This window comes from Pleurodeles waltl, chromosome 6 (genome assembly GCF_031143425.1).
Source record: "Pleurodeles waltl isolate 20211129_DDA chromosome 6, aPleWal1.hap1.20221129, whole genome shotgun sequence".
Taxonomy (NCBI): Eukaryota; Metazoa; Chordata; class Amphibia; order Caudata; family Salamandridae; genus Pleurodeles; species Pleurodeles waltl.
This window is the reverse complement of record NC_090445.1, coordinates 191,106,486-191,250,664: the sequence shown is the minus strand read 5'-3', so window position 1 is coordinate 191,250,664 and position 144,179 is coordinate 191,106,486.

Below are 144,179 nucleotides of genomic sequence, written 5' to 3'. Positions count from 1 at the left end.
GCAAGGCCCAATGTGTAAACAAAACAGCACATTAAACAACATACACAGAAGCCTAGGGGGGGGGGGGAAGGTGAGATAACAAGAAAGGCTTTGAATAGTAAGTTTAAAAGGGAGCTATTACAGAACCCACTAGTGCAGTGAGAGGGGACATGCTCTTTGCTGTGTACAAACCCTAACAGTTGCCCCCCTCAAAGGCCCTCCTACAGGACGGGGTTTTCCTGGATTTTTTAAATAAAACCGTCTAATCAGCTGTGGGGCATGTACATATGATGCTGGTTCCCATGAATTCTCAGATTCATCATATCCTTTCCATTCTACTAAATAAAACAGACGTCCACTAATTCTTTTTGAGTCTTTTATGCTTTTCACTTCATATTCCAGATTTCCTTTAATTGGTATGGGTGGAGGTGGTGGTTCAGGTCGGGTTTTTGAGTTGTACGGCTTAAGCAAGGACACATGGAATGTAGTATGTACTGGATATTCTTTTGGTAAATCTAATTTTACTGTTACCGGGTTTACTATGGCAGTTATACTAAAGGGTCCAATGAAACGTGGTTGCAGCTTTCGGGATCCCTCTATGTTTAGGTTTTTTGTGGAGAGCCATACCTTGTCACCAATTTTATACATTGGGGCCTCAGACCTGTGTTTGTCTGCTTGTCTTTTCATGCTTTCCTTGTACTTTAATAAATGTTTCCTGGCTTTGTCTTGTATGTCACCTAACCTCGTTAGTCTATCCGTTACTGTAGGCAACAGGGAATCTTCTAACAAAATGGGTATAGCTCTTGGATGATACCCCTGCAAGAAATAGAATGGTGAGCAAAGTAGAGCTGAATGCTCAGTATTATTATAAACAAACTCTGCTACAGGAAGAGCTTCCAACCATTCACTAGAATAATCAGCCAATAAACAACGTAGCGTTTGAAGTAAGGTTTGGTTCAGTCGTTCAGTCTGTCCATCTGTCTCTGGGTGGAAAGCAGTGGATAAGGCCACATCTATTTTCAGTTTTTCACATAATTTTTTCCAAAATCTGGAGTTGAACTGGCTCCCTCGGTCTGACACCACTTTGCTTGGCAAACCATGTAAACGCACAATTTCCCTTATAAAAATATCGGCAAATTCTGCCGCCGTGGGTAATTTCCGTAATGGTACAAAATGTGCCATTTTAGATAAAAAATCCACTATAACCAACACTGTTGTGAAGGATTTTACAGGTGGTAAACCTACAATAAAGTCTACTCTCACAGTGTGCCAAGGTTGTTTGGGTGTTGGCATTGGTATTAACAAGCCGTCAGGAGCCTTATGAGAAGATTTATGTCTTGCACAAATTGGACAGGTAGTGACAAATTGCTTAATGTCCTTTCTTATAGTGTCCCACCAAAAGTGTTTTTGCACATTTTCCAGGGTTTTTACCCAACCAGGATGACCTGCCAACGGTGAGGCGTGATGCCAAATTATCACCTGTGTTTGTAATTCAGAGGTGGGCACTAACAGCATGTTGTCGTGATACAATAAACCTCGTTGTATTGTGTTATGGGAATCCTTTAACCAATCCTGAGGTGCTATTTGCATGTGTGCATTATATAGATCTGTGATGAAATCCTTCTGTTGTACTGGTGCCAACAACTTTTGGGGAGGAATAATGGGTTCTCCTATTTTATCTTGTTTCATCTCTGAGGTATGTCCGTATCTAGATAACACATCAGATTGAATTTGTTGTGCACCTCGTCTATAGGTTATAACAAAGTCAAATGTGCTAAAAAAATTTAACCAGCGCATCTGACGTGGTGTTAGTGCTTTAAGTGATCCAAAAAACTGTAGGTTCTTATGGTCAGAAAAGATTGTAACTGGGTACTTGGCTCCCATTAAATGGTGCCTCCATTCTGAAAAGGCTACTTTGATAGCAAGTAGTTCCCTTTCAGCCACAGTGTAATTTTGTTCAGCTGGTAATAACTTTTTGGAATAGAAGGCTATAGGATGTAACTGGCCATCTACTGCATCTCGTTGAGAGAGAACTCCTACTAAAGCTACTTGTGAAGCATCCGCTTCAACAAAAAAGGGCAAGTCAGGATCAGGATGTTTCAGAATTGGGGCTGAAGTGAACTTTTGTTTTAGGAGTTGAAAGGCGTGTGCCGCCTCATCAGTCCAAAGAAATCGTTGCCCTTTCCGCAACAAGGTAGTTATTGGGGCTGCAATGTCTGCAAAATGTGCAATAAACCTCCTATAAAAATTGGCGAAACCCAGAAATTTCTGAATATCTTTTACAGAGGATGGTTCTGGCCAATCAGCAATAGCACTGATTTTCTTTACATCCATAGTTATTCCTTGAGGTGACAGGCAGTATCCTAAAAAGTCCACCTTGTTGACATTAAAAGTACACTTTTCTAACTTAGCAAAAAGATGATTTTCTTTTAACTTTGATAATACTGCACGAACATGTTGGGTATGTTCTTCTGAGTTCTTAGAGTAAATGAGGATGTCGTCTATGTATACTATGACACAAACGTCCAGGAATTCGTGTAGGACCTCATTTATAAAGAACTGAAAGGCCGCAGGGGCATTACATAACCCAAAGGGCATTACTGTGTACTCAAATAAACCAAACTTTGTCTTGAAAGCTGTCTTCCACTCATCCCCCTCTTTTACTCGGACCAGGTGGTAAGCTCCCCGCAGATCTAGTTTAGTGTATACAGTAGAATGTCTTAATTGATCCAACAACACAGGTATTAGAGGAAGAGGATATTTATTCTTTATTGTAGCCTTATTTAGTCCTCTATAATCGATACACGCGCGCAGGGATTTATCCGGCTTCGGGATAAAAAAGAGTGGAGATGACACTGGAGATGTGGAATGACGGATGAACCCAGACTGTAGTAGGTCATCTAGGTAGGTTCTTAAGTATTTGGTTTCTTCGTCAGTCAAAGCATATACTCTGTTATTAGGTAAAGGGGCCCCTGGGATAAGATCTATACGGCAGTCATAAGACCGATGTGGGGGCAGCACACTAGCCTTTACTGGATCAAAGACGTCTTTAAAGTCAGAATATTCAGGAGGGAGACTTGGTTCATCTTGTGTAACACTAGCACAGTGTAATACTGTGCTCTGTTCTGTACCTGCTTCTTGATAGCAATTGGTTCTACAGAAAGAGGAATCCAAAGTAACAGTTCTATTCACCCAATCAATTTTTGGGTTATGAGTTGTTAACCAGGGTACCCCGAGAATCAAACCAAAATTAGGAGTATCTATCAGATCAAAGCTAATCACCTCTGTGTGCCCGTTCTGACAGACCATAACAAGTGGACTTGTTTGTTTTGTGATTAATCCAGAGGTCAATTCTGACCCATCCACTGCACATACTGCTTCTGGACAAGGCTTTAGGCACATAGGAAGTCCTAAGATTTCAGCTAACTTATTATCCACAAAATTTCCTGTCGCGCCTGAGTCCAGTAGGACAGGGAGAGAATGCCTCACTTGGGTAGTAACAATTAAAACGACCTGAATTATGAAATGTCTAGGTATGTGCGGTACCCTGAAGGCTGCAGCATTAGAGGTTTGATTAAGATGATTTCTCGAACAAGTAACCTCTCCCCTTGTCGAGCTTAATCGTTTCCCGATTCAGTTGAGGAGGTGGAGGAAACAGCACCCTTTCGTGGAGTTTTAGGCTTTACTGGACATTCTCTGGCAAAGTGACCTGCCCTGCCACAATATAAACATAATTGAAATGCTCTCCTTCTTTCTTTTTCCTCTGATGTGAGTGGACCTCTGAGTGTCCCTATTTGCATAGGCTCTGGTTCAGGGAGTTTATTATCTGTGTCTTTCTTCTCGTGTCTAATAAAAGTTAACCGTGATTCCAGTTTGTATTTATCTCTCTTTCTTTCTCCTAGTCTATGTTCTAATTTCACAACTAAATCTACAAAGTCTGAATAGTCTTTTGGCAAATCAACGATATGAGCCAGCGCGTCTTTTAACTCGTCTCTCAAACCTTTATAAAAAAGGGAGACACGCTTTTCTTCTGGCCACTGTGTCTCGGTGAGTAAACGATTAAAACTAGTGAGATAGGTCAATAAATCCTTGTTACCTTGTTTAAGATTTAAAAGCTCATTATCACTTGCCTGCATGAAAGTGTGTTTTGCAAAAAGGCTGGTCATGGTACGTTTAAATTGATTCCAATTATGGAGGATGGGATCATCTCTATCCACGAAAGGAATTGACCAATTGGCTGCTGTGCCACCCAAATAAGACAAGACGAATGCCACTTTCGTATCATCAGTAGGGAACTGTTGTGGCTTACAAATGAAGTGTAATTGACATTGATTGATAAAAACATGGAATTTGTTACTATCTCCATGAAAACGTTCAGGTGCTGCTAAGGGCACAACATTAGGAACATTAACAGTAACCTCAACTGGGGAAGGCAAAGTTGTATGTTTTGATGGCGCCCCTGTCTCTGAGGAGGTTTTAAACAAAGGCGTAGAAGCTGTGTTCCACTGAGATCCCCTAAATTTATACCTGCTTAAATCCTGTTTTAAAGAGGTATTCTCCATCTTTAATCTCTCTATTTCCTCTTGCATATGTTGCAAGATGCCAGACACTGATTCATTATGAGCCAAGTCCTCATTTAGGGCCTGCGCCATATCCGTGACGTCAATGCCCTCTATTTCTTCCCCGGTATTCATCGTCCACCAGAACTGAATTTTTTTTTTTTTTTAAGGCTTGCGCTTCTGTCAAAGCCCAGCTCACCTGAGTTCTTGTTCAGTTCTGATGGACGTTGAAGACAATCCGACCCCACCCTGAAACTGCTTGTTCCAGCACACTAGTTTTTAAAACAGTGCACTAAGAACAGAAGCTCAAGGGAAGGGGGGAAGTGGATAAAATAAAAAAAAGAGAGACAACACCGTTCTTTCGTTTCCACTGTTGAAGTGCTGCACAAATCTGCGGCCCTTTCTGACTTCTGTAGAAACTGGTGCCTAATGAAACATAAACAAAGAACAGATAAGTGCAACCTATTCCTAAATGGGTTCCTGACTATCCCTTTATTTATTGGAAATTCTCTTCTAAAAGTACCTCTTGGATCCTGGTCTCTAGTTTCCAGGTTTGGAATGTGTTACTGCTCTGGAATGTGTTTTCTATTACTGTTAAGCTTCTAAAAAATTAAACAAATACCGTTATCAGAATTACCAATATCAAACATTCATCATAATATAACTAAAGCCTAAATTCCCAATAGCAGACTCACTTTTCGCATATTTCCAGAATCTTTTATAAAACAAATACTGTACTTTTACATCAAAATACAGCATGTAATTTGTGCAAGTCCTTGATTTACTGTTTTCCTTGCTGTCAATGGTTTCCACTGTTCGATTCCCAAAAGTTCCATGAAAAAAAACAATGTCCGCTTCACAAAGTCCTGCAAAATAATCCTGCAACAAAGAGCCTTAATCACAATGCTCGTGGAAGGCACTTTGCCTCAAACTGTCTATACACGAATCCAGAAATTGCAGTCAAAGCTCCCTCAGGTAATAAAAAGTTTTGCACTTACTTGTTGCTGGCAAGAGATACTGATCAGTCTAACCTTGTCTTCTTTCTCTTTTGCAGGTTACTCGTAGGAGAGAGGCTGAGGCAAGGAGGAACTGGAAACCGGAAGAAGGAAGAGCCAGCAGCTGCGCCAATTGAAGTCAAAGAAAGTCTGTAAAGAGCAGGAGTGCCAGCGCCAAGGGATCTGTTCTCAGGTAAGCGGAGGTAGACGAGCACAAGCACTGGGTGAGGCTCGGGGGATGCCTTTTATAGACAGGGCTGGGTGTGGTTTGAAGGGCTGGGTGTGGTCCTCACATGCTGCACATGTTCTTGGAAGGTGTGCAGAGCTGGGTGTGGTTTGAAGAGCTGGGTGTGGTCCTCACATGCTGCACATGTTCTTGAAAGGTGTGCAGAGTTTCAGTTATTATGCAAATGAGTTGGATTAACACATGGCCTAGGGAGGAGTGTTTTAAAGAAGCCTTGGTAAAAGCAAGGCCCAATGTGTAAACAAAACAGCACATTAAACAACATACACAGAAGCCTAGGGGGGGGGAAGGTGAGATAACAAGAAAGGCTTTGAATAGTAAGTTTAAAAGGGAGCTATTACAGAACCCACTAGTGCAGTGAGAGGGGACATGCTCTTTGCTGTGTACAAACCCTAACAGCTAGTCACCAGGCCATGGGTAAGGACAACTGCAGCATATCTGAGACCCACACACCCCTGCCCAGTTGTGGATGCCTACTAGCTAGGTTAAAGGAATATCACATTAGAACGCTGCCCAACATGGGAACTACTCTGCAATGTCAGGCCTGGCCTAGGGGCACCCACAGGCCCACATCCCCCACCTGGATACCGCCCCACAAGGCATAAGTTGTAATGAAGGGCACTGTACTCACCCACTTGTAGCTGCTGTGATGTCCCCAAGTGCCCATCCAGCTCCGAATAGGCCACTGCCAGTATGCTGGCCATCAGGGGGGTCAGAGTTCAACAGGCACCCCTTCCTCGTTGGGAGGCCATCCCCAGCTGGGCCTCCACCGCCATCCATGCCCAGCGGGTCAGGTCAACCCACCGTTTCCGTCAGTGGGTGCTCCGCCTGCAGTAGACCTCCAGGGTCTGCACGTCCTTGGCAATGGCAAGCCATATACCATTCTTCTGATGGGCGCTGACCTGCAGAAACATAGACACAGGGAAAGGTATTAGTCAGACCGTTCTGCCTGTTACACTCATGGCCCACCATGCCTCTTCATATCCCCATTAGCACAGACATGGCCCTACATCCATGCTGCACATTGCCCAGGGTACATCCATCACTCCCACTACACGAGGCCTGTACACACAATACTCCATGCATTCACGCCCCATGCATCGTGCTAACAGTGTACTCACCTGTTGGTCTGGAGGCCCATACAGGAGCCTGTACTGGGGTAGGACCCCATCCACCAGTCTCTCCAACTCCGCCGAGGTGAAGGCAGGGGCCCTATCCCCAGTCACACGAGCCATGGTAGGTTCCAGACACAGTCACAGTAGCACATGCAATGTAGGTCCTCTTCTGTTGAAGGTCAGGTAACAGGTGAGTGAACAGATAGAAAATGGCAGTCACGTCTGCGGCAGTGCGTAACGTCACCGCCGGCGTACATCACCATTGGCCACTGTAACCCATAGGGCCCAATGATAACCAATGAGGAGTTGCACGGCGGTTATCGACCGCCTCCCGCAATGGCGCACAACGTCAGCGGAATTACCTCACTTATACGAATCACAATATGCATTGTAATGTAGTGGTTACAATGTACAGATAATGACCAGCTACTCACTCTTTTACCCCATAGAATGCAACCACTGCGGATGAATAGGACATGGAGACATACACCCGTGTACAGACTCCTGGTGGACTTGGCAACAATGTAGGACAGGCACATTATCCTCACCTATAGACTTGACAGGGCCACAATCACAGAGCTGTGTGCCAAATTGGAGCTTGACCTGATATCTGCTATCCGTCCCCCCACTGTGACCCCCCCTCTTGCGCAAGTGCTATCAGTGCTCCATTTCCTGGAAACTGGTTCTTTCCAAGTGACAGTGGGCTTGGCAGCAGGAATGTCATAGCCAACGTTCTCAATAGTGCTGACCAGAGTGTAGCCTGCCCTGATCAAACACATGTACAGCTACATCGTTTTCCCCAAGGTGGAGGATTTGGCCACTTTGAAAGCTGACTTCTATGCAATGGGACATATCTCCAACATCATTGGTGCGATTGATGGGACACATATTGCATTTCCCCCCCACCCGGCGAAATGAACAGGTCTTCAGAACTCACAAACATTATCACTCTATGAATGTGCAGATGGTGTGTTTGGCGGACCAGTACATCTCCCATGTCAATGCTAAGTATCCAGGCTCGGTGCATGATGCTTTTATCCTGAGGAATAGCAGCATCCCAAATGACATGGGCCAACTCCAGAGGCACAGGGTGTGGCTAATAGGTGAGCCCTAGTTCCCACCCAGTGGATGTTGGTGTAGAGGTATGGTGTGGGCCATAAGGGTTAGTGTGTGGCTAACAGTTGTCCCTCCATATTTGCAGGTGACTCTGGTTACCCCAACCTACCATGGCAACTGACCCCTGTGAGGAATGTCAGGACAAGGGAAGAAGAACGTTACAATGAGGCACATGGGCGAGCCAGAAGGATAATCAAAAGAAACTCCGGCCTCCTAAAGGCCAGATTTTGTTGCCTCCATCTAACAGGTGAATCCCTGAGCTACTCACCCAAGAAGGTCTGCCAGATCATTGTGTCATGCGGTATGTTGCACAACCTTGCCTTGCACGCCATCTGCCTTTTCTGCAGGAGGAGAAGGTTGGAGATGGCCGTGTGGCAGCAGTGGACCCTATGGACAGTGAAGAAGAGAAGGCAGAGGATGAGGATGAGGACAACAGAAGTGCAGTCATTCATTAATACTTTCAATGACACACAGGTAAGACAGAGTTATTTCACTTTTCATTGACAGTTTGGTCTGTGACTTTGTCACAGGCAGGCTGTGAATTCCTACTGCTATGGCCACTCACTGTACCCATTGGCATCACTTTTTGCAGATGTTGGGGCCCCACTGTTGCTCCTGGTGTTTTCAGTGCGGCCAACTACAGGTCTTTCCTACGTAAACATTACTGTACAGTTGAATTGCAATGTCTGAACCTTGTTAGACGAATACATTTTGAAATAATTTAACATACTCCATACTTGTATTTTTTTCCAAGGGTGTTTATTTAAGTGCTATGAAGAAAAGGTGGGTAGTGCAGTTGGCTGGGGTGATGATGGAGGAAAGTCCAGGGTAGAGTCCAGTCTATTGGTAGCACAGGTGCATTGTCCAAGGGGGCATAGGAAGGGGAGCAATGGCAGTTCAAGGTCGACAGGGTGACAGAGTGGGACACAATGGTGACCTTCAATATAGTCTTATTTCCTGGCGTGGGTCTTGGCAGTAGTCTTTGGCTTCTGCCTGGATTGCAGAGAACGTTTGCGTGGTGGTTCTTCTTCTGCAGGGGAGGGGTGCTGGTGGCTTGTTGGTCCTGTGGCAGGGCCTCCTGTCCACTAGCGGCAGCAGAGATGGAGGGCTGTTCAGTAGTCTGGCTAGTGTCAGGGGCCAGCTGTTGTGTCACTGCCTCCCTCATATTGTTGGCCATGTCTGCCAGCACCCCTGCAATGGAGACCAGGGTGGAGTTAATGGACTTCAAGTCCTCCCTGATCACCAGGTACTGTCCCTCCTGCAGCCGCATGTTCTCCTGCATCTTGTCTAGGATCTGGCCCAGCGTATCCTGGGAATGTTGGTATGCTCCCAGGATCGCAGATAGTGCCTCCTGGAGAGCTGGTTCCCTGGGCCTGTCCTCCCCCTGGTGCACAGCAGTCTTCCCAGCTTCCCTGTTGTTCTGTGCCTCTTTCCCCTGAACTGTGTGCCCACTGCCACTGACCCCAGGTCCCTGATTGTCTTGGAATTGTGGTGTGCCCTGGGATCCCTGTAGTGGTGGACACCCTGCTGATTGACGTGTCCTGGGGACAGAGGTATGGGTCCGCTGGGTGGGTGCTGTGGTGGTATCTCCTGAGGGGGGAGGCTCTGTGGTGGTGTGAGAGTGTGCCTGGGTAACCGACTGTCCGGAGGTCCCTGATGGGCCAGGTTGATAATCCAGATCCAGGCGACCAAAGCTGCTGTCATCACTGTGGGCCTCTTCTGGGGGGGGACTGGATGTTGCTGACATCTCTTCTCTGGTGACATTGGGTGGGGTATCTGTGGGGATGTAAATGCAGTGTTATTGTTTCTGTTTGTGACAAATTGTGCATGGGTGTGTTGCCCTCTATGGTTGTTATTGCCCTGGCAGCTTTGCCTTGTGTGAGTTGTTATTTGGTGGGCTAGCTGATTGTCTGATAGTGTGCATGCTTTGGTGATAGGTGTCCATGCAGGTCTGTGAGTGGTGTGCATGCATTGGTATGGCATGCAGGGCTTGGCATTGGGATCAGTGGGTTGTGATGGTGGGGTGTGTGGGTAATGGTTGAGTGATGGGGGTGATAGTAGTATAGAGGTGACTTAGCAGGATCCAGTCCTCCTGATACTCCTGCCAGGACCTCAGGATGCATGATTGCCAAGACTTGCTCCTCCCATGTTGTTAGTTGTAGGGGAGGAGGTGGGGGTCCACCGCCAGTCCTCTGTACAGCTAGTTGGTGTCTTGCTGCAATGGAATATACCTTCCCCCGTAGGTTGTTCCACCTCTTCCTGATGTCATCCCTTGTTCTTGGTTGCTGTCCCACAGTGTTGACCCTGTCCACGATTCTCCGCCATAGCTCCATCTTCCTAGCAATGGATATCTGCTGCACCTGTGATCCAAATAGCTGTGGGTCTACCCAGATGATTTCCTGCATCATGACCCTTAGCTCCTCCTCAGAGAATCTGGGGTATCGTTGTGGTGCCTTGGGTGTAGTGTGAGTGGTGTGGGTGAGGATATGTAGGGTGCTGTGCTGGGGTGTGTGATGTAAGGTGCGTGGGTGGTGTATAAGGATATGTGGTATGTGGCTCTGGTTTTATGGGTGTTTTTGTTTGTCTCTCTCTGCTGGCAATTATTTCTTGTCGTAAGGAGTTGTGGGTAATGTGGGTGTGTGTTTTATAGTGGTGTGGGTGTGTGGGTGTGGTGTGTGTATGGGTGTCAGGTGTGTGTAGTTTGAATTGTCCAATGTGGTGCTGTTTTGTTTGTGTGTGTGTATTTTGAGTGCGGCGGTATGTACTGCCAATGGTTTACCGCCGTTGAATGTCCACTGTGGTGATTCGTAGGTCATAATGCTGTGGGCATTGTTCTGTTGGTGTAACGGTGTGGGTTTTGATACCGCCAGTTTATCACTGACCTTTTGTGTGGTGGATTTATGTGTGTGTCTGAATAGTGACGGATTGGTATGTGTGTGTCATAATATGGTTAGCAGATATCCGCCATGGAGGCAGTATGTTGGCGGCAGTCAGCATGGCGGTAAGTGGGATTTACCGCCAATGTCATAATGAGGGCCATTGTGTTAACTGTAATGACATATATTCTACATCAGTAAATCTTACTTGTGACAATAAAGACAGGTACGCAGTAGCTGTCCGCAATGGGTGATGAGTGGGGTCATGGTGGATGACATTATCAAAGTAGTGGGACCAGCTGTAGGTAGACCAGGTCCAGTATCCAAGGGGCCATGGGAAAATGGAGACATGACAATGGACAGTCAACAGGGTGTCTCATTAGTACATAAGAGAGAACGTTCAGTGGTTCTGATCTTTGCAGCAGGTCCTGGAGGATGTCTGGAAGGATGACCTCATTTGCGTGGGGGTTCTTCAGCTACAGAGGGAGGGGTGATGGTAGTCTGCGGGTCCTCTGACAGGGCCTCCATTCCACTAGCTGTGGCAGAAGTGAATGGCTCAGTTGGTATGTGGCTAGTGGATGGGGCCTACTGGTGGGTGGAGGATGCATGCAGGATGGTAGTAAGTTCCTTGAGCACACCTGCAATGGAGGCCATGGTGGCATTGTGAGCCTGCCACTGCTGCATGGCTAACTGGTGGTATTCCCTCGGTAGCCTCTGGTTCTCCTGCATGCTTGAGAGGATTTGGCCCATCTTGTCCTGGGATTGCTGGAATGCTACCAGGACTTTGGAGATGGCCTCCTGGCCTGTAGTTTCCCTGGGGGATCCGATCCCTTGGCCCACAGGTGCCCTCTCACTGCTCCTGCCCCCCTGTGCATGTGCCCCTGGCACAATGTGCCTACTCCCAGTTGCACCAGGACCCTCGTCATCTTGGGTGTGAGGGGTTGCCTCTGGTCCCTGTAATCTGGGGCACACTGCTGATTGTACAATCCTTGGAACACAAATTTGGGGATGAGAGGTTGGCTGTGCTGTTGTTGCCACTTGGGTGGGGGACTCAGATGTGGGCAGGGTGGGGCTGGTGGTGGGCCAGGTGGGCCAGGTAAGTTGTCATAGTCTAGACATCCACTGGGACCTTCATCCTGGGGAGGGCTGGCTGTCTCTGGCACCCTCTGCACAGCGGCAGTTGATGGGTACCTGTGGATGGAGAGGGAGAGACATACATTGTGAAGGTGTACTTGTTAGTATCATAGTCTGATGCAATGACAGATGCAGCACTGCAGACATTGTTTGTGAGAGATGGATTGTGACATATTTGTCCATGTTCCATTGAGGGTAGTGGATAGCATTGCTGTCATTGCCATAGTAGTATGCAGTTGAAACATCCAGTATGTGTAGCATGTGCAATGGTTTGACTTGCATGTGTTCCATTGTGAGATGGGAATGGCATATTTTCATGTGTAGGGAGTTATGCATTGTGGCAGTTGTGATGCTTGCATTTGTAAGTGCCAGCCGTGCACTAGGGAGGGACTGTGTGGGGATAGTGGTAGTTGGGTGGTGTGGCATGCAGGGGAGGGGCATCAGGTGATTGGGGTGGAGGAGCAGAAGTGTGACATGGGGTGAATTGGGAAGTGATAGGGTGGTGGGGATGCATGCTGTACAGGAGTCATCGGTGCCAGGGGAGTGTTGTTGACTTACTAGAGTCCAGTCAGTCAGTCAGGCCCTCTTGATGCATGATGTCCAAGACCTTCTCCTCCCATGATGTGAACACTGAGGGAGGAGGTGGGGTTCCACCGCCAGTCTTGTTGATGACAATCTGGTGTCATGAAGCCCTGGAATGCACCTTCTCCTGTAGGTCGTTCCACCTCTTCCTGATGTCCTTCCTTGTGCTTGGATGGGTACCCACTGAGTTGACCCTGTCAACTATCATCTGCCATAACTCCATTTTACTGGCTATGGATGTGTGCTGGACGTGTGCTCCCACCAGTTGTGGCTCTACTCTGACGTTTTCATCCACCATGACCCTCAACTCTTTGTCTGTGAATTGTGGGTGCTTTTGAGGGGACATGGTGTTAATGATGTGGTTTTGGGGGGAAGGTGTTGTGTGCAAGGGTGGGGTGTTTGGGGCTTGATGGGGCGTGGGGGTGCTTAGTTTGGTGTGCTGGTGTGATGTGGTGTTTGTGTGCAGTTGTGATGTGTGTATAGTGTTGATGGTACAGTTGTGTGGTGTTTACTGCACGTGAAGTGTATATGTGCCTATGGTGCATCAGTGGTAGGTGATGGGTTTGTGGCTCCTCACTGTCTACCACCTCTATCAAAAACCCACCATGGCAGAATCTTTCCCTCCATTGTCAGAGCTCCCTGTCACCAACCAGAGGCATGGCTATGATAATGGGCAAACTCTCCCTTGTGGTCACTCTAAATCAATTCTGGGGCAGCTCCCCTTCCCACTGCATTTGGAGCCTTCCCACCACATTTGGAGCCACGGTGAATAGCAAGACAAAAGAGAGACAGGCCTGGGTATAAGCTACATCTGCCAGTGACAGTGTAGGCATTCTTTGAAGTTCAGGAAGGAGAACACCTCCCCACAACCAAGTTTTTTTCCTCTATCTGGGAGAAATCCACATTCCACCAAAGGAGAGCCATCATCAGTCGGGGGCAATGGCAAAAAGGCCCTCTTGGCTCTTACAGGAAAATGACAACTTGGTATTTCCAACATGTTAACATAAAATCCACACTTACCATTAAGTTGGATTCTAATTTACTCTTAAAATAAACCATTGACTCATTTTATTTTTCTAGCTGCTCCCTAACTGAAGTTAAGCACCATACGTTGTTATAGTGTAGCTCAGCGTTTTCCTATGGGTGAGCCAACCTTGTCACAGTGAAAAAATACTTTGAATGCTTTTACTGCCAGGACATGAAAAACATAAAATATACATTTCCTACTTTTTAAATTCCATGTACCCTCCCATATAGGCATTTGGGACATAAGGGGTGACATATACCTACTAAAAAGGAAGATTTAGGCCTGGCAAAAGGTTTGTTTTGCCTGCTTGAACTGGCAGTTTTAAAACTGCACACCGAGGCTGCAATGACAGGCCTCAAGACACGTTTTACAGTGCTACTTTAGTGAGTGGTACAATCAGTGCTACATTCTACTAGTAGCATTTAATTTACAAGCCATGGGTACATATCATATCATATCATATCATATACTAGGGACGTATAAATAGATTAAATGTTCCAGTTAGGTACATGCCAACTTTACCATGTTTAAATGGGAGAGTGCAAGCAATTTATCACTGGTTAGCAGGAGTAAAGTACACAGAGTCCTATGGTTAACAAAAACAGGTTAAGCAAAAGGTGGCAAAAATCTGGGCGAATGCCACACAAAAGATGGTAATTTCCAACAATAAAGATCTACAATTCAATATTAATCCCATGAAATCCAACCACATTTTAAGAATAACTACATGATTATTTCACATTGTCTTTAATAATTCATTGTCCTATAGTAATGCTTCACATCTCATTATTTACATGCTAAGGGATTAACATCCATTTACAAATGTTCATAACTAGTAATCAAAATAAATTAGATGTCAGTTGTTGCGTTACTTGTATTGTATATTTGTGTTATTTATTTTTCAATGTAATTCTCCTTTCTCTCACAATGTGCTCCATTTAGTTTTTGCCAATAAGCAACAAGCAACATTTTAAGAGTCTGAAAAACTATAGAGTACGCCTTTTACTACAGAATGCTTAAGAAATTTACACTAAAAACAACATTCACATAATTTACACATGTCTATCAACACTGTAATTCAACCAGTGCTCACCCAGTAGGGCCCCAATATCTCTCAAACAATTCATCACCCTGTTACTGTGTAGAGTCAGACACTCTCTTGCTCTAGTTTCAGCATAGCACAAGAGAATCATATTTATATCCACCGGGAGGCAGACCAATGTGTATTATTTGAATTTTACAGTAAATTATAAAAGCAAGAGGTGGCATATTGTTTAAATAAATTATAACAATTTACTGTATGTGACATGGCATCCAAAAGCTCTACTTTAGCATCCTATAGTCTCTTCATTATTGAGAGAAAAAACTCTATTCAAGGAGGGAGAATCTAAGCTTGAACAAGAGTCAAATGGAACAAATCAGGAAGTGAGAGATCTATGTAAGAACATAATAAGAACTTCACTGTCCTCAACCAAAAACAAGCACAATGAATCCAATGTAGTAATCTACAAAATATACGTTACAAAGCAGCTGAATCACATCTACAGAATTAAATGGAAAGCTACGAAAATGGATATGGAACTGAAAGAAAACCACATATTTGCTTAATGAAGAAATAGACGCATAAAGCAATTGTTCATTCATAAGGAAAAGGAACATTTGGTAGAAGACTTTGGGCCTTATTTAGATCTTTGCGGGCGGGTTACTCTGTCACAAACATGGCAATTATTCCGTCTGCTGTAGTACAATGTCCATAGGATCAAATGGAATCGTAATCCAATGGACGGGATATCCGTCACATTTGTAACACAGTAACCCCCATCCGCCAAGATCTAAATCCAGCCCATAGTTTTAAAAAAAACAAATAATGGCACATATGCTTGCTTGCATAACCAGATATACTTTTCTTACATCATTAACAATTAGTTTTTACATCATTCTCTTTTGGGAGAGAGAATTTGTTGACAGTTTAGTACTTGTTATCCTTAATTTAGAATCTGTCACATTGTGTGCCCCCCTGGCATAGGATACATAGGTACGACCACTAGGAGAGCTAAAGAAAGATGGAGGGAACTTGAGAGTAGGACTAGAAAGCAAATTCAAATTAGGATTGTCTTATTTTTAAAGTAAAAGTGGAAAGATATCAACTACAAATATGTTTGAATGCATGAAATCTATTTCAACTGCAGCAGCGGACATTGAAAAAGAAACCCACCGCTGTCCACGAGGTTAGAAAACTAAGGGCCAGATGTATCAAAGCTTTTTGCATTCGCAAATGGTGCGAATGCCCATTTGCGAATGCAAAAAGCCATTTCAGAATGTATCAAAGGCATTCTGAAAGCAATTTTAAGGAATCGCAAAAATAGCGATTCCTTGAAATTGCGACCCTGTTTAGAGAGTCGCAAATTGCGACTCTCTAAATAAGAAATCACAAATAAAGATTCCTTATTTGCGATTTCTAAAGCACATGTAAGAAGCAATTCCTAAATGCGAATTGGGCATTTAGGAATCGCTATTTACCACCAAGTTGAACTAGGTGGTAACGATGTGTAAAATTTAAAAATGCTTTTAATAAGCATTTTTAAAATGTACATCTAAAGCACACATGCCCTTTTGGCATGTGCGCACCTTACATGTCCTAAAAAACGTTTTGGGGTGCAGCAGAGAGGGCGTTAGGCCCCCAGCACCCTGGGGTTTTGCATTTCCAAAATTGCGATTTACAGTTAAGAAATTTCAATTTTGGAATTGCAAAAAATTTGCATATGTGGGCCTACAGGCCCATAGGTGCGAATGGGGCCAGTATTGCAATTTGCGATTCGGTAATAGCATTTGCGATTTTTAAGAAATTGCTATTACCGAATCGCAAATGTGATACATTGCATTTTGCGAGTCAGAAATAGCGATTTCTTAAAAATCACTATTTCCGACTCGCAAAAGGCATTCTTGATACATCTGGCCCCAAGTGAAATAAACATGTTTTGTGGACTTTTATGAAAAACCAAATGCTATTAAATACTATGGACAGGTGGTTTCTAGACAAATGAAGTGATCAATAAATTAAAGAAGGTGTAATAATTTGCCCCCGGAATTTGATGATCAAATTGATTTGAAATGTTTTGTACACCTTCGGTCGCTACGGTAACTACTGAAACGATGAGCTCAACATTAATTTCTCAAGCACTGCCTTGAAATTGTCAAGCTCACTATTCTTTTTCAGAAACTCAAAATATTGCAACGTTAGTGTTCTTTAGGAACTGTTCACATAGATAGAAAAGAATAGACTGAAAAGGGAGACAGCTGACAGACTGCTGATTTTAATTACTGTTTATGAAATTTAGAACAGACATCAGCCTGTGAGTGTGTGCGCTCTAGACAATGAGGCAATATTCCAGGACAATGACTGACTGTCGTAAGGAACAGTGGATAAGTGATTCTTTGAATTTTAATTTATCTAAGTTGTTTCTGCAAAGACCACAACTTCCTCACTTCTTGCTTTTCATATCTCCCAAGTAGCCATTGATTTCACATACTCTATATTTACCTTACTTCTCTGCTTATCTACGCTTTTCCGTGACAACCCCTGAAAAATGAACAATTCTTAGAAAGAATCTGACAAAACTGGGGTCCTTATCCTCGGCTCCACCCCCTCTGCATGGGACGACTCCTGGTGGCCTGCCACACTTGGAACCGCACAGACCACGCATACAACCTGGGATTCATCCTGGACTCATCGCTATCAATGACCCACATGCTTCAGAAGATCTACAAATGGATCCCCACTGAAAACAGAAGGACGGTCACCCAATCCCTCATAAGCAGCAAAACTGGACTATGGCAACACCCTCTACGCAGGAACCAAGGTCAAGCTCCAGAAAAGACTGCAATGCATACAAAACGCCTCCACACGCCTCATCCTGGACATCCCCGCCACAGCCACATCACAGCCATCCTAAGAGACCTGCACTGGCTCCACATCAACAAGAGATTCACGTTCAAACTCTTCACCCATGGTCACAAGGCACTACACAACATTGGACCAGAATACCTCAACAGACGGCTCTCCTTCTACACCCCGATCCGACAGCTTCGCTCCGCTGACCTTGCCCTCGCCACCGTCCCACACATCCACAGAACGACCGCCGGCAGCAGATCGTTCTCCCACCTCGCTGCCAAGGCATGGAACACTCTTCCCACCCACCTACGACAGACACAGGACCTACTTACCTTCAGGAGACAACTCAAGTCTTGGTTGTTCGACCAGTAGCAACCCCTCTGCCCCCCCCCCATCAGGACCTTGAGACCCTCACGAGTGAGTAGTGCACTTTACAAATGCTTTGATTGATTGATTGATAGCTCCTATCTTGTGCCAAACATCTTTCAGAACGCGCCTTATACTAAAGTAAACCATCATCATAAATGTTGTACTTTATGTTTTTTGTTGAACTTTCACTGTGCTGACCTTGTTTGAGTAGACTTGCTTCAGTTCCTGTGCTGGAGTAAATTACTCCAGTGAATAAATAAGCATTTTCCCTCCGTTTGTTACAATGTACTTTTGACAGTTGCTTTGCCTTCAATCCGCAGTGTTGTGGAAAACCTCCTTCCAGTAGATACCTGCTAGACATAGTGACTGTTACCATAAGTGACGTTTGCTATCAGTTTGAAATGCTTATCAGTCCCTATGTGTGATCCACATTTAAACATCATGCAGCTACACTTTAAGAACAGTTGTTTCACAGCCTATAGGAGAGAGACCAATAAAAATGGCTTCTGATTTGCCAATAATACGAACTCAAAGTGATACAGCTCAAACTATTGCTAGGCACGCATCCAGGTACCCCACGGGCATAACGCTGTTAAATAAGCCGTCAGTGAAGCAGTCAGATCGATAATATTCGCTCTGCAGTATAATTAGATTCCATCAACACCCAAGGTGCATCTATTCACTTCCTGCTGCGCATCAACACTCTATTTATCCTTGTCATACATTGTGTGTGTGTATTGGAATAGAAGCCAAACAAGTGCACGTTTATTTTGAGCGGAAACATAAAAATAACCAGCCCACAGGAAAGCGTTTACACTCTTGTAAGTAAAGTATTTTTCCAGTTTGATGTCTTCAGACAATGGATCCAAAATATGTGCATTCTCTTTCAAATGTATCTGATATCAGTAAAAATTGCACAAGCACAAGCTTTGGACTTTTTCTTAAATATTTTGTAAACACTGCCTGAAACTCCATATTGTAAGTTTCCCACGTACTTAATAGCTGAGTATGAGTGAGCAGACCACTTGGATTAAACTGTGATGAGCATTATTGAACCTCCCTGAATGGTTTTAAACTTAGCCCTGATAAAGGGTCAGCCTACTGCTCCAACTAGCGGAAACAGTGTCAACAACATGGGGGTTATACATGTACGATTCAATGACTGAGTTATTTTATAAGCACTGCTGTACAGCAGATTCTATTGCAGCTCATTTCTAATTTCTAGTGGTATATTTATCACTATATGGTGCTATCGTATATGGCTAAAAGGGCCAAAACAATATTTACATTTTTGTACTGTCTGGTGTGTATACATTTATAAATCTTTCTCACTACACCAGTGTGCTATGCATATCGATTTTCACTTGTACTGATTCATTATTTTCATTACCGAGTTCTATAAAACGTGACTTTCTGATATTTGGACCTACAAGGCTAATGAACTAATGACAATGAACTATTTTTAATTTCCAGGCATAATGTAAATTCATTCAACTTCCTTTAGTCTGCTGAGATTTAGTTTCCATTACTAGGAATTAAAGTTATCTCGGCAGGGGACTACTCCCTACAATGTTGACATATTGTTGGGCATCTACGTTTAGTTGAAAAAAATGTTCATCACTTACACCCATTTAGTGTTGAAAGATGCAAGAGCACATAATGACCAATGGCAGCTATTACTGAAGGTAACTTCTCTCTGACTCACCAACTGTGACATGACAATTTATCTGCTATTTGATATGTTATAACAACTCTTAAAATGCCATTCCTAAAATCCATTTTTGTGCATTCCATTTTATCACGCAAAGGACTTTACAATAGCACAAAGTAGCTCACACAGGACAATATTACGGAAAAACTGGTAGAAAATCTGTCAGTTATAAGGGAGTATTCCTGAAAGTTGCTAATTCCCATCTAGTCTAGAACATCCAATGTCTCTCAGTAAAATCCAGCGTGCTAGCTCACCATTGCCAGTAAGGCATACTGCCTGAGTATTGTGTGGCCATTATCAATCTACCAAAATCTCCTGGGCTAAAGAACGAGGAGCAAAATATCAACACTTAATTCCACTTAGATGTACCTTGACAACTTTCAAAGTACATGCATGTGTATTCCTATATATACGTACCTTCTTGATATGTTGGTTCTCAATATTTAGACTACAATATTTTGCAGGTCTATTTTTTCCACACCACATTCTGATGTACAAACCACCGATGCAATGGCCACCGCTGGTTATTAAAATTCTGCAGACAATCTTCAAAACATGATAGGGACAAAATGTAACATATATCACCAAAAATAGCAATGAGATGGTCTAGAGAGCTGTGAGATGGTCCGGAAATGTGAGCACCCAGGTTCCACAACTAAAGTGTTGATAATATTTCTAAAGGAAGGGTTTTGAAGTGCATCGCTGCCCAGGTAATGAAAATATATTTTCTGCCCTTATGCATGCATGTGTAACATATGTAAGGAAATTTGACTTTAAAGTGGTAACCTCCGTGTAGACACCAATTTTATGTATGTGTATTCACCATGATTGTTTTAGCTTTACTTGTTTTTTTTGCCTAAACCAATTAGAGAACTAATCCATCATTGCAATAACGCTATTAGGTAATGTTGGCTGACCACCGGTAATCTTGGTATAGTTTAGCAGACGTAATTCTTAAATAATGAGAGGGTTTCGGTATTTCCATATACTTCAGCTGAGTCAATGGGAATGAGAGCTGGACTGGGGCATAGCAAGAGGAGGGTAGCAGAAACCATCCCTTTAACCTTTAACAAACAACAGAGATTAATAGATGGTGTCCCTTCCACGCACGGCAGAGAGTAGCAAAAGATTCACTGCCATCCATGTGCAAAAACAGTAGAAGGCCTGGCACCAAAGTATTGAGCTGTCGTATAGTGAGTATGTAGTTCCCTATGTATGCTTGACTTGATGAAAGTGCAAGTTGAGATTCTGAGGTCCTTAGACCTGAAGGTCCATATTTCCCATGTTTGCTTTAGTAGAAGCTGTCCCTTCGCCAAACAGTAGTGAGTAGCAGATGCTTTCTTTGCATTCACAGGATAGCAAATTCACGGAGAGTGTGGACAAGGCTTTCATTCCACATTCAGGAGAGAACAGTGGACCGTCCAGGGTCCCAGCCCCTAAAATACTATGGATGCTCAGGTCTCACTGGCACAACACGGGAGGATGACTGAGAGTAAACGTGGTGCCTCTCAGCCCTGGACCTGTATGAAGTTAAACTAACTGCCTACTATCAGTATAAATCTTTATTTTGTACTTTGTGTGCATATTTTCAGAATGTAAAACTTCCACCCCAACATAAACAGATGTCAGTAAAACGCGACGTTACATATGAAATTATAAACGCTACAACTGAATAAGAAATTCAAGGTCTCTCCCCTCTGCCCTAAAAACATGTTATCCAATCGCGGCGCTTAGGTTCAACAGATGACAGCAGATCGCTTTTCAAAATGTAGTGCAAATGTGTCTAACTATACTTGTATTTCCAGTTTTCTTTCATTAAAACAGATTGAACTGTCATTTGTTATTCTTTCTCAATCTGTCGCATATCAGACTTTCATGCACTTCAGCCTCCTTAGCTTTCAGAATTTGCTGTTCTATAAAAATATCATCAACTCTTTTCATGAATAAATTATTTAACCCATGACAGAAAATCACAGCATTAGATCTTTCCTTCATATAGGCATTCTTATGAGAATAGACGACATAAGAGTTAAAATTAGTTTGCCTTCGTTGAAAGTAGTCCCTCAGTAGGAGCTGAAATATTTGTTTTCGGTCAAAACTAAGTCAGCTTTGAAAGCAAAGAAAGGCACACTGTAGTACATATAGGGGCACATATTTAAAAAGTGACGCTGCACAATTCTTGCACCCTTTAGCGACCGCCTACCGCCACCATGTGTGCACCGTATTTAAAATACGACACACCATGGCGCTGGGTTGGTGGCAATAGCGTCATTTTTTTGGCACTATTGATGTACTCTGCAGGAGTCACACCAAGACTTTGCCTGGTGGGTGCAAGAGTGCTGTAGCAGGTGAACCGGCAGATAATAATAAAATTCACAGGTGCAGAATATCATGGTGTGAAATACTCAATAAGTTACCTAAAACATCGAATTTAGTGATAAAAAGAGAGAAAAGAACAATAATTGTATAGAGTCTAGGCCCTGGCGAAACTTTAATCACGCCAGAGAAATTTGAGTAATTTCAGTAACTATGCATCACTCTTGTGATGCAAAATTACTAAAATTATGCAATTACTTCAGCATGAGTATTTAAGAGTAATATGAGGCAAAAATGTTACTGCAGGAGCACAGGAAAAATTATCCGAAAGAGTGTTTGGACACAAGGTTTCATTTTGTACTAAGACCATGGCCCTGAATGCTGGATTATGCTTTTCACACAATTACGCAGAATTATGAGTAATTTTGTGGTAATATGAGTAATTACGCTGCAGAGAATTACACTAGTTATGCCCATCTTTAACAGAGTCTATAGTGTTTTACCAGATATATAAAAATTAGGAGAACAGTCAATAGAACTACAAGAGATATTGGATCAAAAGTGACTTTTCCCTTTCTGAAGATGTTGAAAGACTGTATTATGCTGACGGCTCGGGGAATGGAGTTTAGGCCCTTGGGGTGTTTCCAGAGAACGATTGCCTGAGAGTTTTAGACTGCTTACATTTCAGTGTTTTCAAGAGCAGGTTATCTCCACTTCTAAGGAGGCATTCCCCAAAATGTTACTTCATGAGTGATGCTAGCAAGTTTCAAGATGTTTCTTGCTTTAATGTGGAGCTATTTCAGAGATAACAAGATTGGTAATATTTCCGGCCAACCTGGCAGCTGCATGGAGGGTTTCTCTGGGTGGAGGCAGATGTAGACTTGGGATTCCAACTAATGAGGAGTCTTGACACTATCTTAAATTATTATCTTTAATTCATTGCTATTGTTAATTTACTCTTAAATGCACTACTATCTTAAATTCTGTGCCAGGATAAGCAGTTTAATTAAGAGCATACATTGAAACTGAATTCCTGTAGCTGTTGCGTTGATATGGGTTTGAAGCTTGAGGTTTTTGTCTAAGTATTCGCCCAATGATTTTGCAGATTTTACAACTGTAGGTGGTCAGTTCAGTATATTGAGATGGTTAAGCCAAATTTGGTTCAGGATAGTGCAGCCTTGTGTAGAGAGCAGAAGAACTTCGGTTTTTGTGGGTTAAGCATAATGTGGTGTGGATACATCTTCAGAGGAAGAGATTTTCAAATAGTGCTGTATGTCATCACCCTGGAAGTGAGATGAAAAGTTGGAGTTGGCTAACACATAGACCTGAAGCTCTATGTAGAGGTTAAAAAGTGCTGGTGAGAGAATACAACCTTCATGAATGCCTAATGGATAAACACAGCATTAGAAGTGGATAGCCTTTTTGATACATTGCCTACTATTTGTTAGACAAGTTGAAGACTGATGTATTCAGAGCCAGCCTCATTTTGAGAGTTTTGATGAGGGCATAATTGTTCACCTTGCCAAAAGGTGCTGAGAGATGAAGAATGATGAGAAAGCACAAGTTACCTTAGTTGAAGCATCACCCTCTATTTTCAGTACGGCAGTCTCTTTGCTACACTGGGCTCTAGAGCGGAGGAGCGAGTTATAGTTACCTTAGGAAACAAGTTATTTGAGCTGACCATAAATATAACTGCAGAATTCCTATGGTTTTGTGCCAGTACAATCTAAGCCTAACTATAATGTCCCTATAACCTATGTTTTTTTAATTCTCATATGTTTATATGCCTGTATGATCGGTTCCTTTTTGATGCTGCTGCTCAAAACAATTTCAAAGTCCCCCCACATACTGCTGGAAACTCTTTAAAACTACAAGAACACCAGACCAGCTTCCACCAATGTCACATGCAGCACTCTTATCTTGCCAATATATATACCCATTCCATATCTATGCAACAATCACTTTATTTAAGACAGAAGTTGCTGTTGTTTGAGTGTACAATGCAAAATAATATTTTCTGTAGTCGTTTGTTTACCACACAGTGTCATCCTGCAGTACCAAGTCATGAGCGAACATTGTTGGCATACACATTTATAAAGTGATTTTTCTACTGCTTAAAGGTAAACAAAGACATATAGAAAGGTATAAAAGGTGCACATCTTATATAGGAATTCTAGGGTGTTTTGGCAGATCTTTTTATTGTGATAGAAAACTCTAACTACTGTATATATACATATATTTTTAAAATCAGTCTTCATTCCTGTATCAGGATCATTGCTCATGTAAGGTAAATTTACCTCTCTGAGATTCTGACCTAATAACTTTCAGATACAAATTTCAGCAGGTGGTGCACAACTCACTGAGCAATCTGATAGGTTTTGAACCCTTTGACTAACGACCTAGAGGAGAACTTGGGATTAGTTTAAAACACAATTCAGGCATCAAGTGGGCCAACGTTTTTCCCTGGGGCCACCAGTCATAATTTATTTCACCATTTCATGATTTTTGTGTGAAACAAAGGTACTACGGAAAGGCAGTTTCATAGTACTCAATTAATCAGAGGATTACCCCTTACACTTACCAGGTGTGAGCAGTTTATCCAGCCGCTGTATTATTTCCATTATTTTCTTCATGCATGTAAAAACGTGCATTTAGTTATACAAACATGTACATAACCCTTTATACAGCTAAGTTTACATGTATGCATACACACATAAATGTATACCTACAGGTATGCATGTATGGGTATCTTGAAACATCATCCATAAATCAGAATTGATTCAGAGTGCATACTAAACACTTCTGCTTTAGTTAGCAGGGACAATACACTTGACCCTTAAGTATTGCTTGAGTATTTATTGGAAAATACACCATTTACCCTGCTTTCTATTTAGCCAACACCTCTTGATCAGGAGGCGCTAAGACTGACATGCTGCACTTTGGGTAGTCAATTTACCCCCCACAACTTTCAATCTTCACTAGCCTCCATTAATTATCTGATTGCCAGGTGGCATTTTGTATGTTTGAATATATACATATTTGCAAGGTTGTTTAGAGACAAAAATACCTATGTTTACACTGTCTATTACCACTGAAACTTTCCGTATAGGCCAGATTTAACAATATCTTCTCTTCTAGAGGCAAACTGTGTTTTAACAAAGCAAATGTTTTTTTTTCTACATTTCAACACACTTCCCTACATAATTTTGTTTTCGTTTTTGTTCCACAGACACAAATATTTTAGTTCACTATTTCATTTATACTTTCCAATAAAAAACTTCCTTGTTTGGAAAAAAAATATCTTCTACAAGCTAAGTGGCCCAAACTAAACATGTTATAAATAAATACATAAGGACTGCAGCTGGACACTGGACTTCAAAGATACTCACCAACAAGTTCCAAAGGCTCACAAACCAAGCTGTTAGAATGTGCTGAACCAGTAGAGAAGAAACCATGGAGGGCAGAATAAAATGTAAATTTCTTTCAATGACACAAAGGGGGTAATTTTGAGTTTGGCGGAAGGAAAACTCTGTCTGCCAAACTCCCATCAGGGAGGCCGACGCCTACGCAGCGACCTGCACGCCGGAGCTATTAAGGCTGTCTTGCTAGGTCAGCGGTTAGAAACCTAAGTTTCCGCCTGCTGGCCTAGCAGGAAACAGGCCACAGCATTGTTACCAGCTCGTAATTGAGCCGGCGGCAATGCTGTAGCAAGCAGGTTGCACCAGCACCCTCACAATGTTGAACACTGCGAGGGTGCTGGGTGGGGGGGCAGTGCAAGGGCCCCCCGGTGGCCCACTGCACCGGTTCTCTGCCAGCCTTTACATGGCAGTGTTACTGTCATGAAAAGGCTGGCGGAGAAGGAAGCCATAATCCTCTGGAGGATTAGGATCTCTGTCACTGCCAGACAATCCGACCACCAGGGTTGTTATGTGGCTGTCGGACCGCAACATCTGTGGCGATTCAAACTGCAACCGCAAGTGTGACGGTCATAAGACCACCACACTTGTAATCAGGCTCAATGTGTACTTGGCCAAAGGGCAAGTGTCCCTAAAGAAATTTAAGAAATTTAGATCCAGTATGTCCTACGCAAGAAAACTACACGCCTAATCCCCCAAAGAGTATTCAAATGACTGTAACATGAAAGGAAGGACCTTGGGATACAAAATTCTAGGTTTTTTGAGTGCCTGAAGTTTAACCATGTGGTCTAAACCAACGCCATGCACTCTGAAAGAATTTGAAAAGAAAATGTTTGAGGCTTGCCTGCAAATGATATCAATTGTTCAAGAGGTTGTGATGAAGAATATCAGATATGGCCTTCCGTTCTAATTGGACATTAACTCCCTCCTATTGCTGCTGTACCATTACTTTCCCTCCATAGTGCTCAAAAGTACTACTAAGCCTACATATCAACTTATAAAACTCACTATAAGATGATAAAAATATACATTTAATTATCCACTTTCAGCTTCTAAAATTTGGCAAGATTAGTTCTCTTTTTTTAATAAATATTTTGTGAGTTATAGTAATTAGAGAAAAGGTGCTGGGACAAATGTACAAATGGTTAAAGAGTCTCGGTGAGATAGCAACAAGATAGAAATGGTCACACCTGACTAAGAAAATCCATTACCATTAAGATCATATTGTTGTCTCGTGTTTATTTCACACCTGGGCATATTTCGTGTATGTTTTGCCATAGATACAAAATGAGTGAAATCCCTTTCCTAATTATACCTTATTTTCCATTACGAAGTTTCAAAGCAAAATGTCTGGCTTTTTCTCACCTGGCCTGGTTTGTTCTATTGCGATTGCTTAATACTATAGATTAGCTTGCAATTAGAATTCCTTGGGAGCCATTGCAGCGTACTAAATTCACGAGTTAGCAGCATTCAGTTCTTTCTCTCGCACTCAGTGTAACTGCTCTGTTCTCGTCCCTTTGTTCCTAATCACTTAAAAAAGGATCTCGGATGAAAAATCCTATCCAAATTGTTCTTTAAAGACAAAAAACTTTATTGTGAAAAAGTATTATTCTATTTTAACGTCTGATATTCTGAATAGGGAGAAGGAATTACAAATTGTTAATAGGAAAAGAGAAACTGAAGTACTCTGCTTTGACAAAAGTAAAATTTATCATACAAAGTATTTTTTAAAATATTTTTCGTCATGCTCTCGCCCCTCCCCTTTCTAATTCACTCATAATTCTTATATGAAGAATAACCTCAATATGTTTTTTTATGTGACTTAACAGAAGGAAGAAATAATTTATTTAACCTTATAAGTGACATCCCGACCTCTTTGACCCCTCTCCCCAGATACTCTCTCCTCTTCCCTTTCTAACTCACTCAGGAATCTTATATGAAGAATAACCATGCTGTGTGTTTTATGAAATAGGACATTCCCGGGGGAGGGCATAATCGCATCAGCATTATAAGTGATATCACAACCTCTTTGACCCCTCTCCCCGGATAACATTATAGAAAGTGTTATTGGACAGACAATTTATCTTTTAACATCTGAGTTTGCATGGGCATGTGCTCTAGCTCGGGTTACAATTTTATAAAAATGCCTTTTGTAGGGTAAAAATTATTTTTGTTTTACTAGAAGCATTTCATCTTTGCAATTTAACCAAAATGTTTCCCATGAACAGCATCTTTTAAAGGTACACCGTAGTGCTGATGCATTTCGGAGCACGTAACTCCTCCTTCGGGACCTTGTATCCTTAATTACATATTACATCTGCAATGGATGAAGGAACAAATATATATGAGCAAGGTGCATTTCATGAGCTGGTGTTTTTCTCTACAGTAAATGGATAAAAAAAATTCATAAGTCCTGAGTGAGCGTGTACACGTTTTTACTGAAAGCGTGAGGATTTATTTGTCCGGGCACCCCGTAGAACGTAGCAGTTCTTAGGGGACTTCTATTTGGAGATATATACAGTCTCAGTTCATAGATGCTAAGAGAAAATGGTAACATAATGGCAGTGAGTGCCCCTGTATGAGACACAGAGATAACAACTTCGAAAATCTATATATATCCAATGAAGAAGTACGTGGACATGATTCGTCCTAAATGCTCCACTCACCATGGGAGGGGACTACATGGAAAACAGTTAGGTTCAGGGCTCCATCATGTTGACAGAGCGCTGCACCAAACTGCAAAACGTGTTGCAGGAACTGCCGTGATAGCTGTTCCTGGACGTGATTTAAGAAAGTACTGCCAGCTTGGAGGTCATTTCTAAATCTGGCAAACAGTACCTCCATCAGGGCAATGGTGTAATTTACTCCTTCACCCTGGCAGAGAAAAGGACTAACCATCAGATGATAAATCCGGTCCTTAGCCACACATCACATTAATGCAGAAGAGTTAGGTGGTCATATAGAGGTCAGAGTACGTGGAGCATCCACTGTTCTACTCCATTTAGAGGTGGGTGACAAATTAGGTTTCTGATGGTGGAGACTCTGCTTGATCCGCCTTTACAGAGCTTTGACCAATGTTCCTTCTGCCACAGGGCCATTGGTCAATGAAGGTCAAAACAACTACCCTACTTAGGAGGTGCCAGAGAAGCCTGGCGGTCCAATATGAGAAACAAATGAAATCACCCCACATCCGCCGGGAAAAAACTCCCAGCACTTTAGGGCTATTGATTTTTTTTTCATTAACAATCAACTGCTTAGGGAGTATGTTAATAAAAACAAAACACTATACTGAGTGGACAAATCAGTTATTGTGGTCAGAAACAGATCAGTGCCATCAATGAAGCAGCCACAGCAGTCAGGAAGAAGCCACAGCAACAACTCCACTAAAGGCACCGAGATTCCTGTGAGCCAGCTGTGGATTCCTTAATCGAATGGGCTGTTGCCTGCCATGGAGTGGAAGCCTTAGAATGATCTAATCTGGGGGAGGTCAGTGAACCATTTGTCAGACTCTAAATGACCTACTCAGTATTTAGAGAGGCAAAACCAGTATCCAGTCAAAACAAAGGGTCAGATTCAAAAAAACATCGTGGTCATAAATTTATATTACAAACACTAGTGGCTGAATTAAGGATTAGAACATTCGAATGCTGGGGGCTCCATTGAAAACAATGGAGTGCTGCAGAAGACTCATAAATCTGCACCTAAACGAAAACCTATCTCTGCTGGTGCAGATTTACCACTTTTTTTATGAACTGGGCCGGAAAGAGACCACGGATAACAGGTGTCCTATTCCAAATCTCATTCAGTGCAATCAGTACTTAGACCCAAATTTATACTTTTTGGTGGAAAAATACGGGAAGGAGTAGGTTGTGCTCCAAAAAATTACGCTAGCCTGGTTAAAGGAAAAAAAATGCCTCTAACCAGACTAGCGCCATTTCCTGGCGCACACCCACCAAAAACATGGTTCCTGTCTTAGTAAAGACAGAGGCATGACCCCCACCCCAATGGACAGCACAGGGGTTCACAGGTCCCCTAATGCCTGGTCTGACCCAGGCGTTAAATAACGGTGCTAAGCATGTTTAGCACCAATATTTAGTCCCACATCCCACCCATGCGTCATTTTTAGCACGGAGGGATAATTATGGCGCTATGGAGATAGCACCATTTTTTGGATGAGAACACCTACCTTGCATCTCATTGCCGCAAGCTAATTTCACACATCAAAAAAATGGGGCAAAATCCAATATTTTGGCACTAGACGTGTCTAGCGTCAAAATATAAATATGGAGTTAAGTTTGGGCCGCATTTGCATAAAAAAATTATGCAAAGGGGGTGAATTTTTTTTATAAATATGGGACTTAGTTTGTAAAAAAATGAGTGCTGGAGCCCGAAGCTCCGCTCCGAAGACAGAGGCTGGTGCAATCAAATATTGGCATGCCGAATACCAAGGCTTCATAGTCTTACTTGCAACTCAGACCTCTTTAATTCACTGACAGAGAATTCCTACCCCTTTATCGCACTTTTGTAAGTTTCTGCTTTCTCTTGTTGTGATTTCTTTCATCGTTCTCTTCATCCGTCTAACCGTGTTGCGTGTTTTTCTCTCTCTTGCTCTCAATTAATGGCTGATGAGGAGAAATAAGTGCTATTCCCCAAAAATGAATGCTGGAACCACCGGCTCAAATTAAGCACTCAGTGCAAAACAAGAATACATGATAGTAATGAGTGTATTAGTAACAACAAAGCTACAATAAGAAGCTGAAGAATATTTTGTTTTAATATAGAGCTGCAAACCACACTCTGGTTTCTAAGTCCTGTAAATAACAGTTCATCACACCACACTGAGGATACTGGGATTGTAAATATGGCCCTCACAGTTCGGAGGCTAGCCACGGGAACAATATTCATTATGGTGTGCTAACAATCAGCATATATTTTACCATATATTTTCTATTCAATTATCTGCAATTAATAAAGGGTGAGAATTGAATTAACTCAATTAAGTGTAAATGTTTCACTCACTTCATAAAGTACATTTCTTATTCATTATATCTATGGAAGGTTCAATCAACCAAACAGCCAATGAATTTGCAAAACTACTGATCACACTAATTGCAAAATGAAGATATCACAGGCATTTCGGAGACTGATTCTAAATGGGCACAATAAATATTGTGCTCACTAGCAGATCAATGACTTCAATGAAACAGTCACAGCAGCAGCTCCACTGAAGGCAAAGAGAACCCCCCGAGGCAGATGCGGCTCTGTAAATCTAAATCTGACCTGCAGGAAGTGTTCTGTAGTGGATGGGCAGACAGGTCAAAGGTTATGACAATGGAGCTAGTAGAGGCTCCGTCAGGTGAAACTGTGTGGTACCTCTACCTCTAAATAAGGTGTGGGAACAGTATGTTTGGCCTATTAGTTGATCCATTGTTTTGCAGTGGATGGACCCTGTCAAACTCTATATGAGCCCCCTCACTCTAGAAATGCCTTTACAAAAAGAAAGGCTGTCAGCAGCATAGTTTTGGGTGAGGGTTTCTCATTGTTGAACATGTGCATAGAAACTAGATTTGGGTGAAATTTGTATTATGCCAGAGTGAAATTATTGGAAATTACATAATTACACTGTTTGCATAATTTGGCACAAAGATCCTACTGCAGGAGCACAGGAATAACAAACATAATTAGCGATTGTGGCTGTTGTCTACTGCTATTTGTGTCCTGTTGCATTTAGTACTATATTCTTAGAGCTAAATACATCCTTGTGTCCGTTTTGGATGCTATGGTGCATTTGGCATCCATAAAATAACACTAAATGCTGGGTTATGCTGCTTCAGTAACTCTAAGTAATTTGGCACAATTTTGCTGTAGTTTTGCATAATTATGCTACTGAAAATGATGCAGGTTATGCCCGCCCCTAGTACCGCCAACTAAGGGGGTCATTACGAGTTTGGCGGTCTCATGACCGCGAAACCCGCGGTGGCTGTCAGACCGCTGCACTCCTCGTCCACAATACAACCCTGGCGGTCGGATCACCAGGGGACCTTCGCCACCTCCAAGATCATGTATCCTGACGGGTTGGCGGCGGTCGGAGTCGTGGTCAGCCACGACAGTGCTGAGTTCTGCACCGCCATGCTGATTATGAGCCCCCTTTCTGTCAGCATGTTCATGGTGGGGTCTCCACCATGAAAAGGCTGGCGTAAAGGCAGTGCTGAAGTCCACAGGTGGGCCCCTGCACTGCGAGGCACCCTTGGACTACGCACTGTCTACTACAGCAGACAGTGCGCATTTCGAGGGTGCTCGGGGCACCCTCTGTAAGACGGCATTGGCCTCATCTCCATGAGGAGCCAAGGCCAATTTCGCTGCACTGTTTCTACTTGGCTGACTGACGGAAACCTCATAATACGGAGGTTTTGCTGGTAAGCCCAGTGGAAACATTGTAGTTAGGCCAGTCGGCCCGTCAGTCTCGTAATGAGGACCTAAATTGCTTCATGATGCTGCAAGTAAACCTGTTATCAGTCCACAGCTCAATGAATCTCCTTTTTGGTACCTAAAGGAGAATGAAAGGCTGTGTGGTCCAGGCTGAGATAGAATCCAGCGGTCTGCAGGCTATGCAGAGCATGTGCATTAACTCTCTGAGATATCTTAATGGGATAGTAATCTGTTTCCAGCACTAACATTAGAAATCGCTGCAGCTGTGGCAGTAGCCCAATGGTGTTCTAAACACTGACCTGTTGGATATATTATATGTGTCTGTAACATTCATATTAACCCACTTAGCTATCTTATAAAGATTCTGAAATGAACCCTGCAAACCCGAGATTTATATCTGCAGCAGTTGTGTTAAGTTGCTGGACTATTTTGCCAACAATAAAGCTGCTGGGGGAGATGAAGGCTGGCACACAGAGGAATTGGGTGTCTTTTTTTTAAAACCTTATCTCTACAGACGACCTTTGGGAGGTAATGACGTATCAGGGATTCTTCCATTCCCTGAGAGCATCTGAAAGAGGTAACACTGAGACAGTCAGTCCAATGAGATTTTTACAAGACAGCTAGCGTGAACTGAATTGTTGGCCCATTTCTATATCTCACTTTCAGCTCACTGAATGGCGCTATTTAAACCATGTAGGAACTATAAGGCAGCGTGCTTACCCTTCTGTAACCTGGGCTAACTAAACTTTATATGTAAAAAATGGTTCCTAGTGGGATCATTTCAGCATTAAGGCAATTTACCTCAATAAAGATTATATCAAGATTGGCTAGAATTTATGACTCTTCATTTATATCTTTATTGACAACATTTTTCACTGTGTGTTGACAGAATGCATTGTGCGATCCACTATCTCCTATCAAAACCAGATATATTACTCAAGTGTCTATTAATACACCTTGAGGTAGTCCGAAAAATTATACGTTCGCGAGCCTCACTTAATTATAGGCTTAAACTTTGCTTCCGAAACGAATAAATTCAAAGTCTTCCAATGGATGTACTAAAAGACACACCCACATCTCTTCACTGGCACTAAGTCAGATGAACATCTGTAAAACGCAAGCACAATAAACAGCTCTCATTCTAGCACTATAAATCCCTCAGAGAAGAATAACCAAGTGCCTTTCTTGGCTGGTATGATGCCACATCTCGTCCCACTCCTTACGTTCTGCAGCCTCCACTCCTTAACAATACTCAATTCCTAGTGTGTGTCCTCCACTTTTAGACTCTGTCCTCCGGCATGAAGACGACCCCCCCCCCCCCCCCCCCCCCGCCTCGCAGCCAAGTCAGAACCAGGCAATTTCTTGCCAAAATTAAATGTGATCTTACAATGTATCGCCTTGAACATGTCACCCGGGATCATACTAGATAGTTCCAACTCCCATCCCTTGGCATAATTACTGTCACCTTCCCACCTACCCGGTATCTGAACAGCAAGCATGTCATGTATGTATACATAAAAAGTGGTTATCATTGTTCAGGGACTGCCCACTGATCAAAGCATCATGAGCCATGAATACCTCTGTGTTACCATCCAACTAGCGAAAATTGATGCGGTGCATATGGCTTCTGTTGGAAGCCATTATACAGAACAGCACGCTCGAACCCCGGGTTTCATTGCTCTTATATTAGAGGAGTGAAAATGGGACTCTGAAGTCAGTGTTGTAGTGAAAGCTGATCTTCAGCCTCCCCGGGGTCTCCAGGGTCCTGAACGCATAGGCTGGTGCTCCTGAGAGGGGCAGGGGACACACAACATAAAAGCTGTAGCTGGGTATCTACCAATAGCAGGGAGGTTTCCTCCTCAAGGTTCCAGTACGACTTCTGTCACTGGCTCATCAATTTCCTGTGACTTAGAGCACCTCTGCGGAAGTGAATAGCTCTGCATGCACCATACGATATTGTCCAGAGTACCTCTGCTCGAAGGGGTAACACGTTCAATAAATACAAGAACAAGTTGCTTACAATGACATTGGCTTTATTTGACTAAAATAGCCTGGCACTGAAAGTATGCTGTGACCGGTTTAAAGCAGTCCGGGTGGGTTGTCTGAGGTATGAATGGCTGTATCTGGGCTTGGGCCGGCTTTCAATGCCAAGGGTCCGTGGCAGAGATCCAAGAGATAAAGAGGGGTGAAGAAGAAGAATCATACTTAAAACTTGAAAGAGCGCCTTTCATCTCCTGCTCTAAGTAGACGTATTTCTGAGAAAGGCAGCTAATGATTCAAGGAAATAAAAACAGCTGTGGGCTGTGGGTATGTCTGCGGAACCAAACGCGCTGTGGAATCTTAGTTTTTGCTTTTCATCTGTAAATTACTGCTCCTTGCATTAACTCTGTGAACTGTAATTATTTTTTTATTTCAATGGATCTGAAATACGCTGATGTCCAGGCCCTTTGGTGTCGCTGATGGAGACTGCTGCGTGTTTGCTGTGGGCGGAGGTGAATTCATGAAGGTTTAGGGGGTGCATTCCTTGCTGATAATAACATGTAGGTTATACAGTGTAAACGCACATCCTTGCCAACATATGTATAGAATTATTCTGGTATCTCTCATGATTGGCCCAATTTGGCCCCACATGCTGTTTTCGGGGCTGAACACCACACTTTCCATGAAGAGCCGAACATGGCGCTCCTCTGCAGCTACACAGCCACGTGCTTGATGTCTAGCCTGGGCAGACCTCCAGCTCAGTGGCTGCCTGCATGGCTCTGCCATCGCACACCTGCTATCCTAAAGGCTCTAGTGATGGTAAAAGTGTCCAGACCTACAACTTACATACCAGGTAACGCCATATGTGTCCTCAGGACGAGCTGTTTGTGGCTTGCAATTTCAAATGGGTCTTCTTACGGCATTTACCAGATATTTAAACGCACACTTTGCATGCAAGGCAGGTTCTCTCTTGCTCAAATTCAGGGTTAGGTTCTCTTCCTTGTCATGCATTCACAGGAAATAATTTAAAATCAATATTGAAGTTCCACTCTTTCCTGACGTGTTCCACTCGGTACCAGATGCATTGTACTCAATTGCCAATGTTAACACCCCCATCTCAGTGGACCTTCCTACTCCCAACATTCCAGGAATGTGCCAATTCACCAAAATGCCAGGGGTAGCGGAAGTGACATTACACGCCCTTTGACCTCCACTTTTACTCACAGGCACTTACTTAAACATGCACACACGTTTACACTTACACACACAGTTCACATAAAAACACTGTCACCCTGAAGCATGCATGCAACATACATTTAAACACTATGGAATACACACATACCTGTAAGGTTAATGGGCACTGTCTTTAGAGAAGAAATAATTTTTGGAACCATGTCTATAAATAAATAGAAAGCAATAGACGACAAAGACTGCCATGGCCACCTAGAGTGGCGATTTTATGGCCGTGCCTCTTCTGGTCTCTTTAGTGTTACACCCCTCTTGGCCTACAAGCTAGATGTCAACACAAGTGAAGGAAATGGGACAGGAGTTATTTTGGCTTCCATAGCTTCATATGGGGGGCACATATGTTCTGTGCCATGCTACAGTGTGGTGTGGAAAGGAGTGAACGGATGTGAGGTGGATACTAGACTAAGGGACATATCCGTGGGAATTTGGCACAGGACAGTGCAGCAAGTCACCTTGCTGTTCTGCTCTTGCTTCAAAGTGAAAGGGCAGGAATGAGCCGTATCTATAGCATATGGCACATTCCTGTCCTTTCTCCCGTGTTGGCACACAATGGGCTGCCTAGCGCTGGCGTAGACATCCTTGCACCATGTCTATGATGCATGAAGGATTGTTTTTTGTTCAAGAAGGGGCACCTTCCTGCACAAAAACAATTGTGGTGGGCTTTTTCCTCTTTCTATGTGTGCTGCTGAATGCAGCACACATAGAACGAGGAAAAAATAAGGAGAAATAAAGATACTTCTCCTTGTTGAGCCTCCCCTCAGAGGCTTAAGGTTTCGGCGCATCCTCAGGTTTACAAGCTCTTGTAAATCTGGGGATGTGTCAAAATCCATGAGTGTTATGTGGGAACACAAACTGCAACGCCCATGGAACGCCTCCCTTGCGCCCAGTAAGGCAACACAGCAATTTGAGATGCCTTCCCTTACTCCATATCCATGAGGCCATTCAAAGCCACTTAGAGCCTCATAGATATGGTTGCAATATTTGCGCCGTCACTGCATCACAAAAATTGATGCAACGGTAGTGCAAGGGGCTCATAAATATGCCCCAAAGTTTCAAATTTCTAAGTGTGCCTTTGTACTGATAAGTTGTTTCATTTTCAAGAATTATCATGTTAAGTTCACTCTTACAGTCAGCCAATCATGATGAGGGTGCTCTGCATCCCAAGAATGTAAAGCTGAGAATTAATACATATTGGGAATGTATGGTTGTGGTGTGTTTCCTTTTGAACCTGTCAGCCTTAGGGTGGTGTTCCCCCAAACATTTTACCTTACTTTGCCATTTTTGCTGATCTTGTTTTGTTCGCATTAGGACTCTATTCGGTTTACTACTGCTAATCAGTGGTAAAGCACGTGTGCTCTCTCCTTTAAACAAGGGGAAATTGGCATACACATAATTGTCACATTTAACTTTCTTGTAAGCCTCTAGTAAAGTGGTACTATATGTACCCAGGTGCTGTAAATTAAATTCTTCCAGCGGCCCTGCAGCACTTATTATGCCACCCACTTAAGTAGACCTTTGAACATGTCTCAGTCCTGCCATTGGAGCCTGTGTGTGCAATTTACACTACCGTTTCAACCTGCCAAAATAAACCTATTCCCAGGCTCAAACCTTCCTTTTTAATACATTTACGTCATCCCCAAGGTATGCCCTAAGCAGCTCATAGGGCAGGGTGCAGTGTATTAAAAAAGTTAGTGTTGGAAATTGGGCTAATACTTGTGTGGCCTGCACAAGTAATAGATCCACAATTGTCCTTACAGGGAGTCAAAAACCCCATTGTAGAGCTTGACTCTCACAGGGTGGCGGAACAGAGCAGTCCAAGCCCTACTCAAGGTAGGTGGTATGAGCTAGTAAGCAACAATCACTGTCACTCTATAATAACACTCAATAAACAATTGTCCATTCAGTATTTTTCTTTAGAAAAAGGAGTACATTCATTACACACACTACTAAACATTATGCAATAATTTACAAAAATGGATCTTTACAGATGGAACATACCATAGGTGACATTGTGTAACCACTGATGACCCCCCTAGAGGGGTTACCCAAACATATCAAGTGAGTTTAATCATGTTGTTTGGTAACAAAATACACCATTATCATGCACATTTTTCATTCATGTTGTAATAACATTGTATTGCAAATATACAGTGGGCACCTACAGAGCACAACATCAACATTACACATAAGCTGTAAAAAAACAAAACTCCTGCCTTGGGAATGCTTGAAAACATGAAGAAAATCAAGGGGAGATTATAATTTTGGAGTCCCCCCAATTTAGGGTGAAGACTCTGAAAATACCTTGAGGAGAAAGATGGGGGTTTACTTTGTTGATTAGTAGTAATCCCATCATCCTGAGGCCTCCACAAAGAACAAAGGGAAATATAGGTGAAAATGCAGGCAAAACAACAAGGCCCGCAAGGCATTATGCAGCGATTTTGGCAGGATTGAGAATATGTTATGTTATGTTATACAATTTATAGAGCGCATGGCTACCCTCGGGTTTTCCAGCGCTACTAAACCCTCACCACAGAGGGGATGAGATTGATACGCAACAAGAAAGGAATAAGAAAAACGGACCTAGAATAACCAAGTTTTCAAGGCCTTTCGAAATTCCAGTTCCTGCTCCATCAGCCGAAGATTAAGGGGAAGCGAGTTCCACAATTTAGCTCCTAAAAACATCAGTGAAGACCCAACCCATCTTGCTTTCTTTATTTTCGGTACGATTACCAAAGCTAGAGTAGTAGATCTCAAATCTCTATTCGGCCTATGAAAGGTGGCCAGATTCCTTAGGAGTATAGGTCCTCTATCATGCAAAGACCTGTGGATATGACATAGAGCCTTAATTTGATCCGCTGTCCAACAGGCAACCAGTGCAAAGAGGCCTATCCAGCCTTCACAGAAGACCTTCTCGGGATGTTCAGTAATAAACGAGCTGCAGCATTTTGAACTCTTTGTAATTTCTTTTTAACATATACTGGGGAACCTAAGAAAAGGCCATTACCATAGTCTAGCCTTAAAAGAATAATAGCTTGCACAATAAGTCTTCTAGCCAGTGCTAGAAGAATAACAAAAATCTTCCTAAGAAGTCTCAATAAGGCAATGCAAGTAGTAGATATGTTCGTAGCCTGCAGGTCTAGCGTCAAAAGGGGATCCAAACTGATCCCCAGGCTCTTAACATGCTTTTTAGGACGAGGGAACTCACTAAGTGCCGAAGGACAAGTGCGAGAAATTCCAGGCCTTGGTTCAGGGCCCAGTATCATGACTTCCCTCTTCTCCTCATTTAGTTGCAATTTACTCTGAGTCATCCAGCTTGAAACCGCTTGCATACAAGTAAGGAAAGCGGCACCTTCTGAGGTCTCATTAGCAGAAAGGGAAACCACCAGTTGGTTGTCATCAGCATAGGACACTAAAGCTAACCCAAATGACTCCACCAAAGAGGCCAAATGAGCCATATAGATGTTAAACAGTGTCGTACTATGGGCAGAGCCCTGAGGTACACCACACGTCACACCACATATTGTGGCAGCAGCTCCCCTGCTGCACGGGAAGAGCAATGTCAGTTCTCCCCTTTGTTCTTTATCTTTGTAGTGGGCTTGCACTGGGTGTTCACTTGCTAGTGGGGTGCCTGTCCCACTTTGGCACCACTTGTATGGTGTTCTCATTGGAGGGCAGCTCGGGGACCCAACCCCTGGCTGTCCTCACCAGCTCCCCATGCCGGTAGCACTCCTGCGTGCTGCCACAGGAGCCGGCAGCGTCATTCCTGTCTGCCCGCTCCTGCAAGCAAAGATGCACTGTGTGACTGGCTCTTCTGCTCCCCCAGGTCACGAGCACGGGGAGTGGGTTGAGGTGGCCATGTGGGGGAGCGCAGTGGTGCTTTCTCTCCTGTCCTTCTTCAACAGGGCCCAAAGATTGGGTCCTGGGCCCCTTTGCCCTTCTCAGAGGTGACCGTGATGGCGCTTCATGCAGTGTTGTAGCTTCCCTGCATCAATGGGCACTCAGGAGTCCAGGTATGGGGGCCCGCCTATGGTAAGACCACCCACCTAATTCAACCATTTGGCCACAGATCCCTACAGGGAACCAGACTGCACTAAGAATCCTTCTGGTTCTAGATCAGATGCATTCAAGACATTTACCACCTATATGGACAGGATTAGGTCTAGACCCACCATTGCACTCTGCCATGCATTGCTGCATCCACCATACTGTTTCTGGCAAGGGTTCAGTGCTTCTGCACTGACACCAACACAACTGACAGATCTACAAACCTGCCCCATGGATCCCCGTTTGCCCCCCTTCTGGAGAAGGCACAACACAGTACTGCCACTCAACTGAGTCACACAACCCCCTTGAACAAGCTGCTGACCCTCACCCACAGTAGTTACTCTTGGGTCTACGCTGCCACCACACCCTCTCAGGCTGATTGTGTCCCCTAAGGGGACTCCAGCCCAATCAAGAGTGCTCCCAGATAAGAGTCACCCCAAACAGTTCCCACCACAGGAACCCCTCATCTGTGGACTCCCTCCAGCCCCACAGGGTCAAGAGAAGCACCGCAGGGCACTGAGTGGGTCATGACTGACTCAGGCCCCACTGAAGCCACTTCCCAGCCTCCATGCCACAAACATGAAGACCAACCAGGGACCACATAGATTCCCCCAGTGAAAGGTTCAACATGGCACCTTGAGGCCCAGAGTGTCTTCTTTCACCACAATCAGTAGAGGGTTTGTCACCTCCTATTAAATCTGATTCACCAAATATGCACCAGGCAGGGTGCTACTTCGGGCAGCACCTCCTACACACCGACACCAGGGGCATCTACCCCTTTGGTACACCTACAGTGTACCCAACAAAAATCTGCCTGGCAAAGTCCTCCATGACCTGCCTCGCTGGCAGCTCAGAGTAACAGCCCTAGACAGAAGTGACTACACCAACCCAGTCTGAAGGATAGGTTCCCTTTACCTAAGATAGGCGCCACCTGGCCTTCTGCTTGGCCCACTGTGGGCTGAACCGCCTTCTGCACCTTGCTGGGGATTGCACCTAGCAGGTAGTTCAACACCTGGCATCCCAGGATGTTGAAGGACCCCAGGCATCCACCTCCATACCCACCAGTGACACAGGGTCAGCACTCAGTCATGGGACCTGACTGCACAAAACCTACCTGACTGGACATCTAGTTGGACATTGATCCAGCCACCACATCAGGTACCGAAAAAAAGACAGCCCTAGAATGACATCCTGCAGTGCTCTCAAGCAGTTGCCTACCCTACCCTGACATCTCAGGGTCGCCACTAACCCATCCGGGGAATCTAGGGAGTCCTACCCCCTCTCTGATCTCCTCAGGGTAAGCCACTACACCTTCAACCGCAGGCCCACCCATCTCTATGGGCCACCATGGGCTAGCTTCCCCTCCCAACCAGGTAAACAATGGCGACCATGGGAACCACAACCACCCCCAGACCCCCACACACCCACCATGGAAAGTTTTCTCAGGAACCTCCAACCCTCCTGGGTGAAATCCCTAGGTGGGGTGTCACTACACCTGGGTACTCTCCCGTCCCACCCTTCTAGTGGTTTCTGGCCTGCTCCAATGGTGGGAAAATGGCTATAAAAAGAATTAATCACATTGGATTCTCTTGTTGGAAATCTGCTCTGCTCAGGGCAAGTGCAAGAATTTCATGGAGGCTCCAATCACTTTCTATAGCCAGTGGTGTAACAAACCCTTTCACAAACCCTGTAGTTTGGGGGGCCCCCAAGCTCCACGGAGCCCCCTCTGGCACTGTGCACCAGTGGTGGGCCCCTGACCAGAGAGCTCCTGACTGGGACTGGAGAGTAGCAGGCCCCTTCCATTTATTTTGCGGGGGAGACCCTTAAGTTTTGTTACACCACTGACCACACCTCCGGAAGCAGGGCCCACCCCTATACTGGGATCTATGATGTGGGTGCCTGATGCAGTCCCTAAACATATAGAGCAGAATCCTCCTCTTACAGGCTGAGTGTGTAGTGCAGGGGTTCAAAAATGAACTCTAGTCTGTAACACTCTAGTGAGAATACTGTGTGTGAAAGCCCACCCTGTCATCATATCATTTAAAAAAAATGCAAAATAGCCGAAACAAACATAGTTAATACATCTATCAACAGTCAATGCTTCCACATGACATATATGTGCGGGGTTTTCCCTCCCACATCTAGAGTTCATCCATCCAAACCTTTAAACCCCTCTAAGACTCTTGCACTTTAATATTTGTGCATTAATGCATAGGTAATGTGTGGCAAAACTGGACTAATCAAATGTTATCAATGTGTACCAGAAGTGACTATACTATTACCCCAGAGCTGAGCACCAATTTTGGAAATGGGTCTATTAGTTGTGCACAAGGAATAGATCCAGAATTGTCCTTATTGGGAACCAAACACCCCATTGTAGGGCTTGACTCTCAAAGGGTAGCAGAGCACACACACACTATGCAATACATTTGGGTGTTATTCATGCATTGTTTACCAATTGAAATGATAGAATAACACCCTAGAGAGCATCACATTGTGATAAAATTGTACTGCACACATACAGTGGGCCCCTAGAGAGCGCAGCAACATTACGCATAAGCACTTTCATGCCTTCCAGGCCCTCCTGAATGTCACTATACACCTGGCCTAGCAAAAGCTCCAGCCTTGGGAATCCTTGAAAACATGAAGAAAATCCTGGGAAGGTTATAATTTTGGAGTCCAACGAACCTAGGGTGGGGACTCTGGAAATACCTTTAGGAGAAAGGTTGGATTTTACTGAGTTGATTGGTGGTGATCCTGTCACCCCGGGCCACCACAAAGGGAGATATGTGTGAAAATGTCGGCAAAAAAAGGCCCTGGAAGGCATTATGGGGAGATTTTGGCAGGGATTGAGAATATTGTAGCAGCAGCTTTCTTGCTGTGCCGGGGAGAGCTGCATCTGGTTTCCCCTTTGATCTTCATCTTTAGAGCGGCCTCATGCCACATGTTTACTTGCTGAAGCGGTGTCCAATCCCACTCAGACACCCCATGTATGGCATCCTCGAGCCAGGGGAGCTTGGGGGGCCCACCCCAGGCTGCTTTTGCCAGCTCCCTGGACCAGCAGCACTCCAGCATGCTGCCACAGGAGCTGGCACCTTCATTCCTGGCAGATGTGCACTGTGTGGCTGGCCTTCCCACTCCCCCAGTCACAGGCATGGAGAGCTGGTTGATCCGGCTAGGTGGGGGAATGTGGCAATGCTCCCCTGCCTCTTCAACAGGACCTGGACTAGGGTTCTAGGCCCCTCCCACCTTTTCCTGGGTGAGCATGATGGCTCTCCCCGCAGTGTTCTACCTTGAGGGAATGCTTTCTCACATCGATGGGCACTCGAAATTCCAGAGATGGGGTCCCGGCCCTTGTTCATGAAATGGCCTGGGGTCCCCAGGCCCACGGGAACATCAGGGAGGGGGCTCTATGGATGCCCTCTCCCGGCTCTTTTTTTTGCACTGGGAATTTCACTGGTCTGTATGTGGAGCCACACATAGTTGGGGGCATGAAGGGGTCAAAGGTCGCCAAACTTTAAAATGCCATAACTTGGACCCCATTGGGCAGATGTGAATGATCCTTGGCTCATTTTACTCCTGGTCGTGAGCTCTAGCCACCAGGGTCGGGTGCAGCAACCCTTCTCACCTCCAAAGCAGTGCAGTCCTCTAAGAGCTAGTCTTCCTGGTTCCCAGTGCCAGCTCGCCTCTTGATCTGTGCTCCAACTGGTCGTCAGGTGGTTAACCGGACCAGCCTCACTGGCCCATGGGGAGACCCACTGGTCCAGGGATCAACTGGACAGAGTCCTTGCTCTTGAGTGGGGCAAGGGGGGGTTCTTCCTTCTACTTCTCCTGATGGGCCCAGGATCCTGCAGCAAAACATAGCCACTGGTCACAACAGCTCCTGGTGTCTCAGCTCCACCCCTTGCTGACATTACTGCCAGGGACTTACACAGTAGAATTTCAAAGAGAGACCCTCAGTGGGTTGGCTCCAGTTGTCTGGGTACTCTCCTTTGTTGAGTGGGCTTGGGTAGGCTCATCCCTGTTACAGTGTGACAGCTGGGTGATTGATGCAGATCATTCCGCCCCACTTCTTTCCTACTCAGGACCTTGAAGAAGTACTGCTAATTGTTCCTTTTGTGTGGAGCAGCCATTGTTTCTGCTGCTGGACTAAGAGGAAATGAACTGGGCACAGCCCTGTGACACAAGGCCTGGGCCTGATCCTGAGCTGAGCCAGCAAAATATGGAAACTCTGGATGACCCAAAAGGTGTACAGTTCTCATTTTGAAATTTACGTATTTGGTGTTCTCGCACAGGCTTCACTCCTATTCAAGACATCAGTGGTCACTGTAGGCCAAGGGGGAATGAATCTACACTTTAAGGCAGTTCTCTCCCTATGGGTATAATAGGGTGTCACTAAAGTCAAAACAGCAAAGCACACTGACTCTCCCTATTAGTGTACCCTACCCTTATAAAGCCTATCCCAGGTGAATTCCCATTGGTCCAGGCTACCTTTGCGCTGTTACCGGGCAGCGCGCAACAGTAGTCTCCCACGTGCTCGCCAGACACATGTGCAAACGTGTGTACACGTGTAACCAACCGAGTGCCTCCTACCCTTTCTGCATTGCAGTATCCTTTCCTTAAAATGCAGACACTGAGGGTAAACATGCACAGTCCGTTTGCCATGTGATTTCCATGGGTGAGGCTCACCCACAGTAAAAAGTCCAAAAACTAGGTGATCAGAAAAACAAAAAATCTGGGCTTACTGAAGGGGCAGAACCCAATTGCAACAGTTGGACATGTAATTTTGACATTTTTATGTCCTGATAGTGAAAAATGTTTCAATTTGTTTTTCACCTCTGCAAGGCCTGTCTCTCGTAGGATAACATTATGTTCTAAGGAATTGTGATTCAAAACTCCCTTTAATGGAAAAGTCAGATTTTAAGTCGCAATTCTGAAAATGTCAGTTGACATTTTCCTTTCCCACCAATTGGATGGCTGCAGCCTGTATCCTAGGTCACATGACCAGAAGTAACTGGCAGTTGGTCTTTGTGCATTTCTCCCAGACAGTGAGACAAAGGAGAATAGATTTTGTCAGGATGAGTCACCTCTGACTTGATGAGGGAGAGAACCTGTCACCTACCACACTGGTAGATCACAAAGGCTCTGCTTAAGCACACTCACAAAGGGTTTGACCCTAGTCTTTTTCGACCCCAGACAAGCTGGGGGCAGGCCAGGGAGGCAGAAAATTAAAAACAACTCTGCAAATGGAAACTTCCAGAATCTTCTCCTACCTCAATGTGAGCACCAGGTATACGTAATGGACTTTCAGACCCAACTTTTCAGTACACCCTGGCCCTGTGGAAGACTCAAACTTGTGGGGTGTGCCAGAGAGCCCACGGCAAGATTGCCACACTTTAGTATAGCTCTGCTGACTGGGTAATAAAATCCGGTATTTATCCTGCCATACGCTCACGAATGACATGGAAATTGGCTGCTAAAACACTGATTAACGAACTTATGCACGAGTGACTGTTTATTTCAGCCCCGGAGTCCCGCTGTGTGGCTGAGGCAGCCGTGGCTAGACGTTGCGAGGGCTGCGTATCCACTGAGAACTGAGGTCTGCTTGCCGGCATTTCGGGCTGGCTTACGCCAGATGTGGCCTAGCGCGAGTCAGAGGCTGTTAAGGATTGTCAGATATGCCGCTCGGGGACCTGGCTGCCTGCCGAGGACTTGGGGGGGTCTGCTGGGCAGCAGTGGAGGCCACAGCAGGGAGAGCCTCAGGAGACCGGGGACCCAGAGGCCTGTGCATGGGTTGATACTGCTGAGGGAGAGCCCGTTGAGCCCAACTTTCTAAGGCTGCATCGGTCCATGCGGTGAGGGCATTAAACTGCATGGAACCTACATTGGTAGTCCCTGCTCCCGGAGGATCGGACCATCACGGGACTTGAGAGCGACACCTATGGCCGCCAGTGATAACCTCTAAGTCTGCGAAACAAGACAAGCAATCTACTCGTCTCATGGAAGTGGAACAACGCATTTCAAAAACAGAGGATGACATTCAATCTGTCAGCATGAAATGCCTCAATATGAAGAAGGTCCTACAGTCATCCAGGCTAAAACTGAGGACTTGGAGGCGCAATAATGTGGAAACAACCTGTGCATTACTGGGGTCTCTAAATCCACAAACACAGGGAAGATGGAAATGTAAGTGGAGACGATGCCAACCACGGTGTTTGGTGCTGACAACCTGTCCTGGCTGATGGTGGTGGAGAGGGTACATAGATCCCTCATGGCTTGGCCCCTGCCTGGTGCTCCCCCGGGCCCGATAATTGCCAGACTGTTGAATTATCATGATAGAGATGTGGTCCTCAATTGGCATGTGAAAAAAACGAGCTTGAATATCAGGTCAATCGGATTACATTCTACCCGCAAAGAATTTCTGCAGGTGAAGTGGCAATTGCAAAAGGCTGACATTCCATATGCTATGCCCTACCCAAGGCACTTATGTGTTGACTACAAAGGAAAGCAGAACATTTTCTTGACACCCAAAGCTTCCAAAGACTTCATTAAAACCCTTTCTTTGCGGAAACGAGATCAGCGCATGGATGACACTGATGATGAGGAATTCTAAAGTGGAAACATTGCATTAGCTAAAACTTCAGTAGTCCACGGCATAGCTCTTCTCTCAAATTGAGAATGGTGCTAGGTGATACCTCCCCCATGCAGGGGGCAGTCATGCAGCATTGACCTACACAGTATAAGAATGGCTAGACTCTGCATTTATTACCCAGCCACCTCAGTACATCAGGAGGGATACCGGGAGCCTGGCAACCCCTTCAGAGGGAGCACCCCAGATGGACTTAATGAGCACACCTGAATTAAGTTTCTTTATTCAGAATGGTTGTATGTTGTATTTTTTTATGTGTAGTGAAATGGCATTGGCAAAGTTTGTACGATGAAGTGGGGAAGGGGTTATGGGTTGTTGTTGATACGTTGCTTGTTCAATGCCTGCATCATTTGACATAGGGCACACTACCCAACGTGACTCATATGACAGACCTGTGTATACATATTCTAGATGGCTAGTACTGGCAGTAAAATAAACCTAATTGCATGGAACATACGTGGACTCAATAATCCTTGTAAAACCATACTGGTAATTGGATACTTGGAGTGTCATAATATTCAGATTGCTCTCCTACAAGGGACTCATCTGACACGACATACAGACAGCACCATCAACTCTAAACGGCCAGCCCATCGCCTGGCATCATAGTATTCCATTTATGCTAGAGGGGTATTGTTCCTGGTTAAATGTGGGATCCCTTTTTCACTTACCAACTCTTTGGTGGACAATCAGGGCCACCTGGTTATCGTGCAAGGAACACTGTGTGGCTCTCCTGTTACACTAGTCAACACATATGCAGCAAACGCGGATGAACCTGATTTCTTCCTGTCCACATGGTGTTGCGAATGCTCCTTAGCACTTGCCAATACATTGTGGGTGGGTCTGATTACCTATCTGGATCCTACAGCAGACAGGTCCGCAGTGGCGGAATGGCACAGGAAGCAGGCAGCGTGGGTTGTCCAAGAGGGAATGGAGGACTATAAGTTAGTAAATATATGGCATCTTTGGCTCCTGACCCTGCAAGAAGGCACATTTGTGTCATCTGTGCATGTGAAGTGGTCCAGGCTGGACTACTGGCTTATATCTACAGAAACCTGTACGTGGGTAGACAAGGTCAAACATTTTCCTAAAACACTATGAGACCATGCACCAGTACTGCTGTGCTTGGCACTGCCAAAAATAACACCTGCTACATTCACATGGAGATTTTGTGCAATAGCATTATTGGATGTTGTGTTCTGAGATGAGATCCGTAAGGCAATCACTGAATACTCTGAAAAGAATACTAAGACTGTGGATGGAAGGGACACTTCCCGGAAGGGCTTTAAGGTTACGATCAGTGGTGTGTGCATCAGTACCCAGGCAAGGGTATTGAAGACGATCTGTTCACAGCTCAGGAAAATTATGAATGATATCCTGACACAAACACCCTGGTGAACATTGGAGAATATCTGTCAGAATTTCAAGATCTTGCGGTAAAAGAATCACATCACGTATCCAAGTGGCATGTCACGCATGCATTCGGGTGGGGGGAGGAATACCAGCATTAGCCTCGCTGGCAAACGCAGAGCGCAGCAGTATTCGGAGCCTATAGTGAAAAAGGTGGACGTGGAGGGGCACGGGCTGAAGTAGATGAATATCTAGGGGATGTGGGACTAGCATGGCTATCTCCTATTCAACGAGAGTACCTTGGCACACTCCCTAACGGTAAAGCCCCTGGACTGGACGAGTTAATAGGAGAATTCTATAAAGAATTTGCTGAGCTCCTCGTTCCACACCTACAAGCCATGTATGTGGAAGCCTACCTGAAACAAACACTGCCTCCGTCCTTGCGCGAGGCTCTGATAGTGACCCTCTTGAAACCGGATAAGGCCCCTGAGCTCTGTGAGTCTTACTGACCACTGTAGCTAATAGACATAAAAATACTCACACCTTCAATCTCTGCTCCCTGATCTAGTCTTACCGGATCAGTCTGCCTTAATTCGTTCTCGCTCAACTGTCCATAATTTATCCACTATTTTTGCCATATTGCACCATGTGGATCCTGAGGAATTGCAGAGAAAGTTGAGGCAGACAGACATATGGAGCCCCCTGACTGTGTATCTCTTGGCGATCTCAGATGACAATCATGAGACACCGGCTGCAGGAACCCTATAAATGTGCCTATGAGCTAGCTATGGGTGGTATGGGGATAATACTACGGCACACATATAACTGTCTATGTGGCCTTATTGTAGGGGCGATGCAGGTGCAGGTGTTAGACTGTTTGAAGAAGCTGTTTCTCACCTGCATGTGAGTCTTGTTGTCTTTCGAAAAATGCAATAATAATTAAAAACACACTCTTGTGTTACTCTGCAAGAAGGACTGCTACTGTACTGCCCTGATGCTTGAGTGAAAGGATTGGACCTGCATCTTGACCCCAGGACCACCAGAGTACCTCCAAGGGCTATCTGGCTGGCCTCAGGGATAGAAAAGTCTCCAACCATCTTGAAGCCAGCACCTGGACTCTACTTGCTGTGAGTATTACCCTCCAAGTGGTGCCACCCCAGTCTAGGACTGTTTGAAGTGGGCTAAAGGTACTCTGTCAGCCCAGCTGCAGTCCTTTGGGCAGAACCAATGCAGCGTGACACATCTCCTCTCAGCTCCGCCGACTTCTCATTGCAGCCTGTAGTTCCTCAAAACCACTGCAGCACGATGCATCCTCAATGCAGGCTTTCCCATTGCAAATCACTCAACAAGAGTATCCTCAAGGATGACGAAGGACTACGCATCACAGCCCCACATCTTCCTTGGTGCAACCGCTGCATGACACATCCTCGATGTGGTATCTTGCAAAGCTCCCCCAGCAGGATTTAAGGTACTTTGTTCAGTTGGCTTAACTTGGTCCCTTTATCTGGCAGGTGATCCATCATGGTAGGCCTGAACATGTGACTTTGCCCCAGTCTGGCACGACCAGATAACCTACTGGTTGGATTTTTGCTGCTTTGATCTAAACTAATTTATTAAATTTGACTCTAGTGTTCTAAATTGATGTCGGCTTTTCCATGTGTTGTGTTGTGTTGTGTTTTCACTTTCTTACTATTTGAAGTGCTCTATAAATACTTTCCACATTACCTCTAAATTAAGCCTGCCTGCTTTTGTGCCAGGCTGCCAGAGCGTTAAGCACAGGTTAATTTGGGATTGCTTATGATTTCATCCTGACAGGTATTGTGGCTGCTGCTTGAGTAGGGCTTCACCCTCCCCCTCAACCAGTAACCCACATTTCCATTTTCCCATGAGAGGCCCATGTGATAAAAAAAACTTGTACCCCATACAGATATTTCGCATTCAGCTGCTCTATAAATTGCCTGCCTGTGTAGCTCTTAGTTTAGCATCACAGAATCATTGAAAACCCACACTTCTATGGTGCCTTAATCCAGAAAAAACACAGATATAGATTAAGCAGGAGTATATTTTTGAGTGAAGAAGACTGGAAGAAATTGACATGCTTTGAAAACAATCGTTGAAAATTTGACAAAGGTCCAGCACATTTTCCTGGTCTACCACCCTGCAACAGAAACCTTAGAATGTGTTGGTGTTGAAAATACGTGGCTGTGGTATGTTTCCTCTTGGTGCACAGTGACCAATTTATTTTCTGTGGGCACCTCAGACTAGAGGGTTAGCTCTAGCTCTAAGAGTCAATGCAGGGTCCTTAAAATTATTTGGTATGTAAATCATGCAGCAAATATCATGTTAGAATATGATCAGGGGCGGCCCCTCCGCAATGGCAGAGGAACATCACACCACTGCTGAAAGACTGTAAAAAGCAGAAAAATAAAATGATAAGAAAAGTATTTTATTATCATTTTATTTTTCCACTTAGCCAGCCACTGCAAGTCCGCCAGCGTAGATAGGAGGAATGCTAGGTGCACTCTAGGTGCGCATGTTGGTTTGGCCAGCCATCTAAGGCTGGCCAAACCAAATGCGTACTTAGAACTCTCCACCTGAGCTGTTTTTCACAGACAGGTGGAGACCAAGCGCAGGCTCCCCCTCTCTAACTGAGCAGCATTTCAGCCCGCTAAGGCCAATCCCGGGGCTTCTCTCATGCTGGGTAACAGCATGAGAGAAGCAACTGGATTGGGTGGGGAGGGGAGCAAGTCGAGACGAATCGAGGCGGGGGAGCAGAGGAACACAGATGGCCAGCAGCAGATTTTTAAAAAATGTATTATCCCCCCCCAAACCCCAAACCCCCAGCTCCCCACCCCCTCAGATACCCTCCTCTGGCCACCTGCTGCCCGACCAAGCCTTCCCGGCAGCAGCCACCTCTGAATATGATAAGTTGTACACATTCAAAAATGTGCATTTCATCAACACATGGAATAGTTTTTCCTTCGTACATCAGATAACATATTTACATTGAGAAGTATTTCTTAAATGTGAGTTTTTAAACATGAACTGACAAACATTGCTGCCTTACCCAAAAAATAATGCTATTTGTGAACTAAGAGGCAAGCCAGCTCTCGTGTATACCCTAGATGTGGCCTGTGTTCTTGTGCTAGATGAAACAACATTATAGGCTACTAAATCAAACTCAAGAGATGTTTCCGTACAGCACACATCCTGCTCTTGCATATTTGAATGTGCTCTCATATGTGATAATATACAAAATAAAGGCTCTGGAAAATACATTATTTGACTAGGATCACACAGTTTGGTCAAGCAGGGAAGCCATGAGTGATCCCATCTTTTCCATTTTCACACTACGCAATTCAGCCACTAGATGGATATCTTTTTCTGACATCAAAGATCGATGCTTTGCCCTGCAGGATAAGATTAGAGTGTGGTTGACAGGCAGAACCCACATTTTATTTTTGGTACTTTTACATTTCATGAATCTTGCCCAAGGGCATACCGGTGCCTCACAACAGACACACACTATGATAAATTTTCTATTTTGGCACAGGGTGAATTTCTGGAATTCACAGGACACAAAGGGCCTCATTACAAGGTCACGGTGGTGGTCGGACCGCCACCAATGTAGCCGTCCAACAGCCACATTACGACCTCGGCAGTAGCGCTGGTGGTCCTAATCCGCCAGGGCAGCGCTACCTTGCGGATTACAACTCCCCTCTTCGCCAGCGGTTTCATGGCGGTAGCACTGCCATGAAACGGCTGGCAGAGACGGGGTGCAGAGGCCCCCGGGGGGCCCCTGCACTGCCCATGCACTTGGCATGGGCAGTGCAGAGGCCCCTCTGGACAGCCCCGTCACGATGTTTGCAGGCAGTGAACATTGCAACAGGTGCTGGTGCACCCTACACACACTACAGCATTGCCTCTGGATCTATTATGAGCTGGAGTCAATGCTGTAAGAAAATAGCAATTATGCCTCCCAATCTTGCCTTTTTGTGGCCATATTACAAAATTATTCGCCACCTTGCAACTGTTAACCTTGTCTGGTTATCGGTTTCATTTCAATAATATCTGTCTATTACTTAAATACCACCTTCTTCGACTGGCTGGTGATCAGTTGACCTCCTACGCAACCTGCCACTGTGCATCAATACTTTAGTGACTATTAGTTGAAACTGGTTATGTAGGATATAGGCTATGTGGCAAATGTGGAAAAACCATAGTTATGTGGTAAGAGATTGGCTGCTTGAAACGCCTAACTCCAGTGGCCTTGGGTTGGCACATTCTCATCGTCCATCTAATGTACCCATTGGGCAAATGCAATTGTGGGCAAGGGGCTCCTGTCCGCTAACTACCTCATTTGGGTCCATTCTGTCGAGGTATTATGTGTAATTTAGCTCCGTTAGCATCATCAAACTCACACCTAGCTTTAGTTTGTACCAGAAACATTTAGATAATGATATGCTGAGGGAATTAGCTAGATGTATGCCTTCCTAGGCATTCGAATCTCTTATAAACCATTTAACATTCCATAGGTCCTTGAGCAAGTCAGGGATTTCCTTTAACCACTTCACCTGTCTACCCTTCGTTAATTATGGGGCGCTCTTTTGGTAACATGGATAAACTGAGACAGAGTGTCTTGTCATTGGCTGGATCCACGTTTATATCAGTGCTGTAGACTGTTTCCAGCTGGGCCAGCGGGAGGAAACTCTGTTTCTACCCGCTGACCCAGCGGGAAGCTCATAATGGGGCCAGCGGGGAGGCAGCCGCACTGGCAGCAACCTGCCCGTCAGGACTTTGGCAGACGGGCCTTTCCATCCGCCGAAGTCATAATCAACTCCTAAGTCATGGCCAAAACTTGGATCCCCATGTTACACAGTCAGCAGCTGTAGCCTGTAGGCCACGTCACCTCTGGTCAAAGCTCAGTTCGTGTTGGGCTCAAAGAGGAGCTCAAGCTAAGCCAGAGCCAGGCATTTAGTTCAAGCCTGTTTCCAGCTCACCCACCTCTATGTCTACTAAAAAGGCATACATGTCTGATATCCTCACACTCAAGGGACCCACAAGAACACAAATGAGTGTACAGCCTATACTTATGTTTTGGTATGAAGGAGACTCCAGAGAAATACAATGATTTCTGTAAGGACTGGAAAACAACATATTCAGTGTGTTCTCACAGTCTGTTGAAAATCACAATAGTGTTTTGAATCAGACACTGTATGATAGGAAAATCGAACAAAAACAGTGCAGAAAAGAGTTCCTAGACACTAAACAGGTTTTTCAGCGTGTCTAACCCAATTTCCTGCACTACTAAACCTGATGTTTAAGTGATCCCCAGTTTGTTCAATAGCTCTGGTTGTAAATTAACCTTAAAATGATTTTAGGTTGCTAATGTTTGCAAACCATCAAAATGTTGCACGTTTTAGGCCTTGCCAGCATCGTTCGTTCAGGCTATTTGCTCCACGCATCTAAAAATCATTATTCCTTAACAACTATTATTTAAATCATTCACCCACCTTCTCCTCACCCATCCAACTATTGATTGATTGATTAATTCATTCTTTGAGGCATGCAGCCATGTCTCCAATCTTCATCCATCCATTCATACAATGAGAGAACAATGTTCTATAGTGAAAAAGTGTGTTGTGAACTGCACCATATTTGCATTTTTTTTTTAAAAAGCTTGCTGGGAGGGCTCCATACCCTCCTTGCAGGGGTTAAGCTCACTCGCTGCACCCCTTCACTATGTGCAGTATGAGTGCTGGTCTGACAAACTTTGCCAGGGCTTCTTTTGGTTCCCTTTCGTGCCCTGGCAATGTCAGCGCTGCACTTTATCATAATTCTTCTATCTGTGGCTTTGTACTGCTGCCTCCGGTACATTTTCTATTTTGGCACAGGGTGAATTTCTGGAATTCACAGGACACAAAGGGCCTCATTACAAGGTCACGGTCGTAGTCGGACCGCCACCAATGTAGCCGTCCAACAGCCACATTACGACCTTGGCAGTAGCGCTGGTAGTCCTAATCCGCCAGGGCAGCGCTACCTTGCGGATTACAACTCCCCTCTTCGCCAGCGGTTTCATGGCGGTAGCACTGCCATGAAACGGCTGGCAGAGACGGGGTGCAGAGGCCCCCGGGGGGCCCCTGCACTGCCCATGCACTTGGCATGGGCAGTGCAGAGGCCCCTCTGGACAGCCCCGTCACGATGTTTGCAGGCAGTGAACATTGCAACAGGTGCTGGTGCACCCTACATACTACAGCATTGCCGCTGGATCTATTATGAGCTGGAGTCAATGCTGTAAGAAAATAGCACTTATGCCTCCCAATGTTGCCTTTTTATGGCCATATTACTAAATTATTCGCCACCTTGCAACTGTTAACCTTGTCTGGTTATCGGTTTCATTTCAATAATATCTGTCTATTACTTAAATACCACCTTCTTCGACTGGCAGGTGATCAGTTGACCTCCTACTCAACCTGCCACTGTGCATCAATACTTTAGTGACTATTAGTTGAAACTGGTTATGTAGGATATAGGCTATGTGGCAAATGTGGAAAAACCATAGTTATGTGGTAAGAGATTGGCGACTTGAAACGCCTAACTCCAGTGGCCTTGGGTTGGCACATTCTCATCGTCCATCTAATGTACCCATTGGGCAAATGCAATTGTGGGCAAGGGGCTCCTGTCCGCTAACTACCTCATTTGGGTCCATTCTGTCGAGGTATTATGTGTAATTTAGCTCCGTTAGCATCATCAAACTCACGCCTAGCTTTAGTTTGTACCAGAAACATTTAGATAATGATATGCTGAGGGAATTAGCTAGATGTATGCCTTCCTAGGCATTCGAATCTCTTATAAACCATTTAACGTTCCATAGGTCCTTGAGCAAGTCAGGGATTTCCTTTAACCACTTCACCTGTCTACCCTTCGTTAATTATGGGGCGCTCTTTTGGTAACATGGATAAACTGAGACAGAGTTTCTTGTCATTGGCTGGATCCACGTTTATATCAGTGCTGTAGACTGTTTCCAGCTGGGCCAGCGGGAGGAAACTCTGTTTCTACCCGCTGACCCAGCGGGAAGCTCATAATGGGGCCAGCGGGGAGGCAGCCGCACTGGCAGCAACCTGCCCGTCAGGACTTTGGGAGACGGGCCTTTCCATCCGCCGAAGTCATAATCAACTCCTAAGTCATGGCCAAAACTTGGATCCCCATGTTACACAGTCAGCAGCTGTAGCCTGTAGGCCACGTCACCTCTGGTCAAAGCTCAATTCGTGTTGGGCTCAAAGAGGAGCTCAAGCTAAGCCAGAGCCAGGCATTTAGTTCAAGCCTGTTTCCAGCTCACCCACCTCTATGTCTACTAAAAAGGCATACATGTCTGATATCCTCACACTCAAGGGACCCACAAGAACACAGATGAGTGTACAGCCTATACTTATGTTTTGGTATGAAGGAGACTCCAGAGAAATACAATGATTTCTGTAAGGACTGGAAAACAACATATTCAGTGTGTTCTCACAGTCTGCTGAAAATCACAATAATGTTTTGAATCAGACACTGTATGATAGGAAAATCGAACAAAAACAGTGCAGAAAATAGTTCCTAGACACCAAACAGGTTTTTCAGCATGTCTAACCCAATTTCCTGCACTACTAAACCTGATGTTTAAGTGATCCCCAGTTTGTTCAATAGCTCTGGTTGTAAATTAACCTTAAAATGATTTTAGGTTGCTAATGTTTGCAAACCATCAAAATGTTGCACGTTTTAGGCCTTGCCAGCATCGTGCGTTCAGGCTATTTGCTCCACGCATCTAAAAATCATTATTCCTTAACAACTATTATTTAAATCATTCACCCACCTTCCCCTCACCCATCCAACTATTGATTGATTGATTAATTCATTCTTTGAGGCATGCAGCCATGTCTCCAATCTTCATCCATCCATTCATACAATGAGAGAACAATGTTCTATAGTGAAAATGTGTGTTGTGAACTGCACTATATTTGCATTTTTTTTTTTAAAAAGCTTGCTGGGAGGGCTCCATACCCTCCTTGCAGGGGTTAAGCTCACTCGCTGCACCCCTTCACTATGTGCAGTATGAGTGCTGGTCTGACAAACTTTGCCAGGGCTTCTTTTGGTTCCCTGTCGTGCCCTGGCAATGTCAGCGCTGCACTTTATCATAATTCTTCTATCTGTGGCTTTGTACTGCTGCCTCCGGTACACCACTTGCAAACCCCAGAGAACATCACAGGAAGTAAGGGGCACCTGCAATCAGTGGAGGCGGGCTACTTTTGGATCTATCACTAAAACTAACTATGCATTGCATTAATAACTGTAGACAGTTATGTGCACAACCAGCAGGGAATACGCTTCATAAATGGAAGCCTTCTTGCGTGTTCACTCAGTCACTTAAAAAGGAATGTGTGGCTTTTAAATATGCTTGAAACGATAAAGGACTCTGAAAATATTTCAAGCATGTGTAACTCATGCAAATGCCCTACGGTAGCAGAATGAAGTGGGATGGCAACACAACTCATACCTCAACCCTGATTGTGAATGTTACTTTCAAGCGGGGTACCTGAACACAAGTCACCCCAGCCCCTCAATAATTATTTGACAGGTAGGAGAGAAGAGCTCGCAGCAAGGCACAATACAGAGACGATAATTTATTTATATTCACTATACCTAGAACCTTCCTTTAGCCTGACACTCCATCTGAGGTCAGACAGCAGAGATTTCTTGTTGTAAATTCATATTTTCAGACAAGAGAGGAAAATGTGCAGAAAACAACACATTGAAAGAAAAAATGAAACAAATACCTAATATATAAAAGAAAATGTTCTGATTGATTTATTGAAAAACCTAGCCACTTTATTCAATTAATATTAATATTCTTCCTCTTATTGTCCAAATTCACCAATTACATCGAAATTATTGCAGATGGAACCTCTACTCTGCTGAGGTTAACTCTGCTAAAATTACTGCACCTTGAGACTGAGATTATGTATTTCTGCGAGGTACATGGGATTCTGTGCAGGTAAGTAACACAAGAACATTATCAGCTGGTGGCAAATAATACATTCTGAGAAGTGCTGACATCCATGAATTTAAAGGCGCAGCAGGAACAGAGACATCTGGACTGACTTTTAATACCCAGCCTGAGGAGCAGGAGGACCCATCGTTCTTCTTTGCATCAAAGTCCTTGGCCAACGTATGCATATAGTATATAGACACATTTTTCACCTATCAGTATTGAGTACTGCCAGACACTAAAAACACACCCGAAAACAAAATGTAATTGGGGCAGGGACCAGGGGCAGGCAGGACAAAATCCCTTTCATTACCTTGGTGTCTCTTAAATATGTATAACCAGAGCCTCACTTTGTGGAACCTCAGTACATATTTGTCATATGATTATAGTTATGTTATGTGCCTAGTGTTTAGTCTAGCATAACAGCAGGGATTTTCCTCTAGCTATGACAACTCACAACACAGAATACGGGCACAACATGTTACACAGAACCCTAAATGCCTCCTCAACTAATGTCATCACCTATGGGCGAAAACTAAAGGTTTCTCCCTTTTCACACTTCAATTTCTATCTTTCTATTTCCATCTTCAATAAGAGAAGCATTTGTTCCAGTCCCATCCAATGATGCACATCTGGTATTACTAAATCTCCTTTTTCAATCTCTTAACCTTAACTCCCCCTCCCTTCGACTGCCCCCCTCCATTCCCTGCTCCCTAACCAACTCACCCCAATACAACTCATACTGGCTTCTTTGCCTAACTACCCTCGTCCCTACCCAGCTAACACCACAGCACTCCGTCTAACCCCTCACTATTTAACTCAATCCCCCAGCAGCTGTTCTGCCGGACTCTACCCCTAACAATCCAATGAACATCCATCCAACAACTCTCTCTGCTTCCCTCTTCCTTTATAACACTCATCTGATCCAATCTCGGCACTATCCCATCCTTCCCAGTCCTGTTCTCTACTCGCCTCACCCACAGGCCTCACTTCAATTAATCTCTTCATTCCACCTATTGCTCTGCCCAACAACCCTCATAAACACCTTGTCTTTGGGCTCCAGTCTCCAAACAAACGTCTTCCTATCAATGTACCCATGCCTCTCCTTCATCTTTTCTTCACATTTCTTACTCATCTGTCCACTGCTCCCCACTAACCACGCTCCTCCCCTCCTCATAAGTACCAACACAGTAACCACCACAGCTACCCCTCTCCCCTTCTCCTTCAAACCCATAACCTTTTACTATCCTTCTGGCCACTCTGGAACTTCTAACTGGTTTTCACACAAATACCAACTTTTCATATCCGATTTTAACCTCATCACAGACAAACATGTCTTCTGAACTTACCCCATGCTGATGATGCTTGTATGTCTGAGCCTTCCACTCTTTTCAGTAGGGCCCTGATTCCTGTATTATTTCACCTCAAGCAGTATTTTAGGTATTCCTGTTTGAGGATTATTTTGTTGTATCTGCCCTCTAGGGTAGTGGTTCCTAAACCTTTTAGCACCTCAATCAATTTTTTAGAACAACAAACCTTCTTAACCCACCTACCTTTAATGGACATGAGGTGAGAGATTTGTTAACCCCTTCTGTGCCCAGGACGTAATGGTTACGTCCTGAGGCACAGTGCTTGTGTGCCCAGGACGTAACCATTACGTCCTGGGCACAGAGCGAGCTCCCTCTGTGGGGTTCCCCCCACACCCCCAAGGCAGGGATGGAAGGGGAAGCCCTTCCACCCCTGACCCCCCCACCCCCCTGTGACGTCAGCACGCAATCACGCGCTGACAATCACAGAGGCCTCCTCCCATCGCTTCCAGCGTGATCGGAAGAGAAATGCAAAGCATTTCTCTTCCGATCACGTGGAGGAGGCCGGAGAGGCTTCAAAGGGAAGGAAATTAATTTCCTTCCCTTTGAAGTCTCTCTGAGCGTTTTAACGCCCACTAGACACCAGGGATTTACTTTTTTTTAGGAAATTGGCATGAGGGAGCGACCCCTTGGGCAAGGGTCACTCCACGGGGGGCATTATTTTAACGGCCCATTTTTTTTTACGGCCTTTTCTGCCCCCCCGGGAAGTTTTTTTTCCAAAAATAAGAGGGTGGGGGTATGGTCATACCCCCACCCCAAATAAATGGGGCCAAAGTTGTTCTGCCCACTAGTGGGCAGATGGGGCAATTACCCCTGATCCACACCCCAGGGGGGCAGAAAGTCTACTAGATGCCAGGGAATTTAAAATATATATATATATATTGGGGTGGTGGCTACCAACCAGTATGGGCCTTGTTACGCCCCCACCTCAACTGAAGGGGGTAACAGTCTTTCAGCTCTCCTCCGCACTCTAAAACATCTTATCCCACAGCAAGCAAGAAGACATTTGATTATTTTTGGTTTTAGTTTTACATTTGGGCCATGAGAACTTGGCTTACTCTCAAAATCGTCCCACTTGGAATGGTGAGGGCTGCACTTTATGGACTTTGGGACGCTGCCATGTAGAAAAATCCACAAGACCTAGACAAATCTGAAAACAAACATCTGGGTGATTCCAGGGTGGTGCGTTTCACATGCACCCCACACTATTTTTGTACCCACAATCCCCTGCAAACCTCCAACTTTGCTGGAAATCATTCATTTTTCCCACGTTTTTGTGATGGAACCTTCCGGAATCTGCAGGAATCCACAAAATTCCTACCACCCAGCATTGTCTCATCTATACCGATAAAAATTCTGCTGCACTTGTCAGCCTAAAAATGTTTTTTTTGCAAACTGCCCTTTTGCACCCCCTCTGTTCCCCCTCAATATCGACATGTTTTTGGCTCTTCCCTTTCACAAGCACTTGGCCCACCTACACAAATGAGGTATCACTTTTACCGGGAGACTGAGGGGAACATTGGGTGGTATGAAATGTGTCCCAGTGTGGTGATCCCACACAGAAATGTGGGAAAAATGTGATTTTTTAGCTAAATTTGAGGTTTGCTGAGGATTCTGGGTAAGAAAACATTGGGGGACCCACGCAAGACTCCCTCGGGTGTCTAGTTTTCAGAAATGTCTGGGTTTGGTAGGTTTCCCTAGAAGGCTGCTGAGGTCAGGACCAAAAACGCAGGTGCCCCCCTGCAAAAAACAGGTAGTTTTGTATTTGATAATATTGATGTGTCCAGATAGTGTTTTGGGGCATTTCTTTTCGTGGGCACTAGGCCTACCCACACAAGTGAGGTATCATTTTTATCGGGAGACTTGGGGGAACGCTGAGTGGAAGGAAATTTGTGGCTCCTCTCTGATTCCAGAACTTTCTGTCACCGAAATGAGAGGAAAAGGTGTTTTTTTGGTCAAATTTTGAGGTTTGCAAAGGATTCTGGGTAACAGAACCTGGTCAGAGGCCCACAAGTCACCCCATCTTGGATTCCCGTAGGTGTCTAGTTTTCAAAAATGCGCTGGTTTGCTAGGTTTCCCCAGGTGCCGGCTGAGCTAGAGGCCTAAATCCACAGGTAGGCACTTTGTAAAAAACACCTCTGTTTTCTGTGAAAAAATGTGATGTGTCCACGTTGTGTTTTGGACCATTTCCTTTCATGGGCGCTAGGCCTACCCACACAAGTGAGGTACCATTTTTATCTGGAGACTTGGAGGAACGCTGAGTGGAAGAAAATTTGTGGCTCCTCTCTGATTCCAGAACTTTCTGTCACCGAAATGAGAGGAAAAGGTGTTTTTTTGGTCAAATTTTGAGGTTTGCAAAGGATTCTGGGTAACAGAACCTGGTCAGAGCCCCACAAGTCACCCCATCTGGGATTTCCCTACGTGTCTAGTTTTCAAAAATGCGCTGGTTTGCTAGGTTTCCCCAGGTGCCGGCTGAGCTAGAGGCCAAAATCCACAGGTAGGCATTTTGTAAAAAACACCTCTGTTTTCTGTGAAAAAATGTGATGTGTCCACGTTGTGTTTTGGGCCATTTCCTTTTGTGGGCGCTAGGCCTACCCACACAAGTGAGGTACCATTTTTATTGGGAGACTTGGGGGAACGGTCGGTGGAAGGAAATTTGTGGCTCCTCTCAGATTCCAGAACTTTCTGTCACCGAAATGAGAGGAAAAAGTGTTTTTTTGGTCAAATTTTGAGGTTTGCAAAGGATTCTGGGTAACAGAACCTGGTCAGATCCCCACAAGTCACCCCATCTTCGATTTCCCTAGGTGTCTAGTTTTCAAAAATGCACTGGTTTGCTAGGTTTCCCCAGGTGCCGACTGAGCTAGAGGCCAAAATCCACAGGTAGGCACTTTGCAAAAAACACCTCTGTTTTCTGTGAAAAAATGTGATGTGTCCACGTTGTGTTTTGAGCCATTTCCTTTCGTGGGCGCTATGCCTGCCCACACAAGTGAGGTACCATTTTTTTCTGGAGGCTTGGGGGAACACAGAATAGCAAAACAAGTGTTATTGCCCCTTGTCTTTCTCTACATTTTTTACTTCCAAATTTAAGGCAGTGTGTAAAAAAGACGTCTATTTGAGAAATACCCTGTAATTCACATGCTAGTATGGGCACCCCAGAATTCAGAGATGTGCAAATAACCACTGCTTCTCAACACCTTATCTTGTGGCCATTTTGGAAATACAAAGGTTTTCTTGATACCTATTTTTCACTTTTTATATTTCAGCAAATGAATTTTTGTATACCCGGTATAGAATAAAAACCCATTGCAAAGTGCAGCTCATTTATTAGCTCTGGGTACCTAGAATTCTTGATGAACCTACAAGCCCTATATATCCCCGCAACCAGAAGAGTCCAGCAGATGTAACAGTATATTGCTTTAAAAAACCTGACATCGCAGGAAAAAGTTACAGAGTAAAACGTGGTAAAAATGGCTGTTTTTTTCACCTTATTTTTTTTTTATTTTTTATTTCAGCTGTTAATTTCTGTAGGAAACACTTGTAGGATCTACAGAAATGACCCCTTGCTGAATTCAGAATTTTGTCTACTTTTCAGAAATGTTTAGCTGTCTGGGATCCAGCATTGCTTTCTCACCCACTTTGGTCACTAACTGGAAGGAGGCTGAAACACAAAAAATAGTAAAAATGGGGTATGTCCCAGTAAAATGTCAAAATTGTATTGAAAAATTGGGTTTTCCAATTCAAGTCTGCCTGTTCCTGAAAGCTGGGAAGATGGTGATCTTGCCACCGCAAACCCTTTGTTGATGTGTGTTGGACTTTTTTGCTTATGCAGGGTCATCCCCAATCTTTTTGCCTCCTGCCTCCTATTTTGTCTGACTTGTTGCTGTTGGTTTTTTAGCTCTGAGCACTTTACCACTGCTAACCAGTGATAAAGTGCATATGTTCTCTGTGTAAATTGTAATGTTGATTGGTTTATCCATGATTGGCATATTTAATTTACTAGTAAGTCCCTAGTAAGGTGCACTAGAGGTGCCAGGGCTTGTCAATCAAATGCTACTAGTGGGCCTGCAGCACTGTTTGTGCCATCCACATAAGTAGCTCTGTAATCATGTCTCAAACCTGCCACTGCAGTTTCTGTGTGTGCAGTTTTAACTGTAAATTCGACTTGGCAAGTGTACCCACTTGCCAGGCCTAAACCTTCCCTTTTCTTACATGTCAGACACCCCTAAGGTAGGCCCTAGGTAGCCCCAAGGGCAGGGTGCAATGTATGGTTAAGGTAGGACATATAGTAATGTGGTTTATATGTCCTGACAGTGAAATATTGTTAAATTCGTTTTTCACTGTTGCAAGGCCTGTCTCTCTCATAGGATAATATGGGGGCTACCTTTAAATATGATTAAAGCGTAGATTCCCCTGGAGAGTAGATGGACATGTGGAGTTTGGGGTCCCTGAACTCACAATTTAAAAATACATCTTTTAGTAAAGTTGATTTTGAGATTGTTCGTTTGAAAATGCCACTTTTAGAAAGTGAGCATTTTCTTGCTTAAACCATTCTGTGACTCTGCCTTCTTTGTGGATTCCCTGTCTGGGTCAGTTTGACAGTTGGGTTGTTTTTCATCTCACACTAGACAGTGACACAAAGGGGGCTGGGGTGTAACCTACATTTCCTGATTAGCCATCTCTGCTAGGAGGGAGGGGTGGAGTGGTCACTCTCATCTGAAAGGACTGTGCCTGCCTCTGACAATGCCGGCTCCAACCCCCTGGTGTGTGTCTGAGGCCTTGCCTGGGCAAGGCAGGATTTCACAAGTAGGTGTGAGTCCCCTTTGAAAAAAGGTGACTTCAAAGACTAAAATGGGTATAAGAAGGGCACCCAAATCTACAGACTTTAGAAACACTTCTGGAACCAAGAGGAACCTCTGCCGGGAGAAGAGCTGATAGCTGAGGAAGAAGTGCTGCCCTGCCTGTGACTGTGCTTTGTGGAGCTTTCCTGCAGTTCTGCTTCTGCCAGAGTAAGAGGGCAAAGACTGGACTTTGTGTGCCTTCCATCTTCTGAAGAAATCTCCAAGGGCTTGAGTTAGAGCTTGCCTCCTGTTGTTTGAAGTCTCAGGGACAGCAAAGACTTCTCTCTGCCAGCACCTGGAGTCTCTGGAGAGACTTCTGCTCTGACAAGTGGTGCCCTATCCAGTTCCTGGGCCCTTGAAAGGAAAGCTGGTGGAAATCCAAGGAAACCGACTTCGGACGACTCCGGATCGACGCCGCTGCTGAATCCGGTAACGCCGCCTGCACCCGACACCGTGACCCTCGCTGGAACGGCGACGCTCTTCGCAGGCCCGACGCCGCTGCAGCCCCGCTGAAGTCCGCGACTCCGTAGAAGTCGCTGCACAACGTCGTGACCGACGCCGCTCGAAGTGCGTGGATTCAACGTTTCGCACAGACGCCGCGATCCCCGACTTCGCGCATCGGCTTGTTTTCACTCTTCACCAAAGGTACTGTACTTGGGGGTCTACATGACTCCGTGTCCGGCGCCGCTCGAAGTGCGTGGATTCAACGTTTCGCAAAGACGCCGCGATCCCCGACTTCGCGCATCGGCTTGTTTTCACTCTTCACCAAAGGTACTGTACTTGGGGGTCTACACAACTCCGTGTCCGGCTCCACTGGTGTCGGCTTGTGGGGAACGACTCCGTCACGACGCCGTGTTAACATCTCATCGAAGCATTTTTGTTTCTAAGCGCTATTTTTGAGTTTAATCTTTAAAAAATTCATAACTTGACTTGTGTATGTTGGATTTTTGTCGTTTTGGTCTTGTTTTGTTTAGATAAATATTTTCTATTTTTCTAAACTGGTGTTGTGTCATTTTGTAGTGTTTTCATTAAGTTACTGTGTGTGTTGGTACAAATACTTTACACCTAGCACTTTGAAGTTAAGCCTACTGCTCTGCCAAGCTACCAAGGGGGTAAGCAGGGGTTAGCTGAGGGTGATTCTCTTTTACCCTGACTAGAGTGAGGGTCCTTGCTTGAACAGGGGGTAACCTGACTGTCAACCAAAGACCCCATTTCTAACAATGTCATTTTCAGAGAAAAAAGCACGAGCTGCCTTCTGCAGCCCTTTCTTCCCATTGTTTTGAAAAAAAAACATTTTTCACTGTATTTTGGCTAATTTCTTGGTCTCCTTCAGGGGAAACCACAAAGTCTGAGTACCTCTAGAATCCCTAGGATGTTGGAAAAAAAGGACGCAAATTTGGCGTGGGCAGCTTATGTGAACAAAAAGTTATGAGGGCCTAAGCGCGAACTGCCCTAAATAGCCAAAAACAGCTCGGCACAGGAGGGGGAAAAGGCCTGGCAGCAAAGGGGTTAATGTAACTAAAACATAGAGTGGTAGAGCATTGTCATTTAAAGACAGGTAATTTTCCATTGAAATGGCCACTAAATGTACACAGATATTCAGTTTTACTGATAAAACTATATAGCACACAAATGATAATGTGAGGAAATCGTGTTTCTGTAAATAATTCACTTTAAAAACTCCTTTCACTTTGCAATCAGAGAAAGAAAAATAAATACCAATCCCCATGTTAAAAGAATAAATCAGCCTGACATTAGACCTCTGTCTTTGAAGTACAAATGTAACAAGTTGAAACAGAATTTGAAGGCATCTTTATGTATTGCTCTGACTTTCCCGGCCCTCCAAAATTCAGCTTACAACCCACCAGTGGGTCACGACGGACAGTTTGGAAAACACTACTCTAGAGTTAAAATCCTATTGCCTATGTGGTGTGTTTCTTCTGATTGATCACTCATTATTTTCGTTAATTTTGATGCCCAGTTCACATACATCATTATGTAGTTCTCTGAGGTTCTTCTTGAGGTCTCCCCTTATGGTGCCCACCACTTTTTAACTTCTCTTAAGAATTGTTGTAGGAACTCTTGGGCAGTGCTCGTCATTGAAACCAGATCTTAACCTCGTTCCAGTGAAAAACTGGATCTGGTAGATATGGCAGTTTTATCACTCTTGGCCCTTTCACCAACTCTGTTGGCAGCCGTGGCTTCTCGTCATTGCCTTCCAATGTCCAAGCTTGTCAGGGCAGCTGTGGGTTATTCTGACTTGCTGAAGAGTATCTATAATGTAGGGATCACAAGGGTTGTTACAGTGCTCCTTCTCCACCCCTCATAGTGCTAGCCTGTCTCCAGGGCTATGGCCGGTGTTCTTTGTGCAGGTTTATCTTTAATGTTATTACTTATTGTATGCCTTGCAGCCTGTGGTGGACCTTACTCCTCTAAAGATCAGTGGTAATGAAGTGACTCACTGTCCTCCTTCCCTAATAGCCAGCAGCACACTGGACACCCTGTCTTTATGATTGTCTAGCAACTTATAATTGGCTTCTCACACCTATGAAGATCAGCGCGAATACAGGTCTTCCTGTAGTCACCTGCAGCACAGTACTGTGTCTGTTTCTTTTTGTATTTATTATCTTCCTAAACTCTGCATAGCGTTTAAATTGCTTGCTCTGTACTCAGGATTTTCTGCTTTATATGCTTGGAATTGGAGATCACCTGCCGGGCCTGTCTGCTAATTCAGGAAATTAGCCCCACAGGGGCTCATTTACATGCCCCTAGCACCATGGGGCATCACTTTCAGCAACACTCCTGTGGTGCTGTGCCCTTTTCCATATTCCATATTTACAAGGTGGCTCTAAGCCACTTTTTGTGGCTTAACGCCGCCTTGCACATGTGGCACCTTTACACACATCACTTTGCGTGAAAGGGGTGTTCAATAGGTGTAGCTGTGGGCAGCCACCTCAACACCCTTTTCATTTGGATGCTGCCTCAGATTTACAAGAAATCCTAAAGCTGAGGCTGTGACAAAAACTAGCGCCTCCGCAGAGTTAGAGTTAGAGTGGCGCAATGAGGAGAAATACTTTTATTTCTCCACGTTTTTGCTTTTTCTATGTGTGCTGCATTCTGCAGCACATATAGAAAGAGCAAAACGCCATTAATGATTGTTTAAGTGCAGGAAGGGACACCTTCCTGCATATAAACAATCATTCCCTGCAACACAGGCACCCTTGCTCTATTGTGCAAGTGTGCCTGCACTGGCGCAAGGCAGCAAATTTAGAGCTGGCACAGGGAGGAAACACAGGGATGCGCCATATTCTTGAAATGATGCAGCTTTGTGCAGCAAATTGCTTGTGGCACGAGCTTCACCATTTCCTAGTAAATGAGGCCCTCAGTGTTATTGCTTAAGTCCCGTTGGGGGCCCACCTATCATCTACCCTTGAACTGAGGGGCTGACTCTCACTGTGGACTTCTCAATAGGATCCCCTTTCCACCACACATGAAGTCCTCATTACAAGTGGCCCTGTAATTTTAATGAGGCTGGTAACAGAAGCTACCAGACCCATCAGAGTTACACACATTTGTGTTACACCGCAGCTCTATGGCGATCACCAGAGATTTTATCAGATACAAGCAGGCAAAATCCCTTGGTGAAATATATTGGACAAACATGCAGGAATCAGCTCAGCAAATCTGATTTTCTCATTTTATTTCACAAAATATTGATCTTCCCAGAAAATACTGCAACCCCCACTAAGGTAACAGGGATTGGAAATGACGTGGATTATTCAGGTTCCCTTCAGAATGAGGGTCAGTATTCTTCAGGAATGATACACTACAAATTAATAACAGGCACTTTTAGGTACCAGGGAACTAAGCTCTTGAACAGACTGATCTCTCGAATATGAACGGAAAATTGCTCCCATCAGTTGGGGTGTTTTATCCTGAAAACCGAACTTTTCAGACAGGCTTTCAATAAAGTCTTAAGCATGACAGATCCAAGCATCCGCCGGTACTTTCATGATAATATTTCCCCTGTTGTGCTCTATGACGTGACCCAGATGACATACAGGGCTCTATAAAACTCTAAAATGAATACATGATTGTGAAAATAGACTGTATTATAAACATGTTTGGACGTGGTAGGGCTCAAGATCTTGGGGCAGATTCAGAAAGCCATTCCCCTCCCTGGCTGATCTCTACTACTGACTTGGTACTAAGTATTTGATAGAGCACATCTTTCTTCAACTACAGGCCATTAAAACCGGGATCCTCTTTTTGGGTAAGAACAAGGATAGTAAGGATGGCTGTCTTTGAGGAGTATGGAAGATATACCTACTGTGCTCCCACAAATTAAGGGCCTGATTTAGGCAAAGTGGTGCTGCGCCCATTGCAGTGCCACTGTTCTTGCGCCCCTTAGCGCATCCCTTACGCCACCATGTGTGCGCTGTATCTAAGATATGGCGCACCATGACGGTAGTTAGGGGAACTAGCATCAAACTTTTTTGACGCTAGTTCGGAGCTTTGCAAAATTAGCATCAAAAATGTTGACGCTAATCCTGCAAATCCCGTTGAGGCCCATTGTAATCCACAGTGTGCCTCCTTTTAACACCTGCTCGAGAAGGCATTAAAAGTACTGAAAAATATAACGCAAAGAAATCTCTTAGGTTTTTTGGGCCATTTTTTCAGTGGTCCTAACGGGGTAACGCCCCTTTAGCATACATTATGCCTGGCACAGGCATAATGTGCTAAGATTTACAAAGTGGCACAATGCATGCATTGTGCCACTTTTTAAATTTGGCGCTGAGGTTATGGCCTCTTTGGGCCAAATTAACGTAAAAAATTATGCTGATGTGTGGCGTAAGGAGGCGCTAGGGGCTCTTAAATCTACCCCTATATGTCTAGATATTTCAATTGATGAGGACCTTACAATGAATTTGCAGGTCAATGCTGTCTGCAGCGCCTGTTTCTACACGCAGAGTAATCAAGATTCTTCCACTAAAGAGATCACCACTGGTTAGAATTGAAAAACATATTTTAATTCAAATGCATTTGTTAAATTAACAGATTATTTTATATACCTGCCTTAAAGTTAAATTATATTTACCTCTCACCTAGCTTTCCAGAAAGCTGTGAATACCAATACGTTTTGTAATAGTACAATGTTGGCTGTGTAATGAGTGTCTGCTTCAGTTAATGCAGCATTTACAAAATTTTCAATGCAGTGCAAACCGAGCATACAAGGTCTGTTTCCCTTCACCCACTTAGTCACCTTTTAGTACTTCCCTCCTTTATTCTTTTCTATGTTCTTCTGTCCCAACTTCCAGAAAAGTGAGACATACATTCTTGGCATGCGCCACATTTTTATGGCCATGTGAAATGATTCCAAAATATATTTAATGGCTTCCCATAACAGATTTCTTTTACGTCTCTTCAGATTTTTCCCTTTAGACTTTCATCTATTAAAGTGACTGAATTGGCCAAAGCTTACACACATGACGAATCAATGATCAGTGACACCCTTCTATTCTATAGCAAAAGCTGCACCTACCTGCCTAATCCATCTACCTTACCATGCAGTAGAGTAAGTCAAGTTTCCTTTCCTTACTGTCCAGCGAATTAATTTATTGGAAATAATTTGTAGTGGTGGGAGAGGCCAGTGAGTAAAGTGAGATAAAGTGCCGGATTTGATTTCAAGTTTGGCATGAAGGATACTATGTAACGAACAGGTCAAATACAGTCTATAACGCCCATTCCTTTCCCTATAGTGCAGTGCATTGTTTTCCTCACTGCCTACTTATGGCAGCCAATATAATAATATCCACATTTTATACATGACTTATGTGACGTAGTATCTTATTTATTATTTCTATGTCTCTTTGGAGTCAGGGTAGAAAGGCTATTGGAATTAAAGATAGATAATTGTCAACTTTAGCTGCCCCAGAAGGGCTGGCTAGCATGCCTCCATTAATTTAGCACAACAATGTGTACTCCTTACTGCATAATGCCTCACTAATAAATGAAAGGTAATTTATTTTTATTTTTCCACTCAAAGTTTTTGTTTAGTTACTAGAAAAGCCTTTAAAAGAAAAAAATCAAATCACTATTTTTTCAATCTGGTGTTATTCTGCCTTAATTCTTTTCTGCCAGTCAGCACTTTTTATGTGAGGCATGTGTGGGTAAGATAAAATTGGCCCTGTGACTCTCCCAATCATAATCACATCAAATTCTAACGGACCTAGGGGACCAGCAATGTACTGCTACTGTGCCACCCACTACTTAATTTTTGCACAGAGCATTTTTTACCTTTTGTCATGTTTCTCAAGGTGCTACTCCTGCTGGTCCACCAGCACCACGCACCAGGCAGGAGATAGCATCCCATCTGTGGTGGCAGAGGATGGAGGGAGACCATCTATTCCTTATGTCAACCGCTTGCGTCCCTGGAGGGTGGTGAGGCGGAAGTGGCTACCTCTGACCCAGGCCTCATTTCAGCACGCTAGCCCCAGCCTCCAGCCTCCCGGCCATGACATTGCCGGTGCCACCGCTAGCTGTCAGAAGCCCAGACTGGAACAGCTGCTGCGCCCTCCCGCTCAGACACTCGGAGAACATTGCTGCGGCCCATCCTGCAGAGGCTGGACCGCATAGAGAGGCACGTGGAGAGCTGACTGAACAGGATAGGATGATTGCCATTGCCTATTTTGCCTAGTAAAACCTAGATGTACACATATAACATCTTCTTCAGCAGAAGTTAATTAGTAACTAAACAAGCTCACTTCAATCCATAGTTTTTCTCTTACTTGGATAGATGAAGCGATGGCTGATACCTCAGTCTTTTTACTGCGGGGTTTTCCCAAAGGGACATCTTACCTTAAGGGAGTGGTAGTAGTAGTAGCAGGCTAGCGTGCTAACAGAGAAGACACAAGGTGCCACTCTCACCTATGCAAACTCTAACTGAAGTATTAAAGTGTTGTCCACCACTGTCAAGAAAGAAAATAGAGAGTTAGAGGGTCATATATTATATCATTACTTTAGGAAGACTGAGACCACACTACCACAATTTTAGTATTTGACACACAACAAAGAAGACCTGATATCAACTTCTTCTGAGCAATGGGAAGCTAATATTTAATGAAAACAAAACGTAAGAAATAAAATCCTCAAGTCAGGAGAAGTGGGCTTGGAGTCAGATGTGAATGGACAAGGTTAAGCGTTTACGCAACACACAACACAAGGCCTTAACGAAGATGTTGATTGGGCCGGTGTGGAATATTGCTCAGGTAATGGAAGGTCATGCAGTGAGTTGGTGTTGCTTTCACCACATCTGCCCCAGGAAGTCTGTGATCCATTTATGGTGTAAAATTAAGTCACACCTCAATAAATATACAGCCTGGGGGAAGAGACTTAGGGGCTCAATGAGTAGCTGAAAAAGGGGATTTGGGAAAAGGTGTGACAAAGACAACACTACACAAAATACGCAATGACAATATTCATCAGGGTGTTGAGCAGCACACCTTCATCAATCGGTTGTGGAAGGAAACGATGAAGGGATAAATGTGACACAGTTCAGTTAAATGCACTGCAAACAGCCCTTCTGCCTCAGAGAGACCAAGGATTGTATATCTCTCAATGTTATGTTTTCTAGGTTTAAAAAATACAAATTATGGAGGATTGAAGTTAACCCATCTAGTTCTAAAAATGACAATTGCTAAAAGAAAAATGATATTGCATTGCCAAATGAAGCAGTGCATCTCCATTCTTCTTGAAATGTCTGTCACTCTTGGGTGCCTGGCTGAACATGTCCAACAGGTAACCTGGAGTGCTGAGCTTTCATCACGTTTTGTTTGTGCAGGAGAGGGCTAGGAGAAGGCCTGCGTATTAAAAAATAGTAACTGTGTTATAGAGTAAAGGAGAAGGACAAAAGGAAGGTTTCATGGGGAGTCAGAAGTGTACCAAGAAGACTCAGATGGAGAGCAAGCATATAAAGAGGAGTTTCACATTCGAGCCAGCAATGCAGCAAACATACACTTAGCAGCATTTTCCAAATCAACACACCTCTCTCCACAGAGCTGAGTGAGTACTAGACCTCGTAGTCTTCACCGTCATCATGGTTTCTCTTTGAAGCCAATAACTTTCTTCTTCTAGCTGTTGAGGTAGTCCGACTCTGAGTCCTTCCATCCTCCTCCTCCTGATTCTGAGTAACTCCGTCCCAGTCCCAAGCCGAGCAAGGTAGACCTGTGTAGTGTACTGCTGTTGAAGAACAAATAGAGTAACAGAATTGGAGTATTTTAAGTAGATTTGTGTTTGGTAACTAAAGTGACTGGTCTGGTCTCTGAGGAACCAGAAAAAAGAGGAGTGGACCCTGCAGGTAAATTTCACCAAGTTTGAAAGGCCAATCACTTTCAGGAAAAAAGGATTACCCATCAGCCCCCAAACACTGCAAATCATCAAAATCAAGTTTACAAACTTGATGAACTCCCTACCTCACTGTCAGCCACTACATACATCAATCATCACTCAGAATCACTCAATATTCACCACCAAGTGGTGCAATAGTTAGTAGTTACCTCTTCCAATCCAGGCACGCCAGTTAATATAAAATATTATCTCCTCTAAGATGGTAGCAACACATTGGAATTTGGTATTGGCACTGGCAGTCTTTTCACCAATGATCGTCTGGGACAGCCCTGCTAGGTGATGTAAAAAAAGGATGGGCAATGACATGTTAAGGAGGCAGGTATTGTCTCCAATGTCCTGAGGGGAATGTGGGGGTTTCTTCAATGCACACGCGTCCAACTCCAATCCAGCCATATATGTGACAAAAAAATGGTGCCGACACAAGCATATAAGCATATATAGCATGTTCCATTTGCTATTTTTTTTGCAAAGTAAAAAAGAAAGAAGTTCAATGAGAAAAAATTAAAAAGTTTCATGGTGGCACTGGCATACTCAGTCTGGGAAGTAGAGTTCATCCTCCATCTGAGGTGGATCACCCAGAAGTTGGTCAGCAAACACATTTGATTCTGACAAATCATCAACTTCCTCCTCCTGTGGTTTTTTGGAATGGTGTAATCAGGTGGTATAAAATGTTGCTTCATTTTGCTCCACGTTTTGAGGCAAGAAACTGGCCCCTCTCACTGTAACAACTGTGCCAGCTGCACTGAACACATGTTCGGTAGACACACTGGAAACAGGCCAAGCCAGATACGTTATTGTCAGCCTACTGATCTGTGGCCATTGGCGCATCTTCCCATAACAATCCACCAATGGGTTTTACACTTCTTTTGGGTCATCCAAATATTCCTGGAACATCCTCTGAAGTGTCAATGGTGCTGCCACTTGCTCAACCTCTTTTGCCTTTACCTCTGCACTGGACATAAGACCTGCCACAAGAGGCCAAGTCAACGCAGAGTTTGGGTCTGATTCTTCTTATGCTGCTGTTGCCAGTGTTCTTGTTGATGGTGTTGGCTGCTGTGAGACAATAGTTCCCTCTACGGAAGTTGAAGGTGGCAGCCTAGAACTGCAGAGCAGGACTCTAAGTGCCAGCCATTCTTCTTCCAATTCTTCAGCTTCCTCAACAATCCACCTCTAAACATCCCATTTAGAAAAAGGAATAAAAGTGTAAAGAATTTTTTTGTAGCGTGGATCAAGTAGGGTGGCACAAATGTACTCTTTGAATAAGATAATATCATTTTGCAGCCTTGTGTTACAAGTCAAGCAATAGCTTAGGTTCTCAACAAGGCATGCACTTCTGGGTTTCTGTTCACACCTCTGAGTGCAAACCTTTCAGACACCTTCTTTAGCTGCTCCTGTAGCAGATGCAACAACAGGATAGCTTGGCCCATTATACTGTCATCCTTGCTAACTTCCCATAGGAAAACCTCAAAAGGGAGCAGCATCTTTGTCAAGCATTTGAAACAGCAACTCTAGAAAAATAGGACCAATTTGGAACCTTCTACTTCAGTCGGATGACTGCCACACATTCTAAGAATCCCACTCCTTCCACGAAAGAAAAAGGGAGGAGGTCCAGTGCTAATATTTTTGTCAGCTTCCCATTGTACAAACGTGCGATTGGGTGATGCAGTCATATGACCCCTCCTGTCTAAACATGCCCATAATGGTAGCTTGGATTTTCTTCTTGTCTTGGGCCACTGATGCAGGTGACTTTTGAGATCAGGTGGTGTTAGACTCAATGTGCATCGTGGTGTAGTCGCTGTATGCCATGGTGTCTCCATCTGACTCTGTGTCTTCTTTTGCCATTGTGAGGTTGCTGAGGCAGGTGATTCTGGTGCACTGCTGGGGACAGGGCTGCTTTGTGTGAGGATGTGACCCTCTTCTTCCCCACCTTCCACCATGATTTGACCAGTTGTAGCTGATGTTTCCCTTCTGTCCTCAACTTCACCACTGAGACCATCTTCAGCAATTTTTTTAAGGTGCTCCTCCCACCGGATTGCGTGATGTTTTTTCATAAGGGTCGCATGGGCTCCAGTGCCATAATGTGAACCAGGCTTACCTCGACAAACAATAGTGTGGCAAATGGAGCATTTTACAATGTGCTCCTCCTGTTTGCTAATCGTGAAAAAGTCCCATGTTGTGGAAAAGTACTTTCTTACTGGGTCACTGCCAATGCCTGAAGAACTGGAGGTAGGTTGGATTGTCAAGTGCCTCTCTGCACTGCATACTTCTACTGAGGTAGGGGTTGGTGCAGGTATTTGGTGGGGCCTTTCAAACATGGGAGCTGGTGGTGCTGCTTGTGCCAAATCCCTTAGAGCAGGTTGGATGGTAATGTTTGATTCCTCTGTGCCAGCTTTCACAATGACTGGCTCGTCATGATCATCCTCCTCATCTTCATCCTCTTCCATAATTCTAAGGCTTTCTGGAACTTTTCTTTTCCCTTGCCTCCCCTGGTGTCTCCCAGGCTCTGCTGGGGTCCACACCATGTCCCTATCATCGTCCTCAGAAGTGGTGCTTGGAGAAGATGGTGGAATAGTACCTTTCCTTTTTTTTTGCTGGAGATCTGAAAGTCATTGATTCTGAAGGAGGAGGTTCTTGCTTGGCAGGAAGCTCGACCTCCTGTTCTGCTCCAACTTCGGAAAGATCAACTATTGCTGACTGTGGCTGCTGTTCACTTTGCTCTGTTTCCTGAAATGACTGATGTTATACTTGGCATCATTGGCATGGCCTCCCCTAGCGTTTTGTCTCTACTTCCCAGGTTGCTTCTGTGTGCTGGGCTGTTTTTGCTGGTTTTGTCTGCTCTGGACACTTTACCACTGCTGACCAGTGCTAAAGTGTAGGTGTTCCCTGTATAAATTGCATGTGTGCATTGGCTTTCCATGATTGGCATATTTGATTTACTAGTAAGTCCCTACTAAAGTGCACTAGAAGTGCCCAGGGCCTGTAAACCAAATGCCACTAGTAGGCCATGCAGCACTTGTTGTGCCACCCACATTAGAAGCCCTGTAAACATGGCTCACATCTGCCACTGCAGTGTCTGTGTGTGTAGATTTAAACAGCCAATTTGACTTGGCAAGTGTACCCACTTGTCAGGCCTAAACCTTCCCTTATTATACATGTAAGGCACCCTAAGGTAGGCCCTAGGTAGCCCCATAAGCAGGGTGCAGTGTATGTTAAAGGTGGGACATGTACTTATGAGTTTTACATGTCCTGACAGTGAAATACTTCCAAATTCAGTTTTCACTGTTGCACGGCCTATCTCTCTCTTAGGTTAACATGGGGGCTGCCTTTAAATATTATTAAAGCGCAGATTCCCTTTGGGAGCAGATAGACATGGAGTTTGGGGTCCCTGAACTCACAATTTAAAATACATCTGTTAGTGAAGTTGGTTTTTAGATGGTGTGTTTGAAAATGCCACTTTTAGAAAGTAGGCATTTTCTTGCTTAAACCATTCTGTGACTCTGCCTGTTTGTGGATTCCCTGTCCAGGTCAGTTTGACAGTTGGGCTGTTTACACCTCTCCTCTAGACAGCGATACAAAGGGAGCTGAGGTTTAGTCTGCATATCCTGATGGGCCATCTGGGCTGAGGGGAGGAGTGGTCACTTACACCTGAAAGGGCTGTGCCTGCTCTCACACAATGCAGTCTCCAATGCCCTGGTGTGTGTCTGGGGCCTGGCTTGGACAAGGCAGGGTCTTGAAAACAACAGAGACTTCTCTTTGAAGTAGGCCTACTTCAGAGGCAGAAAGGGGTATACGAAGAGCCTCCAACCCCCTGAAAATCAGATTACTTCTGGAACCAAGAGGAACCTCTGCCCAGCAGAAGATCTGGAGAAGCTGGAGAAGGAGTACTGCCCCTTTGCCTGTGACTGTGCTTTGCCTGGTTGGCCTGGAGTAGCTGATTCTACCTGAGAGAGAACAAAGACTGACTTTTGTGTGACTTCCCACTGGTGAAGAATCTCCAAGGACTTGAACTGAGTTTGCCTCCTGTTGTTGAAGTCTCAGGGACAACAAAGACTTCTCTCTGCCAGCACTTGGGCTTTCTGCTGAGAGTCCTGCCTGCCAAGTGGTGCCCTAACCTGTCTATGGGCCCTTGAAAGGTTCAACTGGTGGAAAAGGACAGAAATCCATGCAAAGACAGCCGTTCGGGGAAACTTTTGACTCGCCACCTGCCTCACGGCTAATAAATGACGCGCCTCCGGCCTCGCGGCTAAAATCGATGCTCCACCTGCATCATGGCTGGAGATCAATGCAACGCCGCTGGAGAAACGACATGCAACACCTGCAGCGGCTACTGTTAATGACGCAAGCCCCCAAACAGCACGGTATCTTGACACCGTGTGACTGGATTTCAACGCAACATCGATGGGTGCGAAAAATCAAAGAAAAGCCTGCCCGGACTCGATGTTCCCATCCGGGATCGACTCATCGCTCTCTTGTGGGAGAGAAGAAATAACACATGCCGACCCGACCAGAGAAGGGACAACACACGTTCTTGCTTGCGAGTGAGAAATCGATGCATCGCTGACCTTCTTTGACGCACACTCGCTTGTGTGGCTTTATTTTGACACTACCCAGGTACTTTTGTGCAATAACAGCATTCTCACTGTTTTCTAAGGATGTAAGACTCTTACTGTTTTTAAAAAAGCATAACTTGACTTGTGAATGTCGGATTTTTACCATTTTGGTCTTTTTTTGTTTAGAAAAATACTTTCTATTTTTCTAAATCTGTGTTGTGTCATTTTATAGTGGATTCACAGGGATACTGTGTGTGTTGGTCCAAATACTTTACCCATTGCTTCTGAAGTTAAGCCTGCATGCTCGTGCCAAGCTACCAAGGGCGTGAGTGGGGTTACTTGAGGGGATTCTCCTTTACCCTGACTAGAGTGAGGGTCCTTGCTTGGACAGGGGGTATTCTGACTGCCAACCAAAGACCCCATTTCTAACAATTGGGTACTACTTTGCAAAAGGAACAAATCAAATTCAGTGTCACTGCTTGTTGGCATTGCCATGATTGTATTGGTTGCCTCACTGACAGACATGGTCTTAGGCTTAGGTTGGGGTGGTGCTGTAGGAGCAGGAATGCTTCTCCAAGGTTCCTCCCTGGAGGCAGGTGTGGTAGGCTCATGGCTCCCGAAACAGGTTGCAGTCGCCCACCACTGGTGGAAAGCTGCTTTTTCTCACTGACCACGTTCTTGGAAGCAACTTTCCTTGGGGCCATCTTAAAGCTTTCAGTTGGCGGTGGCACTTAGCTGCACGAGTGGAAGAAATTTTTAGGACTGAAATAACTGTTCAGGCCTTCTCTTTGGCAGTACTGCGGGTGATGTGACGTCTCTTTTCTTGTGCACCTAAAAGCAACCAAGCAAGAAAAACATGTAGTTAGTGAAATGTGGCATTTTTGCAGGTTGGAATAATACAGACAAATACAATATTAGAGTGGTTGGTTACTTATTTAATAAATACCAATTGAATCAAACATTGTAAAGTCAAACCACATCATAACCTTTCATTTCAAATCAGGCAACACTACATGCAGATATAGCTCTTTGCTTTACCTCCATCTATTTTAAAGGAGACACCTGTGGTTGTCTGAGAGAGGTGCATGAGTGAATGGAATTATCCTTAAAAAACCTATGGCGGCGAAGTGGTCCAGGGGAAATGGAATAATCATTACAAAAAATTAATTATGCTGCTGATGTGTCTGCAGTGCACCGCAGCCAGGGTGTCCAGGAGGAAATGGAATTACTATACACCTAAGGAAACCTAATGCTGTAGCATGGCTGTGCGCCTATGGTAGATGGATGGATGGGTGAATGGATGGATGGTTTGATGCATCAAGGCAAAATGCAGAATTAAATAAATTGAAATAATAAAACAAGTTAAAACAATCAAAAACGAAAATCAATAAAATTAAAATTAAAATAAAACTTAAAAAATAAATTAAAATTAAAATTAAAAAATCTAATTAAAATTAAAATTAAAAATTAAAATATAAACTTAAATTAAACAAATGATCAAGAATTGCTGATATTTGTATACAAGCCTGTGTCAAAGGCACACTGGCTGCATGCACAAAATGGCTGCCACCTACATGGTTAAATAACAACAAGGAGCAAGTAGTCATAGCAAACAAAGAACACAAGCAAGCCTATGGCAAAGGCACACTGGCTGGACGAACAAAATGGCCATCAGCCACATGGTCAAACAGCAAGGGACAAGGAGGCATGGGGAACAAAGAACACATGCAAGTCTACGGCAAAGGAACACTGGGTGCATCGCCAAAACAACAACCACAAGGAGAACGAGAACGAAGAACACATACAAGCCTATGGCAAAGGCACACGGGCTGCATACACAAAATGGTTGCCAGCCACATGGTCAAAAACAATAGGGAGCAAGGAACTTGGTAAACAAAGAACACATGCAAATCTATGTCAAAGGCACACTGGCTCAATGCACAAAATGGCCGCCAGGCACATGGTCAAACAACATCAACAAGGAGCAAGGAGAAGAAAGAACACATGCTAACCTATGGCAAAGATACACTGGCTGGATGCACAAAATGGCTGTAAGACACATGATCAAACAACAACTGCGAACAAAGAGGCATGGAGAACAAAGAACACATACAAGTGTTAACGCTGAATTTTACTAATGAATATTCATGTATTCTGAGTGTTGAATTTGCACAGAAAATGTATTAACTTAGAGAAAAATAATGCACGCATTTGAAGTTGCGCCTGAGTGGTCACCAATGTTCACGAAGCACACATATTAATGGCTTATTAATATGAAATGTTGAGCTTATGTTTGATTAATATAGTAATATGTCATATTAATGGTTATGCATTATGTATTAGCTTTATTAATTTGTAGTTCTTAACTTAGCGAGGTATTGGGCCTAGTTGCACGGTCAAGCTGCATTTCTTAGGTGACTGGTAAAATGGCTGCTTAGAGAATTAAATTGTTATTTTCCACTGTACTGGCCATGTGCTCATAGCTGAAGTTAGCTCTCATGAGAAACTGCTTGCTAGAAGATGCTGTACTAGCTAGGGAAGCATTGTATATCATAGTATGTGTAAGAGTGACCTTCCCAGGAGAAGACAATGGATGCACTGACTGGAGTATAAGTTGCAATGATATTGATACTTGACAAGCTGAACGATGGGAACGGGAGAACAGGAGTCAATCATCGACATGTTAACCGTGTAGTAGTAAAACTTTAGATTTGGGGTTTTATTTTCATTGGACTAAGTGTAAACATGCAATTCTTTGACCAATACGGACTTGGGAAGTAGTTTCAGTAAATCTAACTTAGCCAGACTGTACCGAGAGGAGAGAGGCCATTAGCTATTTTCTTCCTAACAGTCCTGAGAGACCATTCCGCGATATTCTTCTTAACTGTCTTAAGTGTTTAACTATCCTTCCTGAACTGCATGAAGAGACTTTGCTTTTCCTGAACTTTAGTGCTGGATCCTGATGTCTTGCTGACCAAACTGATGTCCTGTTGACAAAGACTGTCACAGCTTGCTGAGCCATAGTGAGGACAGGTATAAGACGATGTTACTGAATATTATGTCTGGTTGCATTTGCTCCTAGGTACCAACCACTATTTTGATAGAGCCATAGTTAGATGTTTTTCCAAATTTATGTGACTAAATTGTTTTGCATGAAGTCAAAACATGCTATTCTAATTTGATGTCAGTGAAGGTTCTCACTGATGAAGTTTGCTACATGTAATAACAGTTGATGTCTTTTCTTTGCTGAATCTAAATGTACCCTATTTCGTTTGCGCAGCTATTCGTATTATTAATTTGTACTGTAACCTTAGAATGTGTGGTAGCTCAAGCTTTTATTAGATTGTGATTCTTTCGCCGCTTTGGTCAGCCAGTTTTGTTTCTGTATGTTTATCACTTGATTTTGAGGCTAAGTTACGTGACTTTAGCATTGTTGAAATAGGGAAAAAAACATTCTAACTTTTACATAAAGGTGTGGTTATTCATGACTGAAAGGTCATGGTGAGTGGGAATTACTGACTCCCATTGATTACTTGATGTCATTGATTGCTATTTGCTATTGATTTGTATTAGTACACGGTTACGTGGTGGGAACAACTCGAAGCGCAGTCAAAAGGCCCATCGACCTATACGGGTCTCCCTTGTAAGTTTACTTAATAAGGTCTGACTCGCTAACACAAGCCGATAGACAGAGACTATACAAAATGGCCCTTGGCCACATGGCATGGAGAAAAAAGACAGATGGTGAACGATGACAAACACACACTGGCCATAAGGAGGCATGGTGGTAACACTGAAGAAAATACTAAAATTAATTTTGCAATGCAAAACATAAAAACGAACTGAGCTATAAAAATTTCACAACAACACACATCCTACTATGACATCAAATATTATCCAACAACATATACACTTTTTGCAAAAAAATGAAATGCAAACTATAGATAACATTTTTAATCTAATCCAATGCCATCCCTGCCCTAAATGAAGTTTTAAAAACATATACCACTGAAACACTTATTTCATGCACTGATGATCACTAGTACTGGGCCTACTGGCTAGATGGCCCTTTGGAAATCTAGGCCACATTGTAAAATAATATTGCACATGTTACAAACATGTAGAAAAGTTACTGAGCTGTGCAAAATGTTTCCTTTACAAAAGATGAAAAATCAATGAAATGCAAAATAACTAGACTCCAGGCCACCCACCACTATAAAATGTAAAAATCTAATTAAATTACAAAGAAATACTGGTGCATGCCCAAACAAACAACACTCTTATATAATATGTTTTTAATTCACTTGTGTGATTTCACAAATACAAAGTCCTTGAATCGAAATGTATATCCAGTAGACATAGAGAGTGATACTTCCACATCGAGATCCAAGTTAAAAGTGGCCAGCAGATGGAGAAAGCACTGTGAGGAGCCTTCTGGACCGGATGTTGGAGTCTCTGGAGCACTTCCTTCCTGTTTGAAAAAAAAGCTTCTCACACTAAAACCAACTTAAAGAGTCCATTGGAGAAGAAAGTATACTCAAAAACCTCTTTTGAACTGGATTTAGATGTACCTCGAGAACAAAATCTACTCCTAGTGTGGTGGGACTGTTTTGGTCACTGCCACAGCTGGAAGCGGCGTGAGTGAACGTGAAGTCTTGCGCGTGGGGCCAGAAGCAGCATGATCGAACACAAAGTCTTGTGCATGCTCGCTAGCGGCCCGGGAGCATCGTGGCACTCACGAGCAAGCACCAATAGACAAATCTCACATGTGAAAATGAACTCCGCTCTGCGCCAGATGGAAGAATTTGGGCACTCTGTGCTACTACATGTAGTGGCCAAATTCCAAACACTGCATGAGCGGAGTGGTGTTTCCACCTGAGCCTAATAAGATTTAAGGTGAACACTGGCATATATATGAACCGAACTGCCAAACAAGGGCTTGATTCACAAAGGTAATTTACGTGTAGTAAAGTTATGGATGCAGACTTTCTACACTTGCAGTGGAATCTCTACACTTGAGGTTGACTGCCCACTGCAGAGTGCGTGCAGTGCAAAGAATCCACCGTGAGCACGAACAATCTGCTGTGAGCAACTTTACTACACTGAAGTTACCTTCATGAATCGGGCCCCAAGTAATTACAACAGTCTCCACAAATCTCATCACAGCAATCCTCCATTTTTGCTCACTGAGCAGGCCAGCTTCTGCATCTAGCTTGCAACCCTTCAGCAACTCAAATGATCGGAGATCCCATTGTGCATGCTTGGTACAAAAAAATCAGTAGTCCAATCAAATCAATTCAAGTACTCCAAAATGTGTATTTTCGTTTAATGTATTGGGCACCAGAACATATAGATGAGCAACCAAGTACAAATACGCAGCCCTTGTATTCATTTCAGCAATAGTCAACTTCCTTGTAGCGAATTATTAGGAACAGTTATATTCCCACACCTCTTGTGCAAAGCTTAATGGACAGCTCCCTTTCTGGTTTTCCTGTTTAAAAAGGCTCCGTTGAGCCAACGAGCTGACGAGCTCTGGTTGAAGCACCTGCATGCCAGTGAGTGGTACAGGAACCTGAGAGGACGTTTGGCAGCATTTCCAGCAACCCCACAGACAAAGCTGCTCTCTGCTGATGAAGGGCTTACCCAGAAACACGAAAAAACAAACTTGTACTGCATTTACCATGATGCACTGGGGCTGACTGCATGCTGGAGTGTGAGGCAGGGTGCTCCCTTTCTGGTTTTCCTGGACAGCCATTTTTACTCCACACAGCAAGTTGTTCTGTGCCCCCTCAAACGGAAACACCTCTTGTCTCTTAAAAAAAGTATTTTGTCCTCAAAATGCATGGAAAAATAGTAAGCCCTCTCAAATTATCCAGAGCGCTTATGAGCACGTGAAGACCCATCCTCTTACAGTCGGCACTGTTTTGTTGACAATTTGCGGTATTTCTACTCACTACATTATGTTATGGTATGTTACGTTATGTTACGTTATGTTATGTTATGTTATGTTGAAACACCCTTTTCAGTTGTTATTATTGCATACAAATCACTGGGGTCTCACCTTGAAAGAAATCACCTATTTAACATGTATTATGTCAGTTGTATGTCTTTTGGGGTTCGATCAATGGAAACCTAAAAAAGTTTTTTTTTATATTAAGCTACCTTTATACTGTAAAAAAGATATAACACTTATCACACATAGTATGGTCCAACTACCCCATAAAGTGGTCCATAAAACTCTTATAAAACATTTTGTCCTTCAGCTAAGTCATATTGACCTGTCTGGTAGAGCAAAAATGTACTGACATGATATTTGCTCCTGTTAAAGCACATAGCAAGGCAGAAAGTACATAGCAAGTCAGAATAGCTCCACTAAATACTGAATCTCAATTATAATAATTATTTTAAATATTTAAGCCTAGCTAAACTCTGGGAAGTTACAGAAAAGGAAATAAAGGACTAGCAAGCACGTCAATCCAGCAACTTAGCCAGGCTCCAAATCCTAAGAGAGAGAACAACATTATTCTTAATTGAAGAATCCAAAAGAAGAATGCACTAAGCTGGCAAAATTGTACATCTAAATACTAGAAATGAGCAAACAGAATATCTTGAATTTTATATCCAGAAAATACAACATGATTGCCATAAATTACGCATCAAACTGTGAGAAAGACATGGAGTTTTGTATCAGTATGGCTCATTAATGAGCGGTGCAAAAGTATTGTTAGCACTATTGTTAAGTAGTGTAGCAAACATACAATGTAGACTTCAAAAGAGTAGCTGTTGTCGAGCAGGGACATAAGTAAAAAGTACGGTGTTCAGAAATGGATAAACACCAACATTATGTTAGCACTACTACTAAGTAGACTAATAGTGTATCAAACCTGCAATGGAGGCCAGGAAAAATAACTGGTGTCGGGCAGGAGGCATATATTCCAAACATGTGGCGTTCAGTAATAAATACACCAGTATACACCATTGTTATATTGAGATTAGGTTTAGAGGTGTTACAGAAGCCCAAAAAATGCCACATAATGTCCAAATTATAGCATTTATATAGTAAGTGCTATAGGATGTGAGCCAGAATATACAGCAAAAGGGTGTAATGTAAAGGAAGTACCTCACATAGCATCAAACTGAGTCCCGTAAGCCGTGATAAACTGGGACCTGCAAAAAGCGATGACAAGCGATGAGGTGGTTTAAAGATAAAAAAAAAACAGAATCGGAATACAGGCTTCAACTGGTAGACGTTTATCTCTGTTTTGTGAAAGTAACCGCAACTGCATCTAAAGTAAATAGAGAACACTGATGAGTCACCCGTATTTAAACGCATGGCAACTAGAAGTGCAAGCATTTGTAGCGCAAGGACTGAAAACAAGCAGCGGTGCAGGAAGGACGGCAGCAATGACGGGAGGGAGGGGGTGCGAGCGAGGAGGCAACAGATGGCCAGAGATGGCCAACCAAAAAGATCATTCAGTGAAGTCCGCTGAGAGGAAGGAAGAGGGGCTGTCACACGCTGTAGCAGAAGTGTAAACGTAGTCTGATGGCCAACAAAATGTTCTCTTAGCGAAATTGCCTAGGAGGGAACTAAGCACGCAAACAAGGGACATTGACCAATAAAAAGAAAGCATTTAAGACAAGCACAACAAAGAACGAATGGCAATAGTGGGCGTGGTTAAAAGCCCATAGACTGAATACACCATGTCTTGCAGGCAGCTCTGCGCACTGCATAGGCTCGACCTAAAAGCACACAAGAGACTGAGGACTAAGGGTCAGCCAACATGTTTCTATACATAAAGCCTCAACTGATGATTTTAAGACTGTTTCAGAGCTAGGTGGAAGAGCGGACGACTTGGAGCTAGCCGCAAACTACTGGTCTGAAGAAGGCTAGTGTCCAAGACCCTGAAGAGCATAACAGTGAACTACAGAGCAATCAGTAAGACCTAAAAACCTGCTGCTGGCAAATAGGGTCAATATTAGGGATATCTTACGGGGAGCTGAAGATGACACGGTACTGCCAAAGCTGCAGACTTTGAAATAGGGGAACCATGTTCAAGTCTTGGCTTCAGCTCAACATCCTGTGATTCTGGGAAAATCACTTAATCTCCCCACACCTAAAAAATGAATCTGACCTTGTGTAATGTAACTGGTGCTCATGTAAAGTGCTCCAATACCTTTGGACTGAGTTTGTGCTATATAAAAATGCAAAAATAACTCCAAGACTTGGTGTTAGAACTGCTGCACTCCATCCAGGGTCTGTTGGATGTTCCCCCATCAAGGCTTGACTGCACTCACAGAGTCTGTGGAAGAAATGCTCTAATGCATAGCCAGATAATTTGACAAGGATGCACTACTTTGAGTATAAGGAACTGATTATTCAAAGAATGAGACAGAAGGATACAAAGATCTTTAGGGGCCGCCACAGATGATAGATTTTCCTAGACCTACCAGCAACTACAATGCACAAGCATGGACCTTCTGCCTGGTGACCAAGTTCTGGGGGGAACAACAAATTCCCTATCGGGGGGACACCCATTCTCTGTGGAAAGGCAAGCAGAAGGCTTTATGATCACTATGTGAGGTGAAAGACCTCCTGGGTCAGGGAGATGATAAGGAGGACATATATGGCAGGTGGTGTGAACTGGTAAGAGACATAGCAAGCCATGCACATCCACCACAGTCGAAGAGAGCAGAAGCGGTACAGCATCTGAAAAAGACTGGAGCAGCCAAAGATAAAGAATCAGGACCTACAACTACTGCAAGAGCTGAGGTTCATCCAGAGGATTGCTCTTCACAAATAAAAGTGGCAAACTGTGAGGTGCGAGTGGACATGTGTATCGCAAAATGCCTAGACAGGGGAGTAGCCAGGACATTTCCAGATTTATTGTGCATGATAAGGTGTAACTACCTTCAATCAATCAATCAATCATAACATTTGTAGAGCGCACTACGTACCCGTGAGGGTTTCAAGGCGCTGAAGGGGGGGGTGCTGCTACTGGTCGAAGAGCCAGGTCTTAAGAAGTCTCCTGAAGGTGAGAAGGTCCTGTGTCTGTCGCAGGGAGGTCGGGAGGGTGTTCCAGGTCTTGGCGGTGAGGTAGGAGAAGGATCTGCCTCCGGAGGTCTTGCGCTGGATGCGGGGAACGATGGCGAGGGCGAGGTTGGTGGAGCGGAGTTGGCGGGTGGGGGCGTAGAAGTTGAGTCTGTTGTTCAGGTAGGCTGGTCCGGTGTTGTGGGGTGCCTTGTGGGCGTGGGTGAGGAGTTTGAAGGTGATCCTCTTGTCCACGGGGAGCCAGTGGAGGTCTCTCAGGTGGTGGGAGATGTGGCAGTGGCGGGGTACGTTAAGGGCCAGTCGGGCGGAGGCGTTTTGGATGCGTTGGAGGCGTCGGATGTCTTTTGCTGGGATGCCTGTGTAGAGTACGTTGCCGCAGTCTAGTCTGCTGCTGACGAGGGCCTGGGTCACCGTTCTTCTGGTTTCCGTCGGGATCCATTTGTAGATTCTACGGAGCATGCGGAGGGTGTTGTAGCAGGAGGAGGAAACTGCATTGACCTGCTTGGACATGGTGAGGGCGGGGTCGAGGACGAAACCCAGGTTGCGTGTGTGGTTGGCTGGCGTTGGCGGGGCTCCCAGCGTGGTGGGCCACCAGGAGTCGTCCCAGGCGGAGAGGGTGCGTCCGAGGATGAGGACCTCCGTTTTGTCGGAGTTCAACTTCAGGCGGCTGTATCTCATCCACTCGGCGATGGACTTCAATCCCTCGTGGAGGTTGGCTTTGGCGGTGTGTGGGTCTTTGGTGAGGGAGAGGATGAGCTGGGTGTTGTCGGCGTAAGAGAGAATGTTGAGGTTGTGCTGACAGGCCAGTTGTGCGAGGGGGGCCATGTAGATGTTGAACAGCGTCGGGCTCAGTGAGGAGCCTTGGGGTACGCCGCAGATGATGTTGGTGGCTTTGGAGCGGAAGGGTGGGAGGCGGACTCTCTGGGTTCTGCCGGAGAGGAATGAGGAGATCCAGTTGAGGGCTTTTTCTTGTATTCCGGCTTCGTGGAGGCGTGTTTTCAGGGTGCGATGGCAGACTGTGTCAAAGGCAGCGGATAGGTCCAGGAGGATGAGGGCTGATGTTTCGCCGTTGTCCATTTGCTGTCTGATGTCATCTGTGGCGGCGAGGAGTGCTGTCTCGGTGCTGTGGATGCGTCTGAAACCGGACTGGGAGGGGTCCAGGATGGAGTTGTCCTCGAGGTGGTGGGTAAGCTGAGCGTTGACGATCTTCTCGGTGACCTTTGCCGGAAGGGGAGCAGGGAGATCGGTCGGAAGTTTTTGAGGTCGTTGGGGTCTGCCTTGGGCTTCTTAAGGAGGGCGTGGATTTCGGCGTGCTTCCAGCTTTCCGGGAAAGTTCCGGTTTCGAAGGATAGGTTGATGACCTTTTGAAGTTGGGGGGGCGATGGTAGAGTCAGCTTTGTTGTAGACGTGGTGGGGGCATGGGTCAGAAGGGGATCCTGAGTGGATGGAGTTCATGATCTTGCGTGTTTCAGTGTCGTCTACGTAGGTCCAGGCGGTCAGGCGGTTGGTGCAGGTGGAGTTTCCGGTGGTGGGGTCTGACGGAGGTGTGGTGTTCAGGCTGTTGTGGATGTCGGCGATCTTTTGATAGAAGAAGGTGGACAGGGCGTCGCAGAGTTCTTGGGATGGTGGGATGTCGTTGACATTGGCGCTGGGGTTGGAGAGCTCTTTCACGATGCAGAAGAGTTCTTTGCTGTTGTGTGCGTTGTTGTTCAGGCATTCTGTGAAGTGGGATCATTTGGCGAGTCTGATTAGCTGGTGGTGCTTGCGGGTGGCCTCCTTGTGGGCTGACAGGCTGTCGGGTGTGTGTTCGAGGAGCCATTTCTTCTTTAGATTCTGGCAGACGCGTTTGGAGGTAAGGAGTTCGTCAGTGAACCAGGTGGCTTTTTTTTCTTTCTTGGTTGTCTGTGGACCTCTTGGCACAGTCGTTGATCCACCGTCGTAGGTTGAGTGCGGCGGTGTCTGGGTCGGTGGAGTCGGTGGGTGGGTTCTGGGTGAGGGTGCTGGTCAGCTGGTCGACGGTGACTTTGCTCCAGCGGCGGTGTGGTGGTTGTTCGGTACGGTGGTGCTCGATGTGCTTCTTGAAAGTGAAGTGGATGCAGTGGTGGTCGGTCCAGTGGAGTTCGGTGGTGTGGTTAAAGGTGACGTGGTTGCTTGCGGAGAAGATCGGATCAAGCGTGTGGCCGGCGATGTGGGTGGGTGTGTTGACCAGTTGTCTGAGGCCGAGGTTGGAGAGGCTGTCAATCAGAGATGCGGTGTTGGCGTCGTTGTTGTTCTCCAAATGGAAGTTGAGGTCTCCAAGGAGGATGTAGTCTGTAGAAGGGAGCGCGTGGGTGCTCGTGAGGTCGGCGATGAAGTCGCTGAAGGGTGCTCGTGGTCCTGGGGGTCTGTAGATGAGCGTTCCCCTGAAGGTGGTGTTGGGGTCAGTGTAGATCCGGAAGTGTAGGTGTTTGGCGGTCTTGAGGGTGTCGTCTGTGTGGGTGTGGATTTTGAGGGTGGATTTGTGGGCGATGGCTATTCCTCCTCCGATTCCGTTGGGGCGATCCCTTCTGGTAATCTTGTAGCCGTCCGGGATGGCTATGGCGATGTCGGGTGCTGAGGAGTCGTTCCACCAGGTTTCGGTCAGGAAGGCTACGTCTGGGGCGGTGGTGTCGAGCAGGTCCCAGAGCTCGATGGCGTGCTTGCGTGCGGAGCGTGTGTTGATGAGTATGCAGTGGAGGTGGTTTGTGCTGGTTGTTGCAGGTTTCCTTGTTCTGTCGCAGGTGAAGTTGCAGGCGCGGCAGGAGAAGGGTCCTTTGGTGTACTTCGGTGAGGCCTGGAAGCATGTTGTGGAGCGGCCGGGGTTGAGGGCGATGAGCTGGTTGGCCGAGTAGCGGCGTCTGGTGGTGCGGGGTTGGGTGGACCAGGGGGGGTGGCGCTGGGTGCGGTCCAGGCGCGTACGGGCGCGGACGGGCGCGGACGGGTGCTGACGGGCGCAGACGGGCTTGCCTCTGGCACGCCTCCGGCAGGACAGCGGTGCGCCAGCGGCGCGGACGCGCAGCGCCAGCCATTAAGAAGGGAGGGGGGAGGGAGGAGCAGCTGGGAGACGGGAGGGAGCGGCAAATGGAGGCGCGAGGGGGGCAGGCCGCAGGGAGGCAGCGGCGGGGAAACGCGGCTAAGGGGAGCACACAAGGGGCAAAAAGGAGTCACAAAAGGCACAATAAAGCAAGGCACAGAATACAGTCACAAATACGGTGAAAACGGCACAATGCACACGAGTCTAGCGACGCTTACCAGAAGCCCACTAGACACCAGGGATGAGGCGCAGGTGGATGCCTGCGGGTGGAGGAGGGCCTCGAACACGCTAGCAGCAGCGTGGGCGGGGGTCAGGGACACGGACACAGCAAGGTGATGCTGCGGACGTGGGGGAGCGAGCTCTTGACTGAAATCAGGTCAGAGGTCGCTCCTTGGCCCTGCTGATAACAGAGTAAGAATGCATGCTTTACCAGTGGATAAGGGGACTTATACAGATGATAAACGGATTATCTGCTGTCTAAACCAACATTTATCAGGGTCAGCCATGCAGTGAATTCTCAGAATAAGCAATGCTAAGTTTGCAACTACATAGGCAAACATGACTATGATGTTACATTTCTCTACGAAACCAACTTGATGACACAGGATCATTTCCAATTGCAACACAAGCACTAGTACTGGGCTTTCAATAGCTAAAAGACAGCCACAGTAGAAATCCTATGTAAAATAAAAATATGAGATGGGATGGAAGACCACTGTTCTGAGGGGTAGGGTGGGATGACACTGTAGTGTGCATCTCTCACAACACAATTCCCCCAAAACTAGTAACTGGTGATATTTATCACACCTTATATTTTGAGGTGGCTGATTTTTTTTTAACACAATCACACCATTTCCTAGACCACTTATAAGAAGGGCCTATGAAGTGGAAACAAGAAAAAACAAGACATCAGGCATTTTTCATCTATGCACAAAATTTGGAACAACATTTCCATATCCATTAGGACTGCCCCACAATGCTCCAAATTAAGAACAAGTTAAAGATGTTGAAGATGCACTTTTTATAAGAACTCTATGTTGCAATACATTAACAACTATCTTTCCTATCGCTTGTTGACTTTGATGCAGTGCAGTGCTCTGCTGTCTTTTGTTTGGGTTCAAGCATACACATACATACACAAACAGATGCAAGAAGATATCTTACTCTGGGAGAGACAAAGTTGAAAGTTGAAATACTCATGGATGGACTACCAACTGAGCTCACATTCCCTCATCTATTCTCTGGCCAGTGTTCTCATCTCAGGCATCTCAGTCTCTGATCCCATTCAAAAACGAAATGGGTAGAAGGACCACGTACTCTGGGCAGACCACACTGGAGATTGAAAGCAGGTTTGTTGCTGGACCCAGCCAACAGAGTCATACTAGCAAGGCTAATGTACTGCGTGACTCCCTCACATATATGATCTGGGATGCCTTTAAGACAAAGGTAAGGGGAACAGCTTTTAACATGGAGGTGGATCAAGGTAGGGAAAGGAGGCTAATTGAAAATAAACTCACAGCAGAACTTCCAGCTCCTGAAAATCTTGACAAACAAGACCTATTTCAAAAAGACAAGCATCACTTAGCGATGATTAGAGGTCAATTTAGGGTCCATAGAAAAATCAGATCGGAAGCCACTTCTCTGAAGTTGGGACAGTAGAGTTATGAAAAGGGGGGCAATTTGGAAACTGTGCTTCCAGAGGACCAAAATGCACATAGCCGAGGTGTGGCATCAAATTGGGATTTGGGCCACATGTAAGTGGGACACACAGGAGACCTTTATAGGCTTATTCGAAACCTTACATATAAGGATGGGGGAGTAAGATATGAACATCAGGGAACATCTGGCAGGCTGCATCTCAATATCACTCTCAAAATGGAGAAAATACTTGCTTGAAGCTCCTATAAGCATCTACAACTGTGGAAACCACTGATGTTTATTTTTAACATCTTGACCAGCCCCTCAGGCTTGATGTTAAAATGATCGAGGCTTACATTATGTTGATCAATAAACCAGGAACTAACTCCAAAGAGTGCATCCCGTACAGACACACAGCTCCTAAAGACACCAACATAGAGATCTTTATGAAGGTACTGAACAACATGTGTTAGAACCTCGTGAAAGCCCAGAACAATGAAGACCAGGTTGTATTCATCAAAAACTGGCAAGGCACTTGTAACATCAGGCATTTGGCAGATCCAGTAGAAAAGGCCAATAGAAAAAGGCAGGCTGGAAAGCATTCAGTCATGTTATCTGGAAGCTCCTTGATGCTTTTCTATAGAATGTGGGAACAGGGGGCCAAATAAAGAACTGGATCTTGGCAGGCTACAATGCATTTGTAAAGGTGAAGGACCGGAGATCATGCCTCTTGGTACTCCAGAGGGGCATGAGGTAGGATTGTCCACTAACCACACTTCTATTTGCTTGTTAGTAGAGCCCGTGCCCATCAACATCTGGGCTCATAACAAAAAAAGTATCAAGGGGATCGCCTTTTGAGATGAGGATCAGAAACTATGCCGTTTCAAAGATGTCATCCTGTTGACCTTATCTGAACCCGATAAATTCCTTCCTTCCTGTGGCCTTGGAGGAGCTAGAAGGCTTTGAAACAGTCTCAGGCTTCAAGGTCAAGTGGCAGAAATGTGTCATAATGAACTTACCAGTCCCCCAAGAGTCAGAATCCAGGAGGCATTCAAATTCCCCATTTTTATGGGATAAATACCCCCTTCGATACTTGGCTGTGAAGCTTGATGACAGTACAGTATCTAATTGGCACTTTGTCTGAAAACAGATATACAAAGACTTGAAAAGGTAGATACCCTTCTATATGTGATGGCTGGGTTAAATAAATGTCTTCAACATATACATCCTTCTCTGAGCCTTCTATATCTTTCAGCCTCTTCTGGTGATCATCTCACTGATGAAATGCAGTGCCCTTTAATGGGGCAGAGGATCCAGCATCTAAAAAAAGATTCTGATGGCTCCCAAAGAAAGCAGGACTGGCCTGTCCTAACCTTCTCTAGTACTACAGTGCAGCACATCTCCACAAAATATATGAATGAACAGTCAGGGAGAGTGAGAAAACGTAGATCTTGATGGACAGGAAAGTAGATGGTCACCTGCTGCGAGATTTGGCCTATCAGAGGACAGTGCCTTAAGGAAACCCTAAGGGCCCCCCCTACAAGGAATGGTGAGGGGGCCCCTAACAATACCCATACTCTAAAGCTGACAAGCTGAAGGGGTCCCCCTTCATGTATTGAAGGCTGGGCCTAACCCCTGCACAGCGGGGGCTGTGAAGGTGTCCATTACGCCCCTGTTAGAGGAAGTCCCTGACATCCCAGTACGCATACCCAGCAACTCCGGAAGGACAGTCCTGGAGGTATGGGACAGAGAAGGGGTTTGACCACCTTTCCGTCAGCAAATACACTGTTTCACTACAACTTTGAATTCATGCCACACATGAGAGGGACACACCTTTCATTGATTGGAGAAAGAGAACTGCAGAATACTGGTAGATCTGTTTCAACAGGAACAAATTAGGACCTTCACACAGAGTGAAACTAAATTTGGCATAGGGGAAATCAACAGGTTTTAATATTGTCACCTTCGATATTCCGTCCATCTCACAAATGCAAAAGTGCCACTGGACTCATAACACACTGTGAAAAGCTTATTCAGGCTTACTCGGAAACCTGGGGCATCATCACCAATATCTATCTTTAACCTAGATATATTTTATTCAGCTTGTTTTATTAATTTAACAATAGCCACATTTATGGTCTTGTTTTATTTTCTCTATCTAGCTGTTCTTTGCCTAGGCCAGTACTGCGTTCTTAAACAAGACATTTCTTTCACTCTGTGCTTTTCTCAAGGCTACAGTAAGATAGGTTGTCGGCCAATGTGGTAAAGGTTTGTCTCTAGTGTTCATAGAAATATATAAACTCTTACGTAGGGATCCTTTCTTGGAACACCAGCTGTTTTATTATAAAAACACTTCTTTGTCCCATACATGTTAGAAGGAGATTCTAGCCAACTGTATGCTGATTTCTGAATGCTTCGCTACATCTGCTTATGTAGACTACAGGCCTCTTGCTCAGGTATGCTACCATATTGTCACTAAATTCATTAAAATAATTCCTACCTAGGCTATGTTAGAGCACAGCATGTTAAGCTCTAGTTCTGCCCTTCAGGTTCCCCTGGGAAGACATCATCCGTCATACCTGATATCTATCAAACCCTCCAAATCAGTAAATCAATCAAAAGATATCCATACCATATGAATTCAGAGGCAGACCTTTGGGGTCCACTTCTGGATGAGGTATGGAAAACAATCTATTCTGATATCCTGAATGTATAAAAGTAATGTAGAGATCGTACATACTCTGGTCTGAGTGCTTAATTTGAGCCGGTGATTGCTGGTGGAGGCCACCAGCACTTTTTTTCCGCATGAGAAATTTAAGGATACCAGGAGAGGAAAAAACACATAAAGTGGAACCTGCAAGAGTGAGATATAAAGGGACAGCAGTCGGGTAGTGGATTAAATAGGCCTGAAAATGAATGGAAGACTGCACAGCTTTGGTATTCCGTGCGCTGGTATTTAACTGCACAAGACGCAGACTTCTGAGCACAGCTTTGAGTACTGGCATTCATTCATTTACAAATTAAGCATGGTCTGGTATGAGCCTCCTGTGACCCTCTGCCTCCTGCTGGAGATGAAACAGGGAACAGAGGACATTCTTTCATTTATGATGGTCTTTCATAGGCATTCAAATCTTCTGTAAATAAATCTTGAGGCACATTACATGGATTGTGGGGTCCCCTGTGCCAGCAGAGCCCATAACCTAACATATACAGACAGCAAATTCACTTAAAGTCGACCTGAGTGATTTTACTAAATAAAAACATTTATACTCCACACCCACTCAGTAGAGGGTACTCCAACTATTTGACTAACACCAGCAGCACTACCATAATGAGGGACCTCTTGCCTTTCCTAGTGCTAACTGATGTTCAAGTGAACTTGTAGTGATCAGGGTCGGGTTGGGGCAGAAAACTATTTTGGGGCACCTACAAAAAGTGTCCACCATAACTGAACCAGATATTTAAAAAAAGTCACACATGTTTGCAAATTGGGTCAGTTTTGAACTTGTAAAGACATGCTGTCTAAGTGGTTTTCAAACTATAGAAGACTGGATGTATTTGTTCTTGCTGCAGGCAATGTGTGTTTCAATATCACGGAAATCAATACTAATAACTGGCCCACCCAACCATAAAACAGGCCTAAGAACAGACTAAAAACAGCACACAGACAGGCCTGTCAGACCAGCCAATCAGGCACAGCCTGATTGCCCTATACGCCAGTCTGACCGTTGTAGCGATGGACAGATCCGTGGCATTTCCCCTCTGGTCGACGCCCAAGTCAAAGTCTGATCGCTGAACCGGAAGCAGAATCGGAATTGGAGCGCCACCACCACTGCCTGTGAGGGCGGCGGTCAGCGTCCACACAGCATTTCTCCAACTATTTCGGCCCGGCGGACAGCTCAGCAGCCCAGCAATCCGACGGCCAGGTGCCGGCGTCTGAGCGGTCCGAGCCTGGTCGGAGCAGGCCGAGGCTTCAAGGCCCGCAGCAGCCCGCAGCAGCCCGCTCAGCCAGAGCTTGGAATGCCGGAGCTTGGGGAGCTTCGGCGCCGGAGGCTCGGTCAGGCGGCCAGGCAGGCTGGTAGCACCCTGAGCACCCTGAGCCCAAGGAGTCCAAGTGCCCAAGGGAAGCGGTAAGAGGACTGGGAACAGCTGGGAACAGCTGAGCCGCCCGGTCTAGTGAGCACCCGGCAGGCGGACGCAGGGGCGAACTGTGGGCAGGGGAAAAGCGAAGCGGAACCTCGCTGCAGCGGCGGAAACAGCGGCGGCAGTGGCGGCGGCGGCGGCGGTGGGCTGCAGGAGCTCTGGAGGACCGGGGAGCCGTCGCGGGTTGTATTCGTCTCCCCCTCAGTGCGTCAGGGGGAAAAAAACAGAGCAGCAAGTGGCAGAGAAGAGAAGGACACCGCGAACTGGAGGTTCACACCGCCGCTGGGCACAACAACGCAAGAAGGATCGCAGAGGAGCTTGTGGGGACCTGCCAGTCTCGCTGCTCCCTTCTGCGGGGGGGGCATGAAGTGCAGGCGCGCTAGAGAAGGAATCCACAAACTGCTGCCAGCGAGGAGCAGAAGGTCCCTTTCCTCACCGGCCTTCCCCGCTAGATTGGAGTTGCCTGATTCCACTCGGCTCTCTTCCTCGCAGCAAGCCAGTGACCACAAATCACCCAAAGCATTTGGCTGCACGCCACCCTTCCAGAGCTGAACCAGCAAGGAACAGTCCATCGTGATCAGCACACACGCAATTTTCATTCAACCACCAGTCAAAAGCACTCAGATATTGCCTGTCAACCCAGATGCGGCAGCAAGGATGACATTAACACGTGGAAGGAAAAAAGCCGTAAAGACGCAAAAGCAAGGCTCCCAGGGGAAGGCCAGCATGAGCCAAAAAACAAATCAACAGAAAGGAGAGTACCCCCAACTCTGGCACAAACAAAGAAACCGCCTTGCAAATCTCCAAGCAAGGGAAAAAAAGCAGGATACAAAATCAAAGACTTCTTGCTCACTAAAAAGGAATCGAATTACTCCAGCACGCTAACAGGCATAACTCCTGCCAACGACTCCGAGACAATATGCATAGCCGTTGTGAAGTCTGCGCAGGATACTGAAAGGACCCGTGCGGACTCAGGAAAAATCAACATGCCAACTCCCCAGCCAAATAAAACCGGCTTAATGATCAGCGCAGACATCCACAGATGTTACCAAGACGACACTTTTTCTACTTTAAACTTCAGTAACTGGAACAATTGGGATGAGAGCCCCACCCCTTTTTCCAAACAACCCTTGCAAGCAGAGAACGACACAGACTGCATCATAATTGAGGAATTTCTGCTGATAGACCTTTCAGTCACCTGCTCAGATGCACCTCAGGGCACTCAGACTGTAAACAACAAAACACAAAGGAGATCTACCTGTAGTACAAGCTCACCACGAAAAGATCTCTCACCTTGTAATTTAACAACTACAACAACACTCGACACGCATGTATCCTCAGCTGGCATGGCAATAGAGCAACCAGAGCAATTAGAGGAATTTGAAGACTCACTAGACCACACAACGGGGGCTAAAACAAATGTAGTACCTTCAACATCAGGAGACTCATGGAAGGCCTTGTTAGCAACAGCCATCCAATTTCAAGCAGACAAGCAAGACACTCAGGTAGGTTTACTCAACATCCTGGCCATACACATTGTGAGCATCGACAATAAGCTACAATCCTTGAATGATCTGATAAATAGGGCTCAAGCCCACTCATACACCCAGCAGGTGACATGTCAGTGCTCCATCATAGGCGATAACTCACAAAGATCCCTGGACATCCTAAATGACATCTTGAAAGAAGTAAAAATCCAGACCCTTAGAACTGAAGAGCATTTTAGAAGTAGTGGCGAGAAGATCCCCAAAAACCTAACGAATAAAGAAAACCCACAAAACATAAAGAAACTCTATGAGGAAAGCAATAATATTACGGATATTCAATTATCCGGACAGGGAACGCCTCAGAGCAACACAGAGGGCAGATCATGCCTTAGTACACAAGAAACGGGATTCCCCACGGGCGGATCGAAGGACTTAACTTTCAACAACTCGATAGTGGAGGAGACATCCCTCACGAAACGGGAAAAGAAACGAAAAAGGAAGGCACAGAAAAAAACAAAGGGGATCCAGCAAAACTGCATATGGAAATAATTTGCTAAATTAAATGGTACACAGTCTAAGGAATCAGAACGCACTGAAAACAAAACCAAGAGCTGCCATAGACAGAACAGGTCAGAACAGCCAGTCAGCGAGGATAATTTTACGGGCAAACCAAGTGCTTTAGTCAATCAATCTACATCACAGCAACAGTCTCCGAAAAAACCCCGTTCCAGCAATAAGCAGGGTAGCAGCCTTTTGCATGGAGAGTTGGCCTTAAAAGAATTCCATGGAAACAGAACAATCACCAGGCAGTGCCCAGAACAGGCAATTCAGTGGTCTACTGACAGACAGGAAACTGGCAAACCCTGGGCACATAACCCTCAGCGCATAAACTCCGCACGGAACATGACTGTAACTAACCAACCTGCAGGTAACAACAAACAAATTTTAGATCATGGTTACCATCTTTGGTCATATGATTGCACAATCAGCACGGCACCAAAAAGTATCTCAGGACACCAGATAACGCAGGACAATGCGGCCTCAGAGGAATATAAATTACTTTTCATTCCTTGCTATAATTCGAACGGGGCTTTTGACATTCTAAATAGAGGCACCATATTGAACTTAATAAATGCAATTTTGCCCCTGGCCCACATCTCAACAACAGAATTGATGACTGTGGAGTTCACTCCACATCCAAACAATAAAGACAAAGAGGCAACGCTGACATCCTGGGCCACGTCCGCCATTATTGATCAAATTCTAGTACATCAAGACACGTTTAGCCCATGGGGCATCGTCCTGCAAAAACCAGAACCGCCCAGATACCCTAACATTTTGGTACGGCAACAAAAGAAGGGCGGCTCAATCTTAAAAGGGGCCATGGGAGTGGAAACCTCCCCAAGCAGTTGGGACCACATAACTATTGTAAAGCACCAAAGCATGCTCCATCCTGGAATGCACCAACAGATCTTCGTTGATACTTCCTCAACAGTCGAACAGGCGGGAAGGCAAAATCAAAAAATAACAATCATAAATGGTCCTGATGAAAACCCAGAATATCTCCATATTTGCTCCTGGAACACACACGGTTTAAAAAATGTAGTCACCGATAGGGCGGCTCTGAGTTTCCTTCAGCAGTTTGAAATCGTCATGTTGCAGGAAACATGGTGCATGGAGGCGATACAAATTTTGACTTTTTTCTGGGATAAACGTCTCTGCCAAACAACCTCAAAAACATGGACACCCCAAGGGGGGCCTCACAACGTACTGCTTCACAAAAATCAACTGGGTGATCAAACAGATCGACATGGGAATCGACTGGTTGCTACCAATGAAATTGGAACACTGGGCACCACTAGGCGACAACAGAACTTTGCTATTGATTAACATATACATACACCCTAACAAAACCCAAAACAGTGGAAACATTGAAACATTGACCAGTATTTTAAAAATGCTGCAGAAACAAAACAAGGACGCAATCCTCATTTTGTCTGTCGACTTCAATTTTGATTTGAGAAAAGGCAGCACAAAATACCCCAACAGAATATGCACGTATACAAAGCTTGAAACCCTGGGCTTGCGTTGCCTGATGCCTCTTCCAGAGGACTCTTCATCCGCACAAGTAACCTTTTCAAGCGGCACAAAAAAATCCAATATTGATTTTACATTAATAAACTAAATCGCATTGCCACTGGTCTCAGCATACAGGATCCAACCACGCACAGAGAGCGATCACTTTCCACAACTTATTAAGATCTGGAATGAATGGAGTCGGCTCCCCACCGCCAACATCATAATTTCAGCCCCAGTGACTTATGATACAAAAAAACTGAAATGGAAGGGGCCGGGACTTGACAAAGTAATGGAAGAAGTGTACTGCAGTGCAGGCACAACTAAAGAGCTCAAAGAGTTGCTAAGAGTGCAGGAACTAGAAGTCCACCCCCAAGGAGAACAAGTGATCGCTTGGATGTACTTGTGTGAGTCCTTAATAAATACATTTTCCATCAAAAAACGTCTCCCAATTCCGGTCATAGAGTCAAAAAATAAAGTCAAGAGTCGCACAGAAGAAAAGCCATGGTTCAACAGGACATTACGCAATCAGAAAAATAAAGTCTCTAGAGAATTAAAAAAAGTCCTGAAGGACGTACACTGGGGGAGGAAATCTGATGACACAAGGCTTTCTGAACTAAGAGCCAAATATAAGAAAAACTGCTGGATGGCAAAACAGAGTTATCACGAGGATCTGTGGACCAAGCTGCTTATGTCCAACAAACAGAAAAATAACAAAAAGTTCTGGAAACTAATAAATGGACTTACTAAGGGAAAAAATTGACACACGAATGCAGGTATTGATGCAGCCACATGGGAAGCCCACGTACAGACAATGTTCTCACTTCCAGAGCACCATGTGAAGGAGGAGGCCACACAGGTAGCCAATGACGTAAGTAAGATTAATTTTGGCTTCAGAGTAACAACGCAAACAGATTCATCTCCAAACGGAAACGAAGGAAAGCACGCATTAGTGACCATTGACATAGAAACGCTGATAAACCTTATCAAGAAACTAAAAATGGAAGGGGCAGCTGGTCAGAACGGTATTCCGAACGCATTGTTTAGAGGAGACCCTTCATTCTGGGCGCCCTATTTGGTGCTGCTTTTTAACAATCTCCGAGGCTCAACAGGTCTTCCAGATGCATAGAAAGACAGCATTATCCACCCTATATACAAAGCAGGTAACCCCGCCAATCCTTCAAACTATAGGCTAATTGCATTGATAGATGTGGAAGCAAAACTCTACGCATCCTGTCTACTACAACAACTAGCAGAATGGATTCATGACAGACAACTAATTCAACAATGCCAGACAGGTTTTAGAGCTAGTATGGGTGCTTCCACCAACCTGGCAACCCTGGCTCTGCTGGGAAACAAAGCCATGCTTAAGAAAAAAAGGTTACTTGCATGCTTTATTGATCTAAGGGCAGCTTTTGATTGCATACCAAGAACCCACCTTTGGGAGAAATTGAAAGTTTGGGGCCTACCATGCAGCCTTTTTGGCGCAATGATGGACTTGTACACAGGTACATGGGCGCAAGTAAAAATCGGAGAGGGCAGCCACCTCACCAACAGAACATTAACAGCAAAAGGACTTAAACAGGGGTGTGTATTGGCTCCCACGCTGTTCAACTTATATCTTGCAGACCTAGCCGAGGCTCTAGCTCCCGTAAACAGCCATCCGCCAGTGTTGGCCAAGAAAGGAATCGCATGGCTACAGTACGCGGACGACATAGTTCTACTCAGCCAAACACCTGTTGGACTACAGCATAGCATTGATGCATTTTACACTTACATAACACTACAAGGCCTAGAATTGAATTTGAGTAAAACTAAGGTTGTCCGCCTAGTTGACAGGAAGTTTAAATCTGCTTCATGGTTCATAAATGGATCCCGGGTGGAGGTTGCACCCACATATAAGTACTTGGGATTCACTATGGACCGCCTCTTGTCTTTCAAGCCGCAGCTTGCTGTCGCTCAAGCAAAAGCTCTCTCATTGACCTATGGCTTTAAAGTTCTAAAACAAAAACAGAGCTGCCCCTCATACACTCACCTGCTTTCTGTCATGGCAGCGCGGCTAATGCCCACCATCACTTATGGCGCCGAAATCATGCTGGGGAAGGAGGCAGTTTTTATCAATCGAGTCCAGACAAAGGCTTACAAAACAGTCTTTCGGATAGCACGACCAGTATCGCCAGCTCAGGTTTGTTTAGAACTGGGTCTGAAAAACTATGACTTTCAGAGTAGATGTGCCTTCATTAAACTATGCTGGAGGATGCGCGCAGCTGAGACAGGTACACTTAACAACCTATGTTGGATGAAAATTGAGGAGCAACAGCGTCATAATGATAAAAGCACTTGGGGTCATCACTTAAATAACTGCATTTTAGCACTAGGTTTGCGAGAAGCCTGGGACCTGAACTCGGACAAAAAGGAGTTTTTTCAAAAGGAATACGCTGTCACTAAGAAGAAATCTTTAAATTCTGACAAACAAAAACTGGCAAGTAGACAGCACGTCTGGACTATAATATCATCGTACAAAACTTTACGGGCACAGGAATATCTAGCAGCAACCTTCAACCAGTCGCTGAAACATCGGTTCATGCTTTTCCGCTTTGGGTTGATGGAAACGAAGGATATGGTCCCTGCATGGAAACAGCAGGACCTGACACACTCCTGTCGACTGTGTGGGTACAGTAAAGAGTCTTTAGAACATATTTTTTTGTGTGTGCCCGGCCTTGCAAAACCACAGGACATTTTATCTGAAAAACATTTTTAAGACACTGAACTTAGCTCATGTAGACTGGCCATTATTAGCTGGCTCAGCAGACTCTCAATCCCGTTTTCTTGTTTAGGGACCAAATTCATGGTACAGGCCCAGAAAGAATTAGTGAACAAAGTTGAAGCCGAGTGTGCAGGGGCCATCATTTTATGATTAGTAAAGCTCCGAAAGCTTTGTTCCAGCCAGGAAACAGCCCTAGGCACTATTTAAGATGCTCGCTCATCTTCACTCTTCTATTATTATAGTGTTCGCAAGGGAGCAAGAAAGTCCTAAAGTTGAGTTTAAGACCAAGTTTTGGAATCAGTGGAGAACATTTTAGTTATGCACAACTCTTTATCACGCCATGTTTTAGTTTTAAGCTTTTATGTTTTTACGGGTCTCCATTAACATAATGAGAAGGCAAAGTTTTATGTCATTATGTATTTTGGAATTGCGATGGTTTTAATTAACCGTGTCAATAAAAAATAAACTTTCAAACTTTTCAAACTTTTCAAACCCCTCTGGTGCTTACACTCTGCAAATGTGTATAGATTCTCAGCTGCAACTGCATTATGCAGGAGTGGAGTGATGAGGGGGGACAGGTTGCAGTATGAGAGTATAATACACTCGATGGCAAGGGTATGCACACAACACACTGTGGTAACTTAACCTCCATATGCTTTGATACCGTATGGCATGTTTAAAACCAATAAAGAGAGTTCAAATACAGAAGCAGGACTACCAATACTAGAATGCAAAGAAAACACAAGGAAGCAAGCAAGGACTTGATGCACTGCTTATGCCTGACCTGGTATATTTAGAAAGCAACACTTGCTCAAAGTAGTAAGAAGTTAGAAAAAATACTCTAAACGATGATACGGAGATGATGAGGCTCTGGAGTAAAATATGTTTTTTAGCCCTTTTTATATCGCAGCCTACCAGAAAGCGCAGCTGTCTGCACATGCTAAAGACATGTTGGGGACTTTCAGAAAGTTGACCTAGGAATGCATTCCGCCCGCTGCTTGCTTTTGGCTTTGTGGTTTGTAACTCATGTTTACTTGCTTCTATTTGCTGGCTTCATTTGCTTTAGGCTGTCCAGGTAAAATTTGTCAGTCCCCTTGCATAAACCATATTCACAGCATTCTTCCACAAACTCATTTTCTGTAAACAGGCCTTTAAATCTTGTTCTTATCTCATCACATTAACTGTGCATTTAAAGTCCGAGGTCAAATTTCAGGTGCTGTCTTATCCTTCCCAGTTCTCCCTTCCTGTAAAAAGGGCTGTAGGTCTTGTTCTTATCTTGTCATATTTTCTGTGCATTCAAAGATCGAGGTCAAATGTCAGGTGCTGTCTTCCAGGATGTTTGTTGCTATAATGCAATTAATTGTGCTAGTTCGGTTTTCTTGCAAAACAACTTCACAGGCAGTGCAGGCGTCAGTGTAAAATTAAGGATTTGAGGCACGATTTCGACATTGTTTCTGAATTGGTGAAAATGTTAGTACCACAGCAGGGTTTCCACAGATCCAGTTATGACTCTTTGCCAGCAATAATTTTGCAGGATGGTCGATGTAAGTGCATGCTTGTTATGGGAGATGCAAAACTACACGTCTCAGAATGCAGTGTGTTGCTTGAAAAACAAAAAGTACAGCTTGGGCAAAGATGTCAGACATTACATGGGGTCACTTCACACCGATGTCATGCAACGCACCTTCTGAGTGCACTTACTCCAGTTCATAAAGCACTAGTGAAATCACGTTAGGCACTCTCTCATACCTTGCATTATATAATGTTAACTACTTCCAATTCCCTTTTCTTTTAATTGTCAATATATGTATGGGTGCGGGACACAGTAAAATTCTGAGGTGTACGGGGGCAGCTTTGAGACTGCAGTGCCAACACATCTCAGATTGCCAGTGACCCTACTGCTGAAACCTGGAAGTCCCTGTAAACATGCATACAGATACTTTGTTATAGTTTGCAAAATAGATTTAAAATGTCTTCTGGCACTAAGAAGACAATGCAGGGGAAAGCTGGTATTTTTTTTTCATTTTGCACAAATTCAGTGAACAGACATTCATACTCTGTTGCTGAAATCACTCTTTTTGTTTAAGGAACGATATAATTTGCTGGCAACGAAGAGTCCATCCGCAAATTACGAACTTTTGTTCTTTCATACGGATTATTGCACCAGGGTGCTTCAAAGCTCTAAGAATGGCAATACTGCAGTACACAAATCTCTGTTAACATAGCATAGCAAAGCATAACATAGCATAGAAGGTAGTGGATAATAAATGCCAGCATCACGTTGCACCAAATAAGGAAGCCAGATTTGATTTTAGGACCTTGGCAGTCCAACGAAAAAGTTGAAACATGATGCCAAACAGTTCATTTTAGAACACTATTTTTCACATAAATATGATAAAAAGCTGTAGGTTTTGAATGAGCATTCATGAGATATTCATATACTTCCATGGTGTGCCAAACAAGCTCGACCATGATGCTCCCAGAAGTGCCGCAGCGAACAGTTTTTGAAAAATCATGAAAATATTAAAATGTCAAAAAATCTAGTTTGACTCTTGCATTTATAAAATATATATATATGTGTGTAAATTTACTTTATAGTAAAACCATTTAAAGATACAAAGGTCTGCAGGTCAAGTGTTCAAATTCAAGAAAAGCCAACTCAACCTTCCATTTTTTGAGGTCAGTAAATTTAGTACCAGTACACTGAGTAATAACATATTTGCTATTTAAAGTGCTTAATAACTGCAGACTATAGAGTGACCAGCTATATAAAACCAATTTATTATGATTTTATTATGTATGATACACCAACTCCTGGAATGAGACCTATAGAGATCTATGTGGAAGCTCTACCTTGCCTGATTGTGAATTAATATATTTTCCTAGCAAAGAGCATACTGAAAATGTAATGACTTCAGGCACACTAAATGTTGTGGCATGTAAGTGATCCTCTCAAAAAATATTTGGGGGCAGATTTACTATTTTTAGCGCAACACAGGCAGCACCCCAAGTCGCTGTGATGCACAAAAGGGCAAAAACCACGTGGAGCAATAATAATTAACAAACATTGGCAAAACCGATAGGTCTCACTTATGCTCTAGTCTACACCACTGCACTCTACGTAAATCTACTCTGCAGCACTGCACACTCTGCCACTGAACTCTATAACACTCCACTCTGTACTATAGCACTCTACTCTGCACCACTCTATGCCACTGCACTCTATGCTACTCTACTCTACACCACACTGGATTTTATGCCACTGCACTCTACGCCACTCTACTCTGCACTACTGCAGTCTATACCACTGCACTCTAGTCTGCACGACTCTATGCCACTGCACTCTGTGTTACTCTACTCTGCACCACTTCACTCCAAGCCACTGCATTCTAAGCCACTGCACCCTGTGCCTCTTTTTGCCATTACTCTAAGCCACTCTACCATGCACCTCTCCACTCTACGTTACTTCACTCTACCCTGCACCATTCCACTCTACACCACTTCACTCTACCAGCACGACTCCACGCTACTTCACTCTATGACACTTTACTGTAAACCACAGCACTCTACGCCACTGAACTTTAATTTATGCCTCTGCATAATACTCCGCTCTACTCTTCAACCCTGCCCTCTCCATCACTGAAATCTACCCCCACTATACACTGCACCACTGCACTCTGCAGCACTCCACTCTTTGCCATTGTACTCTACTCTGCACCACTCTACTCTGCACTAGTCTATGTCACTGCACTGTTACTCTACTCTACACCACTGCAGTCTATGGCACTGGACTCTACGTCACTGAACTCTATGCCATTTTTCCTCTGCTCTACTCCACGTCACTGCACTCTATGCCACTGCACTCTACTATGTACCACTCTAAAATACGCTACTGTGATCTACAGTGCTGCATTGTACACCACTGCTGTAAGTGTATGCCACTATATTCTGCAATACTCTACACTAGTTTACTGTATGCCACTCCAATGTACGCAACTCTGTGCTGCACCACAGTACTCAATGCCATTGCACTCTACGCCACTCTACTCCACTCTAAACCCCCGCACTCTATGCCATTCTACTCTCCAAAACTGCACTCTACGCCATTGAACTCTACAGCATTCTATTCAAATACACGTTATGCCACTGCACTCTATGGCACTATACTCTACTCTGCACCACTCTATGTCACTCCATTCTACACCACTCCAGTCTGCACCACTGTACTCTACTATGCAACACTCTAATCTATGCCACTGCATTAAACAAGCTGCATTGTATGATGCTAATTCTATGCTGCTCCATGCAAGTTCAAACTACTCTACGCCAATCCACTGTATGCCACTCTAAGTGCCTTCACTTCATGCCATTCCAATACACAACACTCTGTGCCACTCCACGACACACTACTCCACTCTTCTCCACTCCACTCTACGACACTCCACACAACTCTCCTGTATGCCATTAACATTTAGCCATGCCAAACAGCAGGCACGCTGTAGTACAACATGGCTAAACCTTATTGGCAAAGTCAATAGCTCTTACATAGACAAAACCTATTAGTTTTGCCAATGCTTGTTTTCACTTCCTAATTACATTATTTCAGCACTATTACCTTTATGTTCAGCCATTGGTCTTACACCAACCAATAGCTTCTTTTCATGTTTCTAAATATCAGCAATCCGCAAAATGAATCTGAACTCGAATTTCTATTCTAGGTCAGAATAACACCAAGTGCAAATTTATCAAGAAGCACCGAACATATGCATTAATAAACGAATGTATTAATAAAAACATAACAAGCAGTATAATCAATGCTAATACAACAATAATGAATACCATACGGAGCACTGCAGTTATATATAATCGTTACCATGGACATTGCCATTTTCTGATGTATTATAAAATCAATTTAATAACCATGTTAATATCTAAAGTGACATTTTCCTTACTCTGGTGTGCAGTTAAAATATGCAATTAGTATTTGGGGACTTAAAAGTTGTCACTCATAGTGATTAGTAACATGAGATAATAAAGTGAAAAACACAGGAGAACAACCCGTACCAGACATGCAAGACTGGTTTATAATTCTACTTCGCAAAATAAATGAAGTATGCTAAGCCTTTTTTTCAGTGGCTGAATGGACTCAACTTCATCTGTTTTCTGCTCCTCTCGGTTCCCTGCCTCCTGTGATGTTGCTCGACGGTTCTCACTTATCTCATCCTTTTCAACATCTTCTTCCACCCCCTGGCATCACTTATCCGGTCCTTCAGCTTCAACCTCATATCATACAGCTGACGATACCCAAATCATCACCTGCATCAGTGGCAGCCGTCTGCACGCAGGAAAACCCATTTCTTGATATTAAGCGGTTGCCAATTGGATGACTAGAAACTGCCTTGCGTTTAAAAGTGACAAGACTGGAGTCTTGCGGGGTCATACTTCCCAGTGCTCAATTTGTAAATAGGTGGGAAGGTCCAAGATACTCCTCAGGAGGCTACTGCAGCCTCCGCTATCTACAGTCCATGCCAGCAGTGCCAAATTCAAGTACCAGAACACCTATTTACCATTACAATCCAAAAAAATTGAAAATTGGAACTATACTAGGTGATCCAAAGCTGTAAGAATGGCCTGAGCACCTTGGTATTTTGCAATCGTACATTAAATTGTTAATCACTTTGCTCATGTGCTTTTTCAAAAACAGACTGAAAGCATTACTGTTAGAAATGGGGTCTTTGGTTGACAGTCAGGTTACCCCCTGTTCAAGCAAGGACCCTCACTCTAGTTAGGATAAAAGAGAATCACCCTCAGCTAACCCCTGCTTACCCCCTTGGTAGCTTGGCAGAGCAGTAGGCTTAACCTCAGAGTGCTGGGCGTAAAGTATTTGTACCAACACACACAGTAACTTAATGAAAACACTACAAAATGACACAACACCAGTTTAGAAAAATAGGAAATATTTATCTAGACAAAACAAGACCAAAACGACAAAAATCCAACATACACAAGTCAAGTTATGATTTTTTAAAGGTTTAAAATAAAAAGAGTCTTTAGGTAGTTGTAACAACACACTAGCGCTGCTAGCGTGTAAATGTACCTGGTTTGCGTCAAAAATAACCCCGCACGGGCGGTGCGCGTCGAAAATAACCCTGCACGGTTATATGCGTCGAAAACAACTCGGCACAGCGATGCGCGTCGAAAAAGCCAGCCACGCGACGGTCCGAAAGTCCCGCGGCGCAGGTTGCGATCTCTCAGCCTTCGTCAGCGATGCTGCGCGTCGTTTCTCCTGCTCCGGGCGTCGATTCTCCGGTCGCGTTTCCTGCGGCGTCGTTTCTCAGCTGCGGAGCCGGCGTCGCGTCGTTTTCTCAGCCGCGATCGGATTCGCGTCGATCTTTTCTCCGCACGGTGCTCGGTGCGTGTATTTTTGTCCTTAGGCTGCCAGCCTCTCCTTTCAGGGTCCCAGGAACTGGAAGGGCACCACAGAGCAGAGTAGGGGTCTCTCCAGAGACTCCAGGTGCTGGCAGGAAGAAGTCTTTGCTATCCCTGAGACTTCAATAACAGGAGGCAAGCTCTACATCAAGCCCTTGGAGATTTCTTCTTCAAGATGGAAGGCACACAAAGTCCAGTCTTTGCCCTCTTACTCTGGCAGAAGCAGCACTGCAGGAAAGCTCCACAAAGCACAGTCACAGGCAGGGCAGCACTTGTTCCTCAGCGATCAGCTCTTCTCCAGGCAGAGGTTCCTCTTGATTCCAGAAGTGTTTCTAAAGTTTGTAAGTTTGGGTGTCCTTCTTATACCCATTTTAGTCTTTGAAGTCACCTTCCTTCAAAGGGGACTCACACCTTCTTGTGAAATCCTGCCTTGCCCAGGCAAGGCCTCAGACACACACCAGGGGGCTGGAGACAGCATTGTCAGAGGCAGGCACAGTCCTTTCAGATGAGAGTGACCACTCCACCCCTCCCTCCTAGCAGAGATGGCTAATCAGGAATGCAGATCACACCCCAGCTCCCTTTGTGTCACTGTCTGGTGTGAGGTGAAAAACAACCCAACTGTCAACTGACCCAGACAGGGAATCCACAAACAAGGCAGAGTCACAGAATGGTTTAAGCAGGAAAATGCTCATTTTCTAAAAGTGGCATTTCCAAACTCACAATCTCAAAATCAACTTTACTAAAAGATGCATTTTTAAATTGTGAGTTCAGGGATCCCAAACTCCACCTGTCCATCTCTTCTCTAGGGGAATCTACACTTTAATCATATTTAAAGGTAGCCCCCATATTATCCTATGAGAGAGAGACAGACCTTGCAACAGTGAAAACGAAATTGGCAGTATTTCACTGTCAGGACATATAAACCACATTACTATATGTCCTACCTTATCCATACACTGCACCCTGCCCTTGGGGCTACCTAGGGCATACCTTAGGGGTGCCTTACATGTAAGGAAAGGGAAGGTTTAGGCCTGGCAAGTGGGTACACTTGCCAAGTCGACTGTACAGTGTAAAAATACACACACAGACACTGCAGTGGCAGGTCTGAGACATGATTACAGAGCTACTTATGTGGGTGGCACAACCAGTGCTGCAGGCCCACTAGTAGCATTTGATTTACAGGCCCTGGCACCTCTAGGGCACCTTACTAGGGACTTACTAGTAAATCAAATATGCCAATCATGGATAAACCACTTACATACAATTTAGACAGGAGAGCATATGCACTTTAGCACTGATTAGCAGTGGTAAAGTGCTCAGAGTTGAAAAGCCAACAGCAACATGTCAGAAAAACATAGGAGGCAGGAGGCGAAAAAGTCTGGGGATGACCCTGCAAAAGCAAAAGTCCAACACGACCCCCTACCAGCCTAAAGCCAGGGGAGAACAATCAATACCTTGATGTACTTCCCTGATTGGGGCGATAGAACAGGGACCCAGGCCCACAACAGCAGGGGCATGTTCCAGTTCTACGCCTTCCTGACTCCAGTTGGATCCCTCTGTCCATACTCTCAGGGCCCACTAAGCTAACCCATGGGGAACCCTTCTCCACATCTACAGACACCATCTGTGCAACACCTAACTTTACTTTGCTCACAGATGTATTGCAATGGGCAGATAGTACCACCAGGGCCAACACAGTGGTGTTGCCCACTCCACCCCCGGGGTGTGACTCTCGTCCTCCCCCCCCCAGGGGCAACTCTGTCCACCAGGACAGCAAGCCACAGTGGCCCCAGACAACTGTCAGGGATGAGAGCCCGACCTCAGGCCTCTCTAACCACTGTGACTGTGGAGAGTGGGGGGTGGTAGCCCCAGGTGCCTGGCACCCTTTGACCACTCTCTCTTCCACCAGGTCAGGGATGACAACCTGACCCTGGTCCTCCCCTCTGGGGCTCTGTACCCTCCCTGCAGAAGCGGCACCCCCAGAGTCCAAAACTGTCAGGGTGCTTGTAGAAGCAGTCCTGCACAATTCTTCCATCAGTGCAGGGATGTTAACCTGCAACTGATCCTCCAACCTGGGGTCTGTACCTTCAGGTTGGACCAGGGCTAGGGGTGAGGCTTCCCTCCCCCTGCCCTCTCTTCTGGGGTCCTGAACCACCCAACTAGGAGCGGCCCCCCCAGAAGACAACATGGTAGGGGCACTGTTAGCAGTAGCCCCTTCCTCCAGGTCAGGGGGGACACCCTTAACCTGGCCTCCCAATCCAGGGTCTGTACCCACAGACTGGATCACTGCCTGGCAACCCAGGACTTCCTGGGGGGCATACCTACCCCCTACCAGGTCAGAGTTTACCCTCTGAACCTGGTCATCCAACCCAGGGTCACCACCCTGCGGTTGAACCACTGCCTGGCACACCAGGACTTCCTTGGGAGCACATTTACCCCCCATCAGGTCAGAGTTTACCCCCTGAACCTGATCATTCAACCCAGAGTCACCACCCTGCGGTTGAACCACTGCCTGGCACACCAGGACTTCCAGGGGGGCACACTTACCCCCCTCAAGGGACACACTGTCCCGAAGGGCCACACAAGAGTCTGGCTGGCGCAGGTCTCCTGACCTCTGCCCATCTGACAGAGTCTGGATTCCCCCCAACCCAGAAATGGTCTCACCAAGGTCATTCATGGGGGGGTCTGCTCTCAGAGCTGACCCCTGACCCTCCAGGTTCTCCACTGGGGTCCGCAACCCCCTCTCAACCCTCTGTCTGGACTTCTGCACCCCCTCACTAGGAGTGGTACTGCCAGACACCAGAACTGGTGGGACGCTGGCTACAGCCGCCCCCCCAAGTTCTCCTGACACTGTGGGGTCTCCCTCAACAGATGGCCCTATGGTACAGGCTAGGCTCCCCTCCTGGTGTTCCCGCAGGGAACCCTCCAGGACCTGGGACCGGATCTCGGGCACCTTGGGCCTCAACCCATCCCCATTCCCTCTCCTCTGAGACTGGACATGGGGTCCCTCACCCATCCCACTACACTGGGACCTACCTGGGACACTACAATCCTTCCCTACCTCACCTGGTTGGGAACTACCTAGACCACTCCTCTCAGGAGCACCCCCAAATGCCTCTTCAGACTCTGTGGTACTCACCCAGAAGTCTGCCTCCATTGTAAGCTCCCTGGGGTCAGAGAACTCACACTCCACCTGGTGTTGGCATAGCTCTGGAAAATAAGGACTAGACATATGCTCTCCAGCAATTACATCACTCAGCCCCTCACATGAATTAACCAAAGTACCCTTCACCCAACCATCCAGTGACTCTGCTTTGACAAAGCACCCCACATCACCCTCCTGAGACTGGTGAGACAGTACCTGACTGTCCCTGACACTCAACCCACACTCTTCTGGGATGTTTTCACACTCCATAACCAGGACTTCTACCTGGGGGGAACCCCTCTCCCTGTCACTCTCACCTAGAGTCAGTAGAGTGTCCCTTCCACCAGTAGGAATATGACTCCCCATGCCAGTTCCCCAATCCACCTCAGGGACCCTGTGCATCACTGGAGCTACCTCATACCCCTGAACCTCCTGGCGTGTGTTAACTCCCTCCTTCAAGTAGGGCACCACCTCTCTGGGCATGTGCACTTCTGCAGCATCACTGGATATACAATTGTTGCTGCCACCATTCCAGCTGGACTCAGCCCTCATGACTTCCAGCTCTTTCAATTTAAGCTCGTAAGCATAAATCATTTTTTTAATCTCTAAGTCCCTCCTCCTTTCTTCCAACTCCTTGAATCGGCGAGCCCTGTCTGCCCGTCTGTCCTGTAACTCTTCAGGAGTCAGACCCTTGGGTGACACCCTGCTATCCCTCCTGGGGACCTTCCCCCCAGGCGTAACAGGTACCTCCACTACACCCCTGTGTATCCTCTGCACTTCTCCACCCACATTCTCCTCCTCTGTGTGCCCTCCAGCCTTCTTGATTGTCACCCCGGCCCTCTGTGCCTGTTGCAGCTCCCCCTCCCTGGTGGAGCTCTCAGTGGGACAGTCAAGATCTTTAAGGAACTGTTTCAATTGAGCAACTGAGTACTCCTTCAGTTTCTCCATTTCAAACACAGCTCCAGCTGTTGCATCTCCAGATTGAGACATGATGGTCACAAGTGCAAAGTTCCAAAGGCAGAAAACAAATAATTTCCCAATGAAGTAAAAAGAATCAGTCAAGGGATCAGCAAAATCATGGAAGTAGAATAAAAAGAGTCCTTAAGAGAAAAATCAAAAGATCACCAAACAAGTAGTATGTGGTCGCGTAGTGGTCTGAGATCAAAACAGTAGTGTACACTTAATTACTGTATGTCAAGTACAAATACAAGTCCAATCCCGACCGCTGGTCACCAATGTTAGAAATGGGGTCTTTGGTTGACAGTCAGGTTACCCCCTGTTCAAGCAAGGACCCTCACTCTAGTTAGGATAAAAGAGAATCACCCTCAGCTAACCCCTGCTTACCCCCTTGGTAGCTTGGCAGAGCAGTAGGCTTAACCTCAGAGTGCTGGGCGTAAAGTATTTGTACCAACACACACAGTAACTTAATGAAAACACTACAAAATGACACAACACCAGTTTAGAAAAATAGGAAATATTTATCTAGACAAAACAAGACCAAAACGACAAAAATCCAACATACACAAGTCAAGTTATGATTTTTTAAAGGTTTAAAATAAAAAGAGTCTTTAGGTAGTTGTAACAACACACTAGCGCTGCTAGCGTGTAAATGTACCTGGTTTGCGTCAAAAATAACCCCGCACGGGCGGTGCGCGTCGAAAATAACCCTGCACGGTTATATGCGTCGAAAACAACTCGGCACAGCGATGCGCGTCGAAAAAGCCAGCCACGCGACGGTCCGAAAGTCCCGCGGCGCAGGTTGCGATCTCTCAGCCTTCGTCAGCGATGCTGCGCGTCGTTTCTCCTGCTCCGGGCGTCGATTCTCCGGTCGCGTTTCCTGCGGCGTCGTTTCTCAGCTGCGGAGCCGGCGTCGCGTCGTTTTCTCAGCCGCGATCGGATTCGCGTCGATCTTTTCTCCGCACGGTGCTCGGTGCGTGTATTTTTGTCCTTAGGCTGCCAGCCTCTCCTTTCAGGGTCCCAGGAACTGGAAGGGCACCACAGAGCAGAGTAGGGGTCTCTCCAGAGACTCCAGGTGCTGGCAGGAAGAAGTCTTTGCTATCCCTGAGACTTCAATTACAGGAGGCAAGCTCTACATCAAGCCCTTGGAGATTTCTTCTTCAAGATGGAAGGCACACAAAGTCCAGTCTTTGCCCTCTTACTCTGGCAGAAGCAGCACTGCAGGAAAGCTCCACAAAGCACAGTCACAGGCAGGGCAGCACTTGTTCCTCAGCGATCAGCTCTTCTCCAGGCAGAGGTTCCTCTTGATTCCAGAAGTGTTTCTAAAGTTTGTAAGTTTGGGTGTCCTTCTTATACCCATTTTAGTCTTTGAAGTCACCTTCCTTCAAAGGGGACTCACACCTTCTTGTGAAATCCTGCCTTGCCCAGGCAAGGCCTCAGACACACACCAGGGGGCTGGAGACAGCATTGTCAGAGGCAGGCACAGTCCTTTCAGATGAGAGTGACCACTCCACCCCTCCCTCCTAGCAGAGATGGCTAATCAGGAATGCAGATCACACCCCAGCTCCCTTTGTGTCACTGTCTGGTGTGAGGTGAAAAACAACCCAACTGTCAACTGACCCAGACAGGGAATCCACAAACAAGGCAGAGTCACAGAATGGTTTAAGCAGGAAAATGCTCATTTTCTAAAAGTGGCATTTCCAAACTCACAATCTCAAAATCAACTTTACTAAAAGATGCATTTTTAAATTGTGAGTTCAGGGATCCCAAACTCCACCTGTCCATCTCTTCTCTAGGGGAATCTACACTTTAATCATATTTAAAGGTAGCCCCCATATTATCCTATGAGAGAGAGACAGACCTTGCAACAGTGAAAACGAAATTGGCAGTATTTCACTGTCAGGACATATAAACCACATTACTATATGTCCTACCTTATCCATACACTGCACCCTGCCCTTGGGGCTACCTAGGGCATACCTTAGGGGTGCCTTACATGTAAGGAAAGGGAAGGTTTAGGCCTGGCAAGTGGGTACACTTGCCAAGTCGACTGTACAGTGTAAAAATACACACACAGACACTGCAGTGGCAGGTCTGAGACATGATTACAGAGCTACTTATGTGGGTGGCACAACCAGTGCTGCAGGCCCACTAGTAGCATTTGATTTACAGGCCCTGGCACCTCTAGGGCACCTTACTAGGGACTTACTAGTAAATCAAATATGCCAATCATGGATAAACCACTTACATACAATTTAGACAGGAGAGCATATGCACTTTAGCACTGATTAGCAGTGGTAAAGTGCTCAGAGTTGAAAAGCCAACAGCAACATGTCAGAAAAACATAGGAGGCAGGAGGCGAAAAAGTCTGGGGATGACCCTGCAAAAGCAAAAGTCCAACAATTACCATGTGCTAGACTGTAATAAATATGTGTCGGTGTTATAAAATAAGATCTGGTGCTGATCACCTGCAAACACCAGCACAAATTAAGCACTGCTACTTCTCTCTGTTCTTCCCTCATGTGTACCTCATAAATAAGTGATACTCCATCTCTGACTTATTTTCCTTTCTCTACTCAAGTTGCCAGGGTCACATCATCCTGCTTCTATCACCTGCTTACACTCACGAAGACCGTTGTCCAAGACGTCACACTAACCAGGCTGAATAATGCGAACTCGCACTTCCTTGGCATTCCTGTCTATTTCGCACAGCATCTTCAGATCATCAAGAATGCAGATGCAAGCCCCTATCTTGGACTATCCCATTGCTCTTTTAGTTCCAATCACCTTATTGGTGTTCTAACATTTTGCTTTTCAAATCTCCATCCCCACTGTTCCCTTCCCATTCCCTTCCCCTCAACAGGCCACATTAAGGTTCTGCGCTATAAAAGCATTCAGAGTTGGAGGTTGTAGGAAAGTACTATCTTGCCTGGCATGTTACCCCCATATTTCACTGTATATATGTTGTTTTAGTGTATGTGTCACTGGGACCCTGCCAGCCAGGGCCCCAGTGCTCATAAGTGGGCCCTGTATGTGTTCCCTGTGTGATGACTAACTGTCTCACTGAGGCTCTGATAACCAGAACCTCAGTAGTTATACTCTCTCTGCTTTCCAAATTGTCACTAACAGGCTAGTGACCAATTTCACCAATTCACATTGGCATACTGGAACACCTTTATAATTCCCTAGTATATGGTACTGAGGTACCCAGGGTATTGGGGTTCCAGGAGATCCCTATGGGCTGCAGCATTTCTTTTGCCACCCATAGGGAGCTCTGACAATTCTTACACAGGCCTGCCACTGCAGCCTGAGTGAAATAACGTCCACGTTGTTTCACAGCCATTTACCACTGCACTTAAGTAACTTATAAGTCACCTATATGTCTAACCTTCACCTGGTGAAGGTTGGGTGCAAAGTTACTCAGTGTGTGGGCACCCTGGCACTAGCCAAGGTGCCCCCACATCGTTCAGGGCAAATTCCCCGGACTTTGTGAGTGCGGGGACACCATTTCACGCATGCACTATACATAGGTCACTACCTATGTATAGCGTCACAATAGTAACTCCGAACATGGCCATGTAACATGTCTAAGATCATGGAATTGTCACCCCAATGCCATTCTGGCATTGGGGAGACAATTCCATGATCCCCCGAGTCTCTAGCACAGACCCGGGTACTGCCAAACTGCCTTTCCCGGGGTTTCACTGCGGCTGCAGCTGCTGCTGCTGCCAACCCCTCAGACAAGTTTCTGCCCTCCTGGGGTCCAGCCAGGCCTGGCCCAGGAAGGCAGAACAAAGGACTTCCTCAGAGAGAGGGTGTTACACCCTCTCCCTTTGGAAAAAGGTGTCAGGGCTGGGGAGGAGTAGCCTCCCCCAGCCTCTGGAAATGCTTTGATGGGCACAGATGGTGCCCATCTCTGCATAAGCCAGTCTACACCGGTTCAGGGATCCCCTAGCCCTGCTCTGGCGCGAAACTGGACAAAGGAAAGGGGAGTGACCACTCCCCTGACCAGAGCTCCTCCAGCGTGCCCCAGACCTCTGCCATCTTGGATTCAGAGGTGTGCTGGCACACTGGACTGCTCTGAGTGGCCAGGGCCAGCAGGTGACGTCAGAGACTCCTTCTGATAGGCTCTTACCTGTGTTACTAGCCTATCCTCCTTCCTAGGTATCCAAACCTCCTTTTCTGGCTATTTAGGGTCTCTGCTTTGGGGAATTCTTCAGATACCGAATGCAAGAGCTCATCAGAGTTCCTCTGCATCTCCCTCTTCACCTTCTGCCAAAGGATCGACCGCTGACTGCTCAGGACGACTGCAAAACTGCAACAAAGTAGCAAAGACGACTACTGCAACCTTGTATCGCTTCATCCTGCCGGCTTTCTCGACTGTTTCCTGGTGGTGCATGCTCTGGGGGTAGCCTGCCTCCTTTCTGCACCAGGAGCTCTGAAGAAATCTCCAGCGAGTCGACGGAATCTTCCCCCTGCAACTGCAGGCAACAAAAGACTGCATCACCGGTCCCCTGGGTCCCCTCTCAGCACGACGAGCGTGGTCCCTGAAACTCAGCAACTCTGTCCAAGTGACTCCCACAGTCCAGTGACTCTTCGGTCTAGGTTTGGTGGAGGTAAGTCCTTGCCTCCCCACGCTAGACTGCATTGCTGGGTACCGCGTTATTTGCAGCTGCTCCAGCTCCTGTGCACTCTTCCAGGATTTCCTTTGTGCACAGCCAAGCCTGGGTCCCCGACACTCTAACCTGCAGTGCACAACCTTCTGAGTTGTCCTCCGGCGTCGTGGGACTCCCTTTTGTGACTTCGCATGGACTCTGGTTCACTCCTCTTCTAAGTGCCTGTTCCGGTACTTCTGCGGGTGCTGCCTGCTTCTGTGAGGGCTCCCTGACTTTCTGGGCACCCCCTCTGTCTCCTCATCCAAGTGGAGATATCCTGGACCCTCCTGGGCCACAGCAGCATCCGAAAACCCTAACCGCAACCCTTGCAGCTAGCAAGGCTTGTTTGCAGTCTTTCTGCATGGGAACACCTCTGCAAGCTTCTTCACGACGTGGGACATCCATCCTCCAAAGGGGAAGTTCCTAGTCCTCTTCGTTCTTGCAGAACACAAAGCTTCTTCCATCCGGTGGCAGCTTCCTTGCATCCTCAGCTGGCATTTCCTGGGCATCTGCCCACTCTCGACACTGTCGCGACTCTTGTACTTGGTCCCCTTCTCTTACAGGTACTCAGGTCCGGAAATCCACTGTTGTTGCTTTGCTGGTGTTGGTTTTCCTTGCAGAATCCCCCTATCACGACTTCTGTGCTCTCTGGGGGTTGTAGGTGCACTTTACACCTATCTTACAGGGTGGGCTATTTTTCTAATCCTCACTGTTTTTTTACAGTCCCAGCGACCCTCTACAAGCTCACATAGGCTTGGGGTCCATTCGTGGTTCGCATTCCACTTTTGGAGTATATGGTATGTGTTGCCCCTATACCTATGTGCTCCTATTGCAATCTATTGTAACTTTACACTGCTTGCATTACTTCCTTTTGCTATTACTGCATATTTTTGGTATTGTGTACATATATCTTGTGTATATTTGGCATCCTCATACTGAGGGTACTCACTGAGATACTTTTGGCATATTGTCATAAAAATAAAATACCTTTATTTTTAGTATATCTGTGTATTGTGCTTTCTTATGATATTGTGCATATGACACCAGTGGTATAGTAGGAGCTTTGCATGTCTCCTAGTTCAGCCCAAGCTGCTCTGCTATAGCTACCTTCTATCAGCCTAAGCTGCTAGAAACACCTCTTCTACACTAATAAGGGATAACTGGACCTGGCACAAGGTGTAGGTACCTCTGGTACCCACTACAAGCCAGGCCAGCCTCCTACATTGGTTGTGCAGCGGTGGGATAAGTACTTGTAACTACTTACCACTTTGTCATTGTGTACTTTTCATAAGAGAACAATATACAAAACAAGTTCAGTGTATGTACACCTAACGAAAAAGTTTTGCTTTTCTTCTCTTACACTATCTGCTAAGTGCTGAAAAGTACTTCAAAACTTTCTAAAAATTTCAAAAAGTTGAAAAAGTTTTTTTTCCTGATTCTTTAAAAAGTCCTGAAACTTTTTCTCTCTTTTATCTGTCTCTACACCTTCTTCTATCATGTCTGGTGTAGGAACTCCTCTTAATTTGGTCAATACAATTTATGACCAACTTAACTTTAAGAGCCTAAGGAGTCTCTGCATTGATAGAGGTTTAGTGGTAGGAAAGAACCCTACTAGAGAATTTCTGTCTAATATGCTTATTGAGAATGATAAGGCCCAGGGTGGCACCTCATCTGAAAAGTTGATAGATAGCTCACACTCTGACTCAGGGGAGCCCCTTGAGAGAGTGGTACAGGGTTCTCCTCCTAATCTGCCCCTTAGCAGACCACCTAGCATTACTGGTAGTAATAGAAGCTCCCATCATAGTAGGGATGTTTTTGTTCCTGAAGGCCAGGTTGTTAGAGTGCCAACTGTTAGGGACAGGTCTCCCTCTGCTCATTCCAATATTTCTTCTGTGTCAAAACATTCCCAACCCACCCACCCTGATGACAAAATGTTAGAAAGGGAACTCAATAAGTTGAGAGTGGAAGAAACCAGGCTGAAGCTTAAACAGCAACAGCTGGCTCTAGACAGGGAATCCCTAGACTTAGCAAAGGAGACACAGAGGTTGGGGTTTGGACCCCATGGTGGCAGCAGCAGTATTCCCGATAGTAATCCTGTTAGAGAGCATGATTCCAGGAATCTGCACAAGATAGTTCCCCCTTACAAGGAGGGGGATGACATTAACAAGTGGTCTGCTGCACTTGAGAGGGCCTGTATGGTACAGGGGGCCCCTCAAAGGCACTGGGCTGCTATCCTATGGCTATCTTTCAGTGGAAAGGGTAGGGATAGGCTCCTTACTGTTCGAGAAAGTGATGCCAATAATTTTACAGTTTTGAAGAATGCACTCTTGGATGGATTTGGCTTAACCACTGAACAATACAGGATTAAGTTCAGAGAAACCAGAAAAAGAGTCCTCACAAGCCTGGGTAGACTTTGTTGACTATTCAGTGAAGGCCTTGGAGGGGTGGTTACATGGCAGTAAAGTGTCTGACTATGAAAGCCTGTACAATCTAATCCTGAGAGAGCATATTCTGAATAACTGTGTGTCTGATTTGTTACACCAATATCTAGTGGACTCAGATCTGACCTCTCCTCAAGAATTGGGAAAGAAGGCAGACAAATGGGTCAGAACAAGAGTGAACAGAAAAGTTCATACGGGGGTGACAAGGATGGCAAGAAGAAGGATGGTAAGTCTTCAGACAAGGGTGGGGACAAATCTAAAAATGAGTCTTCGTCAGGCCCACAAAAACACTCTGGTGGGGGTGGTGGGTCCAAATCCTCCTCTAATCAAGTAAAAAAAACATGATGCTATTTATGTAAAGTAAAAGGCCATTGGACAACTGATGCCAGTTGTCCAAAGAAAAGCACCAAGCCTCCCACTACCACAACCCCTACTGCAACCTCTAGTGCCCCTAGTAATAGCAGTGGTGGTGGGAGCAAACCTACTAATAGCCAATCCAAGGGAGTAGCTGGGCTCACTTTTGGTAATTTAGTTGGGGTTGGTCTTGTTAGGGAGACCACAGAGGCTGTGTTAGTCTCTGAAGGTGCCATTGATTTGGCCACCTTGGTTGCTTGTCCCCTTAATATGGATAAGTACAAGCAACTTCCCCTAATCAATGGTGTTGAGGTTCAGGCCTACAGGGACACAGGTGCCAGTGTTACCATGGTAATAGAGAAACTGGTACACCCTGAACAACACCTACTTGGTCACCAGTACCAAGTGACAGACGCTCATAACAACACTCTTTGCCACCCCATGGCTGTTGTGAATCTCAACTGGGGGGGGGGTGATGTTACTGGTCCAAAGAAAGTTGTGGTTGCCTCAGATTTACCTGTAGACTGTCTACTAGGGAACGATTTAGAGACATCAGCTTGGGCAGAAGTGGAGTTGGTGGCTCATGCAGCAATGCTGGGCATTCCTGGGCATATTTTTGCTTTGACAAGGGCTCAGGCCAAAAAGCAAAAAGGACAGGGTGACTTGGATCCTGGTACAATGGACCAAGTGCTCCCTAACGCTAGGGGTAGCAAGGGTAAATCCCTACCCACTATCCCTCCCTCTACAGATGATTCAACTTCTGAGGAAGAAGAATTTCCACCCTGTGCAGAACCTTCACCAAAGGAGCTGGCAGCAGACACTGCTGAGCTTTTGGGTGGAGGGGGGCCTGCCAGGGAGGAGCTGAGTGTGGCACAGCAAACCTGTCCCACATTAGAGGGTCTAAGACAGCAAGCTGTCAAGCAGCAAAATGGGGATGTCAGTGACTCACATAGAGTTTACTGGGAGGACAACCTCTTGTACACAGAGGCAAGGGACCCAAAACCTGGAGCAGCCAGGAGATTGGTCATTCCCCTGCAGTACAGAGAGTTCCTCCTAACTCTGGCACATGACATTCCTTTGGCTGGACATTTGGGTCAGATTAAAACATGGGAAAGGCTTGTCACCCTGTTTCACTGGCCTAGGATGTCAGAGAACACAAAAGATTTTTGTAAGTCGTGCGTGACCTGCCAAGCCAGTGGCAAGACTGGTGGCACACCAAAGGCTCCCCTTATTCCACTACCTGTGGTTGGGGTTCCCTTTGAAAGGGTAGGGATTGACATAGTTGGCCCCCAAGACCCTCCTACTGCTTCAGGCAATAGGTTTATCGTGGTGGTAGTGGACCATGCCACAAGATATCCTGAAGCTATTCCTCTAAGGACCACTACAGCACCTGCAGTGGCAAAAGCCCTCCTGGGAATCTTTTCCAGGGTGGGTTTCCCAAAAGAGGTTGTATCAGACAGGGGTAGCAACTTTATGTCTGCATACTTGAAGGCCATGTGGAAGGAATGTGGTGTAACATACAAATTCACCACACCTTATCATCCACAAACAAATGGACTGGTAGAGAGGTTTAATACTCTCAAAGGAATGATAATGGGACTCCCTGAAAAACTCAGGAGGAGATGGGATGTCCTGTTACCTTGCTTCCTTTTTGCTTACAGGGAGGTGCCCCAGAAAGGAGTGGGCTTCAGCCCATTTGGACTCCTATTTGGACACCCTGTAAGAGGTCCCCTAACACTTGTGAAGGAGGGTTGGGAGCAACCTTTAAAAGCTCCCAAGCAAGACATAGTGGACTATGTACTCGGCCTAAGATCCAGAATGGCATGAAAAAGGCCAGTAAAAACCTTCAGGGCAGCCAAGAGCTCCAAAAGCAATGGCATGACCAGAAGGCTGTTCTGATTCAGTACCAACCAGGACAGAAGGTGTGGGTATTGGAGTCTGTGGCCACAAGAGCACTCCAAGACAAATGGAGTGGACCCGGTCTCATTGTTGAAAAGAAGGGCGAGGTCACCTACTTGGTTGACCTGGGCACTGCCAGGAGTCCCCTTAGGGTGCTCCATGTCAATCGCCTAAAACCCTACTATGACAGGGCTGATCTCACTCTGCTCATGGCAAGAGATGAAGGACAGGAAGAAGAGAGTGACCCTCTCACTGATCTCTTCTCTTCTACAGAACAGGATGCTCTAGTGGAAGGTATAGTTTTGGCAGACTGTCTTTCTGCTGAGCAAAAAGACAACTGCATAAATCTCCTAGGTCAGTTTTCTGAACTCTTTTCAACTGTGCCAGGCACCACATCTTGGTGTGAGCAAACAATAGATACTGGAGACAGCATGCCTGTCAAAAGTAAAATCTATACGCAGCCTGACCATGTCAGGGACTGCATAAAACAAGAAGTTCAGAAAATGCTTGAACTAGGAGTGGTTGAGCATTCTGAAAGCCCATGGGCCTCTCCTGTGGTGCTTGTACCAAAGCCTCACTCAAAAGATGGGAAAAGAGAAATTAGGTTTTGTGTAGACTACAGAGGTCTCAACCAGGTAACAAAAACTGATGCTCACCCTATACCCAGGGCAGATGAGCTCATAGATACACTGGCATCTGCCAAGTATCTAAGAACCTTTGATTTGACTGCAGGGTATTGGCAGATCAAGTTATCAGAGGATGCTAAAGCAAAAACTGCATTTTCGACTATTGGAGGGCACTACCAATTCACAGTAATGCCCTTTGGTTTGAAAAATGCACCTGCCACTTTTCAGAGGTTGGTGAATACAGTCCTGCAAGGGTCGGAGGCTTTTAGTGCAGCATATCTGGATGATATAGCTGTCTTTAGAGCCACCTGGGATGATCACCAGCTCCACCTGTGGAAAGTTTTGGAGGCCCTGCAGAAGGCAGGCCTCACTATCAAGGCTTCAAAGTGCCAGATAGGGCAGGGGAAAGTGGTTTATCTGGGACACCTGGTAGGTGGAGAACAGATTGCACCACTTGAGGGGAAAATCCAGACAATCATAGATTGGGTTCCCCCTACAACTCAGCCCCAGGTGAGAGCCTCCCTAGGCCTCACTGGGTATTACAGGAGATTCATTAAAAACTATGGCTCCATTGCAGCCCCACTTAATGATCTCACTTCCAAGAAGATGCCTAAAAAGGTATTGTGGACAGCTAGCTGTCAGAAAGCTTTTGAGGAGCTGAAGCAGGCCATGTGCACTGCACCTGTCCTAAAAAGCCCATGTTACTCCAAGAAATTCATTGTTCAAACTGATGCATCTGAATTAGGGGTAGGGGCAGTCTTATCACAACTCAATTCTGAGGGCCAGGATCAACTTGCTGCTTTTATCAGCAGGAGGTTGACCCCTAGAGAAAAGCGTTGGTGTGCCATATAGAGGGAGGCCTTTGCCTTGGTCTGGGCACTGAAGAAGTTGAGGCCACATCTGTTTGACACTCACTTCATTGTTCAGACAGACCACAAACCTCTACTTTGGCTAAAACAAATTAAAGGTGAAAACCCTAAATTGTTGAGGTGGTCCATATCTCTACAGGGAATGGACTATACAGTGGAACATAGAACTGGGAGTACCCACTCCAATGCAGATGGACTCTCCAGATATTTCCACTTAGACAATGAAGACTCATTAGGTCATGGCTAGTCTTATTGTCCTTCGTTTGGGGGGGGGGTTGTGTAGGAAAGTACCCTCTTGCCTGGCATGTTACCCCCATATTTCACTGTATATATGTTGTTTTAGTGTATGTGTCACTGGGACCCTGCCAGCCAGGGCCCAAGTGCTCATAAGTGTGCCCTGTATGTGTTCCCTGTGTGATGACTAACTGTCTCACTGAGGCTCTGCTAACCAGAACCTCAGTGGTTATGCTCTCTATGCTTTCCAAATTGTCACTAACAGGCTAGTGACCAATTTCACCAATTCACATTGGCATACAGGAACACCCTTATAATTCCCTAGTATATGGTACTGAGGTACCCAGTGTATTGGGGTTCCAGGAGATCCCTATGGGCTGCAGCATTTCTTTTGCCACCCATAGGGAGCTCTGATAATTCTTACACAGGCCTGCCACTGCAGCCTGAGTGAAATAACGTCCACGTTATTTCACCGCCATTTACCACTGCACTTAAATAACTTATAGGTCACCTATATGTCTAACCTTTCACCTGGTGAAGGTTGGGTGCAAAGTTACTTAGTGTATGGGCACCCTGGCACTAGCCAAGGTGCCCCCACATCGTTCAGGGCAAATTCCCCAGACTTTGTGAGTGCGGGGACACCAATTCACGCGTGCACTATACATAGGTCACTACCTATGTATTGTGACACAATGGTAACTCCGAACATGGCCATGTAACATGTCTAAGATCATGAAATTGTCACCCCAATGCCATTCTGGCATTGGGGAGACAATTCCATGATCCCCCGAGTCTCTAGCACAGACCCGGGTACTGCCAAACTGCCTTTCCCGGGGTTTCACTGCAGCTGCTGCCAACCCCTCAGACAGGTTTCTGCCCTCCTGGGGTCCAGCCAGGCCTAGCCCAGGAAGGCAGAACAAAGGACTTCCTCAGAGAGAGGGTGTTACACCCTCTCCCTTTGGAAAAAGGTGTCAGGGCTGGGGAGGAGTAGCCTCCCCCAGCCTCTGGAAATGCTTTGATGGGCACAGATGGTGCCCATCTCTGCATAAGCCAGTCTACACCGGTTCAGGGATCCCCCAGCACTGCTCTGGTGCGAAACTGGACAAAGGAAAGGGGAGTGACCACTCCCTTGACCTGCACCTCCCTGGGGAGGTGCCCAGAGCTCCTCCAGTGTGCCCCAGACCTCTGCCATCTTGGATTCAAAAGGTGTGCTGGCACACTGGACTGCTTTGAGTGGCCAGGGCCAGCAGGTGACGTCAGAGACTCCTTCTGATAGGCTCTTACCTGTGTTACTATCCTATCCTCCTTCCTAGGTGGCCAAACCTCCTTTTCTGGCTATTTAGGGTCTCTGCTTTGGGGAATTCTTCAGATACCGAATGCAAGAGCTCATCAGAGTTCCTCTGCATCTCCCTCTTCACCTTCTGCCAAAGGATCGACCGCTGACTGCTCAGGATGCCTGCAAAACCGCAACAAAGTAGCAAAGACGACTACTGCAACCTTGTATTGCTTCATCCTGCCGGCTTTCTCGACTGTTTCCTGGTGGTGCATGCTCTGGGGGTAGCCTGCCTCCTTTCTGCACCAGGAGCTCTGAAGAAATCTCCAGTGGGTCGACAGAATCTTCCCCCTGCAACCGCAGGCAACAAAAGACTGCATCACCCCTGGGTCCCCTCTCAGCACGACGAGCGTGGTCCCTGGAACTCAGCAACTCTGTCCAAGTGACTCCCACAGTCCAGTGACTCTTCGGTCCAGGTTTGGTGGAGGTAAGTCCTTGCCTCCCCACGCTAGACTGCATTGCTGGGTACCGCATGATTTGCAGCTGCTCCGGCTCCTGTGCACTCTTCCAGGATTTCCTTTGTGCACAGCCAAGCCTGGGTCCCTGACACTCTCACCTGCAGTGCACACCCTTCTGAGTTGTCCTCCGGCGTCGTGGGACTCCCTTTTGTGACTTTGCATGGACTCCAGTTCACTCCTCTTCTAAGTGCCTGTTCCGGTACTTCTGCAGGTGCTGCCTGCTTCTGTGAGGGCTCCCTGACTTGCTTGGCGCCCCCTCTGTCTCCTCATCCAAGTGGCGACATCCTGGTCCCTCCTGGGCCACAGCAGCATCCGAAAACCCTAACCGTGACCCTTGCAGCTAGCAAGGCTTGTTTGGGGTCTTTCTGCGTGGGAACATCTCTGCAAGCTTCTTCACGACGTGGGACATCCATCCTCCAGAGGGGAAGTTCCTAGTCCTCTTCGTTCTTGCAGAACACAAAGCTTCTTCCATCCGGTGGCAGCTTCCTTGTATCCTCAGCTGGCATTTCCTGGGCATCTGCCCACTCTCCACACTGTCGCGACTCTTGGACTTGGTCCCCTTCTCTTACAGGTACTCAGGTCCGGAAATCCACTGTTGTTGCTTTGCTGGTGTTGGTTTTCCTTGCAGAATCCCCCTATCACGACTTCTGTGCTCTCTGGGGGTTGTAGGTGCACTTTACACCTACCTTACAGGGTCTTGGGGTGGGCTATTTTTCTAACCCTCACTGTTTTCTTACAGTCCCAGCGACCCTCTACAAGCTCACATAGGCTTGGAGTCAATTCGTGGTTCGCATTCCACTTTTGGCGTATATGGTTTGTGTTGCCCCTATACCTATGTGCTCCTATTGCAATCTATTGTAACTTTACACTGCTTGCATTAATTCCTTTTGCTATTACTGCATATTTTTGGTATTATGTACATATATCTTGTGTATATTTGGCATCCTCATACTGAGGGTACTCACTGAGATACTTTTGGCATATTGTCATAAAAATAAAGTACCTTTATTTTTAGTATATCTGTGTATTGTGTTTTCTTATGATATTGTGCATATGACACCAGTGGTATAGTAGGAGCTTTGCATGTCTCCTAGTTCAGCCTAAGCTGCTCTGCTATAGCCACCTTCTATCAGCCTAAGCTGCTAGAAACACCTCTTCTACACTAATAAGGGATAACTGGACCTTGCACAGGGTGTAAGTACCTCTGGTACCTACTACAAGCCAGGCCAGCCTCCTACAGAGGTGCCTCGAGGTGGGCCTTGCAACGTCTCGTACAAATCCTAAGGAAGAAACGGTCAATTTGACAGATTAGTGAGCCCACAAATGATATTCCCTCTGGCCTTCACAAGAGCTTGCAATGGCCACCTTGGACAACCTCATGAAGATCATAACGCAGATGCAGAGGGGCTTAGCGGAATCAAAAAATACCACAGCGGCTCTTGCAGACAAGGTTGATCATTTACAACAGCAGGTGGTAGGTGTTCCTACTCCTACTGGTGCCATGCCTACGTCACACAGCTGTCAGCACCTTCTTACCAACATATCCGTGAACATACCCACACAAATTCCTTTGTCTGCTCCCTAGAAATTTTCCAGAGATCCAACCAAAGTACAAGTCTTTCTCACTCAAATAGTGATGCCACAACTTGGGCTTTCTCTGTAGTTTGACAAGACAGCCCTCTTTTGTATAATTGGTGGCAGTTTGAGGCTGAATTTGAAAAGGTTTTTGACAGGCGCTCAGTCACACTATCAGCTGACAGAGAGTTATTAAAATTAAGGCAAGGGAATAAAGATGTGATCACCTACTTATTCCATTTCAATTGTTTGGTAGCTGAGACATCATGGCTGGAGATAAAAAGGTCAGCCTGTTTTATCAAAGATTAAAAGACGAATTAAAAGATGTCCTGGCCCAAATTGATGCTCAGCCAACCTCATGCTCAGAGTTAATTAATCTCACCCTGCATCTAGATTACCATCTAGCAGAAAGAAAGGGAGAACAAAAATGACCAGAGATTTAAGGCTGGCGTACAGAGAGACCAAGATTGCAATCAACCACTTCAGAGTCCCTTGGAGAACCAATGGAAATTGGAGCAATTCGGCAACCCTTGACAAAAGATGAGAAGGAAACTCTACAACCTAATGGACAATGTATATATTGTGGCCGCAAGGGTCATTCGTGAAGGAAGGTAAAACCAATGGATAAGACTTCTAGTCCTGAGAAGAAAGCAGCCACTCTGGAGACCCTGACGGAAAACTAGAGAGCCCAAGATGCAAGGAAGGGAACCTCTTAGTTATGCTTGCCTTCTCTTCAGTCAATTCACGTGCCACTAAGTACATGTCTCATTTCCAATTGCCAGTTTGCTTTTACCTGGAAAAACAAGAACATGAAGTCCAAGTCCTTGTAGACTCAGATGCCACAGGGAATTTTGTGGACTTAGAAACGTCACACCATTTACACATTTTGTGTGTTCAAAACAGGGTGCCTGAACTCATGCAAACTGCCAATGGCTAAATCCTATCAGGAGGCCCTGTGACCATGCAAACCATTCAGATCCATGGCCTGTGAAGATCAGAAATGAAGGAAACATAGGGAGTCAATTCAATTCCTCAATTTGTATCTGATTAACATGATGAGTGGAAACCACCATGAGCGCACAACATGGTCTTTTTGAATGCCTAGTAATGCCCTTCGGTCTTTGCAACGCTCCAGCACAGATCTAATTCTTTTTTAATGATGTTTTTACGGGAATATCTAGATTTATTTGTCATAATTTACATCAATTACATTCTTATACCCTCAGAAACTGTTGACATCTATGAGAACCATGTGGAAAAAGTATTAAACGCTTTCATGTAATTCAAGTAGGATTCTTATGGGTTATACTGGCACCCTCAGGAATGCAAACGAAAAAGACAAGCAGTAGCAGAGTGGTCTACGCCAAGATTAGTGTGGGACATACATTGTTCCTCTGTTGTGCAAGCGTTTCTCGCTATTCTATTGAGCATTTCTCACAAAGTGTCGCACCCATCATCAAACTGTTGCTAAAGAAAGTGAACTGTGAGTGGTCTCAAGAAGCTGAACGTGCCTTTTAACAACTTAAGAACACATTTACTACTGCACCTATTTTGGCACATCCAAATATGGACAAACCCTTTGCAGTGGAAGCTGATGCTTCTGATGTAACGATAGCAGCCATACTGCCGCCATGAAACAATGAAACGGGACAACTCCATCCGATAGCTTATATCGGAAACTCAGCACTGTAGAACAGAACTACTCCATTGCCTAGAAAGAGTTGTTGGCTATCCTTGACTCCTTTAGAAAGTGGAGACATTATTGGGGTCATTACGAGTTCGGCGGACAGTTTTACCGTCCTCCGAACTTCTGATGAGGAGGTTGCCGCCACACAGGCTACCTCCCCGCTCCGCCCCATTAAGAGTTTCCCACTAGACTGATGGGCGGAAACCCCGGTTTCTGCCCGCCAGCCTAGCGGGAAACAGGCTACAGCATTGTCACTGGCTGGTAATCAATCCGCTGGCAATACTGTAGCCAGTAGGGTGCACCAGCACCCTCACAATGTTCAATGTTCATTGCAATGGTGCTGCCCATGGAGGGCCCTGCACTGCCCATGCCAGGTGCATGGGCAGTTCAGGGGCCCTCCTGGGCCCCCTGCACCCATTCTCCACCAGCATTTTCATGGTGGTGGTACCGCCATGAAACCGCTGGTGGAGAAGGGGGTTTAATCCCCAGGACAGCGCTCCTTGCAGCGCTGCAGCGCTGCAGCACTGCGCTGGCAGACTTGGACTGCCACCTTTCTCCAGACAGCTGGGATCTCTGATCCTGGCGGTTCCCTGGCACCCCGACCGCCAGAGTTGTAATGTGGTGTTCAAATCACCACATTGGCAGTGGTCTGACCGCCATCCGCGAGTCTGGCGATCTAGTGACCGCTCGTCTCATTATGACCCCTTATGTCTTAGGAGCCAAGCATACAGTGACTGTGCACAGGGATCACAGAAATCGCCAATTCACGAGTTCTGCAGAAGTGCTAACACCCAGACAACTACAATGAATGGTAGCATTCACTTTCATTGCCACATATAGACCAGGACTTGATAACTGAAAGACCGTTGCTCTTTACAGGCAAGATTCCTTACTAACACACATCACAAGGGAACCACAGTCCATCATCGTCCGATAAGATTCTCTACCTCACTTCCGCAAAGACATTTTCAGATGATATTCAAAAGCATTTCCCAATCACAGACTGGCCCAATTGGATGAACAAAGACACTAACCAAGCATTGAACAGATTCCAAGTGTATCTCCCCACCTCAGAACTCAGAATGACAGCCTTCCAGTGGTTACATACCAATCCAATCGCAGGGCATCTTGGTCCTCAAAAAGCTTAAAATTAGTGCAAAGATGTTTCTGGTGGGCAACATTAATGAAAGACATAACTCAAATGATCCAGGATCGTGAAATCTGCGCAAGGTGTAAAACAGAACATAGATAATGAAAAGGCTTGTTGCAACCTCTGCCTATCCTGTCGTCTCCTTGGGAACACATCACCATTGAATTTATAATGAGATTACCCAAGCTGTGGCAACATACTGTTATACTAGTAGTCATAAAGAGTTTCTTTAAAAAGTGCATTTTGTCGTGTGTAAGTCTCTGCCAACCTCTAGCCAATTAGCATTACTACTTCTTCAACAGGTTGTTCATCTCCATGGACTGCCAAGGGTGATCTTATTGGACTTTGGCTCTCAATTTTCATAAATTTTCTGGCAAATCTGGTGTCCACCTTTGCTCATTACTTCCACACTTTCAGCTAGTTACCATCCCAAAATCTATGGTCAAACTGAGAGGTTAAACCAGACTTTGAAAAAATTCTTGCAATGTTATATGAAGGATGCAGCCATCTCTAGGGTGGATCTACATTGGTTAGCAGATTTGGCTTACAATAATTCATATCATTCTTCCACTGGCACCACCCTTTTTGCTGGGTTACATGGTTACCATCTCAATACCTTACCAGTCAGTCTACCAATGTTAATGCACACTACACCAGCAGTACAAAAATGCCATTAGTCATATGCATCAGGTACAGATGCACCTAAAAAATCACTTTGACAAAGCAAAATAGCAGTCTAAACATCAGTACGACAAGCGTCATAGACTAGGACCATTGTATCATCCAAAAGATAGAGGCCCATATTACGAGTTTGGTGGTATTCGGGCAAGACCGCCGCGCAAAATGGTGCCACCTTACCGGCCGTGGTAGCAGTATAGCGACCGCCGGATTACGAGTCCCAAAACACAAAACGCCAAAATACAGACACAAAACCAACACCGCCAGACCAGCCCATGGCGAATGAATGACTGATCAGTCACTAGGACCGCCACACCAGCACCCTTCCGACCGTCAAATTATGAATAAATCTCCAGCACAGCAGAACATGCACGGCAAACACCATAGGTGGTACGCACCACGGCGGAACAAAAAGGCACCGCGGAAAGTAGCTAAAACCACATTGGCTAGTTAAAATATCCCACACCTGATAACCATAAACACCACGCACACCTAACCACGCCACCACATACCCCCCAACAAGCCTATGCAACAAATATGAGCAGCCACACCCACACCCGAGACTAAGCACACACTAAATACAGCGAACAAAGATCACACAGCACACATCGCATAATTCAACACCGCAGCTCACCAGCATACACAGCCAATCACCCCCACATCACCACACACCCCATACTCCACCCAACACGCACAACACATACCCACCCCACAACATGTCACGCCAGAAGCACCCACGGTTCACCGACAATGAGTTGCATGTCATGGTGGACGAGATCATCAGAGTCAAGCCACAGCTCATTGGAGTCCAGGTACAATAAACATCAATAGCCATAAAGACGCAGTTATGGCAGAGGATTGTTGACAGGGTCAATGCAGTTGGCACATACCTATGCAGAAGGAGGACATCCGGAAGAGGTGGAACGACCTCAGGGGGAAGGTCTATTCCATGGCATCCAGGCAGACGATAGCCAGTAATAAGACCGGCGGTGGGCCCCCACCACCTCCCCTCCAGCTGACAACCTGGGAGGAGAAGGCCCTGGACATTATGTATCCCGAGGGCCTGACTGTCATGAGCGGAAAGCATGACACTGGTAAGTCAGCAATACCCCCCAAGCCCCAACCACCCATGACCAACATGCCACCCCACCACTCTACAACCCACTGCAACCCACCCCACTGACCCGTCCCAAACACTCCACACCCCTCCTCTGCATGCCACACCACCCCACTCCCACCATCCCTACTCACACACCCCGAAAGTTGGTACCTAGAAAGAAAAGGCAAACAGACAATTACAATTTATCATCAGATAGTTACCCATCTGAATGAGTCAGCATGCAGTATCAGTCTTCATCCTCAGGACATTAGTCGATTCGCCATCAGCCAGGATAGAACAGGTAAGTCTCAGTAGGGCATAGAGAGTTAAATGGCAGAAATCTATGCTGACTGAGCAGAAAATGAGGAAGAAGAAAATGTAACAAGAAAGGGAAAGGGGGGTGCGTCCCCAACAAGTAATTATTTGCAATATCAAGAACAGTTGGACATCTAACCAATACCACATGTAATGAGGACATAAATTATCAGCACACCAAAGAACATAAACTTAAAACATAAAATTTGAGTGCCTAATGATGCATTTTCTCTCCTTTAGGCCTTGAGTAGTCAGTTTAGACTACATTTCCCAGCCATCCTGGTGGTGGCCATATTGGGTGTGGCAGGCTGTATAGGACCAGCCATTCCCTGCCCTCGGTGCTCACTATTCTTCTGGCCTCCACCCAACTAGGAGCTATTCTTCCGGTCCTGCTCAGCTGACTCTGGAATAGGCTCAGAGATTTAGAGTCTTCTTGCTGACAAGGAGTGATTGTCTCCGGCTCCCACTGCATACCAGCAGGTGCATTTAGTTGTTTTCAGGTGCAAGTACAGAGCAGGCCATGCTCTGTGTCGTAAGAGTTATTATAGAGTTGTGATTGAAACCAGTGTTTGGCAGAGTGCTGTGCTTACAACTGTGTGCAAGAGCTGATCAAGTATTTTGAAGGGCGATAAGTGATCTCAAACAAGCCTTGATGAGAACTAGAAACTGTCAGAGTGCATTGCATACTTCACAAATGCAAAATATCTTCATGAGAGTTTTCTGTTTATTTTGGGATTTTTTATGTGTTTGTGGTTTCTGTTGAACGAACATGAGCCTTGGACTCAATCTGTCAATATTGTCTGGTACTAAAGTCGGAAAGAGCTTGTATCCTATACTGCAGTGGTTCAGCACACAGAGAACTCGTTATCAGAATGAGTTCACCTTAGTTGGTGCAGTATCTCAAAAGAACGTATTTGCATAAAAACTGCCTAGTGAATTCTACAGTCATCAGCGCTACACTTACTAACCTGAGTTGAGTGTTAGTAAGAAACTAGTGACTCACATCTTATGAGAAGTGTTGTTTTTATTGGCGTTCTAATATTTTGCTTTCCAGATCTCCTTCCCCACGGTTCCCTTCCCACTCCCTTCCCCTCACCTTGCCACTTTAAGACTCTTTGCTCTAAAATAATTCAAAATTGGAGGTGCCTCGAGGTGGACCTTGCAACATCTCATGCAAATCCTGATGAAGAAACGATTGATCTGGCAGACACAGAACATAGAGGCTTAGGCCCTAAAGTAAAACTATTGCACACAATACAGAAACTCACAGGTCCGGGAATCACGCTAATAAACTATCCCTTAGGTGAAATAAAATGTACAGGCCTAGAGCTAACTCAGCAGGATTATCAGACTGGTTACAGAGCCTCCCAAGCTCTGGTGCCTCATTACTACACCGCAGATGTGTCCTTCTATCAATTAATCAATCAAATATTTTAAGAGCGCGCTACTCACCCATAGCGTCTTAAGGCACTGAGGGGTCTGTCCTCAGGGTTCAGTAGAAGAGCCAGGTCTTGAGGTCCTTCCTGAATTGAGGTAGCGACGGGGACTGTCTGAGGTGACGAGGTAAGGTGTTCCAACCTTTAGCTATCTATCTGAGATATTAGGCAGAATACACCGCTCAGTTTATACTGTTTCTATTGTGTGACATAGATCGATGAGTGACTGGCCCAGGATCATTCCAAAATCAAAAAATGTGCTGGGCATTAAATTCCAGGCTTCTGGTTTCTTTACCATCCCTACCAAGCCAACAGCTCTATCCAAGCCCTTGGAGAGCACTTATTCACCACAGCCAGAGAGCAGCAAGGTAGCAGTCCTTCACAGAAAGCAGAAAGGTGAGTCCTTTGAACAGCCATGCAGGTCTTCTTGGCAGGATGCAGGTTAGATCTAATGCTAACTACCACTCCATAGTGGTAGTCCATGGAGTCAGCCTCTTAAAGAGGAAATTACGCTGCCATCACCCTAAGACTTATGTTCTTAGAGTAAGTGTTGTCATACTTTACCACCTCACATCTGGGACAGTGGCATAATGAAACTTGAGGGGGCCTCCTGAAAAGTACATGGAGGCTCCCCTCCCCCACCCTCAGACTCAGTCAGGAGCTCTCAGGCTAAGGTACTGTGCTGAGTGGGCCCCCTGCAGTTCGGGGGTACCCCTCACTGCAGGGATTGCAGGGCTAATGTTACGCCACCTTCCTGGGAGGATTGAGGACAAGCAATAACTTTAAGTGTTGATGAGAGTAAGTAAACCAGCCCTCAGTGGTGCAAAAAAGAAATGTCATCAAATGGAATGCAATTCAATCTCCACCACTGCTTTGCTGAGTAGAGACCCTTAGGGCAGCATCATGAACTAGCTATACAGTTAACAACCTAAGGGTCTATATTAATTATTAGCTCCAATCTTCCTCCATTTAGGACAGCCATTGAGGTTGTAACCTTCAGTTCAGACTGGCTAGAAATACTATTCAGTTTTGAAATTGACAAACAGGGCATCATTTATGAGGGCTACTGTTTTATTTTGTATAGACTTTACTTTTATCAATGTCTTTTACAAATAGATAGTGGTGGGGTGGATTTACATACAGCAGGTGGTAAAATACAGGGCTGTGGAATTGATATACAGATTGAAGAAATCACCTCATGGAGCGCCCCTTAGGATTAAAGATGAAATGCCTGGAACATATAGATGTTTGTTACAAAAGCTATCTGTGCCTCAAAATGTTTTTAGAAAATCGTCAGCTCAAATGATACTTGTCTCTCCTAGATACTGCAAAAGTCATTCCAGTGGTGCCTTCTTGACCACATGTGGTACATATCGCCTTTGGCTATCAAGCTGACTGAGGATCATTACAGACTTGGAAAAGCTGTTAAGGTCTTGCATTTCAAGAAAACATATAGCTAGGTGTTAGAAATAGGGTCTTTGGTAGGCAGTCAGGTTACCCCCGTCCAAGCAAGGGCCCTCACTCTAGTCAGGGTAAGCCACACACACTCCAAATTATCCTGTGTTCACCCTCTGGTAGCTTGGCACTGAGCAGTCAGGCTTAACTTAGAAGGCAATGTGTAAAGTATTTGTGCAATAAATCATACAATAACACACTATAGCACCACAAAAATACACCACACAGTGTTTAGAAAAATATATAATATTTATCTGATAAGCTACAGGTCAAAACAATTAAAATGCACTAAGTATATGTTGAGATATCACTGAAAAGTAATATAAAGGGCCTGATTCTAACTTTGGAGGACGGTGTTAAACCATCCCAAAAGTGGCGGATATACCACCTACCGTATTACGAGTTCCATAGGATATAATGGACTTGTAATACGGTAGGTGGTATATCCGCCACTTTTGGGACGGTTTAACACCGTCCTCCAAAGTTAGAATCAGGCCCAAAGTGTCTTAAGTCTTTCAAAAGCAAAACAAAGTCTGTTTCAAGCACAAAGTACCTGGTTCGCGTGAAAAAAAACCCGCAGGGAGCCACAGAGGAGGAGATGCGTGAAAACAAAGGGGTGTGCGTTTATTTCTCGGGCCACACACGGTGATGCGTCATTTAGTTTTCACGCAGGGATGGCTGTGCTTCGGTTTCCGGCGCTCGGTCGTGGATCGTCTTCGGGATGCAGGGTTTTCAGACGCCCGGGGATGATGCATGGATTTCCGGCACTGGCAGGACGAAGTCACAGGAGCTGTGTCGATCCGGTGGGCGTCACGTCGAATTTTCTACCGCACAGCAGGCGCTGCATCGATTCCTCTCTGGAAGTCGGGCTGCATCATTCCGGCTCGGCTGTACGTCGATCCGGTAGGGCCATGTGTCGAATTTCCAGTCGCAATGCTGGCGCTGCATTGATCTTCTCATTGCGAAGTCAGGCTGCATCGTTCTGGTTTGGCATGCAGTGAAATTTTCATTGCGGTGCAGGCTGTGCGTCATTTCTGGCAGGCTGGGGGTGAGCGTCAGTCCGTGTGACTGAATTGAGACCCCGGTAGTCCACGCAGAACCGGAATTCTGGCTTGGCACTAGGTGCAGCAGCCTTGAGTACCAGCACCACAGGGCTGGCCCAGGGACTACTAGAGCCAGCATCTTGGAGACTTCCTCCTTGATGCTGGCCTTCACCTTATCTGACAACCTTTAAATGTTGTTCTTTACAGGGGACTGTCTCCCATGTCAATATCATGGACACACAGGTGTGTGAGTCCAGGGGTGGGGGAAAACAGGGAGGAGTACTGTTCCAGTAACTGGTAGCAGTCCCCTCTCTGGTCTAGGGTCAGGTAGTCAGAGAGAATGACACCCTCCACTGACCCATCACCTTCCTTGGCAGAGAAGAGGTCAGGAAGAGGTTCACTCGCTTCCTCCACACCCTCATCTGTCACCAGAAGCATGTTGACCTCCATCTTCTCAAAGTGAGGCTTCAGTCGGTTGACATGGAGCACCCTTCAGGGGTTCCTAGGGGATTGGAGGTCCACTAGGTAAGTGTCCTCCCCTTTCCGCTTCTTCACTTAAAATGTGCCAGACCAGCGGTCCTGGAGCGCTCTAGGCTCTACTGGCTCCAATACCCACACTTTGTCTCCAGCTTAAACTCCACCATGGTGGCCTTCTGGTCATACCAGCGTTTCATTACCTCTTGACTGGCCTCAAGGTTACTTTTGGACATTTTCCAGAAGCGGTGCATCTGGTTGCAGAGGGCCAGCATGTAGCTGACCACATCCTGAGGGGGTGCCTTGAGAGCTTTCTCCCACCCCTCCTTGACAATGCTTAAGGGTCCTCTGACAGGGTACCCATAGAGAAGCTCAAAGGGACTGAACCCCACCCCCTTCTGGGGTACTTCTCTGTAAGCAAAGAGAAGGAATGGTAAGAGAACGTCCCACTTACGCCTCAGGGCCTCCAGGAGGCCTGTGATCATGCCTTTCAATGTCTTGTGGACTCTCTCCACAAGACCATTAGATTGGGGGTGATAGGGTGTGGTGAACTTGTATGTTACACCACACGCATCCCACATGGACTTCATGTATGCAGACATAAAGTTAGTGCCTCTGTCAGACACAATCTCCTTTGGGAATCCCAGACGGGTAAATACCCTCATTAGAGTTCTGGTCTCAGCAGTGCAGTTACGGTCGTCAGAGGGATTGCCTCTGGGTAACAGGTGGCATTGTCCACCAAACCCAGGATAAACCTGCTGCCTAGGGCAGTTTTGGGGTCCAATAGACCAACAATGTCGATGCCCACCCTTTCAAAGGGGGTGCCAACGACAGGGAGTGGGATCAGGGGGGCTTGCAGTTTTTTCCCTTTTTTCCCACTGGCCTGGCAGGTAGGACAGGACCCACAGAAAGCATCTAAGTTTGTCCTCATCCAGGGCCAATAGAAGTGGGTGACAAGCCTGTCAAAGGTCTTGTCTTGCCCCAAATGTCCTGCCAGGGGAATGTCATGAACCAGACCCAGTAGGAAGGCCCGGTAACACTGGGCGACCACCAGCGCACGCGCTGCCCCAATGGCCGGCACCTTAGGCTCACTGTAAAGGAGATCATTGTCCCAATATATATGGTGATCGCCAGAGGCTTCACCTGCTGCCTGGGCTGAGGTCTGTTGTCTCAAGCCCTCAAGGGTGGGACATTCTTTCTATGCCTTGCAGAATTCCTCCCTGTTGGGCCCACCCTCAACTTGCCAGCCAGCAAGCTCAGGTAGATCACCTAGGGCGGCAATCTCTTCCCCAGTTGGCTCAGGGGCCTCCTCCTGGGGAACCCCGTCAACCACTGTGGGAACTTCTGGGACCGGTTTCCCGCGCTCCTTGCCCCTCCTCTTGGCAACTTTCTGGGCCATTGTTCCAGGCTCCAGGCGCCCTTGACTTCCCTCCCGGGCAGCCATGGACTGTGTGGTCATGCAGACCCATTCAGGTAATCCCAACATCTCCAAGTGAGTCCTTAGCTCTACCCCCTCCCAGGTAGTGTGCTCAAGGTCGTTGTCTAACAGACAATCTACAGTCATAGCAGGACTCACAGCTACTTTTATAGTACCAGAGACCCCCCCCCTCAAAGGGAACCAGAGCTACCTGTAGGTGGCTCTGACGATTGTCGGCGACTATGACTTGGTGGAATGTATTTGGGAGGACCAGCTCTGCTGACACCAGGTGACCCCTGACAGTGGTCATGCTGGCTCCTGTGTCACGCAGAGCCTCCACGCTTTGCCCATTGATGGTGACCCACTGCCTATACTTCGAAGTATTGGCAGGCATGTGGGCTTTTGGCACCATCTCTGCATCCCCCAGGGACACTAGGGTTCCCTCTATCTGCTCCCCAAAACTATCTTGGACCACCTCCTCCTCGAGCGCTACTCTAGCCAACCCAGGTGTCCGTCCTCCTTTGGGGGGCTGTGCCCTCTTGGGACACTTGAAGTCGCCCTCAGAGTGCCCATACTTACTGCAGTCTATGCATTGGGGTACAAACCTCCCTGTCTTATGGTCAATGAACCCTTTCCTTTTGGAATCAGACCGGGACTGGTTACCACTATTTCCATGGGAACTGTTTTGGGGGCCTTTTGAGAACTCCTTGTTTTTAAGTTTTTCTCCCAATTCTTTCGACTGATGGGAACCCTGACCACCTTTGTGGGTGCCCCCCCCCCCCCAGATACCTTTCTGGACACTGTTGTGCTAGTCCAGAGGTCCGCCTCCTCAGCAGGCTTCCTGGGATCAGTCAGCTTACTGTCCACTAGGTGCTGGCGCAACACTGTAAAACAAGTACTGAGCATATGCTCTCTCAGAATCAAATTTTACATTCCTGTGTAATCATTTACTTTGCAAGCCCACACCCATCCATTCAGTGACTTACTGGAAAAATCTAAGAAATCTACCCATGTTTGTGTGGACTGTTTGGTACTGTCCCTGAACCTCTGACGGTATTTCTCAGGGGTCAGCCCAAACTTGGCAAGTAAAATATCGTGTTTTGATCCTTTGGGTCCGGTGTGAGGAGTGTGTCCCTCCAAATTGCTGGCACATACCCCCACATAGCTGTACCCCATTGCTCTTCAGGAACCCCATGGGCCCTTAGCGCAACTTCATAAGCAGCTAGCCATTTATCAATGTGATCTCCCACTACAAAACTGGGCACCACATTTTTGGGTATACAAACCTTCTTTTCTCCAGCAGGTCCTGCCTGTATGCTGCCACCATTACTGCTGGACTCAGACTGCTTTGCCTTAAGATCCAGCTCCTTGAGACTCAGTTCATGAGCCAACAAAAGTTTCTTCTCAGCCAAGACTCTCTCTGCCCTCCTTTCTTCCTGTTGAGCCTCAATTTTGAGCCTTGCCATTTGAAATTGAAAATCTCTCTCCTCTCTCCTTTCCTCTGCGGTCAGGCCTTGACCAGAGACACTGCTCCCTGGCTTGGCAGGGGGCACAATTGCAGTGGTAACATCATCCACTGAGGGGCCATCCTCTGGACTCTCCTCCTCAACATCCTCCTCTGAATGGGCTTCTGCCCAGGCCCTCAGCACCATTTGGAATTCCTCCTTCCTGGAGGCTTTCTGGGTAGGTACACCCATATCCCTGCAGAACTCCCTCAGCTGTTTAACAGTGTAGGTCTCCAGCTGAGCCAGATCAAAATCTTCATCTCCTACTTGAGACCTAGCCAGAGACATGTTGAATGAAGATTTTAGTCAAAAATTGTCAGGAAAAACGAAATTGCAAAAAAAGATACAAAATCAAGTTGACCTTTTAACTGTGGGTAGGTAGTGAAATACTTAGCTACTGTATGTCACTGCACAAATACAAGTCCTATCCTCACCGCTGATCACCAATGTTAGAAATGGGGTCTTTGGTTGGCAGTCAGGTTCCCTCCTATCCAAGCAAGGACCCTCACTCTAGTCAGGGTAAGTCACACACAATCCATATTATCCTGTGCCCACCCTCTGGTAGCTTGGAACTGAGCAGTCAGGCTTAACTTAGAAGGCAATGTGTAAGGTCCTTATGCAATAAATCATACAATAACACAATATAGCACCACAAAAATACACTACATGGTGTTTAGAAAAATATATAATATTTATCTGATAAGATGCAGGTCAAAACGATTAAAATGCAATAAGTATATGTTGAGATATCACTGAAAAGTTATATAAAGTGTCTTAAGTGTTTCAAAAGCAAAACAAAAGTCTCTTTCAAGCACAAAGTACCTGGTTCGCGTGAGAAATCTCCGCAAAGAGCCGCAGAGGAGGAGATGGGTGGAAACAAAAGGGTGTGGGTTGATTTCTCGGGCCGCACACAGCGATGCGTCATTTAGTTTTCACACAGGGACAACTGTGCGTCAGTTTCAGGTGATCGTCATGGATCCTCTTCGGGTTGCGGGGTCTTCAGATGCCCCAGGGACGATGCGTGGATTTCCGGCACTGGCAGGACGAAGTCACAGGAGATGTGTCGATCCGGTGGGCGTTGCGTCAAATTTTCTACCGCTCGGCAGGTGCTGCGTCGATTCCTCTCTGGAAGTCAGACTGCGTCATTCCGGTTTGGCGTGCGGTGACATTTTCACTGAGGTGCAGGCTGTGTGTCATTTCTGGCAGGCTGTGCGGTGAATTTAGTCGCACAAGGAATCCTTCTTGTAGAGATTAAGGGGGTCATTCCGACTCCCGCCGGCGGCAGTAACCACTCGCCCGGCGGGAGCCGCCGAATGACCGCACCGCGGTCAAATGTCCGCGGCGGCCATTCTGGCTTTCCCGCTGGGCTGGCGGGCGACCGCCAGAAGGCCGCCCGCCGGCCCAGCGGGAAAGCGCCTTCAACGAGGAAGCCGGCTTCGAATGGAGCCGGCGGAGTTGAAGGCGTGCGACGGGTGCAGTGGCACCCTTCACGATTTTCAGTGTCTGCTTGGCAGACACTGAAAATCATTGTGGGGCCCTGTTAGGGGGCCCCTGCAGTGCCCATGCCATTGGCATGGGCACTGCAGGAGCCCCCAGGGGCCCCACGACACCCGTTACCGCCATCCTGTTCCTGGCGGTGAAAACCGGCAGGAACAGGATGGCGGTAAGGGGGTCGGAATCCCCATGGCGGCGCTGCAAGCAGCGCCGCCGTGGAGGATTCCCTGGGGCAGCGGGAAACCGGCGGGACACCGCCGGTTTCCCGTTTCTGAACGCGGCGGTACCGCCGCGGTCAGAATGCCCATGGAAGCACCGCCAGCCTGTTGGCGGTGCTTCCGCGGTCGTTGGCCCTGGCGGTCGGTGACCGCCAGGGTCAGAATGACCCCCTAAGTCTTTTTGGTCCTGAGACTTCAGGGAACAGGAAGCAAGCTCTATCCAAGCCCTTGTAGAGCACTTCTTCACCACAGCCAGAGGGCAGCAAGGCAGCAGGGAAACAGCAAGGCAGCAGTCCTTCACAGAAAGCAGACAGGTGAGTCCTGCCGGGCAGGTCTTCTTGGCAGGATGCAGGTTCTGGTTCAGGTTCTCTTCTCCAAGAAGTGTCTGAGTTGGTAGGGGCAGAGGCCCTGTTTAAATACCCAAATGTGCCTTTCAAGTGGGGGAGACTTCAAAGAGTGGCTTAGAAGTGCACAAGTCCCCTTTCAGTTCATTCCTGTCTGCCAGGGTCCAGGTAGGGGGTGTGGCAGTCCTTTGTGTGAGGGCAGGCAACTGTCCTTTGACATGCAAGTGTCAGGCCCTCCACCCTCCCAGCCCAGGAAGACCCATTCAAAATGCAGATGTATGCAAGTGAGGCTGAGTATCTTGTGTTTGGGGTGTGTCTGAGTGAATGCACAAGGGAGCTGTCACTGAACCCAGCCAGATGTGGATTGTAAGGCACAGAAGGATTTAATTGCAGGGAAATGCTCACTTTCTAAAAGTGTCATTTCTAAAATAGTAATATTAAATCCAACTTCACCAGTCAGCAGGATTTTCTATTACCATTCTGGCCATACTAAATATGACCTTCCTACTCCTTTCAGATCAGCAGCTACCACTCAAACAATGCATAAGGGCAGCCCCAATGTTAGCCTATGAAGGGAGCAGGCCTCACAGCTGTGTAAAAACGAATTTAGGAGTTTTACACTACCAGGACATGTAAACTACACAGGTACATGTCCTGCCTTTTGCCTACATAGCACCCTGCCCTGTGGGTTACCTAGTGTATACCTTAGGGGTGACTTATATGTAAAAAAGGGGAGTTATAGGCTTCGCAAATACTTTTGAATGCCAAATTGAATTGGCAGTGAAACTGCACACACAGGCCTTGCAATGGCAGTCCTGAGACAAGGTTGTTGGGCTACTTAAGTGCGTGGCACAATGAGTGCTGCAGGCCCACTAGTAGCATTTAATCTACAGGTCTGGGCACATATAGTGCACTGTACTAGGAATTTATAAGTAAATTTGGGCCCTCATTCTGACCTTGGCGGGCGGCGGAGGCCGTCCGCCAAAGTCCCGCCGTCAGATTACCGTTCCGCGGTCGAAAGACCGCGGCGGTAATTCTGACTTTCCCGCTGGGCTGGCGGGCGGTCGCCTTCAGACCGCCCGCCAGCCCAGCGGGAAAGAGGCTTCCACGATGAAGCCGGCTCGGAATCGAGCCGGCGGAGTGGAAGCTGTGCGACGGGTGCAGTTGCACCCGTCGCGTATTTCACTGTCTGCGCAGCAGACAGTGAAATACATGTAGGGGCCCTCTTACGGGGGCCCCTGCAATGCCCATGCCAGTGGCATGGGCACTGCAGGGGCCCCCAGGGGCCCCGCGACCCCCCCTACCGCCATCCGGATCCCGGCGGTCCGACCGCCGGGATCTGGATGGCGGTAGGGGGGGTCGGAATCCCCGCGACGGTGCAGCAAGCTGCGCCGCCGCGGAGGATTCAATGGGGCGGCGGTACACTGGCGGGACCCCGCCAGTGGTGCCGGTCCGACCGCGGCTTTACCGCCGCGGTCGGAATCCCCATTGGAGCACCGCCGGCCTGTCGGCGGTGCTCCCGCGGTCCTCCGCCCTGGCGGTCAAAGACCGCCAGGGTCAGAATGACCACCTAAATAGTCCAATTAAGTATGTTCCAATGTTACTATGTTTAAAGGGAGAGAGCATATGCACTTTAGCACTGGTTAGCAGTGGTAAAGTGTGCAGTCTTAAAACCAACAAAAACAGTATCTAAAAAGTGGAGGGAGGCAGGCAAAAAGTTAGGGGTGACCACCCTAAGGCAGGCAGGTCTAGCACTAGGGCTTCCGGTCAATTGTGTTCTTTTTTGTTTTTTTCTCAGTGCTGTGCTTTGCAAAGTGACCCACATTCAATACAAAGTACAAAAAATCGCCATAAAATAACACCATGTTATGCGTATACATTTGTACGAATGTATCTACTTTTCTCATTAGTTTCATACTTATTTGCCTTTTGACCTCTGCCCCGGTCTCTTCTCGTCCCCTTTTAGATTCTGCCCCAAGTGTCTCTCTCCTTTTGTTCTGTTCCTCACATCTTTCCTGTTCTGTTGTTCTCTCCCAAATTCTGTCTCTTATTTCACCCCTCTCACATCCCTTTCCTCTTTTTTCCTCTTTTTTCTCCTCACTCCTGTCTCTCCTCCATCTGTTCATCTTTCTCCTCTTGTTTTCCATACACGTGTCTCCTTGTGCCCTACTTCCCTCTGTCAACTGTCTCTTTCTCGCATCTTTTACAACTGCTTCCTCCATTTGACTTCATTAACTTACCCGACTCTTAGTTGTTACTTACCCTCTTCTTCTCATTCTTCCTCAGCTATCGCTTTCTCAATTGCTCTATCATCTTTCTTACCTACTTCCGTTACCTGTTCTTCATATCTAGTCGCTGTCTCTTTGTCAACTATCTCACCTCTCAGCAGTCTTTCTCCTCTGTCTCTTTATTTACGTCTTGCCTGTCTCTGTCTCACCTGACGGTGTCTTAATCAAACATCTCACCTCTTTTTGTTCTCACCTGTATGTCGCTTTATGACCTCTTTTCCGCTGCTCCCATGACCCTCACCATTGTTATCCACCTCTCCCTTCCTTTCTCTCAAATAATTTTCTAAACTCCATGTCTCCCACTCCTCCCTCTTGTGTACCTACACTCCCATAACTGTCTCTTTCTCAGCTGCCTGTTTCTTTTTCACCTCTCTCTCATCTGTCTTCCCTTCTCTCTCTTTACCTCCTTCAAACTCCTGCCTCCTCCCCATCTCTTCTCTGTCTAACAACTATCCTTTTTATAACATACTGGTCTCTTCATCACCTCTTCTATCTTGATCACCTGTCAGCCTTCCTCCCTCTCCCTGCCTCTTCTCTCTCCATTCTCTGTCTCTTTGGCACCTCTCTTGTAGTTCTCCCCTTCTATATCATTCAGCTTTCTTAAACCGTCTCCCTACCACATACTTGCCTCTCTCTACGTCAGAGGCCCTTCCTTCCCCTTTTGTCCCTCTTTGCTGTCTCTCAGCTGTCTATCTCTATTTGTCTCACATCTGTCTCTTCCTACCACTCTCCTTTCTCTAGTGTGATTCTCTCTTTATCACCCCTCTATGTTACTCGCCTGCCTCTGCCTCACGCAACCCACCTATCTGGCTTCCAATTGTCTTTCACTCACACACACTTGTCTGTTCTCTATTTCTCTAAGTTTTCTCTTTTGCACTCCTCTCTTTATCACTTCTGTACACTCCTCTCTTTTGCAGCTGCCCTACCCCATATGTCTCCCTCTTGCTCCCAACTGCCTTTTTCTTAGCTTTCTTACATTTCTTTCCACCTTTTTTCACTCTCCAGTCTGTCCCTTTCTTGCCTCATTCTCATATCACTCTCCCTCAACGTCTCACTTATGCCTCTGTAATTCCAGCTTCCTCTCCTCTGTCCCTTTATTCTCCTCCTCTCTCAACTGTGCTGTATTGTATTTTCTGCTCAATAGTCAGTGACATCCAGAGACTTGGGAGCGCGCTTTCCTTGCGGGCCCTTAAAAGCCAGCAGCAATCATTTTCTTTTTACCCATTTGTTGCTCTTGCTTCAGGAGGAACACACAGTGTAGGGGTGCCCTGTGCAGCAGGCTGCAGCTGCTCTCATTTGTTCTGCATGCTTTTGCATACAGGCTGCAGAAAAAGTAAATGAAGGGTCTCCTCCTTAGTGGAGTCCCTCGAGTCCCCCCCTGCATGCTGGGGCTTTGGGCCTCCTGTTACACCCCTGCTGGCTATAATCATGTATATGGAGTGATCTGCCTGGTTGTAAGAATGTATACAATGTGAACAGTTCAAATGTTATGAAGACAGAGGAAGGAAGTGCTCAAGAAGCTAATTCCAGTAGAAGGACCTCAGGCTATAATGTCCTTTTAACTTGAACACTACACCTGTATGCAGAAGGCATTTTTAGGTAGGACTGGGGACTGAAAATATTCGATTCACAGCGTTTGTAAAGAGAAGGTAGGCCTTGCTGGCTGGTGGTAGGAACAATGTTGGGATTACTATGTCCCTAGGTAATTTTGTATTTTCTATTTAGCTGTGTATGTATAAAAATACTTTTACAACTATTAATGGAATGTAATTTGATGTGTTGCTGAGCTCTGCGTTTCTAGTCTACATCCAAGGAGTCAGGCTTGAACTCCTCTGCCTCTCTGCCTTGAGAATCACGTGCTCTAAGGAATATCTGACACCAGTTTGAGGGCCCAAGCGCGAGAGCACCAGCCGGTCAGAGGTGAAAGATGCCAGTTGGCCCAGTAACGTCCAACTGCCATGGGACTTCCCGAACCGTATTTTTCAAAGGTGCGTAGGCTTTTTTAGGCAAAGGGGAGGATTTTTAAATGTATTCTGACCTTCTTAGGAAAGAATGAGCCATTGGTAGAATGTGGCAACAGAGTATCTTTTCAGTCAGCCCTGTGTGAAACTAGTGTGTCAAGGCGTTTGGAATTTATTAAAATTAGATTCCAGGGATCCGAGGTAAAGGGCAACGCATGTGGTCAACGACGTGAACAAATGTTTATGTTGTCTAAAGGCAGCAACTGACTTCATAACAAAATTCTAGTTGCTTCAAAGTCCTTGAGCTAACCAAAAAAACGCGTTACATAATCCCTTCTCTGGCATCTATCTGAAGCATTACATGACCTTACCTTACATTTTAGGCAGGTAAAAAAAGACCATTCCTAATTTCATCAGGCGAGCCTGGGTGGTGACCGATTTTGCTTCTAAGTAGAGTATGGTCAGCAGTCTTAGACCCCAGGGAAATGGTAGGAAGCCAAATAAAGTGCACATTTTAAGGCTACAATTGCCACTATTATTGATGTTTCACACCACAAACTGAATTGCCTCCCTGTGCTTTCATAACAGGTGCTGTTATCATCAAACGTCTGTCCTGCTTAGTTGGGTGACCACCAACTTCACTGGCTCACCATTATATTGTTGTAGAAATAACAGAATAGAACTCCACAGATATTAACCTACAGACCACTTTTGCTGACATGCAAGTAAAGCCCCTTATTTTTCTGTGTGCACTTTCAAATGTGCATAGATTCCCACCGGGGGCTTAACATATGCCTCTACAAGGACTCTTCAGTCAATTCTGAAGTCTCTGGACTCAGGCAGTAGGCCAGACCCCACTATTATTAAAACACAGTCATTTTTTAGGGAGCAAGTGGTAGAAGGAATCTCACAGTCATCAGCATGTGCTGCATGGAGCCTGTCATCCGTGTTACACCACTGATTACCTCACTTTAGATACAATGGTCACGCTTCAGGTGATATGCTGATCTTTCCACATAAATTGGCGAGCTGATGGGTAAAAAAATCTACTTCAGGCATTAGCAACATAGAATTGGCTGTAAAACTGCAGCAAAATGCAGTACTGATGCAGGAGTCCACAGACCGAGTGTCATCTGAGACTCCTTGTGATAGTAATGATGTGGGAAAAAGTGGGGAAAGTTTCATTTCCTACTCATCCTTACTCCAGGGAG